We start from the raw sequence: 144179 nt of genomic DNA, 5'->3' as shown, positions 1-144179 counted from the left end.
TGAGATTCATTAAATGCGGCTTGTCCCAGACATCCAATCAGAGCTCGGATCCCACATGTCCAAGCGTCAGTAGTACCAGTCGATCATCTCACTATTCAATCAAAATCAATCTAATGGCCGAGACATTTCGTGGCCGTCTTAGAATTCTGTTCGTACTATCTACAGGAATATGGGAACGAAGTAAACTACCTCTATTCGATGATTTTCTACATGGTCAGAAAATCTCTTGCATCATACATATCTCGCTTTCGGCTTGCAAGGCATCTCTCCAAGACTTGCCTTGCCCGGTAAAACCATTCTTTTGTCTCTGACTTTCTTTGTTGACTAAGGCAAAAATATAAGGGCTAAGTGTGATCCTTTAATTAAGCCTATAAAAATTATAAATTAACTTTTTCTTTTTTTTCCTGCAGTTCTTACTATAATTACAATTCCATTATACGCGTTCTTTATTATGTCAATATAGTTATTTAACTTATTTGGGATTCTTTTGTTTCCTAAGTTTTATTATAGTATATGTATAGGGATCCTATCGCAAATAACATTAGAATCTATAAGACCACATGAAGATCATTGTTTTCTTCTCTAGAGCTTTCCATAATCTGCTTTGTGAATGAACAGTACATTGTAAACCTTTCATCATAAATCCAAATTGGTTTTTGACACTATTGTATCAAGTCCAAGTGGTTGCTTAATTACTCTCGACTCATTAATTTAATACCACAATAATTTGTGCAACTTCTGGTCTTTCCCTCATCTTTTATATACAGGTAATTCAATTATTATTATTATTATTATTATTATTATAATTTGCCCCACTTAGACATTTTCTTAGAGATGTTATGATCTTATTAGGTAGTTTGTTAACCAACGCAAGTCATCATCTTCTAAACATTTCCACACCTTAATAGGAATGTTGTATATTCCTAAGGCGCTACCTGTCACTATCTCATTAACCCTAATCCTATGCAAAATATATTTCTCTAATCTCTTTATAGTTTTTTTTTAAATCTAAACTTCCTATATAATTTGCGTTCCAGTTTCCACTTCTCAAAATATCTTTCATCACTTTTCTCTAATTTTATCATCTTTCGTGAACATGCTTAGATTCTCTTTTTGATACACTTCATTAGAGATGATTCTCTTTTTGATACACTTAATTAAATTAGAGTCTCTAATTTTTCCTTTTCCTTAGTTAATTTACGTATATTTTTCTTTCCATCCTTTTACTTAATTTATAGCTGGGATTTGAATGGAGAAGAATGGTTTCTCTTCTACTAAAGGAAGTTTTTACAGGAAAGAAGGGTTTTCTCAGAGAAGGTCTTTTCTCTCTCAAGGGCTTGGGCAGAACCTTCTCGCTTTTCAGTTTTTCATTTAAAAACTGACAGCTTAATAATGAGGAGATGGTTTTGACTTTTCAAAACTATATTCTAAAAGAATGGCTGGTTTTCACTACAGATTTTTGATGACATTTATCGGTCATAATTTGTCGCAGATATGCTCTTTTTATGCCAGGAGCAACAGATCAACACTGTCAGCCCAAGCCCAATCCAAATTGAGTCCGGATTGAAGTTTTCTAACTGAAGCCCCACGTGATATTGGGAAAAGGCTGTGTCCAAGCCTGCCCAAGGATTGGGTTGAGGACTTGCAACTAAGTTGAATTCTAGCCCCATCAGTATTTGTGTATTTCTAAAAGTCTATCAAATAATGTGTGTGTCTCTGTATACAAATATACACATATATGTATACGCGTGAACGTGCGTGTATATAAGGTTGTGTTTAATTTCTGTAGATAGTTTGGTTGTCAACGATCTCAGCCTAAGCCCAATCCAAGTTAGTCTGGATTGAAGTTCTCTAATTGAAGGCACAGCATGATCTTTGAAAAGGGCTATCCAAGCCTGACGAAGGAATGGGCTGAATGCTTCCCAGTTCATAATTGTATTTGCCATTTACACATAATTGAATCCAGGGGTTCTTTTGTGCTAGAATATACATAAACTGCTAGAAGGCTTGTTAGAATTTAGTGAAGTTAGTTTTTAAAGTCTCAACTAACTTGTAACTTTTATATTTATTTATTTATTTTTTATTATCTTTTTGAGGTGAAAGCTTTGCTCCCCTGTAGTGGGTGATATTGGATTGGGCTGAAGTCATCATGCTCCTTGCCTTCTGTACTTTAGTTGTCCTCTTGCTTATGATGTATAACGGGCTCTAATAGCAACTGTTGTATTTTTTCCACGTACTCGGGGGTTCAGTCAACCTTAAGACAAGTTATATTTACACGATATTCCATGTCAATTATGCAATATGGAATAACTTAATGTGATGATTAGGAAGTTCAGCTATTACAGTAGGTTGCGGACTAAGAAGCATGAACACAAACACGACACACCATGGACACATCGACATGGAAAATATATAATTAGTAGGGCATGGATGTGTCCAAGACACGGAAATAAAATATATTTTAATAGAATCTTATATATATATATATATATATATATTGTGAAAACTAAATATTATTTGTGATAATAACATGATATTTATATTTTATGATATGCAATTATAATCAACTTTCACATAGAGAAATAAGTAACAATGAGACGGCATATATTTTTGAATGTCTATATTTGTATGTGTATGTACTTGATATGTAATGTTCTAGGTGGTTAAGATTTTAACACATGCCCAAGAAGTATTGATCATGTTTGTCTGAAATTAAGGACTTCAATTTTGAGTCATGGACTTGCTTAAGATGTGTTGGGCACATGTCTAGATGTGTCAGTGTTCGACAAATGTCCGACTTGGACACTGCTCCTTCTTGAAAGTGTTTGTGCTTCTTAGATTGTAGATTTACTTTCTTTATTTCTTTTTTGCTATTTCTGTTATTTCTAATTAAAGTAGAGAAGACGAGGATGTTAGTGAAATGGCTATTGACCCGATTCTCACACTAAATAGAGAGTAGAAAGTTGAAAAGAAGGAATATGTATGGTGTTTTACCAGTGTACTATGTGATTAGTTATTTCAAGATGACTTTCACAATTCTTGTCCAATAGATGATAATGGTATTGTTTCACATTGTAAAGGCTTGGAATGATGGGATAAGGACCTATGACATACAGAAGACATGTATTACGTGTGGATATAAAGTACAAGTCATTTTATTTAATTAAGTTAAGATGTATAATTTTTGGAATAACGTGTTCGTTGATAACTGAATGCCTCGTCTGTATTAGGAATTTCTTGTGAAGCTGCTCATATATATGTGAAACATTTACTTATTTGCCAAAAATAATTATCTCTTGGAAAAAGGAAATTGTTATGAATGTTGAAGGTTCCTTGTTTTCCTTTCAGAAAAATGGATGCTATACATGCCTTTGCTAGAGAAGGAGATGTGGAGAACATGCTAGAATGTATTGAGAGCGGTGTTACTGTGAATTTGAAGGGTTGGTTACTTTACAGTTGTCTTATTTTTTATTTTTTATTTTAATGTTAAATTGCATCTTCCTGTCATTTTACATTTTATAGTAATTTAGATATTAAGTTGACAAACGTATTGTTTGTGAAGTTAAACAAACTGAGTGGTCAAGAACGGCTCAGGAGGCTTTTTAATAAAGTTGTTAGGTTGATTGGCGAATCTGTTGAGCCTAACTCAAACTCAAGGAGCTTGGATTGCTTGGACTAGTGAAGCTTTACTAAGGTCCAAGTCATGTCACATAATGTAAATTCTAGGTATGCATGTATAACAAAAAATAAACACAAAGAAGGGGGCATGGTAAAATATGCTGGAGGATCAAGTAATACAAAAGAGTATTGAAAGCACAAAATTTTTTCGAAATGCAAGAAAATGTGCTTTGTGGATGGGTACTCTAGAGTTTAATTTTGAGGGATTATAGATTGTAACCCTAGGCTCTAGTAGTCAGACTATGCTATGCCCTAAAAAAGATATGGAGGGGGTGTATATATCTTGTTAAATTTTTATCTAACAATAACTGGTGTTTAAATAAAAAATTTGTACTTCAAAACTCTGCAAAACTATTGAGAGCAAAAATAAATAAACCAGGCAACCAAACATGTTTTTACATGAAATTCCAGTGGGAAAAATTGCGAGACTTTGTCCAGGCAGATCCAATTCACTGCTAACAAAATAATGGTAATAGAAATATAGGTTCACAGATTCTAAACCCAAGAATTTCCTAGTTGCATCTGACCCAGACTTGCACAATGATCCAACCCGGTCTCTGTTATTTCCAGTCAACGAATCTGCCTCACATGCAATTCACTCTTTAACCTGTGTTTTGATCTCTATGACTAGTCACTGGTAACGTCTTGTTGTTGGTTCTATGATTTGGTGTTGATGATAATTTAGACTCCATAAGATGATGATTAGTACTCCTCAATAGTAATTTACCATCTAATGCAACATGTTAAACAATTGAAAAAGAAAAATTTTGTAGTCTACATCTGTATACTGTATACACTCTATAAAAAAAACAATCTAGATGTGTATTTGTATTAAATCATTCCCTAGACTGACTATATCCCCGTGTATAGCCGATATCGGAGTCTTGAAATAGGAGATATAGAACCTTTTAGAAATTAGAATTACAACACTCAGAAAACCAGATTTTCGATTGATGGAAGCCATTCCAGTGGCCTTTGATCAATGTGCTCTCCAGGTTCGATCGCTATAAACATGGATGTTGGATACGGACATGGGACACAAGTATGATATTGACACGATGATACGTCAAATATAAAATAAATTTAAAAAAGAAAAGAAAAAAGAGTGGACATTGACATGGTATGGATTCATTAAAAGTACAGTAATATATTACTATATATACAAAAATTTAATTTTTACTCATTTTATCCACACTCTTATGAATGTAATCATGAAGTTTAGAGTTGTTTTTGTTTCAAAAACTTTATATAATATTTCTAAGTAACATGTAATATGTTTTATAATAGTATTGGAATTTTCTAAAATAATTATAGAACTACCTTGTCGTATCCTGAAAGTGTCCCAAATGTGTTCCCGTTGTTGCTTGGCCGTGTCCAATTAGGAAAAAATATTTAAATTTAAGGCACTCCTCCTAGCCACGTCTGATGCATGTTTGTGCAGGACGTGTGGGGCACCGTCACAGCACCCTTGGACGAGTGCCCGTGCTTCCTAGTTTGATTGAACCTATTCCAGAGGGTTTCAATTAATCCATCATCGATTGAAATTCTGTGTCCTTTCTCCTTTAGAATTTCTTTAGAAACATTTGAAAACAATTTTATGCATTCTAAAAAGTTTGTATGTAGACATGCAATTACTTATCAAAAAAAAAAAAAAAAAAAGAAGTACGTAGACATGCAATTATTAAACCCTAGCATGTATAATGATATGAATGTGTAATTATAAGTTCTTATTGGTGAGTTAGCAATTCAAGATGATGGTCAAGTCTGCGTCATCCCATTAATTTTTTGTACTCAAGTCAACTCAAATTGCCCACTACGGGGCTGGAACCCCTCACCTTCCCTTTAAGGGAGGAAAGATTATACCAATGGGGCATAACTCAACAATTTTTTATCTTTTTGTGTAACATTTTTTTCTCGGAGCCTAGTGATACCTAGATAGGCTGAGTCCTTCATGGTATCAGGCAAAACTTTGATCCATCACAGTAAGTGATCTCCAAAGGGTAAAAAAAAAGAAAAGCGTTGGGCCTTCTTCTCTAGAAGACCGAATGAGATTTTATTTTACATTAACAATTTGGTTTCCTCAGGAGTGTGTATTTCTTTCCTTCCAAACATGCCACATCATGCTGATAATTTGCTAGAATCTATAAATCTTAGGCTTACAATGTGGTAGCATCAATTGCTTTCTTGAACTCTTCAGATGTCGAAAATGTGAAATACTTACTTTTGAGTTTAGTTAACACACACCATCTTATGTGCAAAATTTATTAACATCTATATCATCTTATGCACAAATTTGGTAGCATGTGTTCCTTTCCTGAAGGCTTTCAATGTATAAACTCCCTTTTGTTTTTATGCATGATCTGTATAATTTTTTTTTGTAATTTGTAGAATTCCTCTTGCACAATTAACACATATTTGCATGTTCTCTGTTTTTGTACATTATCCCTCTGTATCTATTAAAACCAGTTGTAAACATTATGTGCATGCAAGAACTATAAACCTGACTTTATATAACTGTTTTCTGGAACAATCGCAGATAGTGAAGGTAGGACACCATTGCATTGGGCTGTAGATCGTGGGCATCTTAGTATCACGGAATTGCTTGTAACAAGGAATGCTGATATAAATGCAAAGGTAATTTAGAAAACATGGTTTTAATGATTTATTCTGTACTTAGTTGTCAAACCCCTAATCTTGCATGCTAAAAAAGATGGCTTATCATTCCACATGCACATCATCTAGGGGATGTAAATGTTAATTAATGAAAATAATATTATATGAATTTTTTTTTGTTTGCTACCATCATTTTTCGACTCTCTCTCTCTCTCTCCACAATATATGAATCATTTGTACACTTGTTGGAAACACCACCATCCCGTCGAAAAAAATAAAAATAAAAGAAAATTTAAAAGAAAAAAAAATCTTGAAAGGATTATGCTCAATAATGTATTATATATATATATATATAATATAATTTTTTTGGGGGTTTGCATTTTCACAAGGGAGGTGCTTAACTGATTGTGCAACATCTGTTATCCTCCAGTCCTTTTTAATGTTTTGACTTGTTTTGATCTCCCTTCAGGACTTCCTGATAAAGAAATTTTTATTTTTATTTTTATTTGGTGTTAGAGGACTCCAATCACCATAGTGATCATAAATTACCACTACACTAAGACAAATGTAGTTGGTCCCAAAACATTGAACACAATAAATTTTTTTTTGTGCATTTTCAGTAAAATATCTCAGAGAAGTAGGCTTTTACACCTGGCAAGATCTACCTAAACATTTGAACTCTAGCATAGGTTTTAGATAGCTCAAAGGTATTAAAGCAATTTTGAAAAATATTTTCAAGATCTTAACCCCATGATTTTTCATCGCATCAATCACATTCATCTAAAAGAACACATGCCTGCAAACGATTTGGTTGTTCTTTTGCCTTAGGAGAACAATCTAGGACCCTTCTTTTCAATTCCGAAGAAGTCGTAAATTAAATGCCTTTGAATCCACACCTCTATAACCCAAGCAACGAAAGGTTTGATCATCTAGTTGGTGGGAACTATATTTTGGGTTAGAGAAGTTACGAGGGTGGTTCAATAAAAAAATGATTCTCTAATTTATCAAAAAAAAAAAAAAAAACTCTCTAATTTTTTTTCCATGACTTGCTATTGTTGTTGTTGGAAGGACAATGAAGGCCAAACCCCTTTGCATTATGCTGCTGTCTGCGAGAGAGAAGCCATAGCCGAGTTCCTTGTGAAGCAAAATGCTGGCACGGATATAAAGGACAACGATGGAAACTCTCCTTGTGATCTCTGTGAGCTGAGCTGGCCGTGGATGCAACGTGCGGCGAGCCTGCCTGCCTAACTGATTGTTTGTCCTGTGATTTTCCATCCAACTGCCTGCCTAACTGATTGTTTGTCCTGTGGTTTTCCTTCCAACTGATCGAATCATTGACAATTTCTGGTCCGTTGTACATGCTATATGTTGTGATTTAGCCTGCCTGACTAACTGTGATTTGTCCTCTCTTTTTCAATTGTCGCAGTCTCCATATATATTTTTTGAAGGTGGTTGAATTGTGAAGTGAAATAGTGTTTTCAGTAGTGTCAATTCATGGCTTAGAGAATCGACCTTGGCAATATGGTGATTGTTTAAAATTTCCTTTACAATTGGTACTTGTGTGTTAATTAATTGTTCATATAAAAGGAAAAGAAAGGAAAAAAAATGAGGGAGAAACTAGAGATAGACCTAATCATTGGCATTCATTATTTTGCATGCTGATCTTGCTCTCGGACTTGAACATATATATATATATATAAAGCTTAATTAGATATGGTGATGTACCGAAGAGAATAAAGCTTAATTACATAGAATCCATATTACATACTTCAGTACATCACCACTTGTTTTAGGGTTACAATTTGTGACAAAATTTTAAATCCTATGGACTAAATAACGAGTAATACTGTTTTGGTGTGTCGATTCATTTGACAGAATATCCTCAATACTTGACATCAATTTAGAACCGTGCTATTTAGTTCATTGAAAGGACAAAAATTCAAATTCAAATTCAAAGGTCTCACTTAAAATAAATAAATAGAATATAGAACTAAACAAGACCCATCATCTATATAATACCATTTAAGTTGACAAAATTGATTCGTTTATCTAGTGTACTATGTGTGAGAGGGAATTATATAAACGAACTGTATCCAATGTACCAAATATGGGTTTGAAATCCTTCCGTTATGTAACTCAGCGACTTAAATCTCATGTGTGTACAAATAGTGAGTTATCTTTTGAGGAAGAAAGAAAAGAAAGAAGGAAAGAAAAAAGAAAGGTGCTCATATTAAAAATTAGATGTAGGTGGAGGATGTTTTGGATTTCGGGTTATTAATAGATGGGCTGTGGATTTCAGGTTATAAATAGTTATGTTGCGGGGGACGTTATTTGAGAGAAAATTTGACGAACACGTGGGAGTTTGGCTTTCCGATCGTAATTGATATTTGGCACTATAATTAAATGAGTAGTGGCGATGAGTTGGAGATGATATATTTAGCCAAATGTGTTATGTTGATGGTAAAAATAATTTAAAAATGTGTCATGTGTTTTTATTTTGTGCATGGTGTTAAGTTTTGATCAATTTATTAAATGGGTTAGGTAACTCGTGTAATAATTGTGGTTAAAGTGTAATACAGTAATAGTTCTTAACAACTAAGTCACGCAATCTTCTTCAACGAGTGTCGCTCTCACGTTCTGTGTGCGCTTTCATTCCCATTGTCACTATTTGTGACTTAATTTTGCCGTTTTCGCGCTCCTACAAATTTGCTTTTGCTCTCGCTTATGCTTTACGCTCCCATTGCCACTATTTGTGACTTCATTTTGCCCTTTTAGCGCTTCCACGAATTCGCTCGTGCTCCCTTTACGCTTTATGGGACTTAATTTAACATGACTAATAATGATGTGGACTGATTGAGAGAAAAATCATATCTCTGCTAGTTTTAGGGAAGGTCTGAAAAGGAATAGGAATAGTAAATCCTAATAGTTAGAGTTAACCCCAACTATAAATAAAAATAACTAATCGTTTTAAAGAAACTAAGGGCAGTTGGATAGAAATTAAACAAGAATCCAGTAACAAACCACTGTCAGTTACAATGGCCGGAGGACAGAGAGTACCCACATTCCCGCCAATTATGGAGCTCTCACTTTCTCCCTACAACGACATACACTTCAATATTTTTTCCATTGTACAAATAATTTCCTAAAAAAAAACATTTTCCACTATTCATCTACGAATATAAAGTAATTATATTGCTCGCATTCAACATGCCTCATAAATCACCCACACCAAAACTTTTTATACAATCTAGCGCGCTCAACCAATCACTCATGCACAAAATTTCATTTATTGGTTGCTACGATATTGCCCTTCGATAAAATATCAATTATTAATCCAAAATATCAAAAAATTATATGACACAATTACCCTTTTTAAATCATATGTTTCTCTCTCTACCCTCTGTTCCCAAAAAAAACCCAGAAAGATTTGCTCTGTGTCTCTACCCTCACCTTCATGAGAAACCCGCCGTCACCACCACCACCTCCACCATCACCACCACCTACAATTGCTACCGCAATATAAATTACCATCCAATTTATTCTCTTCTCTGATCCTCCTCACCTCCTCTTCTGCGTAGTCCGAGCCAACCCATCACCCGCCGGAATCCACACGTTGGCGGCGAGTTAACGGAAGATGTTAGGCGGTTCTAGGCACACGACTAGAGGAATCAAACAAAGCACTGTCCTACCTCGTTCGAGTCCTCGTTCGAATCCTCGTTCGAATCCCGATGAATTGATCAGACTGGTTAGTGTTGCATTTGGGGAACTAAAGCCCTAAATTCGGCTAAGGCTTCTGTAAAATTTAGCTATGGATTCGTAATCGATGATGGTGGTGGGTGTGGTGGTACTGTAAAGATAAAGTTGGAGTCTTCGAAGTGGTGGTGGGGGTGGGATGGGTGTGGCGGGGCTGTGATGGGGTGGCGGCGGGGCTGTGATATGGTGGTGGGTGTGGGTGTAAAGATGAGAGGGTAGAGAGAGACGCGTTGGTGGAGATGGTGGTATGGTGATGGTGGCTATGGTGGTGTGCCGCCAGTAGGGGTGGTTGTGGTAGGGTTGTGGAGTGGTGGCTATGGTGGTGTGCCGCCAGTGAAGGTGGCAACCAACCTCTTCTCCCATTCTCTCTCTAAATATACATACATATATATATATATATATATATAAACAAATAAATAGAATTAAAATAGAAAAACATGAAACCCATAGCTTCTTATTATTGACCCATGTTAGACAACATTGCTACCCTCCACCGTGACACTGCCAGAACGGGCACACTCGCAAATTAAAAAAAAAAAGGATTTTTCACATGCTTTTGTGATTCCTTCGGCTTAAAATTTTTAGTATTACTACAAAACTGAATAAGAGGGAAAAAACATAAACCAATTCAACAAGTCATATATTCCAGATTCCCTGCATGCTAAAGCCACCTTCTTTGCTAATCTTTACAAAATGTTATATAAAAGCGGAGATGATATGTATATATATACACACATATGTATACGGTGTATATACTGTTGCAGTGATTGAAGGTAAGTTTGGTTAATTAAAATTACTTAGAAGGTTAAATTTGTAATTTCAAACTTTTAATAGTTTAATTGACAAGTCAAATGGCAAATTGGTCTTTTTATTTATGTGTCAGGGTATAAGGGTGTTTTGTCAATTTTATTAAATTTCTGGTACGAGTGTTGAAAAAAGAACTGACTTATATATGAGTGTCAATACTCTAAATCTCAAGGAGTGTCATTGTAATGAACTAAATTAAAAATTAATAAAAACTTAGAATAACAAAATTATAGAGAAAATAGATAGGGAGGCGAGAGCACTTCAATAATCTACATTCGTACTCTCATCTTAAAGTAAATAATAATTTTAATTTTAATTGTATAAGTAAATAATTATTACTTTTCTAATATGTTCTTTCAGATTTTCACAAATATATATATATACACACACATATTGTTAAATAAGTCAAAACAATTAGGCAAGCCCCTTTTTGGTTACCACAAATGGTTCCATTTTTGGGTTTCTACGGACAGTTGAACGAGCGACTCATGAATGCTGTCGGGTCGGACGAGCCAATAACTCGAATGCGTATTTTAATTTTAATTTTATAAGTAAATAATTATTACTTTTCCAATATGCTCTGATTTTCACAAATATTTATATATATATATACATATATATTTTTACATGACAAAAAAAAAAAACCCAAAATAAATATTTTTATTGAACAATTTATATCTTTTATCAAGATTAAAAAAAAAAAAAAAAGTAGGAAACTTTTGACAAGACCAAAAAATAAAAAGGGTTATCTCTATTTAATAAATTATATATTTTGATAGGACCCAACAAAATTTTAACAAAAAAATAAGTTACTGAATTGGACACGATTGAAAAAAAATACACTAAAAAAGTTAACTTTGTTGAATAAATTATTTTTTAAAATAGGACCAAAAAAAAAAAAAAAAAAACTTCTAAAAAAATTATATATCACTATTGAATAAATTATCTCTTCTGACTATCAAAAAATATATGTATTGAATAAAGTATCTCCTTTGTGAGGACTCCGAAGGAAAAAAAAAAGAAAAGAAAAAGAAAAGAAAAGAAAAGAAGTTGTAGGAACTTTTTTTTATCATTTCATTTAAAAGAAAAACGTGAGTGAGTGCGACTATAAGAATGAGTATATAATAATGTATGAGTTTTGATTTCTTACTCAGCAGTGAATAAGAAAATTTATACACACAAACATATGATCTAACGGTTCTATTGCAAACCCACATTTCTCCTTTCCTAATCCAACAAAACCACTCTATTCCCTAATCCAACAAAACCACTCTATTCATTTTGTTACAACATACCCCAAAGACTATACTATATTTCATTAAATGACCGTAATGCCCCTTCTTATTGAATTACATTTAATATATTTTTCTTATCTAAATAAATTATGAAAAAATTCATACTAATTTGATGAGATATTTTCCGTTAAATTTGCAAAAATTTACCTTTAATTTTTTTAATTAATTATTTAAATAAAAAATTTTAGTATAAATTTTATTTAAAAATTAATTAATTTTTTAATTTTTAATGAATATATTGCATGAAAAGAAGGTATTTTTTTCAAAAGTATTTTATTAAATTTTCATTAATATATTATATGAAAAAAATGATATTTTTTTACAATAAAAATGTTTAAATTGGTTATAATACGTTTTATTATAAATAATAAAGTTTTAATAATAAGTTAATCAATTTAGAAAATAGTAGTTACTAATCTATTTATCTTTTTCTTTTGTTTTTTTATTTTTATTTTTATTTTTATGATAAATTGATACTAAAAATAAAATTAAGCTAAATAGTATAATTAATATTTACATAAGAGAAAAGATAATAAAAATAATTTAATAAGAAATGAAAATTTTAATGAGAAAGGGTAATATAGTCTTTTGTGATAGATTTGTCCTTAATTACAACAAATCAATAGTTCACGAGAGCGATTTTTTAGTTCAAGGGGTTATTTGCAAAAAGGCAATAGTTTAGGAGGGGTTTTTTGCACTTAATCCATGATAATAATAATATAAGCTTGAAATGAAGATATTAATTATTGTCCTGTAAATTACATTTATACAGAATATTTAGCAAAATATATATTAGCCACTACATACCAATGAGGAAGATGCTGATACCAATTACAATAGGTTCTGCAACTCGACCAGAGATTAAGGCCAACTGGGCAATAGCAATGGCTAAGATTCCGGCAAGCAAGCTTCCAAGTGCTCGATTAAATCCTCGGTTAAACGTTGCACCTTAGAAATTGAATGTCCATACATAAATGATGCCATAACAAAAAGAAGTTAGTTCATAGATTCCACCAACTTAATTTAGTAGTATATACTATAGTATGTATCTAACTTAATTGTAAGCTGCTATAATTCACCAATATAAGCTAAATGAATATATGCACTTGTTTTTGCATGTAAATAAATGTTTGCCATGCATGGTCTAGGCTTTGGGATTGCGTGTGATGTTTCTAAATTAAATATATATATATATATATATATATATATATATATATATATATCCATACCAACTGTGTATTCAAACATAATGGCCACAGTGAGAATGGACCAGATGATGTTAACGCCAAATATTTGATAGGGTGCTTCAAGTAGTATGAGCAAAGACACAAGGAGAACAGCAAGCCCCACTTTCAGTGAGAAAATTACTCTGTTCCTATCTTCTTTGCAGAACTCCCAAACACTCCATATCCAACCTTTGAAGGAGAAAACCCCGGCCTTGCCGAACTTGTTCCCTCTTTCCGGCACTACTTCAGCTTTGCTAATATTGGAAGGAATGTTGATTTCAAAACTACCCATCTGGTCCATTCAATAAAAAATTATATGACACAATTACCCTTTTTAAATCATATGTTTCTCTCTCTACCCTCTGTTCCCAAAAAAAACCCAGAAAGATTTGCTCTCTGTCTCTACCCTCACCTTCATGAGAAACCCGCCGTCACCACCACCACCTCCACCATCACCACCACCTACAATTGCTACCGCAATATAAATTACCATCCAATTTATTCTCTTCTCTGATCCTCCTCACCTCCTCTTCTGCGTAGTCCGAGCCAACCCATCACCCGCCGGAATCCACACGTTGGCGGCGAGTTAACGGAAGATGTTAGGCGGTTCTAGGCACACGACTAGAGGAATCAAACAAAGCACTGTCCTACCTCGTTCGAGTCCTCGTTCGAATCCTCGTTCGAATCCCAATGAATTGATCAGACTGGTTAGTGTTGCATTTGGGGAACTAAAGCCCTAAATTCGGCTAAGGCTTCTGTAAAATTTAGCTATGGATTCGTAATCGATGATGGTGGTGGGTGTGGTGGTACTGTAAAGATAAAGTTGGAGTCTTCGAAGTGGGGGTGGGGGTGGGGGTGGCGGGGTTGTGGAGTGGCGGCGGGGCTGTGATGGGGTGGCGGCGGGGCTGTGATAGGGTGGTGGGTGTGGGTGTAAAGATGAGAGGGTAGAGAGAGACGCGTTGGTGGAGATGGTGGTATGGTGATGGTGGCTATGGTGGTGTGCCGCCAGTAGGGGTAGGTGTGGTAGGGTTGTGGAGTGGTGGCTATGGTGGTGTGCCGCCAGTGAAGGTGGCAACCAACCTCTTCTCCCATTCTCTCTGTCTCTCTCTCCCTCTCTATATATATATATAAACAAATAAATAAAATTAAAATAAAAAAACATGAAACCCATAGCTTCTTATTATTGACCCATGTTAGACAACATTGCTACCCTCCATCGTGACACTGCCAGAACGGGCACAGTCGCAAATTAAAAAAAAAAAAATAGATTTTTCACATGCTTTTGTGATTCCTTCGGCTTAAAATTTTTAGTATTACTACAAAACTGAATAAGAGGGAAAAACAAAAGAATGTGGGTATCAGGAACGGAAACATAAACCAATTCAACAAGTCATATATTCCAGACTCCCTGCATGCTAAAGCCATCTTCTTTGCTAATCTTTACAAAATGTTATATAAAAGAGGAGATGATATGTATATATATACACACATATGTATTCGGTGTATATACTGTTGCAGTGATTGAAGGTAAGTTTGGTTAATTAAAATTACTTAGAAGGTTAAATTTGTAATTTCAAACTTTTAATAGTTTAATTGACAAGTCAAATGGCAAATTGGTCTTTTTATTTATGTGTCAGGGTATAGGGGTGTTTTGTCAACTTTATTAAATTTCTGATACGAGTGTTAAAAAAGAACTGACTTATATATGAGTGTCAATACTCTAAATCTCAAGGAGTGTCATTGTAATTAACCAAATTAAAAATTAATAAAAACTTAGAATAACAAAATTATAGAGAAAATAGATAGGGAGGCGAGAGCACTTCAATAAACTACATTCGTACTCTCATCTTAAAGTAAATAATAATTTTAATTTTAATTGTATAAGTAAATAATTATTACTTTTCTAATATGTTCTTTCAGATTTTCACAAATATATATATATACACACACATACTGTTAAATAAGTCAAAACAATTAGGCAAGCCCCTTTTTGGTTACCACAAATGGTTCCATTTTTGGTTTCTACGGACAGTTGAACGAGCGACTCATGAATGCTGTCGGGTCGGACGAGCCAATAACTCGAATGCGTATTTTAATTTTAATTTTATAAGTAAATAATTATTACTTTTCCAATATGCTCTGATTTTCACAAATATATATATATATATACACATATATATTTTTACATGACAAAAAAAAAAAACCCAAAATAAATATTTTTATTGAACAATTTATATCTTTTATCAAGATTAAAAAAAAAAAAAAAAAAGTAGGAAACTTTTGACAAGACCAAAAAATAAAAAGGGTTATCTCTATTTAATAAATTATATATTTTGATAGGACCCAGCAAAATTTTAACAAAAAAATAAGTTACTGCATTGGACACGATTGAAAAAAAATACACTAAAAAAGTTAACTTTGTTGAATAAATTATTTTTTAAAATAGGACCAAAAAAAAAAAAAAAAAAACTTCTAAAAAAATTATATATCACTATTGAATAAATTATCTCTTCTGACTATCAAAAAATATATGTATTGAATAAAGTATCTCCTTTGTGAGGACTCCGAAGGAAAAAAAAAAAGAAAAGAAAAAGAAAAGAAAAGAAAAGAAGTTGTAGGAACTTTTTTTTTATCATTTCATTTAAAAGAAAAACGTGAGTGAGTGCGACTATCGCCTCTCAATAGAAATAGTGTATATAATAATGTATGAGTTTTGATTTCTTACTCAGCAGTGAATAAGAAAATTTATACACACAAACATATGATCTAACGGTTCTATTGCAAACCCACATTTCTCCTTTCCTAATCCAACAAAACCACTCTATTCCCTAATCCAACAAAACCACTCTATTCCACTTTAACAATCCGTTACATAATCCAAATTGTTTTTTACAAATATTGATGGCCGAAATAAACTTGAATGTTAATTTTTTAAGAATAATAATTTAAGAACTGAATTTAATTTATATTAGTGTGGTAGTCATTTGATGAGACCTTCTCACATAAATTAAATTCGTTATTTGTGGAATTTGTCTCTAAATCGCTACTAATTTTTCAATATCACATAAAGTTGGTCCTAGACACAAATTGTAGAATTCTGTAATTGGATTAGTATTAATTGTGAAAAATTGAAAAATATTGCAAGCTTAAGGTACTGGTATCCACAATTCTACATTGCAGCCACTACATACGAACAAGAAGTTTTCAGCTTTTATTTGGATGATAAGCCTTGTAATGGCTTCGGCAACTGGCTTCCTTGTGACCCCAACACTACTCACAAATAACCATTGGTCATGACCTAGATATATATCCAACTTTTTGACTGCTATATTTTTTCCTTTTTTAAAGTGAATAGCATTTGTATTTGTCAAAAATTATTTCTGGAGCTAAATGAATGTAGTGTAAAAGTAAAATACAATAGGTTTTAGAGGTTCTATTGTATTTTTTTTTTTAATGCGAGTTGCCACTAGCAAATAATTCAATCCTTACTTATCACCTTATATATTATTACTTCCTCTGTCTCATAATAAATGTCTAGGAAGTAAAACTTTTTAAGGGGACATATAATTATTGCATTGTCCAATTTGAAAATTACAAAGTTACAATTTCAAGTTTCAATAATATATATATATATATATATATATATATATATATATATATATAATCACCAACAGGTGTCCAGCGGTACCAAGTCCCTACTTCTCAAAGAGAGGTTAGGGGTTTGAACCTCAGTGGAGGCATGTGTGTGTGTGAGTACCAACTAGGAAATTTTTTTAATAATAATCAAGTTTGAAATTTTTTAAAATTTTAAGGGTATTTTATGGAAAGATATGAAATATGTTATTTAAATTTGGTAAGTGGACAAGTATTTTGGGACAACCCAAAAAGGAAAGATGGACAACTATTATGGGACGGAGGGAGTATTATTATTGTTTCAAATAAGTTACAAGCTAAATCACATCAAGCGAAAGTAGGAACGAGAGCGAATTCGAAAGCGAGAGCGTGAGAGTGATATAATTAAGTCATAAGCAGTGAAAATGTTCAGAAGAATTGTGTGACTTTGTAGACACCATAATTTTATGGACTTTTGTTTTGACAAATTGACCAATTAAATATGGGTCTCATGTTTAATTAAATTATTTAATGGGCCCAAACTTGGTCCACTTAAATTATTTAATTAGTTCAGCCCAGATGATTAAATAAAAAGATAATTATTCCTAATAAAATATATTTTGAATAATTATTTTATAGATAATCATCACAATATAGTCAGCCCGACCCAATTATGATTTTGCCCATATCAGGAGAGGACACGTGTCATCATCCTATTAATCCAAGAAACCTAAAAATAGAGGCCTGGAGGAAGGAGGAAGGGGTTCAAAAATTTAGAGAATCAGAAATCCAGAGGGCCAAAAATCCAGAGGGGACAAAAATTTAGAATTCTAGAGAGAAATACAGAAACTCTGCTGACATTCATCCTCAACACCCAAACTTGAAGACGAAGAGGAACAAACACATTAAATCGTGTCGTTCTTCATCAAAATTCCACGTTGATCAACAATAAGCACATCCAAAGTCGTGCCATTTTTCGCCATTTTTCACCAAATTCACCAAATTCTCTTTGAAAGCGAAGAACAATAAGCACATCCAAAGCCGTGTCGTTCCTCCTCAAATTCAACAAAGAACAACAAGCATATCAAAATCGTGCTGCCCTTTAATTCAACAAGGTCAAAGAATCATCAAACAACACTGTTCGAGATAAAACTTCATTAGCCCTCGATCAGAAATCATTGGCGATCTTCTTCAACGACAAATACTTGAAGAAAATTGTCAACAACCCAATTTAAGATCAAGTTCTAACAGCCCTTGAATCCAACCAACAAAGGAGATCGAATCAGATGATATTTTCTTTCTTTTGTAAAGAATATCTCAAAGAATTGTACTCCAATTACATAAATTGATAAATTACTATTTACTCCCTATTTTGTTATTTTATTTGCAGACTATGAAATTTGTGTGTACAAATTTTTGGCATGCCCGGTGGGACATCCTCTGCATCTCATCTCTCTCCTACATCATTTTCAACAAATTCTCATCGTCAGAATTTATGGCTTTTAACAAGATTCAGACAAAGAGCAAGAATACCACTAAGGACATCATAGTCGTGATGGACAATATCATTATCACCACAAAAGGTGGCAAGAAGGTTGCAACTTCGTCAAATGGTACAAAGACCTCTGTAAGTTCAATGATGTGGAGCACGGTCAAATAATCCGTTCTTGCCAAAAGACAGCACGATGCGATGAGAGTCAATTCCGCCAAATCCGTCAAAGTAATAACTCAAACTCACACTGCCTTCACCTTGTTGGGGGCAAGAAGGAAGGTTTCTATAACCTCAAAGGTTGCTCCAGTCACAAGTTTAAGTTCAAGGCTGGTCCACCCAAGGTGAAAGATTTTTTCTGACTCCGTCACTATACCAGTCATGATGACGAGTATTACCTTGTACGAAGAGCAATTGACAAGTATGGCTTGTGTAATTGAAAGATTATAACACTATCTTAAGGAGTAAGATTTAAAAATTTCCTTGCTGACAGAAAAGTTAAAATTACGTGACGACAATGCTGAGTCAAGCAAAGGTCGAATTCCTTATTCTAATTCCATGCCAGAGAGCATTCCAATCGACAATCAGAATGACATGTCTGCTAATCCAAGAATTGAAGCTACTTCCGTCGCCTCACTTTCTGTTCAACAACTTCAAGACATGATAATGAATTGCATAAGAGAACAATACAATGGCGTTCCTCAAAGTGCTCGCATGTACTCAAAGCCTTACACAAAAAGAATTGACATCTTAAAAATGCTGGTTGGGTATCAACCTCCAAAGGGAATGCATTTGATTGGTACACAGACCTCAAAGTTGGAGGTATTGACAGTTGGGAGCAGATGGAACGAGAATTTCTCAACCGTTTCTACGGCACTTGTCGTATTGTAAGTATGTTGGAGTTTACAAACACAAAACAGATGAAGGGTGAACCCATGGTTAACTACATTAACCGTTTGCGAGCTCTAAGTCTTGACTGCAAGGATCGTTTGTCTGAAATTTTTGCAGTTGAAACATGTATGCAAGGCATGCGTTGGGAGCTTCTTTACATCCTACAAGGGATTAAGCCTCGCACATTTAAAAAGCTTGTTACTCGAGCCCACAACATGGAGCTTAACATGGAAAATCATGGTGCTAGGGAACATGTTCTTGATATACCCGACAACTTTCAAGAAGATGAGGGAAGTGGTCCGAAGAAGAAAACAATATACTTCCTAACCCGGATGACGAAGAAGCTTCATCTTTTATTATAAGCATCAACTCGAGAGACTCGAATCAAGAATTGCACCATGCTATAACAATGACTTCAATTGAAAGTGCTAAATCACAGGGGGCATTAAGTCAAGCAAACCAAGAAAAAAATCCTTAAAGTGACGACGAGATAGTCCGTGCCCTCCAGCATAAGCTTGGATTGTCATTTGATTCTTGCAAAGTTAAAGAATAATTAAAATTGAAGTGCTCCCAGATACGAGCCTAAACTGTCGATGACACTCCTTGACACGAGTTTAAACTGTCTACTTGAAAAAAAATCAAGAACTCCTTGATACTAGTTTAAATTGTCTCCTCAAAAAAAAAAAAAAAAAAAAAATGACACTCCTTGACATGAGTTTAAACTGTCTACCTGGCAAAAAAAAAAAAAAATTAATAATAATAATAATATGACATTCCTTGACATGAGTTTAAACTGTCTACCTGAGGGAAAAAAAAAAATCAAGAACTCTTTGATACGAGTATAAATTGTCTGGAAGAAAAAAAAAATGAACTACGTGATGACTTGATCTTTATTCAGGATACATAGGCATCTTGGAGGTCTGTTAAAAAAATAAATAAATAAAAAATAAAATAAATAAATAAAAATAAAAATAGAGAAGGTAAAATCAACAACGCTTCTTGATATGAGCTTAAATTATCTTCAAATTTCAGGCCAGCCCACACCGAACTCAAGCTTGGACTACATAAGGCTTTGCCAAGATAAGGTGAAGCGCCATCTTCAAAAAGGATTACACTACTGCTAGCCGTCAACTCCAAATCAAGCTGTCTTCGAAACTAATGCATAAGTGCACTTGTACACAGTCAAGTTCTTATGGAGATTATGTTCAAGCCCACTTACGTAAGCTATTAACTTCAAGTCAAATTTCACATTTGAGAGTGATGTCTAGGTGCACAAGAACATAAAGTCAAATTCTGGTGGAGTTTTATATTCAAAGGCGGATGCACAAGCATGCTTGTGCAACATGTCAAGATTCTGATGATGTTTTGTTGAAAAGTTTGTCAAGTTTGCTTTATTTGGGATCTTGGCCAGAATTTGATTGCCTTCACCATTCACTTCACTTTTGACTTTTATCAAAGTGGATTCCTCTGCGAAAATAATAATAATAAAATAAATAAATAAATTTTGCAGTGGAACTCATGAGTCCTAAAAGGACAAATAAAAATGTGTTCCAACGGAATAATGGGTCCTGACGGACTAGTAAAGATGTGTTCCAATGGAATAATAAGTTCTAAAAGGACATGTGAAGATGTGTTCCAACGGAATAATGGGTCCTTACGGACTAGTAAAAATGTGTTCTAACGAAACAATGGGTCCTTAAAGGACGTGTTCCTCAAAGGAAAAATGAAGATGCGTTCCAACGGAACAATGGGTCCTCAAAGGACAAATGAAGATGCGTTCCAACGGAACAATGGATCCTGAAAGGACAAATAATAATGTGTTCCAACGAAATAATGGGTCCTGATGGACTAGATGCGTACCAACGGAACAATGGGTCCCAGAGGGACTAGTAAAGATGCATTCCAACGAAACAGTGGATCCAGTTGGACAAATGTTAAAAAAAAAAAAAAAAAAAAACAAAATCAAAAAAGGCAAAGCAGAAAAAGACGAAGCAGAAAAGGACAAAACAAAAAAAAAAATACCGAAAGTCTTTAGAGGCAGCAAACTAATAAGTCTTCAGAGGTTATTGGAATTGATGGCAAAACCTACAACATTGGTGGTATATATAGGCAACAAAATACCTCCTATTTGTATTATGATTTGTATAATTCAAATTCAAATTGGAAAGGGAAATCTTAAAATCCAAAGTTGGATAGGAAAGCAACAAAAAAAAAAAAAAAAAAAAAAATCAAAAAAGGCAAAACAGAAAAAGACGAAGCAGAAAAGGACAAAACGAAAAAAAAAATACCGAAAGTCTTCAAAGGCAACAAACTAATAAGTCTTCAGAGGTTTTTGGAATTGATGGCAAAACCTACAACATTGGTGGTATATATAGGCAACAAAATACCTCCTGTTTGTATTATGATTTGTATAATTCAAATTCAAATTGGAAAGGGAAATCTTAAAATCCAAAGTTGGATAGGAAAGCAACAAAAAAAAAAAAAAAAAAAGAAAAAAAAAAAAGAAAAAAGAAGACCAAGTTGGATACTTTAAGTCCCACTTGAAATAAGAAATAAGTCTGGTCAAATGTGGGTTTTGAAGTGGGGGCAATTTGTAGACACTAAAATCTTATGGACTTTTCTTTTTTCAAAGTTATAGCATTTTCACCTTCATCAAGTACAATATATAGGGGTAAGCGAATACTGTAACAAATAACTAGGGGTGGCAAAATTTACGCGAGGAATTATAAGGTTTGTGTTTGATTTAATCGTGTTAATGTTATAATAACCCATTTTGATATGATAATTAAACGTGTCGTATTCGTGTTTGACCCACCAACTCATTTATAACTTAAATAACCTAGTTAATTAAACATGTTGCGTTGGGAGACGGTGGAAAGTGTATTCCATACGCACTTGTTTTCTTTGCAGACCATTGCAATATTGGTTGTGAAGCTGAACACTGTTTGTTAAAAACCAACTATGAATTTCAACTTTGGAATTTCATTCCACTTATCGTCTTTTTCATCGAACAAATATCGCAGTTCGAATTACGGATGCCGTATTGCATCTCCAAGCATTTTTGGGCTAAGGTTTTTAGAGAAGTTTTGATAGGAAAGCGAAAGAGATGAGTAGTTCATTTACTGAAAGAATATTAAAGTCTATGTAGTTATAGAGAGAGATTTGCTTATATTTTGCATAAATAATCAATTAAAACTATTCAGTTGGGCAATTTACTGCAACTCTTCGATATGAGCATTACTGATCATTTGTCACCATTGTTTTCCGACCTTTAGAACAAACTTGTCGCTAAAAATACGAAGTGTAGTTTAATTTAAAATTGCTTGATTTTTTAAAATAAAAATGAAAAACCATAATTAAATTATTTTTTTAAAAAAATCCATAAAAATATTTGCCTACATCAAAAATTGAAAAGCCGCAAATAGATTAGTATGGTTTGAATTGTCACTAGGTCCAAGGTCAAAGCCATTGTTTACCACCAAAGGTCAACTTGGAAGTCTAATGGTCTTTAAAGGTGTAATTGTGTGTTATTTGCAGGGGTGGCAATTGTTGGCGGATAGTTTAAGATATGGGTATCAGGTTTTTAACATGCACATGATATGTTTATTTAATAATGAAACCTTTTAAACATGAACTAATGAATGCAACATGTTTAATTAACTAGCTTATTTAAGTTATAAATGAGTTGGTGGGTCAAACACGAATACGACACGTTTAATTATCATGTCAAAATGAGTCATTACAACATGATTTGTTACAGTATTCGCTAACCCCTATATATTGTACTTGATGAAGGTGAAAATGCCATAACTTTGGAAAAAGAAAAGGTCAAAAAAACGAAGTATTGTATTTCTTTCTTTATATATATATATATATATATATATATATATATATATATATAATTATTAAAATATGTAAGTGTACCCTAATACTTGCAAGATTGAATAAAGTTATTCTCCATTTGCTCCATCCCACAAAAGTCATTAGCATTCGGGTTTGATATTGGGTTGGGACCTTTGACACATTCACTCAAGTTAGAAGTTTTTAATGTCTTGCCAGATGCTACAACATTAATTAAGGCTTCTAATATCAACTAGTATCCAACAATTTCTCTCGAAGTGTTTTATTGAGCATGTTATAGAAGAAAGGGATAAATGGATAATTTACGCATGACCTGCTTAGAACTTCTAATGCATTTTAGTTTTGACATTATTGGTTCAGATTAATATGGATAATCACATGGCTTTTTAAAAAATAATAGTGATTTGTAAACCGAATTCAATATTTACCGAATTTAATTTATGTGAATAGGATGGTGAATTCCATCACATGACACTACCATGATATCACGTACCAGAATGCACTACCCCACTCACATAAGTGAAATTCAATAACTATCATATTCGGTACACAAATCATTATTCTTTTGAAAAACAAACTAGACTTGTGTATCATTGAAGAGTTGAATTAAGTTACATGCTTAAATTTGAAACATGTTATTTTCAAATGACTTGTAATTTAAAGTTGCTTGATTTTTTAAAAAATTAATACAAATGAAAAATCACAAATTTGAATTAATAAATGTAAACATTAAGAGGTGAGTTAGTTCTTTCAACCAACACAACTCTTCATATATGCAACTATACACCCTTTAAGAAGTGATAATGCACCTCAATTAAATAGGTTACAACATTTCTTACATATATGATCAAATGATTAATATTACTCAAGTATTGTTAGGCTATTATTTACTTACAATCTCCTACTTATTCTAACAATAATTAATTCTAATCACTTCAAGATCAAAATTATAATCATCGAGTGTATTCCCGAACTTATTCTATATATTTATAAGAAGCACCTCTCCAATTCAATTTGAAGCCCTTTGAATTTACTAATATGGGATTAAGAGCGCCATTAAATCATTAGTGATATATGACACCAATGGTCACTCATATTAACAAACTTAAGTCCAAAGTTACATATATACTCATGTGTATATATTTTAACAAAATATTTATTCCACGTATCGGTCCTATCGTGTCTCAATAAGGAGACACCATGTCTTAGAACATGACACTTAAATAACAAAATTTTCATACACACATGCACTAATATGAAAAATCTAGTAAATGAGGATAATAAATGCGATCACAAAATAAAATTGTCTTTACCTGAGCCAAATACAACCTCCCCACCAACTAAGTAAATTAATTTTATCAAAGAGAAATATGCATGCTTATTGTACAACATTAGCGGCAAACCCTCAGTAATTGGATCAACAATCTTTTATTGTAACTAATGTGCTCAATAAACACTAGCTAGTTCTGAATCTTCTACTTTACAACAAGGTATTAACGGTCATATTTTAGATTAACTTGAACTCTTATACGTTGTTTCTTTAATACAAGACTGTAGCGGAATTATTATAACATGCAAATAATATCCGCTTCTATCACTTATCATAAAAATAAAACAGAACATGAAGTAGATTTTATACTGTCCTGACAACCAGCAAAGTCAGTTTTTTCTACCACCCCAAACCTATCGGTCTTATTATAAAACATATGGTTCTTAATCCTTTGCAGATACCTTATAAAAATTTTTACAGCTCACTATAAATCCAAACCAGGATCACTATAATATCTGCCTAACTTTACGATAGCAAATGCTATATTGTAGTTAACCATATGCAAAACCTAAGCATACATTAGATTCCCAACGATATAGAAAATGTCTTTTACCTAATACTGCTATAGATATTTTCTTGATAATTGGATTACCAATTTTTTTAACTTTTACAATGCAATTCTACCTCTATAGTGTTATATATCAAATACTTTCAGAACTTTATCTAAGTAGGTTCTTTGTGACAATGCAAGAATTTTACAAGATTCATTTAGGTGAAACTTAATGCCAATAAAGAGGCTTCACCCACACCTCTATCTCAAATATTTGAGATAAATTGTTTAATTATCTCATGTAAAATAATGCTACAACTATCATTTACATTTAACACAAAAATGAATTTTACTCCCACTTTGTGGATAACTAAAGCCACACATTTACAGTTTAGTTGATGGGAATGTCAACTAAACTTTTCACAATTAATTAAATAATTCCTCAAAACAATTAACTCTAAATGGGATCAACATAGCATATAATAATCTTTCCTTTGGGCCAAAATTAATTATCATATGTTAGTCTCCCACTCAGGGGTGAAGCCAATTAAGGCCCAGAGGGGGCACGTGGCCCCCCTCACTTTACTCCAACCTATACATAGATACATATTTTTGGTATATGTATATGCTTACATGGTAATTTTAAATAGTGTCCCCATCAAAATTTTGAATTATTTTAATTTCCTTTTGAAAAAAAAAAAAAATTACATATAGCCCTTCTTCGAATATACAATATATTTTTCCTTTTCTAATTTTTGTTTCCTTTTTCAAAAAATTTCTTTTTTCACTTATGTTTAATTATGTATTTTTCTATTTTTTAAAACTTATTTCTTTTTATCGATGACATTTGTGATTGTATTTAATTAAAATATTATTAATTAATATTTTGATTCTTATATTTGTAACTATATTTTTTTTACGGTATTTATTTAGTATATTATTTTACAACTATTTTTTTCTTATTTGCTTTTTTGATTTAAAAAAAATTATATTGTCATATTTATTAATTTTTTTTTTTTTTTTAAACAAGTGCATTGTGCCCCCTCTGAAATAAAATTCTGACTCCGCCCCTGCTCCCACTGGTGAAATAATTTTTACCTTTGAAGGTAATTAATCATAGAAAACACAATAACAACTTATACTCATTTGGGCGCAGTGAGTCATCATTTGTGTCTTCTAAACTAATTACCTCAATATCTTACTTGGATAAACTCAATGACCCACCTTTAGGCTTGATCATTACTTGTCTCTACTAAACGGCAATACAATCCTTAACTTTAGCAAAATAATAATTTTACCACTAGCTATAAATACCATTAAAGTTTTCATGAGAGTGCCACTTTGGTGACTAAACACTCGATCAAATTCAATGATACATGTGCTTATGATTGTTATGTGATTCAATTTTTCCGAATGAATCAAAATACCATATGCACATATTATGCAATAGTATAAAATACGAGGGACATGCATAATTATGTATATAATTTCAAGAATATGTATAAGTCCAAAATCAAATAGTCAAATGATTAATTTAATTATTGATTATATATGCCATATATATCATCAAATATATAAATTATATAATGATGATAATTAAACAAAACTGGCATACTTAAATAATATTTATACATGTTGAAGAATTAATATATATATATATATATATATATATATATATATATATATATATAGGAAAAAGTAGAACTGAAATCCGATTATAAAGTGCTCGGCATTTTTTCAAGGAAAATACTTGAGCCCTGCCCCATCAAGACATGTTGTGTTCTGCACACTAACATGTCCCAATAAAAGGTTGGCATCTCTTTTAAACTTAAAAAAAATATAAAACATGGGTTATACCTATTTTTTAGAGTTAAATCCGACAGATTTATATATATATTTTTCTCTCTTTGCTCTGCCCTTATTTAGTAACTAAACCTCAAGCCACGAGAGATTGACGAGAGATTGAACATGGGTTATAATGTGCTTATTTAGTAATTCAGATTAGATTTCGATTTCGATTTGGTCTTAATAATGATTGATTCATTTTCTTAAAACGGGTATGTTAACACATTATATTTGTCTGTCGTATTCTATTCTTTTTGCTTTCATTCTTATTTATAGAAAAAAGATACGTAAGAAATAAAAATAATATAGAAATTGTAGAATTGAGTGAAAAAATGAATAAGTTTCATATATAGCATGCATAAAAAACAGTTGAGGTAAATTTTAAAAAGAGAGAAATAGAAATGGTTAGTTCAATTTTTTTAAGGATAGTTTTCAATCTTAAGAAAATTAAAAATAAGAAAAAGGTAGAAAATAAAATTTTTAATGAGTTAATTAAAAATAACATTCAAAGTTGAGAAAGGAAAAAAATTAGATCTTTCGGGTTCAACTATAAAAAATGAATATAATCCATGTTTTGAATTTTTTTAAGTTTAAAAGAGGTGTCAACCTCGTATTGGGACACGTTATTGTGCAGGATACAATCTGTCTTGATGAGACAAGACTGAAACATTATCCTTTTTTCAATGGTGGGCCCAAGACTTCCGTGATATGGAATTTAAGTCATTGAAGTATCATGCTTAAAGCATTGCATGAGCACATAATAAATCAAATTGTGAGAGATAATGTGGCTGGTTTCGAGTATGCAAAATTTGCTATCGGTTTGAAGTTGAATGTTTCTTTCTCTAACAGTTTCAGCCAGTTCTTATGGAAGCTGTAGAGAAAGATTGTTTTTCTTCAATTTGATGTTGTTTTTCTGTTTCTTGCCTTTTGATTTGATGTCTTTGAAAAAACAAAAACAAAAAACAACAACGAAATATATGAAACTAATTAATTAAGGAGGTTTACAAATAAGAACCCAACAAGTAACAACCCAAACGTCTTAAAAGAAAAGGAAACAAGATTGCTACCATATATATCTGAACTGAATAAAGACAAAACACACCCATCACGTGTCATTTAGAAACTAAAGAGAAACAGACACGCATGGAGACCCAACACCAACAGTGTCATGTAAGTAGGTGTGGGGATTCCGCCTCCGGAGCTACTGCCTCCGCCTCCACCTCGTCTGCCACGTCCGCCTCCGCTTCGGGAGCTGCCACCTCCGCCTCTGGCGCCCACATACGTAAAAAAGAGGGATATGACAACCAGAACAGAAACAAGGATTAAAAGCTTAGATAGCGTTGTCTTCTCAACACTCTCAGTCTGTCTTGATCTTTGAATTTCGGTTTGAGTATCATGGCTCCATCATATATAAGCATGTCCTTCATATCTATGTTGTGTGATATAGCACACTATTTTTGTGAAAATTTGGTGGTGGTGGTACAAGAGGGGGAATATCATGAAACTGGTTTTGATGTCGTTTATCTATTTTTTTTTTTTTTTTTTTTTTTTGCCATTTAAATTATAGGAATTTTTATTAAATATTTCGGGGATGTGGTATCCAGAGTCATCCTGAGCCTTCGAGGTGGGGCCATCACCACATCTATAATTCAAAGGTACCATATTCCCCATATATTTAGTACTTTCTTATTGAATAGGGTTATTCTTGTCTCTAGTCCTGCATTAATTATGTCACTTACAGTTGAATTTGTGCATGGTTTTACCATTTCTGACAATATGTATAGCAGAATTAGGTTGTAGCCTTGGAAAATTCGAGTAAAGTTAATGTTTTTGAGTCTCAAACCTAAAGCCATAATTCAAGATGCAATATGTAAGGTTTCTGGGGAAAATGATGTTTAAAAAAACAAATTCAAAAAATTAAAAAATCAAATAGACCATCTATTATGCCATTGTTCAGTGGCTAAAACAGTGTGGAATTGGAATAGTTTTCTTCTCAGAATTATTTATTTATTTATTTATTTGTTTTTTTGATGAAACGAAAAGGAAAATCAGATCTCTTTGATGACACGAAAAGAGACTATTAAGTACTCTCTATGTATATATTTTTTGTGGACAGTCAATGGACACTGGATAGTATAAGCTCTATTTTTCAAATGGTCCCACTCCGTTTTGAGCTGGCCTAGGGACCCTTTTATACAAATGGGGACAAGAGTGGAGTCACGATTTTGGTTTGGGGGCACAATGTTAAGGGAAAAAAACTAAAAATTAATAGATAATTTTAAAAACTAATAATTTTAGGGAGGCATTAATTTAAAATTTTCATATATTTATGCGCGCGTGCCACACACACACACACACATATATATTACTATATATACTTAATGGGTAGGGCAGGCCAGCCAAGGGGGCAAGTGACCCCGAACAAACACTGGCTTCGCCCCATTATGTGGGGATGTGGATGGAGGTAGTTTTTGAAAACCTGGCCGGGCAAGGGCGTATCTAGGTGGTAGGATTGGTGGGCTCAAGCTGGCCCGCCCGTCCAAAATAAGTAAGAAAAAAAAATACTATAGGCAATTTTAGCCCCCAAAAAAAAAAAAAAAAATTTATTACTAGTATTAATTTACCAAAAAATTTTTTAGCTCACTCTATTAACAATTTCTGGATCCGACCTTGCGGCCGGAGCAAGGCGGGGTTGGGGGCAAGGTAAACCCTCCCAGCCCCGTTTATAGTGTATAAGTTTACAAAATACCCTTAGATATTTATTATAGTAAGTATACATATAATATGTGGCAACAACTTCAACATTTAGCTGGTTATGGGGGCAAGACGGGGCGTGAAAATTTATGCGAGAATGGAGGTGGGATAGGGGTGGAAGTGAAAATTTATGCGAGATAGGGGTGGAATAGGAGTGGAAGTGAAAATTTATGCGAGAATAGGGAGGGGGAATGAAATCCCCGCCCCACCCCATTGCCATCCTACTGACCCTAGACATAGCTTAAATAATGAGAGTGTATTTACTTGAACTTGTAGGGAGAAAATATCCCGTTTGTAATCGTGTGTCGAATTTTTATTAGGCCACGTTACCTACTAATAGTTCAACCATCAACATTTTTGTTTAGATGCATACTCACATTTTAACATATGTCCAAACACACAAAAAGGAATTAAGGTGTCATGGCTAAAATTAAAAATTATCACCTATTTGTGGACATATGGATGTCCATACGTAGATAGAATTTCTTAAAAGTCTCGTGCTTCGTTATTCAAGTCAGTCTCCAATATATTATTATATTATATGTGTTTAATTACAGTTTGTAATTGTGTTTTAATACTGTTTTTAAAAATCTCTGATATAAATTGTGACATATAACAATTTCAAATCTCAATTTGTCATGTGAAAAACACAAGGAAAACATTTAATTATTGGTTTTCAAAAGACAAATACTAACAAAGTAAATTTAATAATTTGAAGAAAAAGCTTATATATCATAGAAGTTGAATATATATATATATATATATATATATTTGTCAAAGAAAAAAAAGTCTATTAACAGCATTATATCTTTAAGTCACACAGATTGAAATCGAGAGCAAATTAAAAAGTGAAAGTGCACGTCCATTAAGAAGAATTATGTATTTTATATGCCTCAATACTTTTTACAGTGTTACAATAATTACCTAATCGTATCCTGATGTTAGCTGTTTTTCTATTTTCAAGTTGCACTGTTCAACCTATTCATGAATATTGTGACACTACCAAAGTGACTATTATATCCTCGAATGCTATAGGGTAAAATATAATAAACTCTCTTGAAGTATTAGAGTTTTGCGAGAAATCTTCTGAACCATCAGCTTCGTGCATCCAAAAATATACCAGACCAATTTAACCTTATAAAAAGGACGTAGTTTCAAACTTAGTATATATAAGTTGGTGACATGGAAAGTAAAATCTCAATAACCAATTATATTGTGACAACACACCAAGAAATAAGGCTCACTTTTTGTTGTCCTTGTACCCTTCTTCTTGTTCTGTTTCAGTAGAGTAAGAAGAGTTCTTAAAGATCCATGTACGGTACAAATCATTCATTTGTTCATACGTACGTGTATATAAATATATGTGTTTGTATATTTTTGATAAATTCTTTTCATATATATGCCATAAGACCGACGAACCACCATCTTTCTATTCCGACATTTTTTTCTGACAATTTCTTTCTATGTAAATTTTTGGTTTCGCCTTTGTTCGACCAACCACCAATCCATTCCATCTTTGCCAATTTGAGAAATCCGAAACATCTGAGATCAATAACAACAAATCAGAGAAGGGTTCTGACGGCGCAGACGTTCCAAAATGCGTGTTGTAAGATGATGTGAGAGGTTGAAGTTGTTCCAAATTTTCAATTGGTAATCAAGATATATATATATATATATATATATATATATATATATATATATAGTTGAAGGAGTATCAGTCTCTGTATTTGTCATGATCAATTTCATTGTGGATTGGTTGAGCAGAATGAAAGGTATTAGGGTTTTGAGTGTTGGCTTTGCGAAAGGATTATGTGGATTTGCAATTTTCTGACAGAAATTCGAGGGAATATTTTCTGTGTCAAAGGATTATGTGGGTCATCTGATGAAGGAACAACATACGTGTGTGTGTGTGTGTGTGTATATATATATATATATTGAGAGAGAAAAGTGGGTTATAAGGGATTTTGGGGAAATCTAAAATTTTAAAAAAGGGTACCATTCTCGTTTCATCTTTAGAAGGTCAATATGGTCCTTTAATTTCAAGATACTTGTTTTAATGATGAGATATGACCCACGATTAGCCTGATGGAATTATCTGTAACAAAATTACGTAATTTAGGAATTAGTTGTAATTTTTGTAATTTAAGGAGCAAGTTGCTGATTCAGCAATACTTCAGAGATTTTTTTACAATTTACCCAATACTATAATATTATATAAAGATATAATGATCGAAATTTCATGTAAAATGCTGGTTAAAAGTTAAATACTGGGTTAGCTTTCTTTTGACTAATTCATCCATCATCTTTGACACGTGTAATTTTGTTTTATAATAGTAGTATTATTTTATTTTGTTTTTAGTAAAAGGATAACAGGATCAAAACCAAAACTCAGTTAAAAATGAATTGGATATTTAGTTCACTAAAAGAATACTAAAACTAAAAATTAAGTTAATAATATTGAGATCAATTTTAAAGATAAGTTTAATGACACACTTTAAAAGTTAGGAATGACAACTGGCGTTGGAGTCACTCAAATTTTTTGGTTAATTATTTGTGGAGGGGGCGATATGTACATCTGTCAATGGAGTGGATCTTGATCTGGATCCAATTTGAATCCGATCCAATTAGTTAGATATGAATTAAATAAAAAATTTGATAATTCGTTAACTTAACAAATCGGATAGGATTATGCTGGTCTGATTCGTTAATAATTCGATCGGATTAAAATTATATATATATATATATATATAATTATTTTATCAATAATTTTACATATCTATATATATATCAATACTCCTTCTAAAATTGTATTAGAGGTAAACCAAAAATTCAAAAAATAATAATGTTATATATACAATAGTGTGGTGTTCTTATCAACATGCTAATAAATTTCTCAATATACATACTAATAATATCACTCTTTATTCATTAACAAAGAATAAATAATTTACAATATATTATATATCAATGTTATATATGTTAGTTATATATTACTAAATATATATATATTAATTATTTATCATTATATTCATTTGGTTACATAGTTATATTATGTAACATTTTGTATATTAGCAATTCTCCGCTTCATCTAATTTTATAATTATATATATATTAGTAAATATGATTTTAATCCGAATCCAGATTCGATTCGATCCGAGTCCGAGTTAAATAGGATATGGAGTGGGACATTCAGTTCGAGAACTCGTTAGTGATCCGAATCCAATAATTCATTTGCTTAACAAATCGAATATGGATTTGATCGATCCGATCCGTTGACTGGCCTAACAATATGTACAATTTAGAAGTAACAATATTTGACACAACACCCTTTTTTGACGAACACGATACGAGATAAAAGGGATTTGGGTTTGGGTTTGGGCTAATAGTGTTCATGTCGACATGGATTAATCCCCTAACTAAATGTGTCATGTTTGTGTTTGATCATATAAACACTATTATGACATGATTAATCTGGTTAACTAAATGTGTCGTGTTCGTATAAAAAATGACCAATTTAGTTAAACGTTTAGAATAAATACGTTGTGTTCGTGTAAAAAACGACTTAAATGTGTCTTTTCGTGTCGTGTCAAGTCTTAGTCCATTTATTAAATAGGTTACGTGTCACGTCATGTTACATATGTAATAATCGTATCGTGTTCGTATTTAAAGTCTTAGACACGATTAATAATCGTGTTGTGTTATTGTCGACTTTAATCGTGTTCGTATCGTACTCACGAATTGCCATCCATATTTAGCTGGTAGTGATTCGGTTTCATTGACAATATGACAAAATATATTAATAACAAATTAATTAATTGTAAATCTTTCTAGGGCCTTGTTTAGTAGCTGTTTTTCATTTCATATTTATAGTTAATAACTTAATAATTGTGCGCAAAATTTTACTATTCGCTTACGATTGGGTAAAACTAGATTGAGAGAGCGCGACTTAGATCGTGTTGTCAGTGTAATTATGTAGAGCAGTACCCATAAAATCAACGGTCTTGACTTTCTTAGATAAAAAGTGATATACTACGACTGATGATATCTAAAGGGAGACGATTTGTATGATAACTGCGATGGTACCGTTAACACCTAATCAGACCCAAAAATAAACTATTATTAGAAACATTATAGGTATTGAATTGTGTAATTCAAGTCCCAGCTTCACATTCGCGTCTCTCTCTCCTCTCTCTCTCTCTCTTCCCCCTCTCTGCTAGGGTTTCAGAGCGCCGCTTTTCCTCTTTCCAATCAGAGAGTGTGGTTTCGAAGGCGTTTTTCACTCATCAACATCAAGTTTCAGGTAATTTTTTCGTCATTCTACTAAAGCCCTCTATTTATTGCTCAATATTTTTATTATTTATTATATCTATTTAAATTTCATACAACGATTTGGATGTTCGATCCGTGCTTATATTGATCTGATTTTCTCTCTTCTCTGTTAAAATTTCTAACTTTGACCCGTGTTTCGCCGAAGAAAGGGTAATCAACGGTTTCGTTATTCAAGTTTGTTATCTTGCAAATGTAATTTTGCATATTGGTGTATAAATATTAGCGGATCGGCGGTTTTAATCAGTATCTTTGTGGAAATATGAACTGTTCAAGTTCAAATGGGTTGATCCCGTTGGGATTTGTGATAATATATTTGGGGTTTTTTGATGGATCGGTTTGATTTTTTTTTTTTTAACTGAAATGTCTAAGATATTTATTGGGCATGATTTTTAATCTTTAATTGTTCACCTAATGAATTTTGGCTGTTGATTCAATTGTATTTTCGAATGCTCTTGTAGCTTCTACATTTATATGTTGTCAAAAATTGGATGTTGGTTTGATTGTTTGATAGGCAATTCTCTATCTGTTATGATATGTGGTAATTTGATTTTTTTAGAGTTGTTTATTATTGATTTGATTACTGTATTGTTTTCCCCGATAAGGTATAATTGTATTGTTTTCCCCGAAAAGGTAGAACTGTGCTGTTTTCCCTTCCCAAACATGTTTGAGGATTATACTAAAAGGAATGGCTGCTTGGATATAGCGATTTACATACAAGTGCTCCCTCCCTCCCTCCTTTTTTTCTTTTTGCTTTCCTCTACTGTGGCTATGTTCTCATTTGCTCCGTAGTTAATTTGGTTTTGTTAGACTTATTGGTCTGCACTGCTTAAATTCTCAATGAATATCTAATTAAGAAAGATTGCTGAATATAATACTTCAGGCATTAAAACAACATGAACTATGATCTTTAGATATTTTGTTTACCTTTTCTTTCCTACAGTTCTCCCTGCTCTAGCATTTTCTTTTTCTTTGTTTACTACTAGGCAGGTGGGAGGGGTGGGGATGTTTGTTTGGGTAGGTTGTTCCTGAATTTAAACACCTGCCTTTTTTGCCTTTTTCATACAGTTGTTTATTATAATATTTGGAATGGGTTTTTTTTTTTTGGTGGTGTATATCTAACATGTTTTTGGGATTATGTATGCCTTATTCAATCAGATTCAATATGGCGATGGAAGTCACTCAGGTGCTTCTAAATGCACAAGCAGTTGATGGAACTGTGCGGAAGCATGCTGAAGAAAGTTTGAAACAGTTTCAGGAGCAAAACCTACCAGGTTTCCTACTATCTCTATCTGGAGAGCTTGCTAACAATGAAAAGCCTGTAGATAGTCGTAAATTAGCAGGTTTGATCCTGAAGAATGCCTTGGATGCCAAGGAGCAACATAGGAAGTTTGAGCTTGTTCAAAGATGGCTGTCACTGGATGCGGCTGTGAAGACTCAGATCAGGACTTGCTTGCTACAGACCCTCTCTTCTCCTGTGCCTGATGCCCGGTCAACTGCATCACAAGTCATTGCAAAGGTAGCAGGCATTGAGCTGCCACAGAAACAGTGGCCTGAGTTGATAGGATCACTTTTATCAAACATTCACCAGCTTCCAGTTCATGTCAAGCAAGCCACTCTAGAAACTCTTGGGTATTTGTGTGAAGAAGTTTCTCCAGATGTTGTAGATCAAGATCACGTAAATAAAATACTGACAGCTGTGGTTCAAGGTATGAATGCAACTGAAAGGAACAATGATGTTAGGCTGGCTGCTACCCGAGCATTGTATAATGCTCTTGGCTTTGCTCAAGCGAATTTTACGAATGATATGGAGCGTGACTACATCATGAGAGTTGTCTGTGAGGCGACTCTATCCCCAGAAGTGAAGATTCGGCAGGCAGCTTTTGAGTGTTTGGTCTCTATCTCTTCAACATACTACGAAAAATTAGCTCCTTACATCCAGGACATTTTTAATATCACAGCAAAGGCTGTGAGAGAAGATGAGGAGCCTGTCGCTCTTCAAGCTATAGAATTCTGGAGCTCAATCTGTGATGAGGAAATAGATATATTAGAAGAATATGGGGGTGATTTCACCGGGGACTCTGATGTTCCCTGCTTTTATTTTATCAAGCAAGCGCTTCCTGCACTTGTTCCTATGCTGTTGGAGACACTTCTTAAGCAAGAGGAGGATCAAGATCAGGATGAAGGGGCTTGGAATCTTGCGATGGCTGGTGGCACTTGCCTTGGTCTGGTTGCACGAACAGTAGGAGATGATATTGTACCACTTGTTATGCCATTCATTGAAGAAAACATAACAAAACCTGATTGGAGACAGAGGGAAGGAGCCACTTATGCTTTTGGTTCCATCTTGGAGGGTCCTTCGCCAGACAAGTTAACACCTATTGTTAACGTTGCTCTAAACTTTATGCTTACTGCCTTAACAAAGGACCCAAATAACCATGTGAAGGACACTACCGCTTGGACCCTTGGAAGAATATTCGAATTCCTTCATGGTTCTACTATAGAGACACCCATAATTACCCAGACGAACTGCCAACAGATTGTCACTGTTCTCCTTCAGAGCATGAAGGATGTTCCGAATGTTGCTGAGAAGGCCTGTGGAGCGCTCTATTTTCTTGCGCAGGGTTATGAAGATGTGGGCTCATCATCTCCCCTAACTCCTTATTTCCAGGAAATTGTTCAGTCCCTTCTTACGGTTACTCACAGGGAAGATGCTGGGGAGTCGCGATTAAGGACTGCTGCATATGAGACTCTGAATGAAGTTGTGAGGTGCTCAACAGATGAAACCGCTCCTATGGTGTTGCAATTAGTTCCTGTCATAATGACGGAGCTTCACCAGACTCTTGAGGCACAAAAGCTTTCTTCTGATGAGAGAGAGAAACAAAATGAATTACAAGGCCTTCTTTGTGGGTGCTTACAGGTTATTATTCAAAAGCTAGGAGCATCGGAACCAACCAAGTATGTCTTCATGCAGTATGCAGATCAGATCATGAATCTCTTCCTCAGGGTTTTTGCTTGTAGAAATGCCACTGTGCATGAGGAGGCAATGCTTGCCATTGGAGCCCTTGCCTATGCAACTGGCCCAGATTTTGCAAAATACATGCCAGAGTTCTACAAGTATTTGGAAATGGGTCTTCAGAATTTTGAGGAGTACCAAGTGTGTACTGTTACAGTTGGTGTTGTGGGGGATATATGCAGGGCGTTGGAGGATAAGATTCTGCCGTACTGTGATGGGATTATGACACAGCTTCTTAAAGATTTGTCGAGCAACCAGTTGCACCGATCTGTCAAACCTCCCATCTTTTCATGCTTTGGGGACATAGCTCTGGCAATAGGTGAGAATTTCGAGAAGTACTTGATGTATTCCATGCCCATGCTCCAGAGTGCGGCAGAGTTGTCTGCCCACACATCAGGTGCCGATGATGAACTCACTGAGTACATCAATCTTCTGAGAAACGGTATCTTGGAGGCATATTCTGGGATATTTCAAGGCTTCAAGAATTCTCCTAAGACCCAGCTCTTGATTCCGTACGCACCTCACATCCTCCAGTTCCTGGATAGCATATACATGAAAAAAGACATGTGAGTTCTTACCATTTTGCACCTTGTTGCTGTAAAGCTTGGTTTTGATTGTCTTTGATTTAGTTGGTATCTTTCATCTAAAATTTTTAACTTTCTTATCTATTTATTCGCAGGGATGATGTGGTGATGAAAACTGCCATTGGGCTACTTGGAGATTTAGCAGATACACTGGGAAGTAATGCAGGTTCTTTGATTCAGCAATCTCTGTCAAGCAAAGACTTTTTAAATGAATGTTTGTCCTCAGATGATCATTTGGTTAAGGAATCTGCTGAATGGGCCAAGTTGGCCATTAGCCGTGCCATTTCTGTTTGAGGCTGCTGCCACTTGGTATATATTTTTCCTTTTAGAAGTCCCTGCATGCATATGGGTGTGTCGAGTTGGGTTCGGGATTGCATACATCGTGTCAGGTCATCACCACCATTGTCAGACAACAGAAGTGATCTTCAAGTTGTCGCTAACTCTTGCATCAGCACCACCATGGGTCGGGGTTCTTTTCTTTTGCGACGGAGGAAGCGCGTAGTGACGGCTTCTCAGAAATTGGTCAAAGCCTTGAAAAAAAGAAATAATATCATTGTTAATGATGGAGGACAGACAGGGTAGGGAGGGAGGGAGATGCAATTGTGATAAAATCCGAATTAGGCTGCTGGGTAATTGGTTCTCTGTCGGTCCTCTTGATTGGAATCATCGTTACAAGAGTTACCCCATGCCACCCTTGCGATGCCATCTTCTCCGACTGGGTTAAGGTGTTGGAATGGATTACTATCAAGAGTTGGTTCAGATGTCTTGACACTTCAAAACAACTTTATTACGGTTAATACGCGTATTGCATTGTTTCAAGTCATCGTCGTCTTGTCGATCAGAGTCATGTTGCACATCATTTTGTTCATTTGTATACCCGTGGATTTGGGGATTACCCACATTCTATTTTCAGCATTACATCCTGCATACTCATATTTCATTTTCCCAGTTGTTAGCTTTTCCTAGGTGTCATGAGTCACATGTTCAATACATTGCATTCACGAAATCATAATATCTGCCTTTTTAGCCTTTTCATTTTCATTTTCATTTTCATTTTCTTTTATTTATATAAATTGGAATGTTAAATCAAATTTTGATTCTCTATCAGAAAAAAGTGTTGCTTTATATTAAAATGTCACAAATATGATGAAACATTGAAAGGACTGAAAGGATTTCAAGTTTCACTTGTTGTGAAAGGCTTTATAATCTTGTGGATTTTTTTGTGAATTTGGAATTATTTATTTTCTTCTTTCCGCCATTTTAGTCGATGAATGTAAATGTGTATTAGTTCTACGTAGTTGCTATGACACCTTTTGGGAACCTAAGGATGATGTACTTCCTTGTGGGCCTATTTTATAGAATTTTCATTCTTTTTTATTTATTTTATTTTGCAAGGCATTGGCCTCGAGATTCTTGGCCTTGGGTTAGATGACATGTTTCTTCATGCCTGAACATGTCACAAATGCCAATCTTGATAAATGAATGTCAGAAATATATAAAAATAAAAGACAATGCTTTGGTTATCACACTGTCGAAGACTTGAATATTGTTTTGGAATAAATAAATAAATAAAAATTATGAGAAATTAGGTGATTAGAAGTTTTATCATTTTCTCTTCTTTCTTTCATATTTTCATCTAATCAAATGAAAATGATCAGACCCGTTCTGAATAAGTCCAAACGAACAAAATGTTAGAACTTAGTGTCAAAAATTCCATTTATGGGCTGGCTCTCACCAAGAATTCGAGTGCAAAATCAAAGATAAGCATCAACGTAAGATCACTAATTCATTGTCAAATATCATACCATCAATTACGTCCAATTTGATGCCCCCAAACCTATATATATATATATATATATAACACTTCCTCAAATTGTTTAGGGACACTAACTTTATTCTTCAAATTATGACGTTGAAAAAGGGTTTGATGTATAAAAATCCCACCACCAAATTTGGCGAATGATAATGTCATTCAATGTTTCTCCACCGCAAGCCAAATACACATAATTTTCTCCCAAATACCTTTCAACCACACCATTTTATCTTTTCTTAAACACGTCGGCAAAAACTTTTCACTCGCATAGAGTCTGACATAATCCACACACAGTAAAAAATATTGCTCAACCATCCATAAATCTTATGTCGGCACACTATCGTATTTAAAAATTCTGACCACATTCATTTTCGATTTCAGACCCTTTGTTGATGCTAATTCCAAAAGCACAAACTCGACAGTCAGGAGAAATATCACTTCCACTATGTACAATGTTTTTTCAAATTGCTCTATTATTGTAGTTGAACGATCCACCATCACTACAACCCAAAACACTTTACCATATAATATAAAAAAAAATAATTTTAAAATTGCATTTGGTAGCACCGAATTAGTCTTTTGGATTTCGAATTAGAGGAAATACCACCTATTCGATTATCACAAACATAACATTAATGTAGAATTACTTTATAACCAGATAAGTGGACATTCCAGAAGTATTATGTCTTTTCTAAAATGATATAAATTTTCTAGCTTGAATTTTAAATCAAAATCATATTTTATTCTATTTTCTTGTTTCCTCCAAATTAAAAACCGTTACACATTATGTTTACAAGAATTCTGCTTTCACAAATTTGTGCGTTATCTTTATACAAGACAATCACATCTTTTTTAAAAGGAGGAGGGTTATGTTCGGTAACTTACAAATGTACAAACGCACAAACTTTTTGTGAGAAGAAATTTGAAATTTTCTATCACTAAAATGGAATAAAAGGTGAGAGACTTTGGCATTCATTTCTACATATTGTGAGTAGACCTACCAAGAAAATGAATGTACTCTATGAATTAGTCCAAAACGTCGTACAGAGAAGGTGCTCTGAACTTTCTTGATAGGACTTCCACGATCTATAGTGGAAGTAGATCACTTCTCATTTTTTTTTTTTGCCCTTTTTAGGAATTCATTCTTTCATGTGCAAAATTTTGAGGTTTCTCCTTAACCATACAATGCCATAATCTATTGATACACACACATATGTGTGTGAGTGTGTATATATATAGATATATATATATATATATATAGAGAGAGAGAGAGAGAGAGAGAGAGTATAGTAAGCATCCAAAATGAATAGCATGTACCATGTGGAGCAGTTGCATAGTGACTTTGGCAATACCCTTATCTCTTTCATTCCTGCATTTTGCAAAGTCCAAAAATGGTGACAATCTAATGCAACCACCATATGTTGATTTCCTTGGCTCCACTAGACTCCAATGTTTACCAAATCTTGATACCTAGATTGGCTAAATATCGTACAATATCAAGTATGTTTTGCAGTCATTGTATCGGTCACGGAATCGTAGTGTAACAGATTTAGATGAATATCGGTATAAATCAACCAATAACGGCTAACTATGATATCACACCCATGCCCAAGTGCATATTTACGCACTTGAAATAAAAAATTCGAGTACAAAAATAATCATTTTATGCAAATAATTCTAAAGATTAGATCTGTAGTCAGTCCATCCCTCTTAAGTATTCTTGATTATATAACTTTTAAATTCGAACAATTATATTTATTTTTTCAGTCATTGCATATGGCACGTGTCACGAGTCTACAAATTTGTGTAACATGGCATGTTATAATGTCTCCCGACAACCTTAGAACCATTGTGGAATACAGAGTTTTAGGCTAATTATCAATTTATCGTATCTTTCACTTGCAAAGGACAGACTAATTTAAACCTTTTTGTCCTAATGAATGATTAAAACAGAATTAGTGCTTGTGAGTCCAAAAGTGTCCTGTTGCCTACCTTTTGCTAGTGCTCCCACTAATGGCTCACCAAAATTCAACCCTCTGAATACTTCCCATTCATATCATCTGCAGGCCACTCTCCATTTTTGTCTCCCCTCTATTGATTTAGTAAGTGATGAAAGCCGAAATATGAGGATCAAAGGGCACCACACTTTAAGGTGCTGTTTGGTATCACAGGAAAAAAGAAAAAATAAAAAAAGAAAAAGAAAAAGGATTTGGAGACGTGTGTGTGTGTGTGTGGAACTCTCACTACCCTCATGGTCGGAGCACAAGAATGTTGGTAATCCATTGGATGAAGTTCCATGATACAAACCCCAAACTAAAGGATTAAGCCGACTGTCTCGATATCGTGTAGAACTCTTTTCCGGTATACATTAATGTTGCGTTTGGTAGCACTAAATCAGCTAAATTAAATTTATTCCAACTCTAAATCCAAAGCTCCAATTTGGTGCTCTCAAACATAACATAAGGTTTATATAACGCATTTGCATATTATGCATCACTTCACATTGATAAGACCACCCAACTCGCAAACTTACCCAATATTGCCTCAATAGTGACTTGAACCGTCAACCTTCGGAGAAACCACTTGAGCTAAAGACTTGTGATCATGATCTTATCTACTATTAAAAAAAAAAAGGAGATCAAAATATTAGAAAAACTTATTGATACTTTACAAGAGTTAGTGCCATTAAGAATAAACGTATTCATCGCTCAATTCGCAAACTTACCCAATATTGCCCTAATAGGAACTTGAACTGTCAACCATGTTGGAGGAGGAGGAAAAACCATTTGAGCTAAAGACTCGTGATCATTATCTTATTTACCATTGAAACAAAAGAGATCAAAATATTAAAAAAAATTCATTGATACTTAACAAGAGTTAGTGCCACTAAGCCATATTTGTTAATGTGGAATTATTTTCTAGTATACATTATTGTTGCATTTGGGAGCTAGCACTCAATCTGCTAAACTAAATTTCCTCCAACTCCAAATCTAAGGCGTCAATTAGGTGCTCCCAAACATAACATAAGGTTTATACAGCGCATTTACATGTTATGCATCACCTCACCTTGGTAAGACTGTCAACTTTCAGAGAAGCCACTTGAGCTAAAGACTCGTGATCAATATCTTATTTACCATTGCAACAAAAGGAGATCAAAATATTTAAAAAACTAATTGATACTTAACAAGAGTTAGTGCCACTAAGAATAAACGTATTCATCACATGTTATACATCACTTCAGGTTGACACGAGAGACATGCACCTAACTCACAAACTTACCCAATATGAACTTGAACCATCCATATTGGAGGAGGAGGAAGAGGAGAAACCACTTGTGCTTAAGGCTCGTGGTCATTATCTTATTTACCATTAAAATAAAAGAAGAACAAAATATCAAAATATTGATTGATACTTAACAAGATTTAGTGCCATAAGCCATATACAATAGTGTTGAACTGAACTAAAATAAATTTAGTTTAGTTATTTCAGTGCATTTGGGAGTACTGAAATAACTAAACTAAATTTCCTCTACTCCAAACATAGCATAAGGTTTATACGACACATTCATCGCAAGTTATGCATCACTTTACATTGATAAGACGCATACCCAACTTGCAAACTTGCCCAATATTGCACAAATAGTGACTTGAATTATAAGCTAAAGACTCGTGATCATTATCTTATTTACCATTAAAATAAAAGGAGAACAAAATATTAGAAAATTTGATTGATACTTAAAGAGTTAGTGCCACTCAGCCATGTATGTTACAGAGAACAAAACCACTTGAGCTTGTTTGGATTGTAATTACTGATACTTAACAAAAGTTGGTGCCACTAAGCCATATTTGTTAATGTGGAATTATTTTCTAGTATACATTATTTTTGCGTTTGGGAGCTAGTACTCAATTGGCTAAACTAAATTTCCTTCAACTCCAAATCTAAGGCGTCAATTAGGTGCTCCCAAACATAAGGTTTATACAACGCATTTACATGTTATGCATCACCTCACATTGGTAAGACTATCAACCTTCAGAGAAAACACTTGAGCTAAAGACTCATGATCATTATCTTATTTACCATTGCAACAAAAGGAGATCAAAATATTTAAAAAACTAATTGATACTTAACAAGAGTTAGTGCCACTAAGAATAAACGTATTCATCACATGTTATGCATCAGTTCAGGTTGATATGACACACACCTAACTCACAAACTTACCCAATATTGCCCCAGTAGGGACTTGAACTGTCCATATTAGAGGAGGAGGAGAAACCATTTGTGCTTAAGGCTCGTAGTCATTATCTTATTTATCATTAAAATAAAAGAAGAACAAAATATTAAAATATTGATTGATACTTAACAAGAGTTGGTACCACGAGCCATATACGATAGTGTGGAACTCTTTTCTTGTATACATTATTGTTAATGTATGTTGCATTTGGGAGCACTGAAATAACTAAACTTAATATCCTCTAACTCCAAACATAGCATAAGGTTTATGCAACACATTCATCACAAGTTATGCATCACTTTACATTGATAAGACTCATACCCAACTCGCAAACTTACCCAATATTGCACCAATAGTGACTTGAACTATCAACCTTCGGAGAAACCAGTTGAGCTGAAGACTCGTGATCATTATCTTATTTACCACTAAAATAAAAGGAGAACAAAATATTAGAAAATTTGATTGATACTTAAAGAGTTAGTGCCACTTGGCCATATATGTTAGTGTGGAACTCTTTTCCAATATACATTAATGTTGCATTTGGGAGCACTGAATCGATTAAACTAAATTTCCTCCGATTCCAAATCCAAAACATTGATTAGGTACTCCCAAACATAGAATAAGGTCTGTACAACGCATTCATTGCAAGTTATTATGCTTCACTCACATTGATAAGACACACACCCAACTCGCAAACTTACACCAATAGTGACTTGAACTATCAACCTTTGAAGAAATCATTTGAGCTAAAGACTCCTGATCATTATCTTATTTACCATTGAAACAAAAGAAGATAAAAAAAACTAGAAAAATTGATTGATACTTAACAAGAGTTAGTGCCACTGAGCCATAAATGTTAGTGTGTGTGGGTGTGGGGTGGGAAGAAAAGCAGGTTGACTTATAAAAAAAGGTGAAAACAAACCAAAAGGCCAAGCTGAAAATGGCAGAGTTTGAGCCATGCAAGGGACTGATAGGGGGGGGTGTCCACATGCATACAATTGCTTGCAATTTTTGATGTAACATATAATTAGTGCAGTTGACTTCCTGGTTGTGGCTTATAGGTAATGCATCTCTCATCATCATTGTGTAGCTATTGGGTGGGTGCACCATGACTACAGCTCTTGTGCCACTTTCCTTGCCCCTGAGCAAAGATAAAAGCAGCCCCTCCTAGCTCCCTCCCCACCCATTCTAAATCCACACCTACCTTACATTCTTTCTGATCACAGTGATTGCTTTGCAACAAGGTGAGCCATGGCTCTTAGGATCAAGGCCACTCTACTAGTTCTCTTACTACTCACTTGCATATCTTCGGGTAAGCGTGCTACTTCTCAATATTATCCAAAATTGAGTACTTTCAAATGTTTATCAAGCAATTCTTGTTTTCTGTCCTCTAGGCATAGTTGAAGGCTTCAGTGATCGCGTGAAACCTACTCACTCACTCCTCAAGGTAGTATCATGCACTATAAATTAAATTGACATGATAGCAGACTCATATAATGTAAAAGTATATTATTGTACCAGTAATAGAACTACTATGGTAGTAGCATTACATAATGCATAATGATAAATTGTTTACTAATTGTTTAATAATGTTTATGTGAAGGATGGCGGTGTCCAAATGAATTCAAGAAAGCTGCTTAATTCAATGTTAGATTATGACTATGCTGGAGCAAATTCTAAGCATGACCCCAAGAAGGGGAAACCTGGTGGGGGTAATGGCAAGAGCCCCTGACTCATCCTGCAGGTTCAACCTGAACTAAATAACGAAAACTATGCTAAAGAGGTTTTTGATAATGTATGAGAAGATGTGAGAAAGAACTTGTGTGTGTTTATCTAATATTGCTAGTATTGTGGAAGCCCTGTTGTGGGCATAGAGATGCCATAAAAGCTTATTCAGGATAGTATTTCAGATGTTATCTATGTACTTATTTAGCTATTGCTTTACTTATAAAAGGTAATAATAAATAAAGTTTCTGTCACTTAATAAGATATGCAGTTGAATGAGGAAAACAAATTAAAAAAAAACGAACAACATTAATATAAAACAAATGCATTGAAGATACAAAGTGAAAGAATTGACCAAGGATATGCTGATCAAGTAATCACAATAATTCAACAAGGCACTGTAATAGTGGTGAGCCATGCTCGAGTTAAGAGTTATAAGCTTATGAAACATTTTTCATATGTGACAATTATTAACTTTAGCTTGTTTGGATCGTACTAATGTACTTTATCTTAAATAAATGTTGTCTATTTGCAATCAAAACAAAGTTTGAGACACACAAAAACACTTTTGGTATATGCTTCAGAGGGCCCACAGAACAAAAAAGATGATGGTTGATGACTATATGTGCAACATTCAGAATCAGTAAGATATTAAGATCACTGCAGCATAAACAGGGAAATTAAAGGTTCTTCACTGTCAAGTTCCATGCCTTTTTGGGGGCTAACATATATAGGTGTTTTGCATATGCTTAAAGAGAGACACCCCCCACCAACAAAAAGAAAAAGAAAAAGAAGGAAGCTTTGCCAAAATGAAGTTTGACAATTTTGTTTCTTTATTTTTCACATCTTCTTTCAAGATTTTCATCATATGATCACACTATCTGTCACCAATTTTCTTTGAGAAATGATGTTTCAGAACACCAACCTTTTTTTTTTAAAAAAAAAAAAAAAAAAAAAAAAAAAAACCAATAACACCAACTTATTTATTGACCTCTGAATCAGGTATGACTATGAGCATATATAGATGGTATATAGATATGACCAATAGATCAGGGTGATTTGCCAAACCCCACTCATCAAATCCACCTAATAACAATAAAAGATTGTTAATATATATAGTGTCTGATAGATTGATACTCCCTAGTGGCTTTTTCCCAACTACAGAGATTAATTTTTGTCACTACTTGTAATACCCTTTTAAACACAAAGAGCTAGTTTCTTCAGCAACAGAAATTTCCTGGGTTGAATAAGACTAAAGTTCCCTTCGGCCTCAAACTTCTTATCAGAAAAACTTGAGAAACTCGACTACTCCCAAAATTTTCATGGAGGCCTTTAAGGGGATCTTCATCATTATTTTATTTCCTTTTCATTTTTAAAGTCTTCACATAATCTTAATTGCTCAATTTATTTCCTAGGAAAGAAAATCAAGCTATACACCGTTAATTGACATCTCCAAACCATATGTGATGGAGATCAAGGCACAACCCAAGAGCTAGAACCGCATATGAGCTGTACTTACAAGTAGAGAAGGGGAATAGATAAATGCAATTAAGAATTGATGAAAATTATGATTTTTCTGAATTATGCATATTATAATTTTTTGGTAATGTTTAGTTTTAGGGTTATTTTCGTATTTTCCTATTTTTCGGGTTCCTAAGGTTTATTATGATCTTGCCTATATAAAGACTGTAATGTAATTAAAATATTTTGCTTTGATTATTGAATATTATTATGAGTTAGAGAATTTTCTGTGTGTCTTCTTCTCCCTCTTTGTTCTTGCTTTTCTCAACCCTTAAGTATTTCTAGCCTGTCTTTTGGATTTGTCTTCTTACCCCCTTTGTCTGTCTTCTCATCTCCTTCTTCTAGCCTCATCTGATCTTCTCATTCTCATTCTCATTCTCCTCTTTCATTGTGGTTCTAAATCAATATCGTACATCAATATGTTCCTCAGAGTACTCATAAATCTGTCACAGTTCACCTGCATGAATAAAGGTTTTTTTTTGCTTATCTATGCATCCAGTAGAATATTAGAAAAGCTTCCTTCATTGTTTCTCAACTGATATAGCTGCACATACCAGCCTAAGATTGTGCTACCGTTAATGATGACATAAAGAATTTTGAAATTTAAGGTGGCCAGAATATATATATATATATATATTTTAAATGGGATTTGATATTTCTTTAATGTTTAGAAAATTGTTTACTAATATCATCTGTCCTAATATATATACAAATACCAAAATATTTAATCATATTCATAGGGCTCCCGTCCCACTCCACCTCTCTGCTCATGCATACAATGGCACCACTACATAGTACATACTAAAAGAACAAATAAAATGACAAATGAAAGACATGTATATCAACCACAAGCAAATCTATTCCTGGAATACTGGGAGTACTGAATTTTTAAGGTGTGTAATATTTAATTAGATAGCACCAACTGTGGGACATGTACATTTACAACTTATATAAACAACTCTCTGTTGATTTATATACAACATATCATGCTTCAAACTATAAAGAAAGTAACATCCATATTCCAAATGACACAATACCAACAGTCGCAAAAGCTTGGCCAAGTTCATACAAAACATTTTGTTGCTGCAGAGGCAAACTTTGCCAGTCGGTCCGCCTGTGGACAAGTAAAAAACAAGACCAGACAAAAAGGTTAATATCAATCGAATAGAAGTGCATCACTCACTTATCAATAAAGTAGAAAGAAAAATTCAAAGATGCAGAATAGTTTGACGACTTTTGGGAACATTATGCTCCAATAATTTTCTGTACCACCCATATTCATATCCATGTTCTTAGCGGGCAAATGGAAGTCACATCTATGGCAGAAGCCTAGCTTCTCCACAGTAGTTCTTTCTTTTGCTTTACCTAAATTCTAACAAACTAGGAGCATATCCTAACAACTTTCAATAGAATTTCTTAAAATAAGCCCATATTTAGTAATGAACTCAAGTTGTGAAAGACTTTGGTGATGGTTGCATTGAGCAATGCAACTGGAAACATACATACATGCACAGATACATATACATACATATATATATATATATATATAAAGATATATATATATATATATATATAACAATAAATTCGGAAAAAAAAAATGTAGTAATAACTTTAGTCAATTAGAAGTCAGAAGCAAACATGTTCAGTCAACTCAACTTGGTTTTCAGTACTAAGTAAACAAATACATACCCTAAATCAGCAATGATGATGCTGACATTATCTTGTGAGCCCCGATCCTGTAATATATAAATTTGAAAGTTGTTAGAACAGGCAAATCATACAAATACCAGCAGGTACAGAAGGATTAATTTTTATTAAAAAATATTGCAACCCCTTACCAGAGCTGCTCGTGCAAGTGCCTCACAAGCTAACTGAAACCAGAACAAAGAAGAAGTTAAAACTGTGGTTAAAACTGTCTGTTGTGCAACCAATTTATCAGTAGACGGCACACTGTTACCTGAGCATCTCCGTGTTGTCGAAGTTGATTCCTAACAAAATCAACCACACCTGAGCTGAAACAATAGCAAAGCAAACCCGATTAAATGATACTCTTCTGGTGATTGAACTACCACAGAAAGATGATATATACAACTGCAAAACTAATTTACAAAGTTTACATTACAACAAGGTAAATGGTAACAAACAGACCTGCTCATGTAATCCCATAAGCCATCAGATGCTAATAGTGCAAACTCTGCATCTGATCCGAGTGCTACTTGATAAACATCAGGAGATGCAGTAACTAAGTCTCCGTTAAATTGTATCCTAGCATGAATAAAATGTGTATTATAGACAAAGCATTCTGATAGGCTTCAAATTTATTAATTTGATAGAGAAATTCTATAAACATATCCCTTCATTAATTTAACATTTCAGTTTGGTGCCAACAAATAGGGCACTATAATCATTTCATATCAATATAGTATACATGGAAGAATAACTGACAGTGAAACCAAGCAGTTTGCCATTTATCATCAACAAATGCTAATCATAAGCAAGGTTGCAAACAGTTGATAACCAAGTGGACACTCAAGTCTAAAACCAGCCCAAGACAATGGTCATAACGATAGAAGTAGGCATAATTATTCTATAGAAGTAGGCATAATTAGGCATATAGCTGATTAAGTAAATAACTACAATGTAAATCATCAATCAAAAGTCCCTCCCCGTGTTTAAATCATTACAACTGTCAGTATCACAATTAGGCAAGGCCATGCAAACTTACAAGAGATAACTTCACAAGGGCCACCTCGTGTAAACATGAGATTAAAAAAGGTAGATAAGAAATACTCAATATGTGTGAGATAGCCTACCGAGAAATAAATTTTTCAGTCCATCTCCCTTCCTTGACTCCCTTCTCCAGCATCCTTTTCTTGTGTAGAACAGCAAAAATCATTAGTCGATGTACATAGTAATAGCTAGTTGTCAAAAATTATTAAGTAGTACTAAGGCTTTAGAAGAAGAAAAAAGTGAGAACATACTCAATCTTTTTTGTCTTAAACCGCATGTCACCAAAAGCACGTGATACAGAGATGTCTCCACAAATTCTTCCATTGACAATCTATGAACACGGTACATAAAAATCATCATTAGTCATCTGGAATCGATTGAATACAAAAAAATCCAGGTGGATCAAGTGCAGATATATTTGTAGGTTTTGGAAGTAGAGTAAGTTTTGTGATCTCAAAATATTTGGAACATGGCATTGATTAACTGGATTACTAGAACGGAACCTAATTACTTCCTTCTAGAAACAGATAGCCAATGCAAAGGAAGAAAATAAAATGGAATTAAGAACAGAAAAACACACCCATCCACCTGCTTCTCTGATTCGTCTGATTTCTTGAAGTGAAACCTTGTTGCTTCCATAGGGTCGATGAGGATTGGTTAATATCTCTGCCTTCCCAGATTGTGAGAGAACCTGCATCAACAAGTTGGCCAATAAGACAGTGAAATATTTTGAATCTGAAGGACATTATTTCAGTGTTTGATGAAAATGCAGTTTCTGTTACAAAAAGAAGCTAATCAATCATGAACGTGTAACAAGTGCAACGATTGTAAACGTACCACACTTGAGTCACCAACATGTGAGATGATCAGCATATCATTTCTGATGAACACTGCAGTAGCGGTTGAACCAGATTCATCTTCCTCCTTGCTCAACTCAAGCCTTTACCAAATGAAACAACATCTAAACCTTATCAAATTAAGACTATATAACATATTCATGTAAGACAAGATAATTTATTTCCACTGAAAAGAAATATCCCCACCGGTTTAACAGTTTTGCATCTGCATTTTGAAAAGCCTCTTGTAACGCCTTTTTAATGGCATTTAAGTCCTTTCCTCTCAACAGCATCCCACCTTGTAAAGCCGTAATACACTCTTTGTAAAGCTCATCCCTGTGGTTGTCTTATCAAATCATATAGTACAAGGAATACAATAAATCTGAAATACTCAAATAAGTTTTGCTAAAAAAAATTTGGTGCCACTTACAGTAAGTAAGTTAACTAATAATCAATAAGTAACTTTCTCTAAATAGTGAATACACTATACATACGCATCAACGAAAATCCATTTGAACTGCTTTGCAGAACAATATGAATAATTCCACTCTACCTAAAGGCCACCCGAGTTAATTCCACACATGCTTAATAAAATTTTGTAAATAAACCCTCATATTCACACATTTAACAAAGGACGTGTTTGACATGTCATGAAAACTTAACAATAGCTCCATTTTCTTTCAGGCAGCACTAGAGAACATCCTTGAATGTGGCATATAAGAAATGGAAGCCATAATTCCACTCCATATGTAATGACATGTTCTCAATTTAAAACTTTTTGAGTAGGTTTCGAGGGAAAACCCCTATGAGTTCTGTAGTTCACTCCACATATTCTTAATAAAAACAGTTAGGTAATCAAAAAGGGGAATGGCAAAATTGATATCTTTACTTATAATGGTATTCACTGTGAAGTTGTGGCCCGAATTTTGTTTCGGTCCAGGTTGCAATGGTGAATGGACTGAAACTTTTTGACCCATTTCGTCTTGCGGTTCATGGACCCAGAATCTAGTTTTTGTTGCAATCCAATATTCAAGGGTGCTAGGGTCTGGCATGGGTATGAGAGAACACTAAAAGCTGAAATAAAGAGTGAGAGAGACGAAGGGTTGGGCCTCGTGAAGGAACTTGTGATCTCCATTTTTCCTTGCATAGTAAAATCTCTTCACCAATTTTCAACATGGATGTAGGCTATACACCGAATCACATAAAATATTTGTGCACTGAGTAGGGCATTACCTAGTGGCTTAGTTGGTAGAGCGCCTAGCTCCCCAAGCAGACGTGCCCGTGTTCGAGTACCCCTCCCACTAGTTTGTCAGGATAAAAATAAAAAATAAAAATTGTGTACTATTGTGGTGCATGGTTTATGTTTTCCGCCGTTTCTTAATTGTGTTCTTGCTTTTGCGTTGTTTGTCTTACAACCACTTCCAGACATGTCCCATTTTGTGATGACGGATTTATGGCTAAACATATAGAAGAACCAATTTGGGCAAAAATTCTCTAAAAAAAAAACAAAGCCCTAATTAATTGATGTTTTCAACTCAATATTTAAAGGAAAACTACAAATACATGTCAAATTATGTACTACCCAGAAGACAGTAATCATGTAACATTAAATCAAACAGTACATATGCATAAATATATAAATATAGAATTATATGTAATCACATGTGCATATATGAATACGAATATTGTGGTTTATAAGTGACTGAATCACCCAAACATTCCCTAATTTTATTGATGATTTCAAGTCAATATTCCAAAGAAAACTATATATACATATAATATTAAGCGCTACCCAGAAGACAATAATCATGTAAGATGTAATATTAAAATCAAACAGTACATATGCATGCATATACAACTATAGAATTATATGTAATCACGTATGCATACAAATATTGTGATTTAGAAGTGACTGAATCTCATGTTCAAGTACCTGAGGAACTTGACTGAGGAAAAGCCAGCGTGGCCATCAAAAACCGCGGCAAATGTGAAACCATCAAGATCATCAGACTGAACAATAACAGCATCATCTTCCATCTCTTCTCGGAGACCCTGTAATTGGGTCGATCCCCATCTGATCCCCGTGACCCCGGTCAGCGACGACGGCGCATCGATGGCGATAGCCGAGCAACATCGGCCACCTCTTCCACTTTTGGCAATGATGTTCTTCTTGGCGGGCTTAATATTCCCGGTGTTGGTCTCTGTTCTGTTGAGGAGAAACCTCTGCAACTGTGGGCTCGTCAACGCCATTAATGGAGTTGATGAGCAGCAGAGAGAGGGAGGGGGAGTTGGACTGTTGTAGTTTGAAGCAGTGAAAGTGGAATTGGAAGTGTTTGATGAAAATGGTTTGTTGAATGTTTTGGGAAGGATAAGAGAGAGTGAACTTAGACCTCTAACTGCTTTAACGGTTTAGATTTCAAGATTTGTCCACGTGGTTTAATCTTAGTGGGTATGCAATGCGAGTGGTCGGTCCCACTTAGACAAATTTATTTAATTTTTTTTTTTTTTCACACTTGGACAAAATTGAGATTTGACCTTTGGAATGAGATTTTGTGTGTGTGATGTATTAGGGGTCTATTGGATCATTGAATCTTTATTATAGAAATAAATAAATAAAAAGTGAATAGAATAAATAGAGGGAGAGAGAGGTAGAAAAGGAGAAAACAATGACAGTGAAACATTTTGATAATATATAAATATTATACATTGTAGTATTAAATAAAATGTTCACAATATTTTATATATTATGTTTTGTCGGATCAAATTAATCATAATTTATACTCAAATTATCTAAATGTTCAATTCATATACAAGTTAGTTGTCGTGCAATCCACAGCGTCGTATGATCCTTTCACTACAAACTCATTGTATAAGAAAGGAAAATAATGTATTGCAATAGTAATACTCCTTCATCTTTCACTCCTTTTTTTTCCTATAAAATAATTTTAATATTATCAATAAAAAATAATAAAATTCAATTAACAAGGGAAAATTTAGAATTTAAAATTTGTAAAATAATGACGTCAGCAAAAAAAAATTTGTTGGAATTTCCAAAATGTTACATTCTCGAATCTAATTATGAAAGTGATACATTTTCGAATATAATTATGACCAACTTTAGAGAAGGTTAATGTAATTTAGCCTTTTCTGTTTTTTTCTTTAAACTAAACTTGAATAATCTTCCACTTATTTTCCTATTATTTCTTTTCTTTTTTTCAATTCCCTTGATCCACCAGACATGTTGGTTGGCAAATCAATCCAACCTCAATATTTATTTCATGCAAATACTTTTTCAAAAAAAGCTAGAAAGCTTTTTTTTCTCCAACCACCTGGGTTGGCTACATGAATGTTATGTTTCTATTCCAATCAGAAAAAAAAAAAAAAAAAAATAGTTTTACATTACAAAATTATACATGACCTTTCAAAGTTCTTCTCTTAGATATCCAGGACCAGGCTTGAAGGGGTCAGCTTCCAAGTATGCCTCTGGGCGATAAAACCCAGCATCATTTATACGATTGCTCAGCACATGAAGGATGGCTTTCTTTGCACCATACTCGTCTCTATTGTTCTCGACATATTCTTTTGCCTCGGCTGCCACTTCATTCACAAAATCAAATCGGTTATCCTCCGACAGCAATAGTCTGTGTATATCCATGGTCAAGAGCTTTCCCCCGTCCCTTATCTTCCTCACCTGCTCCTCAAGGAAAGGAACCCGTTCCAATTTGTACTGCAGCATGTCATCCTTCTTCGTCTGAAACAAAGACAAGTGCATGAGTGCTTTACAGTTATCGCGTGCATGATCATTGAAATAGGAGGTTCTGCCTCCCAAGATCAGAGACAGCATGAAAGACATGTTGCAAAATGATTAGCTTTTATAACACAATTCATGTGGGATTTCAGGAGCATTAGGGCAAAAAGATATTCTGAAATTCCGAAATAATGTCCAAGTTTCTGAAGAAGGGTATGAAGCACAAATATGAAGTTCAGTAATTTGAAAGTCGTCCACATACACTAAAAATGTCCTAATTTTTTGCTGAATTACCATTAAAATCCAAATACTTCTAAAATGACAGCATATGCTCTTTTTACCAATGTTTTCCTTCCAACCTCTTGGTTCCAAAGTACATTCACACCCAATGATTCTGGCGGTCACAGTTGATCAAATTTTGTTAACTAATAAGCTAAAGATTGGGCAACATGAAACAGTAACTTCATGAATAATCCCAACAATCAAGAAATCTATTATACAAGAGAACAATGTACTGGACTATTTGCAACACATCGATATTTTAGCTCTCATAAGCTCCTGGACTTCCTAGTTCCAGACACGTATTGTAGATGTCAAATACCGAGACGACCAACACTATCAAATGATGTCAAATAGCTCCAAGGAGACCAAATTCCATGAACAAGTGGATCAACCGCTTCCCCATCCACGAAATCACTACCACCACCACCACCACAACAACAATAATAATAAAAGTAAAAATTGGGAAGTGCCTCCCAATGTAACATATAAATTGAAAAGCATGCTCTACCAATTCCTGCCCCCCACACCATCACCAAAAAGTAGAAAAAGTGAATAAAACATGAGCAAGCAATACGATCTATGAGTGGTAGTCTTATGACCCCAAAAAAATATATATGAGCATGCATCAGCCTCGATGAGCGGAAGCATTCAATGATCTAGAATTTAATGATAAACAACAAATTACTTTTATATGATGAAATTAAATAGGGTGAGTATCTTCCATAGTAAGTCAGTTACAAATTTTTTTCTCCTCTTTATAAATACTCCAAACTATCCTCACTCTCACAAAGAACTAGCAAAATATTAATTACTGTGTTTTACAATATTAATTTAGCTAGAAAAAAAAAAAAAAAAAGAAAAAGAAAAAGAAAAAAAGAAAGTTGTTTGAGGTTCCAAAAACCAGAATCAGCTATACACATTAGCAACAACAATAGATTAGGGCCATTAGGCTACCCCAAACTTTAAACAATATTGCAGCAATTCCCTAACCCAACTACTTGAGGTGGACAATGTGAACCGTGTTTTCCAGTCATTTTTATGCAGATTTCAGTATGTCTATTTTGCGTACAGAACAGATAACTTTCACTGTAATTTTCTGCCTCCAGTCCCTTACAATAGACTTTCTAATTTGTGTTCACTTCCCACTAGCACTTATATTAACAGATATGACATCCAACACTCTGTATTGTTATCGCATTTCACCTATTTACACTACTATTAAACTCCAAATCTATACAGCTTTTCCCCAATCAGCACATCTCTTGATTTTTCTACATGAAAGCATTTCTTGATTCAACCTAAATGACTTGAAAACCAAGACAAGAAAGACGAACTACAAATTTACTTCATATTCTCTGTCCTTCTAAACCTCCTAGTAATAGTGGGACATGCTTCCAAAGCAGATAACTAGCAAAAATGAAAAGAAATTGATAGAACCAGTTTATCAACTAATTACGGAAAACTGTCAGGTCATAGGTAAGCCATAGATCTCCTTTCTAGAGATCGGGCTGAAGCCATGCATCTCTAGTTTCTACATTGACTTTGTTGCAGACTTGCAGTTTTTTCTTCTAATTATTGATTTCTTGAACTTTGGGGATTGAGAGATGGAGCTATAACATTAATATCACACCATTTCATATATTTCTTCAATTTTTAGTCCCTCTTGTTTTGACGTAAAACAACAACAATCAAGCCTTTTTCCCAACTACTTGAGGTTGGCTACATGAATCCTATGTTTCCATTCCGCTCTATTGACGGCCATGGCCTCGGTCAATCCACGTAATATCATATCCTTCCTTACTAACTCTACCCTTGTTAACTTTGGTCTTTCTCTTCCACTAGTATTACCCTAAAAATTTCAAAACTTTGGTTGCATGTTAAATATTTCACAAAAATTTAGAAGAAAATGCATATAGCTTGCAAAACCTGAAAATAACTTGGTACTTTTTTTTTCTTTTTTTTTCCTGTAAATCATCTTTCAAAGATGCACTTGGAATTGATATGCTCAAACAAAAAACATGTATTTATATAGACACATGTTTGTATAAACATATACATATACACACACATATACACACATAAGGCATATACATGTCTCCCTACAATTTTATATACAAATTTATACACATGCATATATAGAACCATTTATGTACACTATGTCACTATATATATTTTCTTCTATGGACAAATATATGCCAATGTGTATATTCTCCTTCACATACACGCTTGTATAACAGTCTATCATACATTTTCTAACTAGTAAGTTATTTTTAAATTTTAAACCAAACGCATGAAAGATAATGAAAAAACTATTTATTTCATCTAAAATTTTTTCCACTGAAAAAAATTCTTGGGTGTAACACTTTTCACACAAAAATGAATAGAGCATATTCTCAAAACTATCATTCATAATTTCAAATAATTTTTTGTTAAATGCTACCTTGTCAACATTATAAATGTGATCTCCTTTTTTTCTTTAAAATGTTCTGTTATTAGCAAATCTACTTCTATTTAAAGTACTCTTTTTTTTTGGGGGTAACAAAGAATCGATCCACCAGCGAGCTATTTAGAAAACAATCTATCTCCTATCTGCCAAAATTAGAGTTAGGACCTCAAGATGGATAATTCACTTGATTTTGGCCACTGAATTATAGAATTATTATTTGTTCTTAAAATAGAAAACATTATCCCCAAACAAATCCTTACAAAGAACACCAACAATTTTCAATTTGATTGCTAATGTATGAGGTCAACAATATTGTCACCAATCAATTAAACTAACGTGAAAAAACAAGCCACTCCAATACTATGAAATTAGGGTTTCTGGCCACTAAATTACAGAAGTATTAGTTATAAAAATTAAAAACATTATCCCCTAACAAATCCTTACAAAGAACACCAACTCTTTTCAATTTGATTATTGAGGTGAACAATATTGTCATCAATTAATTATAACAACACTTGAAAACAAGCCAACCAATACTATGAAATTAGGGTTTCTTATACCAATTTTCTTCGCCTCCATACTCGCCGTCGACCATGAAGATCACCATTTTGCGACTGTGACCTCTTCTGTAGATAAATTAATCAGAAAAATTAATATACATACATATATACACACTACAAAAAGATATATCAGCTCAGAGAAAACTAAGATTTGTAACCTGTGACCTAATAGAGACGATTGAACTCCATGAATTCTCAGCTTTCACTTCAATCCTCTGCACCAAAAGATGGATATAATAGTTACAAGAAAACAATGAAATAAACTAGGGTTTCAAACATTAATAAAATATTCAAATTTTGCCAGCCGACAAACAATCTTGTTGAGAATGAAAAATGAAGAAGTTGAGCTTTCGAATGTAAAACGTTTCAGTTTCGATCATAGGAACTCAAAGGTTCAAGATTTCATTTCATGGCGATGTTTGTTTTCCCATAATTTTCTCGGCAACCAAACAGGGGTTTTAGGAGGAAAGCAGTTACAGGTGAATGCAAAGGAAATGAGCAGCTGGTCAGAGTCGTCAAAGCCATTGCTGCGTTCATTTGTCCTTCAAACTGTAACGTCTGAGCTATTCCTTTATCCAAATTCGTTCACTTTTCTTCCCAAAATATCCGCAGTGCGATGCGAGAATTACGTGAATGCCACTGTATTTTGAGCTTTCGACCGAGTTCATGTGATAGTAAGGGCGTGTTGGTGCTACAAAAGATAAAAGTAAAAAAAAAGGGCATGTTTGATGTTAACGAAGCACTGGCACGGACACGAATATGAATATGAATACGAATACGAATATAAATATGAATATAAAATATGAATTAAGATACGGATACAACACGACACGGATAGGGTTATACGATAAATTTCAAAAAAATAAGACACGAACAAGACGGAGATACGCCTATAAAATAATATATATATATATATATATATATATATATATATATATATTCAAAATATAATTAGTAGAACCTTGCACGTTCATTTTCTTAATAACAAATACATATATATAAATACAAAATTGTAAATAAAACAATAACAAATAACATGACCGATTTCAATAATTTCATCACTGTTATAAGAAAAATATAGACAAGACAAAACAGAAAATAAATGAAAAATAAAGTTGATCCAAATTTGAAACGAAGATGTGCAGAAGAGACATAAATATAATGGGCTAAATATATACATGAATAAACATATATACTTTCAGTCTTTCACAAAGTTTTGTTCATGTAACTTTAAAAAAATAAAAAAAATGTCTTGTTCATGTAAGAGATAATTGAAGAAGATGAGAGACTGAGAGAGGAAGTGAGAGAAAATAAATTTTTGGTGTAATACTCTTTTTGTCTGTAGTTGTTTTTTTATTTTTTCAAAATTTTACTTTTAAACTTCTAAAATTAGTAAATTACATTAGGTACTCCATTTATCTTAAAAATAAAATTACAAAATATATCTCACCGTGTCCCTCGTGTGTTCGAGTCGTGTCCACCCCGTATCATCCGCGTGTTTGAGCCGTGTCCACCCCGTGTCTAATAAAAAATAATTTCTGAACACTTCACAGAAGTGTCGGACACGTGTCCGAGCCCGGACACGCGTGTCCGTGTCCGAAAAGTGTCTGACACTGATATGGGATCCCTGGGAGAAGTGTCCGTGCTTCATAGATGTTATATGAGAAATGGTAGTTTCGGCATTTGTACAACTTTGATTAATTTATTTAATTTTTTTAAAGTCTTGATAACATCAACTTCAATTAATTTTATGGGCAAATTGCGAAAAACCCTTAGGAATATTTTTGGCAAAAAAACTCTCTTCAACTATCCCAAGGGGTGTTTTTAACTTATATTCGTTTAAGTGATTATTTGATGAAATTTTTTCAATGAAATACCCCTTAACAAATTATTCTTCAGATAATTTATTATTATTTTTTTTCACTTTTCTTTCTCTCTTTGTCAAGCAAGGTAGGTAAAACAGCAAAGAAAAATTATCAAAAAAAAGAAAGAAATGGAAAGTCAATAAAATCATATTTAAGTTATGTATAATTAATAAAATAAAATTGAGTACAACAGCACATAAGACAGAAACTCCACCATGGCGTTAGAATAGAAGGTGGGAAAATTAAGCAACTCAAAAACTCCTTCAGTGCACTTATCTTTAGTAGCCATTATTGTAACACCCCTAAAATTAAAAAAGATAAAATTAGGATTTAAATTTCTTTCTATGTGCATTTTTGTCTATTGATTTTGTGATTGTATGTTTATGTGTCAAATTGTTATTTTATTTAATTATTGTATTTAAATAGCTTGTTGTCTTTAATTGTAATTTTGTTTTTCTGTAATTATTAATTATTTTTCTAGCATATCATAACTGTTTTAATAAATTAAGTAAGTGTGTGATTATCATCTAGGGTTTTGTTTTAATTCGTTTGAGATTTATGTTGGGCCGACTAGGGTTAATTGGAATTAGGTTTTGAGTAAAGACTATAAATATATATTATACGTCTCCCTAGGGTTTGATAACCCTATTCACGGCACAGTGAAAATACAGAGAGTTTTGAGAGAAACTGAGAGATAATTGGGAGTTTTTGGTCAAGGATTGTAGGCTGGACCAAGGAGGAAGGTTAAGAGATGTTTGTGGGCTAAACCAAGGGTGGCAGAGGAGGTTCAATGGAACTAATGTCGCCGGAAAAACCTAGGAAGAAGATGGTGAAAGGTTTCAGATCAAAAACCTTTAAAGAGGCAAGTTTCTTTCCTTTCTCCTTCTCTTTGGCTTGTGTTCAGTGCACCTGGAGAGTCTCTAGTGTTTAAGTAATTATGAATTGGAACGTACATGCTTAATATATGTTTTATTGATGGTCTTTACGTGTAAAAAAAATCAATTCTGTTTAATGCTTGCAAGTTTTGTTTCAGTTTTCTGTTTTAAGCATGTTATGTTGTTAGCAATTTTTAGTTTCTGTAATTGTTTTTAACCTCTGTAAATAATTCATGGGGATGATTATGGGGTGTTATAGGACTCTTAAGATCAGTAGTGAAGAGTAACAGAGGGGTTGGAATAGAATTGTCATTGCAAAATAGTTTCAGTGTTATCTCTAAAGCAGGTCTAGTTCGTGGCAAATTTGATCTATGTAATTGATTCAAATGGTTGTAATCAAACCTTTGGAATGCTAGTGGATATTAATAAGCCCCTTAGGATTAGTTTTAGAAACCAACTGAAGGGTAGAAATAAGCCGGAGAAGAAGCAGAAGGACGGAACTGAATCAGAAACGGACTGAAGCTCTCACAGGGGGAGAGAGAGCCGGCTCCATGGAAGGAGGAGCTGGCTCCCCCATGAGTAGAGGCTGCTCTAGGAGGGTAGAGCCGGCTCTACCCCAGCAAGAGGCTGCTCTAAGTCCCTTTAGAGCCGGCTCTAGGTTATTTTGGAGCCTGCTCTTCCATTTTAGGAGCAGGCTTTTCCACGGGTGTATTTTCAGAATTTTTTGGGTGTTGTTTGGATTGTTTTATGTGTTTCTAAACTATACTGGGAGTATATTGGGGTTCTTAACTTAATGATTAAGTGTTAAATGGATCATTTGTGGCATGGTTTATGGCTCGGTGCTAAAACAATAAAACAGTTTTCAAGTAAGCAACTTAGCATGCCATTGACGGATAAAAGGAACTGTTTTGCTATGATTAATTTTTTAGCAATTTCTTGGACAATATTATGATTGTAAAACTTATTTTAAATGCATGGTGAAGTCAATGATTTATCATAATTGATCTTTACATACGCTGGATGTTAATTGTTGGATTATTAAATCGGTTCCCGCAACTATGTGGTTATAAGCTTGGATTTGAATTGCTGAATGCTAAACATAGTTCTGCAATTATTTGAATATTGGTTTGGACTGTGAATTGCTAAACTTTAATTTATATGTTGTAATTTACATGGTTTTGGATGTTAATTGTGAAATCGTATATATTATTCTACAATTAACTGGATGATGGTTTTGAATTGAAATTGCTGAAGTATTATATGAACTATTCTGCAATTACCTAGCTTTTGGTTTTGGATATTAAATTGCTATACTATTTATCATAGTCTGTAATTTTTACATGGTTTTGGATTTTAATTGCTGAATTAATATATATTATGTCAATTACATGGATATAGAGGATTGTATGCACCGGTATGGGACGGTGTCATACTAGGGATGGTTTAGCTCAAAACGCATAAACCTAACCTATTGGATTAAAGGAAATGATTGTAAAATATTGAATCCTAATTTCGTTTAAGTCAGATCAATTGAGTAAGTTGTGAGACTATCTGGATTAATTAATGTTTGTGGTTGAGGTCAGATCAACTGAGTAGGTTGAGTGACCATTTGGATTTACTGTTGTTTGGAGTTAACTCATATCAACTGAATAAGTTGAGTGGTTAACTGATTATACGTTTTATGTCAGATCAACAAAGAATTGAATGACATACTCTGGTTTGGACGGATTTTAAATATATGATTATGGTACCACGATATGAGCTTGAGTCTCAGACTCGTTGGTTAGGGTGCGTATATGCAGTGGATGCGTAGCTGGTTATAGTAGGTTGAGGTGTACCATGTTAGGTCTAGGTACTCATACCCACCTTTGGGTGCATTTTTGCATGTTGCCTTCTATTCAGGTTGAGACCCCCTACATAGTCCAGTGAATGTCCCTTAGTGTGGATATTTATATATGTATGGATTAGATAGCTATTGCTGAGATATCTAGGGTGTATCTGCGTATCGGGTCACTGTATAGATTGTAGTTAGGATAGAACTTGCATGTGGGCCTGACCCACTTTTATTTTTACAGGTGTTCGTCAGTTCCAGGCTTAGAGCTTGATCGTGCTGAGCAGATACAGTTATTCACTCCACCGACGACGTAGGAGTATTTCTTCTCGTTATGAGCATTGGATTTCTTTGCAATTGTTCATATTCAGTATTGGAATTTTTAGTAGGGGTCCACGAGATGGATTCCCGAGTTGTATTAGATGTAAAAGAAAAGTGGGTGTATTCAAACTAGTTCTTGTATATAAAGTTTATTCGGAGGTTTTTCTATTAAAGGATTTTCATTTTAGTTCTTTTCAACAAAATTTTATTCATTCCTATTTTCTGTATTATATTCTGTGTTCGTTAAATTGCTAATTGATTTTGATATCCTCGGGTTGTCGGGCGTGGGTCTGACCAACCCGCATCCAGAAATTCGGGGGTATCACAATTATAACGTACAATTATTAATAATTTGGCATGTTTCCTTTGTTAATTGAATTATGTTACTGCAAGGTGAGTGGACTAAAATTGGCAATTAAAAAGCAACATAATTTCTTTTCTTTATTTCAAATCCGATTTTTGTAAAATAAAAAATAAAAAATTTCTTACTTTGTGAACACGAAATACCCCAAAATAACTTTTTGAGATGAAATTGTTATAATTGATGTACTCAAGTTAAAGACCTAAAACTATGAACGCTTTTAGTGTGAAAGAACATCGTTGCCCTCTATTTAATTCACAAGAATCTAATTATAAAGGACATTTAAGTTATGTAGTTTGAGAGTAATGCATTTATTATCTCATCATATATTGTTTGATTCCACCACCTACTACTTGAAAATTGTTAATTTGATTCCACCACCTACTACTTGAAAATTACATAACCTCTGGATGAAGTATAGGGGGCAAAATCTAGGAAGTTTACTCACTCTTTATTATTAGGATGGTTTTTTATTTTTTATTTTTTACTTTTTATTCTTATTATTAAGATGGTAAGAAACCGAAGGAAACATAACACTTTTTACATGCAAATGATTTGTTCAATTATATAGATGAAATCATGACCCCAAAAAAAAAAAAAAAAAAAAAAAAAAAAAAAAAAACCAATAATAAAAGTAAATAAATAAAAATAAGTTATAAATTAAGTGAATATAGTTAAGTGTTCTTGGGGCCTCAGCAATTATTTACATGTGTTATATCATGTTGTCCGAGCAGTGTTAAAAGATAATTTTTTAACAATTGGGTTTCTCAATCTGCTGTTAGCTTTGTGTTTGAAGGAATTGGAAGACTTGCTAGATGCGGAAAGAGGAAAGAGAAAAAGAAAATAAATTGTGTAAAGAATAATCTATTAAGGGGTATGTCCAAAAAATTCCTTAGACAACCACTTAAACAGACATTAGTTAAAAACATCTCCTTGGGATAGTTGATGTGAGATATAATTTTTGTAATTGGTGAATTTCGATGCCAAAACAAGTCTGATCGAGTTGTAATTTCAAAATCGAGATCGGCTACGGAAATTGGAAAGGTTGTTCAAGGTTGATATACTGAGATCTACGAAAAAAGGATGAACAACACATTACGAAGATGAGTTTTGAGGTTAAGACACTTTTCATACTTGGTATAGGTTTTCCAACTTACCTAAACAGGTGTCAGGCCTTCACAAGTTCAAGACTGGCCATCTTGAACCGATTCAAGCTTTTTGGAACCTGTTCAAGAATCAAAAGCTTTCTTCAAAAATTTCACTGGCTATTTTGAACCGGTTCAGCTTTCCTTGAACTGGTTCAAGGCTTTCAGCAAGATTTGGTAACTTAGTTTCTTATTTTGATTATTCTTCCTATTTGGTTTAGAATACTACCAAAAGTCCTATACACGAAAATTACCTTTTCCTATGTATGTCTAGGCCTTTGAAATTTCTATATAAACCTTGATATTTTCATCTAGGTTGATACGGCTTTTGCATTACATTTTCAGTTTTCTAAAAAGCCTATTAAAGAGATATTTTTGCAGAAAATCAAAGTTGATTTTTCTTTCATTCTTTCTAGAACACACATATAAAACATAAGAGTGAGTTTAGAGTGTTGTTCAAATTCTGATCGTGATCAAAGTCTTGCATCTATAATGATCAGAGAAAGCAGATCTACTTCTTCTACATCAAATTCAGATCTTGAAGAACAGAGGTGAAACGATCACACTTTGAAAGGGTCAAAGCATTCAAAGAATGTTGTTTGATCTACCATCAATTCTTTTACAAAGATCAAGAGTAAGCTTGAGGGAGGTCAAAAGCTGTTAGACGGGACGTCGCAAAGCCAGAGGATTGTCAACGATTTATGTTTGGTAGAACGATAGGGTGTGAGCCTAAGTCAAAGTCCATTGTACTTTGTTTCAAACATAGTGGATTGGTTTACTTTGAATTGCACAGTTCACGAGATTTTTCTCACGCAAACAATTGGTCTATTTTACCAATTGGGATTTCCTCGTTAAAAATTCTGGTGTCATCTCTAAATTTATTACTTTACTTTATTTTATCTTGCATGAGATTAATTGATTAATTGCTAAAAGAAGTAAAGTTAGAAAGACACAGATCTGTTTTTTTTAAATACAAAACTTTATATGCAAGTTATCTTCCGTTGTACAACTCATAGTTGAGGGAGATTTTTTTGTCAAAAATACTCATAAAGGGGGTTTTTCGCAACTGGGTAATACTCCCTCTGTCCTATTATAATAGTCCAATTCCACATTTCACAGGTTTTAAGGCAACAATTTTTATCATACTTTATCAAAAGATGCATTTTCAAATTTGTACTTCCCTAAAAATTTGTTTTTTCATTTAGCGCATTTATAAAAATTTAGCACCAATTTGAACAAAAAGTTATATTTAAAAATTTTAAAAGTTCCTTTTACCTAAATATAATAAACTCCAACTCAGAACAAACTCCAACTCAAAACAAACTCTCTCCTCTTTACCAATACACGTTTTGTCACTTAGCCAAAATCTGCACAGTCCTTGTGCTATTATACCAGGCGAGTTCATCTCCTTCTTAACTCTTTATCTTTCTCATTCTTATCTTTGTAAAATTTCCTGCTACTACACTAGGTGAGTTCATCTCCTTCTTTAACTCTTTATCTTTCTCATTCTTATCTTTATAAAAAAATTTGTCTTTTAACACCTACGTTTTCTTTCTTTAACTTTATTTGTTCTCAGGTACAATTTTGTTTGACCGAAATTAAAAAGGAACTAACGAACCAAGAACGTCAGGTAATTGCTGAAATTCTATTGATGCAAAATGAAAATGGAAAATTGAAACGGCATACCATACTCGCCATAACCAACATGTTTTCTGTTTGTGCCAGAACTATTAGTCAAATTTGGCATCAGGTTGTGGAAAATCTTTCAAATGGGTTAGCAATTGATGTTTCCAGCAAGAAGCAGAACAGAGTTGGTCGCAAACGGGTGCAAGTTGATCTCAATAAGGTATCAGAAATTCCTCTCCGACAAGGTATAAACATTCTATCTTTATCATTTCCTATGCAAGTTACTAAATCTACATTACATAAAAGAAATAAAGATGGCTTTATTAGACCACATTCAAATGTATTGAAGCCATATTTAACTGAAAAGAATAAGAAAACAAGGTTGTTGTTTTGTTTGTCAATCCTTGAACAGTGCAGTCTTTTTGACAGGCCAACTTTCTGCAATATGCTTAATTATGTTCACATTGATGAAAAATGGTTCTATATGTCTAAAGAGTCTGAGAAATATTATCTTCTTGCTGAAGAAAATGAACTCGTATGTACCTGCAAAAGTAAAAGGTTCATTATAAAAGTTATGTTTATTGCCGTAGTTGCTAGGCCACGAGTTGATACTTCTGGCCATGAAGTTTTCTCTGGAAAGATTGGAATTTATCCACTTATCTACAAAGTTCCTGCTAAACGAAGTAGCAAGAATCGCATGGCTGGTACATTAGAGACAAAATCAATTTTGTCGATAACTAAAGATATAATTCGATCGTATTTAATTTAGAAAGTTCTACCAGCAATTCGAGCTAAATGGCCTTGTGGGGGTACGATGGAAACCATTTATATTCAACAAGATAATGCAAAACCACACATTGATCCATTGGATGCATAATTCCTAGAAGCTACGACTAAAGATGGGGTTTGATATACGGTTAACATTCCAACCTCCTAATAGTCTAGATTTGAATGTTCTTGATCATGGATCCTTTAGAGTAATCCAATTGCTTCAATACCAACGAGCTCCCATTACCATTGATGAGTTGGTGGATGCAGTGAAAAAATCTTTCAATGAATTATCGACGGAAACTCTTGATAATGCTTTTTTAACGTTGCAGGGCTGCATGATTGAAACAATGAAGGTGTCTGGGGAAAACAACTACAAATTGCCATATATGAAAAAAAAAATCAATTGAGGAATCATGGTAATCTTCCTGCTCAACTTTACTGTGAACGTGATGTGGTTGAAAATGCTCTAAGTCACCTAAGACATTGATCATCCTTTTGTGACAGCAATGTAAGTTTTTTTCTCTTGATACAGTATTTTGTTGTTTGGAGTTGTAATGTGAGTATAGCATGCAATATATATAAATTTATTTTTTATTTTTTACAAGTTTTTGTAGTGTAATAAATGAAGATGGGTGCCTTGTTTTTCTTTTTAAGAAGAAGAAGACTTTGGTTTTAAGTATGGAAGAATGTATTGTGCAACCTTAGGACTTTTGTAAACTTACTTTGGTTTTATACCTAGAAGGTATGAAGAATGGTGTGAAGGAAGTCTCTGATTCCACATACAAATATTTTGTAAGTCATGTGAGTTTCCCGTTCATATTCTATTGTTTTTATGTTTTTTTAGCCTCAGTTCATAATTTATTGTTTGTGGACAGGTTTTTGTGGAGGTAAAAAAATGAAAATGGGTGTTCTGTTTTACTCTCTTACCTTTTTATGAAGGGGTTACGTAAAGGAATGATGTACTAGTAATATTCCCAACAGTTTTTGTGTAAGAAGTTTGTGTATGTACATACAAAAAATTGTAAAGAATGGTGTTAGAGTGTAAATAAAAATGGGTGCTCTATTTTGCTCTCTTACCTTTTTATGAAGGGATTACGTAAAGAAATGATGTACTAGTAATATTCCCAACAGTTTTTGTGTAAGAAATTTGGTATGTATATACAGAAAAATGGTAAAGAATGGTGTTAGAGTGTAAATGAAAATGGGTGCTCTGTTTTGTCTCTTACCTTTTTATGAAGGCGTTACGTAAAGGAATGATGTACTAGTAATATTCCCAATAATTTGTGTAAGAAGTTTGAGCATGTACATACAAAAAAATTTGTAAAGAATGGTGTTAAGAGTGTAAAAAGAATCTCTGTTTCTTCTGTTTGAAAATGATTTGTATTTTTAAGAAGAAAGTTTTGGCTGGCTTACGTAAAGGAGGAGAAAATATTGTGCAATGTTGGGACTTTTGTAGTGCTTATTTTTATTTTCATACATATGAAGGAATGATGCACTAATAATACTACTGATTGTCATAGTGTAAAGAATTTCGAGTTATGCATACAAAAAGCTGTAAAAAATGGCGTTACGCTGTAAAAAGAAACATTTGTTCCATTTGGTTGAAAACACTCTTCTTTATCTAACAATAATCCTCGTTTTTGTAAGCCATATGAGTGTTTTCTTTGATAATTTATTGTTTGTGTACTAGTTTTTGTGGGGGATAAAAAATGGGTTTTTGTAGGGATCTCTTTTTTAAGCAGAAAAAGGTTATGTTGTTCACTGTTGGAACTTTTGTAGAATTATTTGTGTTTTTATATACACAAGAAAAGTGTATTGGAACCGTGTAATGTGAAAGAAGAATATGGTGTATAAAAGTTCTAAGAAAAAATGGGTTTCAAAAGTAGTATGGAAAATTTATTTTTAATAGGGTCCACTTATTTTGAAATTTTAATTAGTTTAATCTTTTAGGGATAAGTTGGGAATGTAATAAAAAATAGCGCATTGATTTTTGAAATGTGATAACTAAAATGAGCCAGCACAAAATGAGATAATAGACTATTAATATGAAACGGAGGTAGTAGTAAATGGGGGTTTTTTGCAATTCATCCTTCAATTAATGATAATTTATTTTCAAAAATCAAAAAGAAAAAAATGACACTTGGATGAAAAAATTGGGTATGGTTAATATTTTTATCTTCTTGTTGACCATAGATGAATAATTTAAACAGATATTTAATTAGTGATTGAAAATAATTTAATTATTAAAGGAGATCACAAAATATCTGATGATTTCTTTTTTTTTTTTTCTTCATTTTCTTATCTCGCTTTCAAATCTTTTGGTAAATTTTTTAGATGATTATCAGAACATAATTTGATAAATTATTATAAAAAAAATTACATGAGATAGTTATACAGTAAATTGAGATTGTGTTAGATTTATATAGCTTCCACATTTTAATATATAATTGCTACAGGACTGATAAGAACTTGTTCCATCTGTGGGTTTTTGTTTTTTGTTTTACTTTTTAGTCTCTTCCATATTTTTTTCTATCCCATTAAATCGAGCCAGAATTTCCTATTGTAACTAGCTACAACGTCTCGAATTTCAAAACCTGATTTATAATAAAAGAAAGAGAAATTTGGATTAAAATTTAATGTAATGTCTCTTATGTTAGTATTGTTGACTTTTCAACATATTACATATGTTATTTAACATAGATAAAGTAAATATTTGAAAATAAATATATTACTTTACTAGTGTAAAAAATCCCTATAGTATCACTAAAATATTAATGATCTATACCATCCTCATTAGTGAGACATGTCATCACAGAAATGGTGATTTATTATGGTGAGTAAATACACATTTATCAAATCACAACTAAATTACAGAGGTAGTAATTTATTATTAGTTCACATCACTAGTGAAAATAATGCAGATCCTTATTAGTGAGAATGGTGCAAATTCTCACTAATGAGAAGGACATAAATATCATTCTTTCAATAAAATCCACCAATCTCATTCCATTACACGATGATGGCGGGCATGAATGAATATGAAAAAGACCCAACCTTGTTTGGTCGATCTCAAGTTATACACAAAAACAACAACTAAGCATACACAAAAACAAATTTTCTTCTATTTTGAAACTCCAACTTCTTACCAGCAAGATCATATTAGTATAGAAAGACAAAAAAACCGTGCCAAGCTTCAGAGGTTCAATTCATACTCGACTTAAAATCGTAACGAGTTCGAAATGCTTTATTTTGAAAAGCTTAAGTTTGACTCGATTCAACTAATTTAATGAAAATAGTCAATCTCGTTATCAAATTTTTATTTAAATTTGACTTAAACTCGTGTTCTTCTTAACACAAATCTAAATTCATGAATATATATATATATTCACTATGCATACAAATTTATTATACGAATCTTAATAAACTAGAGAAAAATAATACTCATACTTATTTAGAGAGTTAAACACCATATCGAATATCAACTAAATCAATGTATAATATCCTATCAACTAAATCACTTAATAGTATCCGGAGATTTACAATATTGAACACCATTCATTTGCACCTACGCTGACATACCACCTACCTTAGTGGACCAAAGTATTGAAATATTGAATATTATTTAACATTTAATAATAATAAGCGAATTTCGGTGTTCCATTAGTAGCATGCCCCAACTCACACGCAAGGGACCAAACGGAACGCTCACTTTTTTTCTTTTTCTTTTCCTGTTTCCGGGTCTTCCTGTGAACCAATGAATCGGCAATTGGACATTTTCGTCATTTTACAAACCCCGGTCTTCACTCGAACCACCACACACGACGTCGTACTACGTGTATTCATAATTCCCCGAGTCATCATTGGCCTTTGGTTCGGTGTGTCCACCAACTTGGCCACGTGACCTCTCCAAAGATGGCCATTATAAAGACACAGCAGCAGTTGCTCATAGAGGAAGAGAGAGAGAGTGAGTTTCTAGAGAGATAAAATAGTACAGTAATCATACATACATATACACTGAAGTGGTACACATTACAAGAGCTCTCTCTCTACCTATGACACTGCTGAGCTCACTTTTCTTCATCTCTAGGGTTTGAACTTTGAACTTTTCTCTTTAGGTTTTTCTCGAGACACAGTCGGCACAAAGAAAAACTCAGAACTACATCACAACATCAGAACCACTACCAAAGAAACCCTAACTCAACTCTGGAGAAACTAGTACCCAGATTTCAGTACATTGGTGCGTCTAATCTGAATCTGTAGAACAAATCTGAGACCGGAAAAATCCCTGATTTGAACACTGAGATGGACAGATCAAGATCTAAGAGGTACTACTACGACCAAGACTACGATTCCGAAACCCTACCCAGGAACAAACAACGCTACAACAGTCACGGCAGCCATCACTACACTGCCAACAACCACCACCGCCGTTCCGCCGCCGGAGGCGGCGGCGGCGGCGGCGGAGGTCGTAAGGTCCAGGATCCCTCGCTTATGGTCACTACGAGTTACCGGATTCTGTGCCATGACATTAAGGCCGGTGGTGTGATTGGGAAGTCTGGAAGCATAATTAGGGCTATTAGGCAACACACTGGGGCTTGGATCAATGTGCATGAGTTGGTACCTGGAGATGAGGAGAGAATCATAGAGATATCGGACACGCGGAGGCGGGACCCCGAGGGGCGAATGCCGTCCTTCTCGCCGGCGCAGGAGGCCCTGTTTCTGATACATGAGAGGATACTTGAGGGAGATGCTGGTGGATATAATCTTGGGTATGGAGCTGGTGATGATGATGACGATTACGGGCCACGGGGTGGAGGAAACCGGGTCGTGACGAGGCTTGTGGTGTCAAGGATGCATGTGGGGTGTTTGCTAGGGAAAGGGGGGAAAATAATTGAGCAAATGAGATTTGAGACTAAGACACAGATTAGGGTTCTTCCTAGAGATCACAGTCTGCCTAGGTGTGTTGCAATGTCGGAGGAAATTGTGCAGGTTTTGAACATTTCATCCTGGAAGTCTTTAATTGCGTTTTTAAAATTTGAGCTTTAAGTTTCATTTGAATTGCTAGTGAAATTATCCAGCTCTGGGGCATATTGGGCATGCATTGGTTTGATTGAAGCTCATTGCAGAAGTTTGATCTTGGACTACTAAAATAGCTTCAAAGTTGTGCAATGAATTCATTATGAGATATCACATTGTTTTATTTTGATAATTTGCAGCTGAGTTTTGCAGTACTTACTGATTAATACATGCGGGCTATAGCATTAACAGTTATATCAACATCACAAAGGCAGATGAAAGGCGAAAGAGGCACATTTTCAGCTTTGAGAAATTTTTAATTGAAATCGGGTTAGAACATAACAAGGAAAATCTTGATAAAGTAGGACACTGACATGGCAAGGACCATGCGGCACGTATATGATGTCCGCATATGCATTATTATATGGAACAAATACATAATCTTGATTACTTTTTCTACATTATCTATATTAACAGTTTCATAACATGGAATATGAAGCTCAACAAAAATTGTAGGCATCATTTTTTCATGCATAATGTCCCCCAATGAACATCATGCATAATTTGTTTCTCAATAACTATTCTTTTATCTTTGCCCTTATATTTTTTCATATATAAGAAGTGCCACTACATGGTTCACTATGACAGCTAAGTTTAGCAACTTCCTTTGGAAAAATGGACACGTACAGGGCATGTACAACATTTCTTTAAGGGCAAAGAGTGTTGGAGGAATGTTGCCTATGATAAAGATGCATTTCTCAATTGTCCATGTTATATAGTAACACATGGTAATGAAAAGTTTAATTTGATATCTAATAGCATTCATATATTTCCTTGGCAAAATGCTTCGTAATCATTTTACTCCCAATTATATTTAGGAATTTCTTTGGAGCTGTCCTTTTTTGTTTTTGGTGGCTCTAGTAAAAGTGTTGTTCTAGAGTTCCTTTCTATATTTGATTTGGCATTGTGGTCTGCAACAATTTTTCTAATGTTAAATCAAAACGTAATCATGGTAACATCTTCTTTATATACATTGAGTACTTAAGATGTTTTATGTTGTATTTAGGGGTCATTTCTTTGTGCAATGGTAAAAACTCGGACTAACAACATTAAGGACACGAGTTTTAGTGTGACTACCTTTGTGGGTGGGTGTGATGTGAGTGGTTGCGAGACACTGGATGAGCTACCAAACTAGCAGGTTACAGGGTGTCATGATCCTCACATCACCTGGGGAAGGTGACGTGCTATATGTAAGGTTCAATACCCTTCTATGACACAACGCGTTTTAAAGCCGTGATGGTCGTGAACCCATCAGAACTCCAAGGTTAAGCGTGCTTACTCTGCAGTTCTACATGGGAGCCAAAAGCGGACAATATTGTGTCTGGGTAGGGTGAGGGATGTTACATTTAGTATGAGAGCTGCCACTTTGTGCAAAGTATGTCAAAGATTAGGTCTTGTCTCCAGTCTTTTCTCTTTTTAATCCCATGGAATGTGTAGAAATATCTGTGGTATTATTATTATTTTTTTTATTAGTTGTTTTCAGCCTTTTATTAGATGTTTGATGTTTTATGTAAGATCCCTATTATCATGGGATCACCTAGATAAGAGCTCTGTAATCATGGGATCACGTAGATAAGATCCCCATAATCATGGGATCACGTAGATTTTGGCATATTTCTTGTTTTTCTCTGATTTGGTTTCCTTTCTTTGTCCCCTATTCTTGTATATAAATATAGCTCTTGGCTCTCTGCTTGAGTAAGCCAAAACCCAAAACTTCTTCTTTTGAATGTAACCAATACCTAGTATGCCTTTCCATAGCATTCTTGATTCGTTTAGGTATTCTTCTTTCATCATCAGTCTTGCAAGTATGAACAAGGGGATATGGGAGACACAGTCTTTGTTGTCATTGACCGCAAGTTCTTTTAGTTAGGCACCTGTCTTGACCTCAAGTACCTAACTACATTTGGTGATTGTATTAGTCAATGTGGATAACATCAGCATGCTTATTTCTTATCTGAAGTAGAGGTTAATGGACTGTTGTATTCTCACTTGGTTTGGTCCTACTGTATCCATCAAGTGCTTGGTAGCAGTAAAGTTTAAAGGAGAGTTACGTAATAGAAGAGGGAAATTTTGCGCAAGAGTAATGGTCAAACTGGCTAGTTTGGCCCACTTTTCCCAGTTCACGTTCAGAAAAACAGCTAATTGCTGAAATCTTGAATTGATAAGAGGACTGACATGTTTTCCTTTTCATTGACGTATGAGGATACCGCTGAGGGAAGTGACAGATGTGGTCTTTTATTTCACGTGTTGTAGGATTTGATTGATTGCTGAAATAAGTTTGACAATTCAAAGTATGTTTTTCATTTCATGAAGTTTTATGCTTTGATCTTAATTATCACACGATATCCATCACTTTACAATTAATTTTAGCTTTAAATGAGATTAACACGTGTCTTCTCTTTCTTGACCTCTGGCTCAGGTGGTTCTCTTGTTAAGTTAGTGGCTTCATTTTCCTATTTGCTTTCCCCCTAACCCTAAATCATCACCCACTCACACTATGGAAGATTTATCGAGTGGTAAAAAATTTCCAAAATTCTCTTCACCCACGTACTCTTCAAAAGCATATGAAAAACCCGTGTAGGACACATGATTCAGATAAGGTTATGGGATATGTGTGTGACACATTTGGTTGGACATGTACCTAAAAAGCATATTGGATAATTCAATTATAATAGATTATTGCTTCAAAACGAGTTTACTGCGTATTTCTGGAACACTAGGTTACATAAAAATGTTATTTTACTCTATTAAATAGTTTTTATTTATTTATTTATTTATATTTTATTTTAAATATGAATATTTTACAGTCTCTCCATATCTTTCTATTTGGAGATTTGATACATTTGACACTCGAACACATACTGCAACCGACACACGTATCTGAGTCTAGTTGAAATAGGTTTTTGGCTAAATGAATAACTCCATTGCTGGAGAAGTGTATGGTGCATATGTGGACATGGACACATCATTGCATGAATATGCTGAAGTGACAAATCTTTGAAAAATGGTATATGAACAAGGATATGACACAAGAATATGAATGTAAATTCCTATACTGTTATACACCTATATTATTTGTGAAAAGTACTTAACTTTGATTAGTTTATCTATTTTTTTGATAAGTAACTTTGATTAGTTTATCTATAAATCTATATTAACAATTGATGACTTATCAAAATTGCATAACTTGGAAGATGAAGCTCAGGAAACATTACAATAGTAACTATAGTATATTTACCAGTAATAACTACTCTCATGTTACATAGTTTTGTTTTTACCTATATTTTCATTTCTATTTTATGTTACTGAGATGCTCATGCTTGACCTCTTTTCATGTCTCAATATGGATTTCACTAAAATATTTTGGACATGTTCAGCCGCTTTTCAACACATTACGTTGAGTGTCCAAGGTGTGCCAGTCTACCTTTGTTTTGGTGGCTTTGGGTCTTAACTCTCATGCCCTAGGTCAAGGTTTCAAGACTGGTAGAGAGAAGGAAGAAAAAGTGTCCAAGGTGTGACATGTCCGTCATGGACATGGCTCTTCTTAAGAAGTTCCCATGCTACATGGTTGGAGAACTAAGAATAAAAATGGTTTTGATTTAGGCCTCAACATTGAGGACGTATATGTTTAAAAGACTGGCTTTGGAAGCTGCAACAAAATTCCCTTAGGCATGATTTGTTATATGGAATGAAGATGCTTTGGCATAAAAAAGAAAGGCAGCTGCTTATCGTCAAAGACCCCCAAGAATCTTTTTCATCTCCTTGGTAGTTGTTGAACTCTTTGCTGCATCTACTATGATCTTTCTTTTTTTACAAACGAATTCAAATTTGGGAACTGTTTGGGCTAGCATTCCTTGATCGGACAAAGGTAGAAGAATTAGGAACTGTAACAAATGAATATGCCATTTCAAATCAAATAGGTGGAGTAACATCTAGGTTTGTACTTGCAGAGTCCTGTTGCACTTTAAGAGCTTGAGATTGGTTTTGCTAACTTCTAGCTGTCCCACTTGTTGAAAAAAAAAATTCTTTATCCTTCAGATGGGGGAAATGTTATTTTTAATGTGATTTTATAGGCTTTATCATTGCAGAAATTCAGTAGCATCACACTGCCTATGCTCTCTCAATTTTATTTTTAGTCCAAGTGTTTTGCATGTTCAAACTTTGTGTATAGTAATTCCTCACAGACGTGCCATCTGCCAACACTTGAAATTAAGAAACGAATTTGTGGTGTAGGTATGTAGCTTTTGTTTTTTTTGTTATGGATAACATTTCTTCTGTTAGGAATCTGTAAGTGTAGCTTTCCTTATAAAGAAATGTAGCTTTGCTTATGCATTTGTTAATGAAAAAATGTTTTATGATATGGTAAGGTTGTCTCCCTTACAGGTTCTAGGTGATGCAAATAATGTGAAGAATGCTGTAGCAATCATTTCCTCACGACTGAGGGAGAGCCAGCATCGTGATCGTACTCATTTTCATGGTCGACTACATTCACCTGAGCGGTTCTTTCCTTCTGATGATGATTATATCCCTCACATGAACAATACACCACGCAGAACATCCATGGATGGGGCTCCTTTTGAATCCCGATTATCTGACAGCATGGCCGGTGCCAGAAGCAATAACTATGCCTCACGGCCATCTGGCTATACGATGGAATATGGGTCTGCTGCTGTGGCTGACAATGCACAGCTGTATTCTTTTGAGGACCTTGTTTTTCGAATACTTTGCCCAATTGACAAGGTGGACTGTGTTTTTGGAGAGTCTGATGGGATTATAGAATTGCTTCAAAATGAAATTGGTGTGGATGTTAAGGTTACTGATCCAGTGGCTGGGTCAGATGAGCAGATAATTATCATTTCATCCGAGGAGGTACCCAATGTCTCAATCTTTTATGAAGTAATGCTATTACTATTTATTTTACTTGTGGAGGCTTCTTTGTTCTCTGGTTGTATTGTTTTATGAAAGTAAAGTTGGCCTTGACTCTCTCTTTTTTTTTTTTTTCAAGTAAATAAGATGGCCTTTACTTTTTTCTTCAAGCCTTTTGAGTTCTTATGTTCATTGTAGCTTTTCAAATATGTCTGAACATCTTATCATTAGAATGGTAATATTACAAGCTATGACACTGTTAATATCTTTCCTTAAATCCTGTCTCCTCACCATTCAAAAGGTTCCAACAGATTGTCTGGTTTCTATATGTTCTTAGGGTCCTGACGATGAGCTATTTCCAGCTCAAGAAGCTTTGTTGCATATCCAAACTCGAATTGTTGATCTTGCTCCGGAAAAGGAAAATATTATTACCACTCGCTTACTTGTTCCATCTGGTGAGATTGGATGTTTGGAGGGAAGAGATGGATCATTATCTGAGATGAAGAAATTAACTGGTGCAAACATACAGATCCTGCCTAGGGAAGAACTCCCTGTATTTGTTTCAGAGACAGATGAGATTGTACAGGTTTGTTACTATATACCCACCAAATGTGTAAAAAGACCATTTATGGAAAGGGGAAAAAAAAGTGTAAAAATACCCTGACTTTTTTATGCAGTGAATTCTATGTTCAACTTTCAAGGTACTAGTTTAGTGGATCAAAAGTATTACGCATGATGCATATGCAAAGGGTGGATCGTTATGAAAAAATCCTGAAATTTATGATATATGACACATGCTGTAATTTTCAAAATATAGGAGGTGACAATTTCTGAGCAATGAATGCTTGTCTGTTTATTTATACCAACTCTTGATGTTAAATATCTCCTTTTATGAATTATCTAACTGATTATGTTTGAAAGGTTATATAACTGATGTTTCTTTCCTAGTTTGTATGATATGCATGTCCTCCATGTGTTGCAGATTAGTGCATCTCCAATGTTTCAAATGTCTATTGACTGGGATGATTTCACAAAAGATGGTCTTAAAAAACTGCACCTTCTACAAATCACCAAAAAAGGTGTATTGGGTAGAATAATTTATAGTTCTAGAGTTCTAAACCATGACTTCATATCGTCTACAGATCGTAGGGGAGATAAAAGCTGCCCGAGAGGCTCTTCTTGAAGTGACATCAAGACTACGTAGTTACCTATATCGAGAGTTCTTTCAAAAAGATATGCCTCCACCTATATCTGCACCCAGTCCTGTGGGAAGTGCATTAGCGCTGGAGGCAGTTTCTGCCAATATCGTGACTCCTGTTCGCGAAGGTTATGCTGGAAGTGACCTTCCTGCTGCAACTTTTCAAAATGTGCCTACTCTTGGAGCAGCACAGCCCGCAAGGGTATGTATACTGGGAACTTCTTCTTCTTCCATTAAACTTTTTTCTCTCTAATGATGTGTTTTATATTACCCAGAACTAGGTTATTCTTTCTTTATTAGGCACCTGCTATGAAATGTACTTGCTTTCTTTTCTCCTTTTTTGCATGCTGGGAAATTGGGAAACTCAGCCTGTCAAACCTTTAAAATTTTCACGAGACATCTAGTTGCTTGGTTTGTGGAAGCATTGCTGACTCGGCTACTTGGCTCCTGCCCCATGGATTGCCTTAATGGGCTCCATCCAGATAGATGCCATATTTTGCGGTTTCAGACGATTGGAATTTAACAATGTGACCCCTCATTTTGTAGGACTCTGGAGGATCTGGCAGTGAAACAGTTAAGCAGACTGAAGGTGAGCGTCGTGAAGAGGTGCCGAGTACGTTGAACAGGTAATAAGCCTTTCTTTCATTATACCATATTGGGGACTTTCATTAATCATGTTACCGAATTTACTATCTGTCTTCAATTTTCTGCTAGATTCCCTGTGCCGCTTGTCACTAGGAGTATACTGGAAGTGATCATACCACAGCAAGCAGTCCCCAAGCTCATAACAAAATCAAAGAACAAGCTTGCTCAGATCAGTGAGGTGAGTTTTGGACTCCTGCAGTATTTCACTACTCAGTTTTGCCATGCTCGGCTGAGACTTAATTTATGTGTTTTACTTCTGCTTCACCATGCAAACAGTTGTCAGGAGCTAATGTCAAACTGATTGAAGATAGACCAGAAGTAACAGAGAACATCATTCAAATATCGGGTACTCCAGAGCAGGCTGAGAGAGCCCAGAGCTTGCTTCAGGGATTTATTTTAAGCAGTAAGTTTGTGTGTTTATGCGTGTGGACAAGCATGTATGTTCAGCAACCTTAATTGTTGATTTTCCTATATTTTCATGCATTGGATTTACACCTCCTTCCTTTTTCTTTCTCCGGTCAATAATAATTCAGCCCAAGAAGATGGACCTTGAAGTGATGCGGGAAAGTAGACGCGCGTGTGAGGCTAATTAAAGCTGCTTGAATGAGGAGAGTGCCTTGCAGTTTTTATCTAGTCTTACTTCTTGGATGCAACTCCTATAGAAAGGGTATCCTTCTCCATATCTAGTCTCAGAAAGGTATGTATGTTGTTTCTTGAATTGTCGGCAGTTCTACAAGGAAGAATGTACAAAGGGAAACTGGGGAATACTGTAAATTTTACTTTGATGATTTGTTATTGTCTTATGTTTTGCAATGTAGCAATTTTCCTGCATGAATGAGGTAACGGAGTTGAGGACTTAACTAGTGTGCTATATTCAGGCAGTTGCCTATTATATACCGTTGTGCTTCGGGTTGATGCCTAAATTTGAGTTATAAATTTCTCATTTCACGGTGCATGAATGGAAGTTCCATTTCTTCGTATCTGCGAATTTCTGATATCTTATCTTAAAAATGGATTCAGAATTTCTGACGTGCTTCGGAAGATGGCCAAGGAAGTTTGACTTCTAATATTTTTTTCTTAAAAATGGATTCGTAATTTCGGATTGCCTTTTTTTATAATTGACTTGCTATACTAGTTTTCCTGCTTTAACACCAAACCCCCCTCCGGCTCCTGCTTACATTTATGCTCTGCAATCAGTTTGTTTGCTTGAAATTCAATGGTGAATGGACAGAGAGAGACCTTGGAGGCCTATAATATCTATAAGATTTTCAATCTCTATAGGTTCCCAAAGGTTTCAGTTTGGTTCTGTGTCTTCTTCGCAATCAAAGAATGCTAAAGGATAAAAAGTTGGTGGCCAAATATGTTGTTTGGAAGGGGTGTATAACCTCTGGACTTTGAATGTTTTTTGGTATATATCTGAATATTGTCTGCTTGAATTGTTTGATAAAGTGGCATACTGACATGGTAGTGAAACTCGAACTGATGTTTTCTATGTTTCTTGTGTGTGTGTGTGTGTGCGTGTGTGTGTGTGTGTGTGTGTTTGTGTTTTACTTAGAAAGTATCCTCTGTTCAATTGTCACTGTATGTGGTCATAGTGACTAACTGGGAGCAAGCTAATGCTGTTTGAGACCTTACCACAACCATATAATAGCTCACCATGTTCAGATTTGATGTGGTGAACTAGAATGGTACTAAACCTAAGATAATTTGGGTAAAGTCGAGTGATGTCTATATATTTCTATTCTTATCCAGGGGACAATAATCAACAGAAAAGTGTGTGTGTGTGTAGTGGTAGTATAAAGAAGACAAGGTTTTATGGTGTGAGGAATCTATTCATTACCTTATTTGTGGACTATATCCGAGAAAACCAGATATTAGTGACCAAAGTTGAATGATGTATAAAAATCTCATTGTACCATGGTTCGTAGTATCGGTCGCGATCGAGGTGTAACGGATTCGGACAAAGTCAGTGTAAATTGTCCGATACGAGTCGCGTATCGGACTTGAAAAAGGGTCGAATATCGACTGATATATCGCGTATCAGACTTGAAAAAGGTTCGAATATCGACTGATACATCGCGTATCAGACAAACTAAAACGCAAATAGGAGTCTAAGAGATTACAAAAAATTATTATATGTTTTCGAACCTTGAGTCAATCATTGATTAACCAAAACGCAATCATGTAAGTTTTGTGTTAGCTTTAATTTTTTTGCGTTGTGGGGCTTGTTCTGCGTCATTTTTTTTAAGTTGTTAATCTTTTGGCATACTAATAATAAAAATTCATCTTCTCCGAAGAAAGAGGATGACAAGGAGGCTATGTTACCACTTCTTACCATCCAAGAACGTCAAGAGGTATTGGGTACCCAAGGGTACCAAAAATACAATACCCCATCCAATGAAGAATTCTCATTTCCAATTTATTATAGAGGGCAATGGAGAGTTTTGACGAAATCCAGAGAGTATAAAAAATATAGTACCCCATCCAATGAGGAAGAATTCTCATTTCTTATTTATTATCGAGGGGAATGGATCCAACGAAAAATTCTCATTTCCCATTTATTATTGAGTTTTGACGAAATTCAGAGAGTTTAAAAAAAATATAGTACTCCACCCAATGGAGAATTCTCATTTCCTATTTTCAAGGGGAGCAGAGAATTTTGATTTAATAGGATATAGTAAAACGTAAGGGTATTGAATTTTCTTTCAAATTGTTGCTCTCACAACTTGTGGTATAATGGACAAAAATAAATTTTTTCTTATTTTTTTTTGGTTATATTTTGGATGATAGGAAATTACAATTAGTAACTGTGTGTTATGATTTAGCATTAATTTTTTTTTTTTTTTTTTTTGATAAGTAGATTTAGCATTAATTTCCTTTCATAAAAAGATATACATCACATTATTTTTTGAAATTGGGCTTATTTATGCACAAATGCAATTCCGCACAAGGCACCAAATATATATATATATATATATATATATATATATATATATATAAAATATGTTTTACTAATGGATTCTTCAAAAACGACGCTTTAAAAAAATATTTGTATGAGTTACAATAACGCGATTAAGGACTAATTTAGTTAGTTTAAACATTAAATTCAGTTTTTCGCTTTTTTCCATCCACTATTCCGCAATCTTTTATTTTTGCGACTCCACTAGATGATGTTCAGCGTCAATACTACAATAATACATATAACTAGAATCTCTACTCTTATCATTCTATTTTGCACATATTTCAATGCGGCACTACCCAAGAAAAAAAAAAAATCATCGTAAATATTTGTTATAAAATTCAATGTATGTGTGTGTATAATGTATATATGTATAGGACACCCGTGAACATCTATGTGTATGTGTGAGTGGAGTTGTGAATCTCATCGTATAATGTCATGTTATAGGGTTCATACCCCCACACATAGATGTTTATGAGTGATTTCAAAATATAACACTCTTTCTCAAATCCATCCCACTAATATAAATCTTTTCTCAAATTCGGTTCGAAATGCTCCGTATCGAAACCGGGGCAAATTCAAGGCACCCCGATATATATACTTAAAAAAAAAATCAAACCTAAAGAAATTTAAAACAAATATTACAAATTTTCTTTTAGGTATAGTTAAATATTTAACAATCTTAATTACAAAAATATTGTTAAAATTTAAAATTATCATAAGACAGAAAAAAACAAATTATAGCTACTAAAAGAATAATTATTTAAACTAGGGAAAAAGAATAATTATTTATATACTCATTAATTATTAATCGGGATGGGTTTGACACTTTGTGGGTTTTAACCTAAGTCACATAAAGTGAGAACGAGAACGAGAGTGAATTCAAGAGCGGGAACGTTAAAATGACATAATTAAGTAATAAATAATGAAAATTTGAGTAAGAACGCGCGCGAAACGTGAGAACAACACCTGTTAAAAAGGATTGTGTGACTTAAGTTTTAACTCTTTTTCCAAATCCGCCCCTAGCTCGATTAGGATCATTCCAAACCCATCCCAATAAGGGCGGTACTTACACAACACAAGCATTCTTGAAGGATGTATCATTTTTTTCTAATGAATAACCTCATATTTATTTTATTTTTTATTATTATTCTTTTTGTCTTGAGGAATAACTACACATACCCATTTTGACCCTATCTAGAATGAACCCTTGATCACTAAATTCTAAATGAAATGACAATTTTTATCACCAGAAAAAGTATATTCCAAAGTCTTTATATACTTCTTCAGGAAACTTGACATAAGAGTCCTCCTGCCTTTATGCCCTCATCTAAATTGGGAGGTATGAGAGAATATATGACGACCAACTCCTCCTCTTGTGTAGGGAGGAGTCAGAAATGGGACATTTTCTAGTAATCATTCAATCAAAAAAGAAAACAAAGTAAGATGGAAAAAGTATCATTTTGATAAAGCAGCACTAAAACAACTGATGAAGCAAAACCAACAACAAATGGACAATATTACCCACAACGGTGTCAAGGTTCAACCCTTTTCTTTTGTCTTATTTTTCCTTCTTTTTTTTTTTTTTTTTTTTTTTTTTTTTTTTTTTTCTGTTAAATGACCTTTCTGCTGCAGGCATATATACAACAGAAAGAAGAAAAACTACACTAGGAAATTCCTATATATATACATACAGTTGAAGCAATGCTAAATATAAACCATTTCTATTTAAATCAAAAACCCTACTAACTCAACTCTGTTCAATGATACATTGGAATAAAAATTGTGAAGATGGCATCTATCTAATTTGTTAGTGAACTAAAGGATTACCAGGTTAGTCAGTTGTTCGTCGAAACCAAATCGGTGTCCACAACGGTCGGGCGGAAAAAGAAAGCACTGAACCATGATCAGCAACCAAACATGGATCATCTACATTCCACCAAGAGCAGATCAGAGGCGATGAGTCTGTTCAGCAGAAAATGGCCCACCCAGCACCTTCCCACATGCTCAATCGATACAAACCCCACCACCAGATCGACCGACCAAATGGCAGACAAACCATTCAATCATTAAGACCGGCTGACGTACTATAAAATCTAAAATTCCCCTATTTTTTTCCCCAAGAAATTCCAACCACCAGCTCTCCAATCGTCCCATTATAAAGAACAAATGGAAGAGGTTCAACAAGGTCCCACAGACACCTCTATTATGCAGATACGCATCTAAATAGGCCTCTCTTATCAGTTAATATGACTCCTCTATTCGGTGGGGTGGCAGACATAAAATTCTCCAATAAACAAATCAAATAATCCCAGAATTAACCGGGACGCGATGCAGATAAACCAACCTCAGCCATTTGTTGATTCCTAGCCAGATTACAGTATAACTTTTGGTCTACCACCACCTGTCAAGACCTGATTCAATTATAATACACATCTAAAATTCGAGAAGGGGCCCATTGAAAGACAAAAAATTCGAGAAGCATCATCAATACTGCACAAATGCCCTATGGAGTCTGGACTAATAAACTCCAACCCGCAGGTTTGATGATGCCAAAGTCTTCATGGACCAGCACATCCAATAATGATTTTGCACTAATGAAAGTAAAGTGCCAAACCAAAGGTACCATCTCCGATTCTCCAAAAACATGCAAGTCCCAAGGAGTTCATAGAGGAACTGGTAAGCCATAATTGTGGAATGACCTAATCCGTCCATCCCAGCCCCCAGTAACAATAACCAGACCCCATGCATGAGAACTGGATGTACTCTGACAAGCTTTCAGAAACTTGTATTGAGATTTATGCAATGAAGATTGCACAGTCCTAGGAGTAGGAAGCTTTTCCTCAGGCCAAGTTGCAGACCCCTTATTAAAAGACTCTAAGATGAACTGTTCACTCAGAGAGAACCGACTGGGTGAGCAGACAGGCAACATATTAGGAGAATCCTCATCCAAAATGCTAAATTTCCCTTCATTTTCTGATTTCCCAGATTCCAATCCACACCAAGGTATTGCAACTGACGCATTTGCAGAGAAGTGCTCGAAGGACCTAACTTTCTTTGGTTTGGACAGAGAAGTCTCTTCCTGACTCATGCAGTTCCATATATACACATTAGAATCCTCAGAAGCTGAGATTATATGCTTCCCATCTGAGGTAAAAGATGCAAAGATCTGATTTCCTGCATTACGGAGGCCTAGAGAGAGAGAGAGAGAGAGAGAGGGACATAAATTAGATTTAACACTAAGATTTAAAAAGGTTCACAGTCAAGAACAGAGTAACAATAAACATAAATAAATAAGAGAAATATATATATATTTTTTTTCAGTAAAAAATGTATATTCAGCGAGCCATTTAGGTTTCACAACACAGTCTCTGCAATATAGTAATATTTGAGCATGCAATTTATCAATGCATTACTCGTCCAATGCAGAGAACTGCCTTTCAACAACTCATATTGTAGGAAACAGACATGGATTAAGATAGTAATCAACAAGTCATCAAAGAATTAAGAATCCAAAAGAAAAGAATAAACACGTACCCCTATATTTGCCAATCACATTAATTCCATGAAGAATCCTGACTTGTGAATCAGCACAAGTGATCATTAGTTTACTGGGGTCTTGTGGATAAAACTGGAGTAGAGTAACATGACATTAGGAGAATTGCACACTTTATCAAATAGAAACAAGATAGTAACATAAAAAAGCAACAAGGCAAGCACAAATGGGAGAAAATTGACTACCTGGAAGCCAGTTATTCTTTTGTATGGTGACTTCTTCTTACTGTGTAAGCATATCTGAGATTCCAGTTGGAAGTGATTATCTGGTCCAATCAGAAAAGAAAAAAAAAAAAAGCAGTTGATCAATTACAAGTCTTTTTTGGAATCCTTGAGGTTCAGAATTTATCTTAATGTAGCTAGATAGAAGGCCACATCAACCTAAGACTCTGTATAGCAAGTCAATAAATTAGTTCTTAGTAGAACTAGCTTCTAATTTCATTTTAGATAGAAGGCGCTCAGGGAAAAGGCAACTGAAGTAACTCCATTTTCACAAAATCCTATGATCACGAGAGAAGGTAATTATATGTGCTTCTCTTTGAGCAATGTGATGTTTCTCAAATGTGAAGTTTGTATCCATCCAATTATCCCCTGCACCAGGTGTGTAGGCAAGACATGCAGTGGGTAATGAAGGTTTTGTTCAAACAACAATATGAAAAGATCTCCAGGAACATGAAAATATCTCATTAATTGAACATGTACAGAAAATATATTACATGCTCAATACTTTAATATTTGATCTTGAGAACTCCACGTCATACAATAACAGAGTTATTTTTCATTCACAAAAAACCAACTCCAAATCGAATCTGAAAAACTAATTTGACTGCATTGTTTACATTCCATAGCACTCACATTTGTGCAGGACATAACCCAACAAATTTCATAAGATAACCAAACACTTGAAATGAACAAAAAAATTGCCAAAAGTTCTGTCAATGTCCTAAGAAGCATTGGTAGTAACTAATAAGTCAAAGCTGCAATTGGTTTACAAGTTAATGCAGAGGGATTACCTGATAAATTGTAAAAACGGCAATTGCCGGTAAAAGAGCCAACAATCCCAACCTGTATGACAAATAAAAGAGAGTATTCAATTAGAATCTCTTAGATTTCTAAAGCTACATACTCATTTCAACAAGATGAGAGAACAAGACAATCACCAAACCTGCCCGTCCGGGCGATAACAGACGGCAGTGACCATATCCCTTATGTCAGTCCAATCAATAACTTGGCAACCAGTAATTGCCCAAATGCGAACTTTCCCATCTATTGAACCGCTGATGAAGTGATTATCATCCACAGGGTTGAACTGAACGCAAGTCACTAAATCACATCAACACAAAGGAAAAACTGTTTAGTCATTCTGAATAAAATAATTGATAAAATCAATTCTTACCCCTACTGACCCAGTGTAGATTTTTGCTAATATTTAACAAATAAAATATATGTTAAGAAGAACACAAAAATAGCCAGGGACGCACCATAATTACTATGTGAAAAAACCTCAAGGCAATTGTCATATCCCATTCGCCACAACCGAACAGTTTTATCAACCGATGATGACAGAAGATACTGCACCAAGAACAAAATAATGAAATCATATATCTGCCACATTTTTTAAAAATTCAACTGATTTACAAATTATCACTTACATTATTCTTCGACCATGAGAGATCCAAGATCTCACCACTATGCCCACGAAATTCATGCAACGGTTTCTCCAATATGCGGAAGACTTTTGGGGGAAAGATAACACAAGCTGAGTCCGTTTTTTTCCTCAGGCTCTTCAGCACACCCATTTTCTCTTTCTCCACAATGACAGGTGCCAGTTCAGAGAGATGATTTACAGTAAAGTATATGCAAGATGGATCAATATCTGGAATATCAACTTCATTCGATCTCTCATCCTCCACCACTTGCCACACACGCACAATCCCATCTTCACCAGCACTAGCAAGGTACTGACCATCAAGACTAAATTTCATTGTCAATATTGAACCCTTGTGGGCCTGGATCTCTTGTCCCATAAAAAGAGCTGAGAGTTCCTTGGACCGCTTTCTGTAGTGGTGAACCCTAACTCTTTGAACCCTAGCCCCTCTAATTGGGTCAGAGGCATTCAATCTCAAATTATTAGCTTTACCTTGCCCATTCATTATGCATGTCATGAAGCGTAATCTACTCAACCACCTGTTCTTACCTCTGTTCATCATTCCAGAAGAATTGCAATCAACCTCAGCTTCCCTCTGCGTGAGCTGCTTAGCTGATGCAGATGATCCAGAAGTGTTGTCAAACTCTTCAGCAGGCACCAATTGCTCAGAACCCATTACTGAAAGTTTATGCTGCTTGTAATCTTGCCCCAATTTATCTACATCACGTCCTGCTAATCCATCCGAATTCCCAATTCTGCACATATTTGAGCCCGATTCTTCTGACAACTCAAAAACATCCTTGGACCAACTTGACACGGATGATCGGCTTGAAGAAAACTCATCTTCAAAACTCGGGGTTCTCAACAAGGACCCACTTCTCTTTGTGATTCTATCAATCTCTCCTTTAAGCAGATCACCACCCATCTCTGTTGAATTCACCGCCCCAATCCAATCCGAATTCTGTCCCATCCAATTTAAGAAATTACTACGGCGCTCTTGAACACTTTGGGGACTCCCAGTCCACATGTCATACCCAAAACTATTTGACGCCGAATTATCACTTTCACAAGAAGAATCAGAGGACTCCGGGCATTCATGCACTGTAGCAATGTCGTCGTGTGCATCAAAGAATTGATATTCTTCGTCATCGCTTAAGCTACCCATCATTCCTTGAGTTCAACCCATGAAACCCCAACTCAAGGAACCAACTTTATAAGCCATACGCAATGTGCTAAATTCCCTCCCAACTGAAACCCAAAAAATTAAATAGCAAAAAAACACATACACACACAAAAACCAAGATCAGTATAACAGCAAAATTTTATTAAATCGAACAATAGCAACAACAATATTAATAATAATAAGACAAAAAACAATAGATCCAACATGGATCCCAATCCACACCCATTGAACCTAGTCTCAGGTACAACAAAAAAATCATAATTTAACAATATAATAATAATAAAATTCATCCAGTACATTATACAGTGCTTAGAAAGATGAACCCTAGCCTTTGCAACAAATCACAGACGCCCAACACAACTTAGTACACAAAAATCAAAACCCATTATCAGGAAGATCAATTGGTGGTGTTTGAAGCAATGAAATAGAATAAGAATACAGTTCTTATACAATGCATTTAACAAGCGTATATAGATACATATCGAATATGAAATTAAAAAATAGTTATATGGGTATGATTTGCTCACATGGGTTTGGTTCTATGAAATTGAACGACGCCGAAGAAGGAGGCATCGATCCTTTAGTCCATGGGAATTTTAAGTTTCTCTCTCCTCGCACTCTCTCTCTCTCTTTCTGTGTGTATGTCTGTGTGCGCGCGTCTGTGTGAAGCGAAGAAGAGAGGAGTAACAAAAAAAAAATTGGAAACAAAATCAGTAATAGATTGGAAAAAGTTGGGGTAAATTGGAAAAAAGAAAAATCCTTGACATTCGTGAACGTATGGCTCGTGAATCGAGATTTCGAGAGTAGTAGGGTGTTTCTGCGCCAGCGTACTTTGGTGTCTCTCACATAGACACATACACATATAAACACGCGCGCATATATATATATATATATATATATATATATATATATATATCTTCCAATTTTTTATTTTTGGTTTTAATCCTTTGGTGTGTTTCTAAAATTGTGGCAAGTTTACTGTAGTAAAATTTTAATGTACACTTTTATCATTACAACATAATAATTTTGTCCATTATGAAGAATTATTCTCTCAAACAAAAGGAGGAGCACCCACTTTCTCCAAGTCCCACTTGTGGAACAATTTTTCATTTGATATTAATAAAAGAGCACGAAGTAGTGGCTTGCGCGACTTTCGCTCCATAATCGCTTTTTTTATTGGTTTAAAAACTCAATCGTAAAATGTATCATTAATATTTTATTTTTATTTTTTTTGAGACTTTAGAACTTAACTTTTTAGGATTAACTTACTCTTTTAAATTATTTCTTATCTATTTCTTATCTCTATCAATATTATGTGAACGATTTAGAAAGAAGGAAAAAAAAATTATGTGAATATATTATTTTCTTTCCTTTTTTCTTTTTTCCAATTCTTTCCTTTCCTTTGTTTATATATATATAAATAGTTAACAATGCCACCGTGTATGGACTATGAAGCCATTTTAAGAGCATCTCCAGGGTTAAAAAACTCTTTTATGTAAAATATACACCATCACATATGATTTTAAATTTTTTTTCATCTCCAACATTATGTTAAGATACACTGCCATATCATCCATGTGTAAAAGGATTATATATTTTACACAGCACTTTTACATTGCCATGTAAGCATATTTTTTCTCTCTTCCCATTTCCTATTCGCGGTTCTCTTTCTTCTCTCTCATTCCTTTAAGGCTCTTTGTTTTCCACTTTTCTAGAGTGCAATAGAGAAGAATATGTAACTAGCGGCAAGATAAGAACTGCTCGACCATCTTTTATTTATTTATTTATTTTTAATAAACATAATTTGATTTATCACTTTCGTTTGATTTTATCTTCTGCAATCATACTGTAGATTATAGGGTTTTTTTTAAAAAAATTTTTTAATCCTTTTACATTATATTCTAATGAGATAAATATGTACTAGCCAAATATTAAATATATATTTTAATCACGTAGTTTCTACATACTTGAATCTTATTTTATTATTTGTTATAAGTTAGAATTCTGGTGGCGATGACATGAAAGGTTTGTTATTGGTGGGATGGGAAAGTGAAATATAGGAGAAAATTATTTTTTTTTTCCTAAGTGAGGAGGATTGGACGTTGAGGTTTAATTTCCAAAAAGTAACTGAATAAAGTAGGTTTGTAAAAGTTATGTAGGGTTTTGGATATAACACGTGGTTGGTTATTATTGGGAGATAGTTTTTTACACAAAAGGTATAAAACAACCTTTGGAGTTAAAAAATAATTAGTACAAATTTTTTGTGTAAATCTACTCTGACATATCAGATTTACGCAAAAAAAATTTTACAGACAACGGGAGATGCTCTCATCTCTCTTTCGAACATTAATTAAAACTCAAATCTATAATTTTACTTCAATTAAAACTTGTGGATATTTGGTTAGAGGGAAGGATTCAGGAGGAAAAAAAATTATGTGAATATATTATTTCCTTTCCCTTTTCAATTCTTTTCTTTCTTTTGTTTATATATATATATATATATATAGTTAACCATTTTGTGTATGGATTATGAAACCATTCACATCTCTCTTTCACACATTAATTAAAGGATTTGGATCTCTAAGTTAAATCTTCTCTAAGTTATCTTAAATTGAATTCTCTACAAATTGGCACCTACTACTTGTGTTAAACCACGTCAACTAAGGGAGAGAGAACGATGTTAACATTGTTAAAGTATGGTAATTTTTTTTATTTAAAAAATGGTGCAGTTTTCAAACTTTTGTAAATTTTCCTTATATTAAAAGGCTGCATATTTCAAACTTTCTTCAAATTAGTTGCATGATTTAACACAAGTCGTATATAGGATTTTTAAATGTCACGTGTCAATCTGTAGAGAATTCAATTTAGGACAACTTAGAGAAGATTTAACTTAGGCTCCGTTTGTGTGATGACCTTGTGGGTAAGGATGACAATTTGACCTGCTCTCGTGGTTACCCTCCCCACCCCGTCCCGTTTTTTGTAGTTTTGGAGTACCATTTTGCTTATTTGGGAGGGGATGGTTTGATGTAATAAAAACCCGGGTGAGTTTGGTGTGGGGGCAGGGGGAGATCGTCCCGCACCTCCCCGCCCTGTTTAGATAGACTAATCACTTATGTACCCTTATTTCATTAGTATATATATTTCTACTATATATTAAGTACCCTATATAACAATATTAAAGTAATAAATGAATTTGATTAAAAGGAAAGTTGCAATGGTGAAGAATTTAAGATGAGGGGAAAAAAAAAAAAAAAAAAGCAAATTTATTTCAATAATAAATAAATTAGGATCTTAAACGGGACGGGGTGAGTACCCGCGGAGGTAAAAATGTCAAGTGGTTACGGAGATGGGGTGGAAAGTTCTCCCATTTTTTCGGTTTTGGGAGAGGACGGGGGCGGGGTTTCTAAATGGTTGTGGGGGCAGGGGAGGGTACACCAGCCCAAACCCGCCCTCGTTGCCATTCCTACCTGTGGGCGGGTGTGAGACACTGGCAAGTTACCACACTGGCGAGTTACGGGCGCACAATCCTACATTGTCTAAGGTAAAGGAAATGTGAAGTACTTATATGTAGGTGTGTTACTCCAATTGGTATGAGACCTTTTGGGGTAAAGCCTAAGAGTAAAAACTTATGGGCTCAGACTCAAAACGGATAATATCATACCATATGGTGGAGTGGGTCGTTACAAATGGTATCAGAGCCTAACCAAGCTGGAAGGATGCCGACGGGAACGTCAGGCCTTCAAGGGGGACGTATTATGATGACCCTTTACGAGGATGCGAGACACTGGCAAGCTACCACACTGGTGAGCTACATGTGCATAATCTCACATTGCCTGGGTAAGAGAAATTTGAAGTGCTTATATGTAGGTGTGCCACTCTAATTAGTATGATCCCTTTTAGGATAAAATTCAAGAGAAAAATCGTTTGGGCTCAGGCTTAGGCCCAAAGCGGACAATATCATATCATGTGGTGAAGTGAGTCATTACAGTTTGGTTAGATAGAAATAAGTAAGAAAAGAAAAGAAAAAAAATGGAAAATGAAAGAAAAGTGAAGTGAATGAAAAAAAAAATTATTTTCTATCAAGTATTTCATTAGCATGACAATTTATTCAAGAATTTTTTTTGAAAATATTAGTTTATTAGTTTGGATGGCATGAAAATGAAAATAAAGTAATTGTGCATACCAAAACTACAATTATGATTTCAAATACTAAAAAAATAAATAAATTTGTATTTGATGATGTCTATTTTTATCAAAGTTTTAATAAAATGATGAATTATTAAATTTAATATTATAATTATTTATATTGTTTAAATTAAAACAATACTTCAAGACTTCTTAGGTAGAAGTAGAACTAACTATTCATGTAAGATAAATAAGGAAGCTTAGAAATAAAATAAAATAAAATAAAAAATCGGCTCATTGGTTTTCAACCCGAGAACAAAAAAAGAGCAAAATATATATTATTCTTTGTATATATAATAGTTGTGTGTGTATATATATATATATCAGATATAATGTATATTATTGCAAGAGAACATGTTTAAAGAGAACTTGTCTTTTAGAAGTCCACTAAAATAGAAATTGTTAGAGAACTTGCCTCTTTGAAACTCGTAGAAAAGAAACTCAGTTAGAAAAAAAAATATTATTTTCGAGTGTTTTGTGTGAGAAAAGTTTTGGAAAAAACTAGTCTAATGCGAGAAACTATATTGTATATTACGATCCATCTATTCAAACTCTTAAAAAATTTAAAAATTTTCTCTTTCCTTTCTTTTCTAGTTGATTCCATCTAACCAAACGAACACTTAAGGAATCCAAGTCCTTAATTAAAACTCAAATCTCTTCATGTTTGGTTGGAGTGAAGAAAGAATCCCTCCTTCCTTTGTATTTTAATCCAAAATTGGAAGGAAAATAGGAGAGAGAAAAGTGTAACTACCAACAAATCTCATAATAATACTTTAATTAAAACTCAATACTGATGAAAACTAAAGAATCCATCAATGGGAGCATATATATATATATATATATAAAGACAATTTAACAAAAAGGTAAATAATGAATGTTATATATATTTATATAAAAATATGAAAAAAAATATTAAAAAAAAAAGAGAAAAAAAAAGATGAAGATTAACTATACATTTAAGATGTTAAGTTTTAAAGTTTCATGCAAAAAAAAAAAAAAAAAAAAAATTGTATGTATGTACGTAAACAAGGTCCTAAAATGTTAAGTTTTAAAGTTTCATAAAAAAGAGAAGAAAAGAAATGAAATGAAAAGAAAAAGAAAAAGAAGAAGAGAAAAAAAAAAGTATCTATTATACATTTTATAATTGGTTTTTCAACCAATCAGAGAAGCATATAGAAAGATAGATATTAAATAAATTACAATAAAATACCATGAAATTTGTTATTATTTTTTAACAATTCTTTTATCTGAAAAATTATACTAAACATATAATGTCTTATACTTCAGTACTACAATAACCACCTCCAAACCCGTTATAAATGATGGAGGTAAGGCACATCCCTAGATGAGGCATCAGCCAAGCGAAGGGTCTCTTGAAATTGCCCCTCTTCAAACACATTCACAGAATCACAGTTCATTTTTAAGGTAAAAATGGGTGAGATGTAACATTACTTAATAACTTAAGTTTTTTTGGTTAGAAGACAACCGAACCGCTCAAGCCATTACGATTGGTATCAAAATCCGACTCAATTCTTAGTTCGATGTCATACCAAATGCTCGTCTACACCAAATAGGCTATTGGTTCGAGTTTATATGGGATAGAATGTTAGAAGTTCTCGTGGAATCAAATTCAACGTAATTAATTGCAAAAACAATTAATAAAATACAAAAAATAAAAATCCGAAGGTAAAAGAAAAAAGAACACTAAAAAAATAGAATTTTTTACCTCAAGGGGTTAGCTCGTACGAACTTGTTCCTGATACTTCAGGAAGTATCAGGTTTAAGGCCTTAGGAAGTATCAAGTTTAAAGATCAAATCTTTTTAGTTACAAACAATTCCTCGAAAGAGGGGAGGAGTGTGGTGGGTAAACTAGGAAAAAAATTGACATTTTTTTTTATTTTTAAAAAAAGGTTGGTTTCGAAATGTGGTATATTTGAAAGACTCTTCTCTATTAATATTGTTTTTATTGCTAATTATTGGTGAGCAGAAAGTTACAAAAATAAATAAGAACAAGTAGGTCAAGATTAACGTCAATTTTAACTTATTTGAGTAAGACTAAGAGTATAAAAGGGGTTGCAGAATTGTTTTTTTTTTTTTTTTTTTTACTGAATTAAATTGGCATGGATTCAAATTTTAATTTTAATAGTAAAAAATCCCTTTCTATTGTTGGATCTTGGCATATAATTAAAGTTTCAACTTATCATCTTATCCCTATTTTGTTATAATCATGAAGGGTATAATAGTCATTTTATTGTTAAAAATCGCTTTCTGTATTTAAAAAACTTACACTTTATTACCAAAATTGACAATTAACTATTTGTGTGACCACATTCTTAAACTTGTGCCACTCACATCAATTTTTAATTATAATCATTTACCACCAACCCTTGATATTGTGTGTTTGATTCTCTCTCCCTCCACTGGGATGCTGCTTTGATTTTGATTTAAGCTTAGATTAATGTTTATATATATATATATATATATATATATATATTGTGGAATTCAACAATGTTTGGTATGGAACACTTTGAACGTTTCAGTCAATTAATTCAAAATTGGTGTCCCATTATGGAAAGAACACGGTCCAACTAGAGGGCTAGTATATGATTAATTAGAAAAAGGTACTTTATCAGTGACCACTTGTTTCAAGTCAATGGCCTTTGTGTGTGTGTGAGAGTTGTGTGTCCAAAACTCACAACGACAACAATAGCTCACTGGGCCCACCTTTCTTATTCTAAAAACCTATAAATTTGATACATTAATTAATCAAATAAGACATACACACACACACATCTATGTATATCTATATTTATATATCATTGCATTAAAGAAGGGTTTTGAGGTGATCATTGACCATGGTGGGATCCAGCACTCGTTTTCATAACACTAATGGTGACATTTCTTTCTTTTTATTTAGAAAATGGTACTAACGGAATTGCAAATAATGGGTAATTTTTAAATTGTCAACCTCATTAAACTATGGTTGCTCCAACAATTAAATACGAGTTCACAAGGCATATTGAAAATTTTCTACATGAAGAGAATAATATCTTTTACATTTTTAATCTCATTGAACAACTATTTTTTGGGTAAGGATCTTTAGAATATCGAGAGAGATGGAGTGGATTTGGTGAGTGATAGCCATAGTAAGAGTTAGTTGTATGTGGAGGACGGTGACGTTGATGATGTGGATGGTCTTCCAGGTTCTAAATCTTCCTCTACATTTCGCCGGAATCCTGGGTGGGAGGTTGATACGTGTGTTTTGTTTGGTCTTCCTGGTAGTAATTCGGGCTGTCATTTCGGGGAGAATTTGGGTACTGCTGTTGTTGCCCTTTCAAGTGTAGGTGGACCGTCTCGAAAGGTTGAGGGTCTGGGTATCGGGGATGGGTTCGGTGGTGAGGGGTTGTGTCCGAATGGGGTATTTTTGGATCAAGTCACTGGTTGTGGTACGGATGTTTGTCCATCTGTTGTGCCTCTTTTACTGACTGAAGGTGGCTTAATACTCGGTTCTTCATCGCAGAGTCATGTAGCATCGACACATAATGAGGAGCTTATGATTTCGGAACCTGTTACTTCTCCAATTAAAGGAAGGATCCTCCCATTGCAACGTTGGGATGAAATGTCAAAAGCATGGAAGAATGGTAAAGGTCGGGTTAAGCCTGTGTTTGGATCTACTTCGGATTCATCTGCTACTTCTCAAAGTCAAGGGTCTTCTCGAGTTAAAAAAGGTAGGGAGCGTAGACAGTCTAGCTCCGGTGGTTCTCCACGTGGTCGTGTGAGAGGGGAGAAAAAGATTAAGGCTTTCGCTGTTCATGAGGTGTCTCCATCTGTGGATATGGCTGTTGTTGGTGCTGATGTTGGACTGCGTTCTGCTTCCTTTGGAAAGTTTGGGGCTCATGTGGAGGATTCTTTTACTTCTGAATCATCTCAATCTTTTGCGACTTAGTTAGCTATGCTTGTGGGTGCTACTAACTCTACACCTACTTATACCTTTTAACTCTGTTTGTTGTTAAGACTATGATCTTGACATTGGTGTCAGTTGTGGTTTTGTTAGCTTTTGTTCAGTTAGTGGTGGCTTTGTTATGTTGGTTGCTTCTTGCCTTGTAGATGCCGTATGGCTTTGGTGTTTGTTCTTGCTAGGGTTAAAAAAAATATATATATATCTATTTCTCAAACATTAAATACGAGTTCTTGATGTATGCTGAATATTTTTTACACAAAGAGAAGAATCTCTCTTGAATTTTTAACCTTATTAAATTATGGTTTCTCAAAAATTAAATACGAGTTCATATATATTTCTTTTAGTGGTATCGTGAAAATATATATATATATATATATATATATATATATATATATATATATTATGCTATATAAAAAATATGTATATAAATCGATAACATTTGAAAATATATGCAAATTGTTCCCTAATATCTCTTGACCATCAATTTGACCAATTTTTTCATAACCCTTAAAACAGAAATCAATATATATATATATTTTTTTTAGAGTAATGATATAGAGTCTGACAGTTGGATAAATATGACTAATTTTATGTGAGTAGATGATGATATTATCATGGCGTTAAGGATGTTAATGACATTATAATGACGTCAATCACCATTCACATAAATTGAAATTGTCCGACTTTCAGACTTCAACTATTCATTAACTCGTGTTAAGGGTATTTTAGGTATTTTAAATTGGCAAAATATCCTTGTCCGTTCAATTTAAAAATGTTGAGAGTTTTTTTGACACCAGGGATATTTGCATATTTAGTATATAATCAAAGACTTTTAACTAATGAAAAGAATCTCTATAAAGTTTAAAAGGTAACAAGATACCATATCTTATCAATCAGACGTTGGTTATTCTAAAACTATATTCGATTGCAGGAAATTAATTGGAGGTTTGGAATTAAAATTGATGAAATTAAAAAAAAAAAAATTAATTCAAAATTATAGTAAAATTTTCTTCAATTTCAAAGATTTAATTTTATGGAGCCAAACATAGCCTAATTAATTTATTTCTCTTGGAATTAGTTTCATAATTTTTATTTTTATTTTTATTTTTAAACTTTTGAGATATGATATTAAGATGTTATAAATTGTGAAGATACTCTTAAATAATAATAATAATGATTATATATATATATATATATATATATATATATATATATATATATTAACACTAATAATAATAATAATATATCAAACAAAGGTTTGTGGGAAGTGATGACGAGCTTCTGATATGGCGGTGGTCAACGGTCGGGACTATGGTTGGCAAAGAATGGAGGAGGAGTTTCCTTAGTTGTTGTTGTGTATATATATTGTGTTGAGTATGGTGTATTGTGTGAGAGATTTGATTAAATGTCACTTTTGTCACTCTATTTCCTTGCTATTTACCTCAGCAGGGCACGGCTGATTCATCGTCTAAGGATCATATCACTCTAACTTAATTGCCAAGTACCCAACATAACCAGGGTCAAAATTGTCAGACAGCTCTATAATACTATAGGGCATGGGTTGTGCCGTACATGAACAATATTGTGAAAATGCACATTTCTTATCATATTGATCAGAATTTTGTGATGGTTCCCAAAAATAAAAAATAAAATAAAAATAGAAACTGAGCGGACTCATTCAATAAATAAAGAAGGAGTTTTAAATTTGTAATTACCTTGTTGGTTAGACATGCAAGAAGGAGTCATAGTCCGAATATTGGCAACATCCTCCTCACCTTATGAAGTCTCTGTGATACTGTTTGGAGTTAAATCTTATGGTTCAGATTCATCCACGTCATCTTCTTATTAAAATACTTTAATATTAATATTTTGAAGTAAAATTCTTCTAATGTCAAACTCACCTATTGTTAACGGCAGGTTCTAAACTCCCATCTCTCTCTATATTCGTATCTCTTTGCTAATCGTTAAATCCCTAACTGAATAGTAAGAAATTTTTCTCAAATTTTCCATTGACGCAAGTTAGTTTTTCCCTTTCAATCTCTTTCTCGCCCAAATCCATGCGAACCCGAGTGAAAATCTCTTATTGATCAAGCATGCCAAAATCTGATAGGTTGAAATAACATAAAAATTGTCATTTCTACTTTATATGAAAATGAAAATGTAAAACATGAACTTTTGCCAAAAGGATTCTTAATGTCCCTAATTTTTTATTTTTGAACTTTATCCGGCTCCCCAAGTACAGACCCTTTAAGGGCTTAGTGGGCGCGGCCGCCCCCACTGAATTTTTTTATTTACAAAATTACTTATAAATTGTGTGAAAATCTGAAAATTATCGTTACTTCTTTGGGACAATCTTAAAAAGGCCCTCACCTATATGCTGTTGTTGTTCAAGATCGCCTCTTCTAATACAATTCTCTGGTCCGTCATTGCACCTCTCCGAACGGACGTGCCCATATTCGAGTTTCCCACCCTCTAATTTGCCACGAAAAAACCTTAAAATAAATTCTTGACCCCTTGTTGCGCACCATGTGTGTCCTTAGCAATTTAGCATGGATGGAATGAAAAAATTAGCTGTTGTCCTAATTAGTAATTTATGTTAACAAGAGGGGCATTAGTGTGACTATCGGAACAGAGAATAAAATGGGTTAGTACTAATAAATACATATAAAGTCAACATAACTAAGTTTATGTCCGTGTTAAAGCCCTACAAATCTCAAAATAAGTCATTATTAACTATTGCCCTTGTTTCCTAATTGATCTACCACCGTACATCAAACAGTATCATGTTCACCTTCAACAACTGGTACTATTTTTTTCCTCCCAGGCTCCCTCATATTCTTGTGATCAGCGACCAAGTCATTTTAATTTCGAGTGCGTGCTAGTGGACATTATACCAATATTCCAAAGAAGTTTGTCAAAAGTAATGCATATACACACACGTGTGTATATATATATAATACAAAGTCCATCTTATTCAATTGTGGTTTTATAAACAAAAAAAAAACCAAATAAATTTTTAAAAAAAAAATATATATTGAACCATTCTCTAATAGGAGGAAAAGGGTTTGTTTGGTTTGTCACTTTTCAGATAATTATAAAAGATTATATATATATATATATATATATATATATATATATTTGAAAGTTAAGGCAATTCACTCACGCATCCTATATTACCTGTCCTCTCTTTAAGACGTAGGGCCTAATACTGTTGAGTCATTAGTCGGTTGATAATAAAGGAAAATTATTTGAAAACAAAATTTTTTTTAACCGAATTTTCATAAAACAGTTCTTAGAAACAACCACTTAGAGAAAATTGAAATTAATTGGCTCTTATATTACCTTAGACATGTTTTAGTGATTAATATAAATCTCAAATAAAATAAAAGATAAATAAACTTTTTAGTGTTTTAGGCATAATTTATTGATTTAAAATAAGAGTATTTATAGTTTGGTGATGATAGTAAGGTTTTCCTAATTCATTTGTATCAAGTGCCCTGTTTTGTTATAATTATTATTTATTATTATTTTCAAAAAGTGTCGATGAAAAAAATAATAATACTATAAATGTGTACAGGTGTACAGGCCCGTTATTAGGAATTGATGCCACAATATGGGCAATATTATTATTATTATCAAACCAAGTCGATCAATTAAACCCGTCTAACCAAATCAATTAGAGCTTAAACCAAACACAATTCTGAACTCAAAAAATGTAAATTCAATTATAGGCTTGTGTTGGGACTGAACTCTCAACTTCGGATATGTGAACTCTTTAATGTATCACCTACGTTCAAGATGCACATTTCATGTGTTGATGATGGTGGTGTCCGCATATATTAATGTGATTAATGTATGTATCAGATTAACCTAGGATTTGGACAGTTGTACCCCTAGGCCCCCTTTCTAGGTCTTAAGAACAGGGTTATAAATGGCAAGGGGTAAAAAATCCACGAGACCCACAATTGATTGGATTGAATCAACTAATGTTCCAATACCCATTGCACAGGATAAGAACATCCCATTTGTATGTTAAGGAGAGCTGCAAATCATGGACATCTCACATGCAATCATCGGAAGAATATTATAAATTGTATAATGTGTATGTTTGTGTATAATATATATATATTCATTCCTTTGGGTTGCCATCTTCTTAAGGAACAAATTAACCAGCAAATGGAGAAAGCCATGCACACCCAAGATTTTATCCTGATCAATAATGTATACAGATCATGGATTGCATGGTGGTTAAATTGTTATTCTAAAACAGCACCAGATTCTCCTAATGGTTGGCCTCTATTGCTTATATATATATATATATATATATAAATTTGACGTTGCATGATTACAGGTTTGCTTGGTAGGTCCCCACTATGCCTGTTTTTGTCATCAACAACCTTTAATCTTTACTCCATATATTACTAATCCCTATCTCTGCATATGTAGGAGTGCTTCATGCATCCACCAGAACTGGATAAAAAGAGAAGTGGGTTGGTGTAGAGAGGATGAATCTCTCTATATATACATATATACGCATATATATAAAATAAATGAGCTCACGTATGGGTTGTATTGTCCACATGAAGGGTTCATTAAACATATTGGCAACCGACCTAATTTCAATGATTTAAACAGTTAAATAAAACATTTCTAAATGACATTAACCTCCCTCTAGGCTCTAGGTCAGGTCTAAGTAGTATGTTAGATGTCACAAAATCTGACACTCTTATTTACGATGTCATGCACAAAATTTTACTTAAATCTTAGACAATACTCTTAAAAGGTTTTAAAATGTTATTATGTCCGTTTGTTGAATTGATAAAAGTATAGGAGTATAATAGTTATTTAACACATTCGAGCTAAAGTTAACACTAATATATATGAGAGGTCAATGGTATTTTTTAAGCTAGTATATGAGCAGTTTTTAATCTTTATTATTTAGACAGTCTATATGGAAGATGACTACAATTATTCCTTCAATTATCAATGGATACACTCGACTGGGTCCTACATCACTCAACTCTCTCTGTGTCTAATTCCTAGTGGGAAAATAGTCAATCCACCTTATCGGACAACCCCATCCCATTTAAATGCTCATTTTCTCCTTGGGCGCGACAACTAATCTCCAACCTGGGGGATAAGCTGGAATGGGTTTGGTCCAAGGAAAAATTGTGGCGCTGCTCCAATTCAACAATCGTCATGTGGACAGGCAGGGATGGACACAGGATGTAAGATGGGGGGGGGGGGGGGCGCGAGGCAATAGTGCATTTTTTATAGTAATTTTAAGGAGCGTAAATATAATATTTTATGAGTATGTTACTAAAAATGAACAAATTATAAGGGTAGAATATTAAAAAAAAAATTCAATGGGGGCAATTGCCCCGACTGCAATCAATATAGATCTGCCCCTGTGGACAGGCCAAGTGTATTGACAAAAAATATTGAATCATGTGATTGTTGCGGTACGTTTTGGGCTTCGGACCGCAATATAACTAATATTATAATAATTTGTAAGATTTTTAAACCTTCTAAACACATTCACAGCATCCGTTTATCTATTAAAACTCTTCGTTGGAAAAATCAAACTTTAAGAATCAAATGAGAGCCTAAGGCTCCCTATTTGTTAGATAAATACGCTCGATTTAGATTGACATGGGACCCAATTAAGTATATTCATTAAATAAATAAAAAAAATTAGAACTTCTTTATCTCCTTCAAACTCTTCTACCTAAATATCATTAGTCCTAACTATGACTGATTTATATATACTTTCTAGTTTGAATCAGTCTCTTCATTGTGGTCTTATGGCCGACGTATGATTAATTCAACAACTAACATCTTGATATTTGAATAATAATAGTAATACAGTAATTGATTGGCATTTTCTTATTGTGTTTGTTCCTACTATTATTGTCCTATCATTTGATTTCATCAAAATCAGGATACACACACACACTATATGACTAACCTGATATTATAATAATTCGAACACTTAACAATGGAGCTCATGTGTGGCTGCAATTTGAGAACATTAAACCTATAATGATTGCAAATAATCAACAAATAGTACTGACCAATAAAAACTTGAAATTGACACCTGATTTATTTTTTATTTTTTTATTTTTTTTGTCATTTTCATTGGAAATTGTGGAGTTCAAATCATAATCTCTCACCTAATTGTAAAGAGAGTGAAATTAAAGTTTCAATATTGACGTGAAATGTGACATTTCATTTGGTCCCAACTAGGACTAATATCTACCGTACAACATTGCATTGTAGCCATATCTCTATTCCCTATATAGCTAACTAACCAGAGCCAGGGGAGTCACAAATCTGGTTTAATTCAAAGTTTGCACATATATACATACATGAATATATATATATATATATATATATATATATATATATATAGACACAATAGATAATTGTGCCTATGATGAAAAGGAGTTGTTATATGCGTAATTATGCCATAAAATGACTAATTTTATCAGTGTATATTGAATTGAATATACAACGCACTTTCTAAGTACAACAATAAACGTAAGAGCATTGTCATGAATTTTTTTTCGTTAATCAACATGCACTTGTATAGTTTTTATTATGCATTAAAATGACTGGTTTTATCCTTAATTTCATTCTGACAACGCTGATTCGATGATTCTTAACAGAACACAAGTACAATTTATTGTGTATGTTAAATTTAAAATACTGCATGTATCATAATTTCTCTGTACAATATAAGAGAGTTTCTGTGATAATTTTTTTTCTAACAACATTAACCTTAATGATGAATTAAAGTTTTGATCTAGACTATATATCAACAATGACCACTCGATTGAGTTGACTTTTGTGTTTGGAATTATATATGGCTGTATGATATATATATATATATATATATATAGCACGTAGATCTACCGATATCTACTTTTGAGAGTGTCGCTTTTTGTAGTTACAAATGTACGATGACACACACCAATAAGGACCACAGAAAGAGGCTTATTATATATGTATGTATGTATGTATGTATAACATTTCAGAGATGATATATATGATGATGATGATATTTTATTTTGTTGTGATCATATTCATGGGCCTCATAGTCCCAAGTACTACGGTTGGATACACCTTTGAAATCTGATTGATAAAAGTTTTTGGTGGCCTAGTCAGTTTTCCATATAGGTGGGCCTTTTGATGGTAGCATTTCTCTGAATTAGAGCTTTTATTAGGATGGGTACCCATTACCCACTCTGTCTTCAAGCATGGGCTGCCCCTATTCACCTCTGCCCGCCCCTATATAACACACACATATTACACACACATACACTATACCAAGTTAAAAGGCAACAATCTTGGTCAGGTGGAACCAATTTTAGATCTAGTCACATTATAACTAGTAGCACAAGAAAATTGAGAAATCATTAATTCCCTGAGTATTTTCTTAGCAAGTTTATTTATAAACTGTCAACATTAACTACTATAACCTTTTTATTTTACTGGGAAAAAATAAAAATAAAAACTTTAGAGTGTTTTTACCACATGGATTTATGGTCTCTGACATGGAAAACGATTGAGGCCCAAAATCACAAGTTGGGCTTTGATGGCCTTTTGGGGATTTGAGTTCTGATGAAGAATCTCTGGTTGACAGAGATACTTCCTGCTGGCCTCTCACCTTGTAATGCCCAAAAGAAACACCTTACTGTGTTTTTCCCAACAACAGTAAGTGGGACCACCTGTGTAGGGATCCATATGATCAAAATCGGATGGTGGAGAATATCTTCAAGGCATCATAGGTAATTGAGGGGTACATTTGATCCAAAAGCTCGGATCTTCTGTAGTGTATAACACCGTACTACAGGGTTTTTTAACACAATTGTGAAAAGTTGTGTTGAAAAACAAAAGTAAATGTGTTGAAAACACTACAAATTAGAGCACTACTATAATATGGATTGTTACAGCATACGATCCACCCTAAAGATCCGAACCTGATGGCACCACTACAGCACGAATAGATAGATCCAAACCTACAACACGGATCATTACATCATAGGATCCACCCACATGATCACAAGTAATATGACAACATTTGTGAGGGGGTACATTTGATCCAAAAGCCCGAATTCTCCACAATGAACAATACCTTGCTGTAGGGTATTTAACAGAGTGTTAAAAAGTCACTGTGTTGAAAAATATAAGTAAATACGTTGAAAACAGAATGAATGTGTTGACAAATTACAGCACCACTACAATGCGGATTGTTACAGTAAAGGATCCACCCAGTTGATCCAAACCTAATGGCACCACTACAACACGGATTGGTACAACATAGGATCCACCGACTTGACCCAAACCTACAACACAAATCGTTATAGCATAGGATCCGCCCACCTTATCCAAACCTGTCCTTCTTGAATGCTAAATGCTTTTGCATTGCCAGCTACAGTGATTATAGTAGCCCCTGAAATTGGACCACCCTAGCCATATAGTGTGTGTGGCTTTTTCTGATGCATAGAGTGGTCCTAAGTTTGATTTTAATCATGTAAGGTAGAAGGAAGGGTATGAATTTCAGGACTGACAGTCCTTTCCCTTCTGCACATGCAACAACTTTGTAGTAGCAGCTAGTAATGGCATGAACTTCTTTGAGTTTGTCTTACAATAATGGTAATTTCAGCCTTGTTACCACTTGGGTTCTGAATATATGCCTTTTTTGTTCAAAATCTAGGGCTTTTCTTGGAGGGCTCTGTTAGTTCTACTGTGGGTTGCAACAATTTTACAAGTTTTTGGCCACAACTCTTACTAGCATGCATTGTCACAACAACCAATTATTTGATTTTTCACGTAGTAACATCATTATAATTCCTCCCTTGAATGAGCCGTACTCAGTTTACAAATCATATCCAATGTACTGAGTGTGCGTTTGAATCTTTGCCGGTGTGTAAGTTTGCATACTAAAATTTCACACGGAATCCTCCAATTAGAAGAACTTAAAAAAAAAAAAAACCATCATTATAACTATTTTTTGTAACAATTAAGGTTAGTGGGGTTGGATGGAAACCCTTTCACTTTGATAGAAAGTATCCCATGATATCCCTCGGGCTACAAGATTTGTGAGAAATTATGCTTCATGCAATGAATTTATAGAAGCAAAATAGGGTTATCATTGTCTAAGATTTCTCATAAGTAATTATAATTCATTATAGACGAGTTTGATTCGCAAAATTATTAGGTAACACGAAAATAACTCACCAACACAAATTGTCACCGAATTTATAATTCACCATAAAAATAACCAGCCAACACAAATTGTCACCATATTATAATTCACGCTCGGATTTCTTATAGAGACCATTTTATTAATAATTTCTATGATGATAAATTCCAAAATATCGAACATGTTAGTTGTTACCATTTAAATAAATGTAAAAAGAGTAATGGGAACATGTTATGAGCTGTTCAACTTTTATGTTCTTAGATTTCAAAAAATTCATTTAGTTGAGTTTTTGAGAATCGTTATCTGAAAATTTTGTGTGAAGAAATAAAGATCAAACACCTAAAGAGGACCTAAGGTTAAAATGTGTTGTGCTTTGTTGTTTTTCGAGCCACGCCAAACTGGACTCAACAAGTTAGGCAGGTTGAAAGGCACGCAAGCCCAAACAAAGATTCAAACAGTCCAGCTGAGGCCCAACCCAGTGCTGTCTCTGTGTGTGTTTTGTTGTTGTTGTTGTTTTTTTTTTTTGCAATATAAAACTCAAGGATTTTTACACACAAAATATCTTAAATTGCTTTGGTCTTGATTATAATTATATGATACAAATTTGAATTCTTTATCTTTTATCTTCCAAAAAAACCTTTTGACTGTAAACATTGAGTAAACCACCCTTAACCAATTGACGAAATTTTGCCTACAAATTTAAATTCTTTTGGATAGTGCCTGCAAGCAGATAGCATCACAAACAGCGGCTGGTCCACGATTACCATCACCTCCATCTTCAAACTAATATTGGGAGATGTGTAAAAATTTTGCTGATAAACTCACATTTTTTTCCGATTCCACTCATTTCAGTGAATTTTATTTTGTACATCGATTTGCGGGATGTGCATTCATTGGCCAACCTAGATGTTACACACGACAACGACATGGCTCGAGTACTTGCATGGATGAGAGATTCGGACAATAGAGCTTTCAAGTAGACCAGACCTGTAAAAACTTTTAAATATTAATGAACACCTGATATACGTGAATACGACGAACGTGACTAACATGAAGCCTTATCACATTATTAATGTGCACTATCAACGGGATAATGTGACGGCTAGTCGCATTATCAACGTGACAATGTGATGGCTAGTTGCACTATCAACGTGATTTGGCCATTTTCTTGAAGTCTTGAACTCTTAAGTGGATCAAAAATATAAAAAAAATACATCGATCTACTAGTTAAGCCTATTTGTAAAAGTAAAATAATTATGGTCATTAATGGTTGAAAGTGAAACCCTTTTAGGCCCAACTCAAGCCGTCAATGATCTTAACAAATGAATATAATTAGTCTACTTAAATATCATAACTCAAAAGTGTGGCGTTGCTATCCAAGTGATAAAAGGATCAGACCAAAAGTGCCCCCACTTTATCAATTCTGGGAAAAAAAAAAAAAACTTCATAATAATTAACACTTATGTTGTTGTTCGAGGAGACACTTGATTGCATATGAAACCCAGAGGATGTCATCATCCAGTCTCCATTTTAAAAAATGTAAGCTTTAATTATCTCAAGATTTTAACAAAGTTGTACTTTAGTCATTTGCCCATTAAAAAATAAAAAGAAAAATTTGATTAGATTCGATAACACTAATTTTGAGAACATTCAACCAAACACTTTCAATTTCTGTTCGCATCCATTGTGTGAGTAATATTAGTTTCAATGTCCACATTTTACAGATTATATCATTTATATCAACATATATCTATTTGGTTGATGTAGACATCTTTGATATGGATTGCTTAGTGCTTTTGGAGTCCTATGGTTTATATGTATAAATGGAATACTTTGTATTGCCATTTTTGCATCTGTTTGTTCTATAAACAAGTCTTGCTAGATAGTTATTCTTTCTTGAGACCATTTTATCAATAATTTCAAAAGGAACTGATATTGGCGTAATAGATTTCAATAAATTGATTATGAGCTGTTCAGTTCTATCTTAGATTTCAATAAATTGATTTAGTTGAGCAGTTTTTGAGATTGGTTATCTGAAATTTAGTGTGAAAAATGAATATATATATATACACACACGCTACGTATATAACAAACACTTGGCTTCGTTTGGATACACTGGAGAGAAAAGAAAAGAAAGAATTACGAGAGAAAAGAAAAGAAAAGAAAGGGAAGGAAATGTTTATATTCATGTTTGGATAAATAGGAGAGAAAAGAAAAGAATTGGTAATATTGTTGTTTGGATAATAAAAAGGAGAGAAAAGAAAAGAATTGATAATAATAAAATTACTATCTTACCCTTTTTGGTAGGGTTAGAACGCAAATCATTTGAGCCTCCTCCATCTATCTATTCCCGATCTCACAGATCCCTCTCTCTCTCTCTCTCTCTCTCTCTCCTCTCTCTCTCTCCAACTACAAAATCTACAAAAATAGTCAAAACCCATATCAGCTCTCTCTCTCTTCAACTGCCAACTACAAAATCTACCAAAATTAGTAGATCAAAACCCATCTGCTCTCTCTCTCTCTCCCCAGCTGCAAACTACAAAATCTACAAAAATAGAAGGTCAAAACCTATATCGGCTCTCTCTCTCTCCAACTGCCAACTACAAAATCTACCAAAATCAGAAGATGATCTCTGCAATAGACGATCTCTGCAACTTCCAGCAAATTTTCCGGCGATCTTTGCAACTTCCGGCGAATTTTCAAACGATTTCTGCAACTTCCGGCAACTTTTCCGACGATTTTTGTAACTTCCGGCGACTTTTCCGACAGTCTCTGCAACTTCCGACGAATTTTTCGACGATCTCTGTAACTTCCGGCGACTTTTCCGGATGGGCTCCAAACGTCATTAGCTCCCTTTCTCTCCAAATCCCTCCAAATCTTGTCAATTTTGGAGGGATTTGGTTTTACTATTTAGGAGAGATTTAGAGGGATAGGCTATCCCTCCAAATCCTTCCCAATCCTTTCTTTTCTCTCCAAAACCCTCCATCCAAACACACCTATCCCTATCCTTCCTTTTCTTTTCTCTCCAAAATCCTCCAAATCCTTCAATCCAAACGAGGCCTTAAAGACGACCTAATAATATTAAAATGTATTAGCTGTTATAACATGGGGGCCACATATATAATATGCATGCAAGTGGTTATTCACATATTGATGATGGCACACAAATCAAGTCTCTGGCACGCTAAATAAAGCAACTTGCAAATGTGATGATGGCATGGAAATCGTATCCACAAAGGAACATATCTGATTGGTTAACATTATGTGTATATAGATGATAGGAAGGTTAGTACTGTGATATACCCATTTTATCACATAGTGAAGAAATAAAATAAATCTCTTACTGTTAAATCTCTTATTGTCTGTCTGCGTTCTTTCTCATCATATATGTGTGTGTGGGTTTTTATCTTTATATTTACAACACGTTATTGGTACGAGCTCTAATCATCCGAGTCTTGAAAAAAAAGTTCTCTTTCCCTCTCTCTATCTTAATTCTATATATCTATTTTGTGATATTAGTTATGATAAATTGTTGGGTTTGCTTGCTTTACTGAATAATATTGTATTTCTCACTCCAAAGGGTAAGAAATTCTTTTTTTTTTTATTTTTTATTTCCGCCTTTATAATTTAATGATCGGTTTAACAGCCTTTATCAATTAATGATTTAATGACCGATTTTACCGTCTTTATTGCTTAAATTATAATAGTTCATATTGTTTTACTTAATGCCATTTTATTATTAAGATATACACTTATTTTTATACAATACTAAAATTGTGTTGTTATTACATCTAGTTATTCTAGAAATGTCAAACTTGAAAAAGCTGGAATTCGTGGCTTTGGACATTTCCGACAAAAATTATTTATCTTGGATTTTGGATGCACAGATCTATCTAGATGCTATGGGTCTTGGAATCATAATTCAAGAAAAAATGATACATCATCACAAGATAAGGCAAAGGCCATGATTTTCCTTCGACGTCATATTAGTGAGGAACTAAAAACTGAATACCTCACTGAAAGAGATCCACTGAATTTGTGAATTTTTTTGAAAGAAAGATACAATCATTAGAAAACTGTTATCCTCCTGAGAGCTGCGGTTGCAGGATTTCAAAACTGTGGCTGAATATAACTCTGCTCTATTTAAAATCAACTCTACACTAAAATTATATGGTGATACTGTCACTGATGAACTCCTGTTGGAAAAAACATACACCACATTTCACGCCTCGAATGTGCTTTTACAGCAAAAATATCGAGAGCGTAGATTTGAAAAATATTCAGAGCTAATATCATGTTTACTTGTGGCTGAGCAAAATAACGAGCTTTTGTTAAGAAACCACCAGTCCCGTCCAACTGGATCGACATCGATCCTTAAAACATACGTTGCCTTACTTTGTGGACGAGGACGAGGACGAGGACGAGGACGTGGACGTGGGCGTGGTAATGAATATGGTCGTTGTAGTCAAAATTATAATGAAAATGGCCGTGGTAGTCGAAATTGCAATGAATATGGTTGTGGTAATCAAAATGGTTATAATGGCGAATATGGTCGTGGAAAAATCATTCTTATTATCAATCCTCAAATTCTAATAATCAGAGATTCACACTATATCCCCAGAAAAGGGATCATAATGAAAAAAGAAAAAGTATGGCCCAAACTTTAAAGACAGATGCAAATATTAATTATCGGTGTATAATGACAGGGCATTGGCAAAGTATCTGTCATACGTCTAAACACTTGGCTGATCTATACAAAGCCTTACTGAAGGAAAAAGGGGAAAAGATAGAAATGAATTTCACTGATTTCAATGAGCCAGTGGATATCACAAATCTAAACATGTCAGATTTATTTGAGGACAGTGATGGAAAAATTGACCACTTGATTGGTGATGGAAATGTCCATACCAATTAAAATCTACTTTCTTTTATCATGTCATCATTAGTCTGTATTATGTTGTTGTTATTTTTGTTATTGTTTGTTTTTATTGTTATGATTGCACTAAAATTTCTTTTGTTGCATTTGAATTAAAAGTTTTTTTTTTTTTTTTTTTTTTTTTAATTATCCTTGTATTAAAGTTTCTATAGTCATAAAAGTCTAAATATAAAATTTTCATGATATATATAGGCATGGATCTATCAAATGCATTGGTTAATGGCGATGATATATGCCTTGCAGACAGTGGAACAACACACACAATTCTTTGAGATAAAAAATATTTTTCCCACTTAACATTGACTAAGGCTAGTGTTAGTACAATTTCAAGTCCCACAAATTTGATTGAAGGCTCTGGAAAAGCCAATATTGTTTAACTACGTGGGATAATAATACACATTGATAAGACCCCATATTATACTTAGATATCGAAGAAATTTATTAAGCTTTAAAGACTTATGTCAAAATAGGTATCACATTGAGACCACGAATGAAGGAAATGTGGAATATCACTGCATTACTTCTAAAAAACATGTATTTAACAAACTTCATGTTTTCTCTTATGGGTTATACTATACAACCATCAGGACAGTTGAATCAAATGCTGTGATACACCAAAAATCTTGTGATCTAAAACTTTTTATGCTTTGGTATGATCAACTTGGTCACCAGGGACTACAATGATGCGTCGAATTATTGAAAATTCACATGGTCACCCACTAAAGGATCAAAAAATTATGTTACCAAATAATCATCTACGTACAACCTGCTCACAAGGCAAGTTGATTATTTGACCATCCCCTTCAAAAGTCATTGTTGAATCCCCTACTTTTTTACAACGAATTCATAGGGATATATGTGGCCCAATTCATCCACCTTGCGGACCATTTCGTTATTTAATGATCTTAATTGATGCTTCAACATGGTGGTCACATGTTTGTTTGCTTTCTACTCGTAATGTTGCATTTTCTAGACTCATTGCTCAAATTATCAAATTGCGGACACATTTTCCTGATTATCCAATGAAGATAATCTGTCTTGATAATGCTGCTAAATTTTCTTCTCAAGCTTTTGATGTCTATTGCATGTCAATTAGAATTAGTGTTGAGCATCCTGTTGCATACACTCATACTCAAAATGGTTTGGCAGAATCTTTTATTAAAAGATTTCAGTTAATTGGTCGGCCTTTACTTATGCATACAAAATTACCTGTTTCTGTTTGGGGACATGCCATTTTACATGCTGCATCATTAGTTCGCATACGACCAACTACTTACCATAAATTTTCACCATTACAACTTATGTTTGGATAACAGCCAAATATCTCTCACATACGAGTTTTTGGTTATGCCGTATATGTTTTTATTGCACCACCACAACGCACTAAAATGAGTCTTCAACATAGACTTGGAATATATATTGGTTTTGATTCTCCTTTTATCATTAGATATCTTGAGCCCCTGATAGGTGGTGTGTTTAAAGCGCGATTTGCCGATTGTCATTTTGATGAGGTTGTTTTCCCACCATTAGGGGGAGAAAAGAAAATTTCTGAAAGGCATAATGAGATCACTTGGAATGCCTTAACATTATCTCATTTTGATCCTCGCACAAATTAATATGAAAAAAAAGTTTAGAGGATTATTCATTTACAAAATGTTGCAAATCAATTAGCTAATGCATTTACTAATTTAAATAAGGTAATAAAATCACATGTACCAGCTACAAATGTTCTAGCAAAAATTGATATTCCTGTGGGACAATCTGTCAATGTTGCAGCAAATGCATCTAGAATACAATTGAAACGTGGAAGACCAGTTGGTGCAAAAGATATTGTTCCTTGTAAGAGGAAAACACAAAGAAAAGTTGGTACTCCTAAAGAGGCCACAAAAAGAGCAATAGAAGTTATTGATAAATCTAAAATTATAGTCCTTGATGAGACCCAGGTACCTAAAACTAATGAAAGGATAAGCCTTAATGAGGCAAAGACAGTAAATGATGATAACGTGGCCCTTGATGAGGCACATGCCCTTTATGAGGGAATGGTACCTCAAAATGATGATATCTCACTAAATTATGAAATAAGGTGGAATAGAAATGAAATTGTTATCGATAACACATTCTTATATTCCGTTGCTCTTGATATTAAAAATGAGGATCCGGAATCTCGAAACGTTGAAGAATATCGACGAAAAAAATGATTGGCCAAAATGGAAAGAAGCAATGCAGACAAAGCTAAGTTCATTAGCTAAACAAGAAGTATTTGGACCATTCGTCCGAACACTCGAGGGTGTTGAGCCTGTTGGATATTAATGAGTATTTGTACGCAACGTAATGAGAAAAATGAAATTGTGAGATACAAAGCTTGACTGGTAGCACAAGGTTTCTCACAGAGACCTGGTATTGATTATGATGAAATATATTCTCCAGTAATGGATGCAAAAACTTTTAGATGCATAATACATTTGGCAGTCACAAAAAGATTGTATATGCATCTAATGGACGTGGCAACGACATATTTGTATGAATCACTAGATAATGATATTTACATGAAGATTCCCGACGATTTTAAAATGCCAGATACAAAACCATGTAGTATGTACTTAATAAAATTACAACGTTCCTTGTATGGATTGAAGCAATCGGGGCGTATGTGATACAATCGCCTCAGTGAGTACTTAATAAAAGAAGGGTATGTGAATAGTAATCTTTGTCCATGCATTTTTACTAACAAAACAGAATCAGGTTTTGCTATTGTTGCAGTATATGTTGATGATTTGAATTTGATGAGAACCTCTGAAGAGCTCTTAAAGACTGCCTCTTATTTAAAGAAAGAATTCGAGATGAAAGATCTCGGAAAGACAACTTTTTATCTTAGACTGCAAATTGAACATTTATCAGGGGGGATCCATATCCACTAGTCAACATATACAGAGAAGATTCTAAAGCGTTTTTATATGGATAAAGCCCATCCCTTGAGCTCACCAATGGTTATCCGATCACTTGATGTTAAGAAAGATCATTTTCGACCTTCAGAAGATGATGAGAAACTCCTTGATCTAGAAGTATCATATCTTAGTGCAATTGGTGCTTTTATGTATCTTAAAAATTACACACGTCCTGACATTGCTTTTTCAGTCAACTTATTAACAAGATACAGTTTTACACCAACCTGTAGACATTGGAATTGAGTCAAACACATATTACGATATCTTCGTGGAACAATTGATATGGGATTGTTTTATTCAAAAATATTAAAATCCTAGTTAATTAGATATGCAGATGTTGGTTATCTCTCTGACCCACATCAAGCTCGATCATAAACAGAGTATGTGTTTACTTGTGGTGACACTGCTATCTCATGGCGCTCTATTAAATAAACAATGATTGCCACTTCTTCAAATCATTCTAAGATACTCCAATTCATGAGGCCAGCAGGGAATGCATTTGGTTACGATCTATAATCTAACACATTAAATTAATATATGGCCTCTCATCAATAACAGATAGCCCACAATATTATATGAAGATAATGTTGCATGTATTGCACAGATGAAAGAAGGTTATATCAAAAGTGACAGGACGAAACACATCTCACCAAAATTCTTTTAGCACTTGAACGCCAAAAGAATGGTGAAATTGATATTCAGCAAATACGTTCATGTGAAAATTTAGCAGACTTATTCACTAAGGCATTACTAACCACGGCGTTCAAGAAATTGGTAAACAGCATTGGGATGCGATAACTTAAAGATCTTTGGCATTGATGAGGGGGAGAACTTCAAAGGTATTGACATTTATTGTACTCTTTTTCATTCGCTCAGGTGTTGTCCCAATGGGTTTTCCTGGCAAGGTTTTAATGAGGTAGTTCTAAACCAATTAGTTGGGTTGGTTTATACAGTAGCTACAGAATATTTCAATATTGTGAAGAAAAAAAAAAAGAAAAAACACTCAAAGGACTTTAAACAAGAAATACATCAAATTAATCAAGCTTTGGTATTAATTATAATTATGTAATATTTATATTGATTTTGATTTAATGATTAAATCCATCAGTTGGGCAGTGTCTTGTACTCTAATGGCAGCTTCATATGCATCTTGTGATAGGACGAAATTTTGCCCCTGATAGGAATTTAAATTCGTTTTGTGAGTGCGTGCAAGTCGATAACAAGTCCATCATTATTAGCATCTCTTTTCTTAGAGTATCTCGAACAGAGTCTCTTCGAATTTGCCACGTCAACGTTTTAAAGCCTTCAAATTTTAGCTATTGCATGTATTCTAATAGCGCGTTTTTGCTTTCTAAATTTTTTAATATTTTAATATTTTTTAATAATTTTTTTTTTCTTTTAACTTTTTCCAAACGTATATATCATACCAAAAAAAATTAAACAATATAATATTTATTATGAATTATAAAAATTAAAACAACACAACATAATATGAATTTTTTTTAAAAAATATGAATTTAAAAATTATAATAATTTTTTTTACAAAAAAAAAAAAAAAAATCAAAATTATGTTTTTGTGCCAATATAGCCGCTAAGGCATTGTTTGGGTCAGACAAACAGTTCCTAAAACAGCTATAATATCAATAGTGTGATTGAAAAGAAAAAAAAACCACATTTCTCCATTTCTTTTTAGACTTTTTTTTGCCCAAAAAAGCCTTTAAGGCATTGTTTGTGTCAGCCAAACAGTGTCTTAACAGCTCCTTGGTTCAGTTTTGTTGGGGGGGGGGGGGGGGGGGGACCCCAAAAATACTGGTTTCTAAAAAAAAATTCCCAGCCAAACGCACCCTTAAAATTAATTATGGGTTATAGAACTTTAGGCCACTAAAGTTAAAAAAAAAATAAAAAATAAAAAAACAGGCAGTACCGTTTTTGGCAACCCATTTCATTATGTAAATTCTCGAGCCCATTTTTTGGAGACTCCATTGGACTACTTGCATCACCAATTTGGGCCCAAAGTCCCTCAAATCATAACCATTGGACCTGCTCACTAATCTTGGGAGAAGATCTCTAAAAATTTATTGCTGATAATGGTTGAATCCGCTATTAGATCAAAAACTCATTTTCTTCCGATTCCACTCATTTAAGTGAACTTTCATCTTTCACCTTGAGAAGTAGATCAAATTATCAACTCCCTGAAATAACTAGTAGACGTGACCAACGTGAAACTTATTAGACAATATACGTGAAGCCTGACACTACAACTTGACGCAAACACCTTCAATGTGACGATGTGCATGAAGCTTGACACTACAACCGACAAGAGCATTTTTAATGTGACAATGTGACACCTAGTTACACTATCAACGTGACTATGTGATATTGAAGTCTTTTTCTCAAAAGACTCGAGAATATATTCAATGTGCCTGGTGCACCGTGTATAGCCATCAAAGTTGTTCATACCCTCATGTGGTGTGCATGCGCTGCGCATGTTGAATACTACAATTAGATAGACCAAAAAAACAAAAACTAGAAAATGATATTCTGACATATTGGTTAGATCTATTTGTTTGAGTTGAAGTGAGACCCGTTTTAGACCTCTATCAATGATCTTAATTATTTTACTTTGACAAATGAGTTTAAAATTTTCAACCTGAATAACAAAGACTCAATAATTTTTTTAAAGTGACACTTAAGTGCACCACAAATACAAACATGACATCCAAACAATACATTTATTCCTTTAGTGCCTGTTTGGCATCTGTTTTGTTTTACCTGTTTTTGTTGCTGACCTGCTATAGTAAGCCTAAAACATGTCTGGTTGAGATTGTTGTGTTTTAAACAATTGCAAAACAATGTCAAAAAAGGGCCCAAAATGTGAAACACCATTTTGGTGTTTTTCGATTGTTTCGGTATTTTTTGGGCTACATATTACTATAGCGGAGGAAATATTTCGCTACATTAAACTGTAGCAGAGGAAACATGTGATCTACATATAAAAGGCAAAATTGGTCATTATCTAGGGTTTATACACGTAGCTTCTCTCTGGTGATTTTGGGCGACTCGGCTGTTTGTGGTTGTTTGGTTACCAATCGAAGCTCAGAGTAGTATTTTCGCTCAAAAACTTTAACGATCTTTGCTATTTTCCTCTTATCGTCGAAGACCAGGCCAGGTTTGACCTATTTGATTTGAGTTTCTTCGAATAAATGCAATATTGTGGTTGTTTTTGAGTTGTTATTTAAGGTTTGTAGTTGGAATCCTCAGATGGTGTTCGATTTTGGAGTTTTATTGAAAATTCTTTGATTTTTTTTTAGAAATTAATGCCTTAAGAACTTTCTGAAATACACTGTTTTTCGAATTTTTGATTTTGGAGTTTTATTTTTATGTACACCTTCTGTATTCATGTTTTTGACTGATTTCTTCGACTTTTGTGGTTCAAAATCGACAGATTAGAGGAATATTATATTATTTCAATGTTAATCATTCTTGATTCTGATTCAACAGACCTTAGAAAATGATGAGATTTTCTTTTATTTTATCTATCGAATCCGCTCTAAAGATGTTTATCATCAGACTAGGGTTTCAAGGTTTCTTGTTGATGTGATTTAATAGTATAAATAGAATTCAAGACTAAGTTTGTAGGTTTTTGTGATACCCCTCGGATCCGAGACACGGGTTGATTAGGCCCAGGCCCAAACCCGAGGGAATATCAAACAAATTAAGTATTTTAAAGCGAACACAGAATAGAAATTTAAGAATTTAAATAAAGAACCAAAAGAAATATAAAATCCTCCAAACTGAAAATATTAATAACCTAATCTTTCCAAAACCTCCAAGGTTACAACTTAGGAATCCAACTAGTGGACCCCGAAATAAAACCTCAACTGAAACTGAAAAACTGAAAGTAAAAATAATCAAAGACTAAAGCGTGAAGTGAAATCCTACGTTGCTGGTAGAATGAATGAGAGTCTCTGCTTAGCAAGATCAAGCTTAAGACTGGAACCGTCCAATACCTGAAAAGAAGAATAAAGGAGTGGGTCAGACTCACGAGTAAGTTCTAATCTGACTGCAATCCATACAGTGACCCGATACGCAGATATATTGTAGACACCTCAAAATATCTATCTAGTCCATACATATAGATATCCACACTAAGGGACATTCACTGGTCTACAATAGGGGTCTCAACCTGAATAGAAGGCAACATACGAATATGCACCCAAAGGTGGGCATGAGTACCTAGACCTAACAGGGTATACCTCAACCTATTATAACCAGTTACGCATCCACTGTATATACGCAACCTAACCAACGAGTCTGAGACTCAAGCTCAACTCGTGGTACCATAAACATATATATAAAGTCCGTCCAAATCTAGGGTATGTAGTTCAACTATTTATTAAACTGACATACAATAAACCAACTAGCTAGTCACTCAACTTATTCAGTTGATGTGACTTAACTACTATCCATTAATCCAGGAAGCCGTTCAACTTAGTCGCAGTTGATTTGACTTAGTCACAATTAGGATTTAATATTGTTCAATCCATTCCTTTAGTCTATTAGGGTAGGTTTATGCGTTTTGAGCTAAACCGTCCCTAGTATGTCACCGTCCCATACCGGTACATACAATCCTCTATATCCATGTAAATTACAACATATATAACAGTTCAATAATTTACAGACCAAAACCATTATCCAAATAATTGGACAAATATGTTTAAAATTTTAGCAATTTATATCCGAGCACTTAACCATATAGTTGTAAGAAACGCTTTAATAAATCAACAACTAACATCCAGAGCATGCATAGATCCAATTGAATATATCAATGACTCCATCATGCATTTAAATAAATTCTATAATCATATAACAATTAAATAAATGATTAAATAATTAAATAAATGCGAAGACTATCCTTTTAAAATTAGGGTATTACATTCTTCCTCCTTAACAAAAGGAATTCTGTCTTCGGAATTCGCTCTTACCTTTTTTCAATATTTCAGGAAACTGCGAGCAAATGACATCCTCCCGTTCCCAAGTGGACTCAGCCTCATTGTGATGACTCCACTGAACACGCACCAAAGGAATCACCTTATTACGAAGGATCTGATCCCAACGATCGACAATACGACGCGGTGGCTCCAGATAAGTTGCATCTGGCTGCAACTCAATCTCCCCAACATCGATATGCTGATACCGATCCTCATCTCGTAGAAATTTTCGCAACATGGAAACATGAAACACATTGTGTACACGATCCAAATTATCTGGTAGTGCTAACCGATAAGCAACAACACCAACTTGATCCATAATCATAAATGGACCGACAAATCGCGGTGCCAACTTCCCTTTCTTCCCAAAGCGCATAACACCTTTCATAGGCGACACTTTGAGTAGAACCTGATCTCCAACCCTAAACTCTAAAGCACAAGTACGCCGATCAACATAACTCTTCTGCCGACTCTGAACAGTGCGCATCCGGTTCCTAATAAGAGCAATTTTCTCAGAAGTATCCTTAATGCACTCAGGACCCAAGAATCTACTCTCTCCAACCTCCTTCCAACAAACAGGTGACCGACACGGTCGACCGTACAATGCCTCAAATGGTGCCATTCCAATAGTCTTCTGAAAATTATTATTGTACGTAAACTCCACAAGTGGCAAGTAATCCTCCCAATGGCCCTTGAAATCAAGAACACACGGTCGAAGCATATCCTCCATAATCTGATTCATCCTCTCAGTCTGCTTGTCAGTTTGAGGATGATAAGTAGTACTAAGATGTAACTCCGTACCCAAAGCCTGCTAAAAGCTCTTCCAAAACCCTGACACAAAACTCGAATCCCTGTCTAATATAATAGACAATGGAATGCCATGTAACTTCACAATCTCTGCAATGTAAAGCCTCGCCAACTGCTCCGTAATGAAGTCAGTGCGAATAGGTAGGAAGTGAGCGGATTTGGTCAATCTATCCACAATGACCCAAATGGAATTATGACCCTTGAAAGAAGTGGGCAATCCCTCCACAAAATCCATAGAAATGCTCTCCCATTTCCACTCCGGTATCGGTAGTGGCTGTAAAGCTTCTGGCGGCCTCTGATAATCAATCTTGACCATCTGACAAGTACTACACTGAGAAACAAAAAGAGCAATGTCCCTCTTCATACCTGCCCACCAAAACTGCCGCTTCATATCCTGATACATCTTATCGCCTCCTGGATGAACAGAAAACTCAGAGTGGTGAGTCTCAGTCATCACATCCTTCCTCAAATCATCAGCAGAAGGTATCACTAACCGTCCTTTGTACCTCAAACCTCCATCAGCCCAAACATAGTAAAATGGAACCTCGCCGGAAGCTATCTCTGCAACTTTGTCAATGCACTGCAGATCCGCGAGTTGTGCTTTCAAAACCTTGTGAATGATAGAAGGTGTAACTACCATACAAGCCATGAACGCATCCGACAATTCATCCACCTTCTTTAACGCATTCCACTCAGTAGTGAACAGAGCAGAAAGACTACCAACAGGTCGGCGACTGAGTGCATCCGCCACCACATTGGCTTTCCCTGGATGATACTGTATAAAAAAGTGATAGTCTTTCACAAACTCCAACCACCTGCGTTGTCTCATATTCAGCTCCCGCTGAGTGAACAAGTACTGCAGACCCTTGTGATCACTAAATAACCTGAAAGACTCACCCAACAGATAATGCCTCCAAATACGTAAAGCAAAGACCACAGTTGCCAACTCTAAATCATGCCAATGCCAAAGTCACGGAATAGGTAAGTCGCCAATCCCAATTAAGCTCATGAGGCTAAAGCTTCCAAGATCCATAAGAAATCGGTCGTTCCTCCTGCATCAAAACACATCCAAGACCCTACAACGAAGCATCTGTGTAAACAAGATACTTTATCCCACTCTGTGGAGTAGCCAGAACCGGTGTAGAAGTCAGTTTCCTTTTCAGCTTATCAAAAGCTCGCTGACAGTGCCCATCCCACACGAACTGTACGCCCTTCTTGGTTAGATGAGTGAGTGGTCCTGCTATCTTCGAGAACCCCTGGATGAACCGACGATAATATCCTGCCAAACCGAGAAGACTCCGAATCTCGGTAGGTGAAGTAGGCTGTCCCCACTCTACCACAGCTGAAACCTTGGCTGGATCAACTGCTATCCCCCCTTCTGACACCACATGACCCAGAAACTTCACTTTCTGCTGCTAAAATTCACACTTCTCGAACTTGGCATACAGCTGGTGCTCACGAAGTGTTTGCAACACTATCCGTAGATGCCTAGCATGATCGTCCTCCGACCGAGAATAGATCAAGATGTCATCAATAAAGACAATAACAAACTGATCCAAATAAGCCTGGAAGACTCTGTTCATTAGGTCCATGAACACTGCTGGTGCGTTAGTCGTCCCAAACGGCATGACACGAAACTCATAAGAACCATATCTCGTGAGAAATGCTGTCTTAGGAACATCCTGCTCCCTAACCCTCAGCTGATGATACCCAGAACACAGATCAATCTTGGAGAAGTATGTGGCTCCCCTTAACTCATCAATCTTGGAAAAATGATACTTGTTACGAATCGTAACCTTATTCAACTCCCTGTAATTTATACACAAGCGGAGCGAACCATCCTTCTTCTTCACAAATAACACTAGTGCTCCCCAGGGTGAAGTACTTCTGTGAATGAAACCCTGGCTGAGTAGCTGCTAAATCTGATCCCTCAGCTCTCTCATCTCCACTGGTGCCATCCTACAGGGTGACCTAGCAATAGGCGCAGTGCCTAGGGCTAAGTCTATCACAAAATCAATCTTACAACTAGGTGGCAACCCTGGAATCTCTTAAAATACATCCAGAAAGTCCTGTACAATCGGTATGCGATCTAATGACACAGTAATCCCCTCATCCTTTTCCTTCTCCACATGGAACAAATAGGTGCTACCGCCCCCTTTAGAACGTGGCATAGCTATTACATACATATCCTGACCAGGTATGCTAAATATAATAGATCTATCAAAACAATCAACTTGGGCATGGTAGTGAGACAACCAATCCATCTCAAGTATCACATCATAAGTGTGCATGTCCAGGACCAGTAGATTGGCTAGAAATCTGAGTCTACCAATATCTAGTGTCACAGGCCCATCACTCTCATGTATAATGGCTGTATCGTCCAATGGTGTAGAAATACCCTGAGGTCTAGTACATACCCTCGTCCTCATCCCTGATAAAGCAACAAAAGTCCTAGTTACAAATGAGTGTGTAGCACCCGTATCAAATAAAACACGTCCATATAAACCATGAATATGAAACTTACCCTCAACAGTCTGAGGTGCTTGAACATTATGTGGCATGGGGTTATACACCTTGCCATAGTGTAACTGCTGTGGTGCCTGTCCCTGAGTCTGCGGCGGTGCCGGTAAAGCTAGATGTGTCTGTCCCTGAATCCGTGGAACCTGTGGAACTGGTAAAGGTACTGGCGCCCTCTGTCCCTGCTGCACATATTGTCCCTATCCCTGTCCTGCTTTAGGGCACTGCCTCGAGGTATGGCCATACTCCCCACAAGTGTAGCAACTACCCTGGAAAGTACCAAAGGGCCTCCTCCGTCGGTTAATTGGTGGCTGACCCTGTCCTGTCTGTGGTCCCCCATTCTGCTGCCTCTGAATAGGTGCCCCATTCTTGTGAGCATCTAAACCACCATTGTGCTTCTTCTAAGGCTGTTGTCCCTAGAACTTACCCTTGTTATTTTGCCGGTGTCCATTGCCATTCCCTTTTTCCACTGACTGATTAGCAAAGTCTTTGTCACCCCGCTTCTCACCTCTAGCCTGTCTGATATCCACAGTCAACTGATACTACTGAAGTGCGACGTCTACCACCTGAGCATATGTAGTATAAGCTGGACTCCCTGTGATAGCTCGCTTAATAGACCACATCAGGTCTTTGACGAAACTATTCCACTTCTTTTCCTCTTTATCCACCTCCTCTGGAACAAAAAGTGATAAGAGCATGAACTATTGCTCATACTCTGCCACTGTCATGTTCCCTTGCTGCAGATTTAGAAACTCGGTCTTCATAGTTGCCCTGACTGCATAGGGAAAATATTTCTCGTCAAAACGAGCACTGAACTCATCATAAGTTAATGTCATCCTCTCCTTTGGGGTGGTAACTGACTCCCACCACTGTAGTGCATCCCCAACCAGCTTGAAGGTAGCAAGCATCTGCTTCTGCAGCTCCGTGCACTGAACTAAACGAAGATGACGCTCAATGTCCAGTTTCCACTGGTGAGCTGCTTTCGCATCGGTGGAGCCTGAGAACACAGGTGGACTCCCCTTTGTGAAAGAGCTACTAGCCTTTCCCTAAGAATCCGTCTGAACCACTGGTGCCGGTACAGGTGCCTGCTGAACCTGTGGTTGGTTCCGGAGTGCAGCTGTTACCCCAGCCTCTATAGCCCGAGCAACAAGGTCATTGAGGTATGGAGGAATCTCTAAATCTCTGACCCGACCCTGAGCCTGTTGAAATCCTCCTGAAACCCTGGCATTTACTGCTCTTCCTCCATTTGCCGACGTTGTAGACGTTCCTGCTGTCTACGTGTTGCTCTCCTCTGTCGACTGTTCATGTTTTGTCCTCTTCCAGTGTTAACCATGCTGTTAACATAGAAAGATAGACATTAGTACGAGTTTAAACGAAACGTAAAAGAATTCAACGAATCCTAAACATAAGCTCTGTTCAAAAGAAAACACTACGCAGAAGTCTTAATACGAAACGTCCTAGAGACACTTGAACCTGGAGTGCTCTGATACCAACTGTGATACCCCTCGGATCTGAGACACGGGTTGATCAGGCCTAGGCCCAAACCTGAGGGAATATCAAACAAATTAAGTATTTTAAAGCGAACACAGAATATAAATTTAAAAATTTAAATAAAGAACCAAAAGAAATATAAAATCCTCCCAACTGAAAATATTAATAATCTAATCTTTCCAAAACCTCCAAGGTTACAACTTGGGAATCCAACTAGTGGACCCCGAAATAAAACCTCAACTGAAACTGAAAAACTGAAAGTAAAAATAATCTTAGACTAAAGCGTGAAGTGAAATCCTACGTTGCTGGTGGAATGAATGAGAGTCTCTGCTTAGCACGACCAAGCTTGAGACTGGAACCGTCCAATACCTGAAATGAATAATAAAGGAGTGGGTCAGACTCATGAGTAAGTTCTAATCTAACTGCAATCTATACTGTGACCCGATACGCAGATACACCGTAGACACCTCACAATATCTATCTAGTCCATACATATAAATATCCACACTAAGGGACATTCACTGGTCTACAATAGGGGTCTCAACCTGAATAGAAGGCAACACGCGAATATGTACCCAAAGGTGGGCATGAGTACCTAGACCTAACAGGGTATACCTCAACCTATTATAACCAGCTACTCATCCACTGCATATACGCAACCTAACCAACGAGTCTGAGGCTCTAGCTCAACTCATGGTACTATAAACATATATATAAAGTCCGTCCAAATACAGGGTATGTAGTTCAACTATTTATTAAACTGACATACAATAAACCAACTAGCTAGTCACTCAACTTATTCAGTTAATGTGATTTAACTACATCCATTAATTCAGGAAGCTGTTCAACTTAGTCGCAGTTGATTTGACTTAGTCACAATTAGGATTTAATATTGTTCAATCCATTCCTTTAGTCCATTAGGGTAGGTTTATGCGTTTTGAGCTAAACCGTCCCTAGTATGTCACCGTCCCATACCGGTACATACAATCCTCCATATCCATGTAAATTACAACATATATAACAATTCAATAATTTACAGACCAAAACCATTATCCAAATAATTGTAGAAATATGTTTAAAATTTCAGCAATTTATATCCGAACACTTAACCATATAGTTGTAAGAAATGCTTTAATAAATCAACATATAACATCCAGAGCATGCATAGATCCAATTTAATATATCAATGACTCCATCATGCATTTAAATAAATTCTATAATCATATTATAGTCTGATACATTGCTAACATAACTGCAGAAGATTGATTAATGCTCTAGCAATTTAAAACCAAGCATTATTCCATATAGTTGCATAAAGGATTTAATATTTCAACAATTAGCCTCCAAAGCATGTATAGATCAACTTCAATACATCAATGACCCTATAATGCATTTAGAACAATTTTCAAAACATAATAGATCCCATTGGAAAATCCAAAAATAAGCTTAAGCATTTAAATCATCGTCCATCCATTAACCGTATACAATGTGCAAAAATTTTATACGGTTTGTTCCGTTAATTTAGAATTAAACTTTAATCAATTTATGGTTTTAATAACACCCAAAATTCAATCCTTAGTCCCTCTGTAAAGTTCCAGATCCACTCAAATAGTCTCTATGCTCCAACAGTGTTAAACAGTATGTAGAAAAACTAAAAAAATATCAGAATGCAAAATTGAAGATGGAGCTTGCTCCAAATTTTGGGAGCAGGCTCTTTCATCCTAGAGCCGGCTCTAGGAGTCCTTGGAGCTGGCTCTACTTGTGTGGGAGCTGGCTCTCACATCCATGGAGCCGGCTCTCACCTCCTTTGAGAGCCTTCGTCCCCGTTCTATTTCGTTTCAGCCTATCTTTTCCACCTCCGGTCATTTCAGTTCCTCTGTTTCTCTTAAATACTGAACTTAATAGTCTTATATATACCTAGTATCATTCCAATGGTCTACTTACAGTAGTTGAAAAGAATTACAGAGGCTAAAATTGCAACTAACTTAACATGCTTTAAGAACAGAATGCTGAAACGAAAACATGCATAAATTTTGTTTTACAGAATTAATATCAACACCTAAAGATCATTGATATAACTGTATTAAACATATAGGTTCTAGTTAATGTTCAATTAAACCCTAGAGACTATCTAGGTGCACAGAACACGAGCCAAAGAGAAAGAGAAAGAGAAGAACTTGCCTGTGATTTCAATTATGAAATCCCGGCGTCGTCTCTAAGTTTTCTGGCAATTCTGAACGCCGTCAAGCTTCCTACTACTCCGTCTCTAATCCTTAATCAACCTCCTTGGTCCTATCTGTACAATTCCTCTTAAGCCTCGCTCTGTTTCCTCACAACTGCTTTCTGTTTCTCTCTCTGTATCTTTGGTACGTGATAGAGCTTTTGTATTCTAAAAACCCTAAATCCACACACTGTTCTATATATATATATATAACGACGTAAAATAAACCATATTCCCTGTACGTGTTGAGATAGAGCCCTAATTACAATACCCATTGGCCCATAACAAAATCCACGCTTTAAAACAGTGTCGGCTACTCAAGAACTCCATTATACAGTTAACACTATAACTTATTATAATAAAACCTTAAACTTAATCCAATTAAAAAACCCACGAAATTTAAAATAATTAAACAAAAATAATTAACTAACATAATCCATCAATTAAAATAAAAGAATTAAGCAATTAATTAATTAAGTAAAACAAAATCAAATTTAAATAACCATAAAATAAACACACAATTAAAATAACCAATTAAATAAAATAACATGCAATTAAACAATTAAATAAAGGATTAAACAATTAAATAACATGCAATTAAATAATTAAATAACGGATTAAACAATTAAATAAATGTCAGGACTATCCTTTTAAAATTAGGGGTATTACAGTTTTTGTATATAAAGTTTTAGTAATCTAGAATTAATGTGTTTTATTCAGTTCAATTTCTTTAGTGATGAAGAATGGGTTTGTTAATGTTTAACGGAAGACTGTTCATTCATTTTGGAATTTGGATTAAGTGATCTTGTTTACTTCTGGGGATAGAGTTGAGAATTGAGTTTGTGTTTTTCAATTTATTAATACTTTTTCATCTGGAATCAATGAGTTCAGTTCGGTTTATTGCTCAACACGGCTTCTTTTTTTAATAGTTGTAATGTTGTGTTTTTCATTGTATCTTACCCTCAAATTGACTGTTGATAAAAATACGAAAAACTACTAATTGAAATGTGTTCTGACTGATGTTATAAAACAAAAGAGTAAGAGAACAATAGCTTCTTGGTCAATTTACAGGGAGTGAGTGTTGAAAAATCTCAGTTGAGAGATGGTAGTGGCTCAAAACTGAGAGAATGGGATTAAGAGTGGCTTTAGGATACTAATAATGTTTGGTGAAGAAAAGGATAAGAGTAAATACACTATTCTACCAACACTAATAAAATTACAGAAAGCTTAAACATGGTTAACTCATTTTTGGTTGTTAAGCCTGACATTTTCTTCTGGACAGCATACTATAGACATAGCTTTTTTCTGGAAGTGCCTGTTGATTTGAGCATGCATATGGACTTGATATAAGGAAATGAGTTAACAGTTCATGGCATTTTGATTCTTCGTTAATCACGTGAATAGGAGTTGGTAGCAAAAGACAATGTCATTGGATGGTTCCCTATTACTTTTTGTGTTGTCTTGAGTTATTAGTCTTATCAAGTGATATTTCAACTCCTACATAACTTCTATCATCTTAGTTTATAGGAATCCTCAAAATACTTAAAATTTTATTCATTTCTTTGATAGGATAAAAGTACACTCGTTTATAAGTATGTCTAATTATGGATTTAGAATGAGTTCATAAATGACCTAGGTTTGATTAAGTTTTTTAATAATTTGGTGGCTCAATTAATCGAACTTTTTGATGGATTGATTGAATTTTCAAACAAATTATAAGTTGAAAAACATAGAGCTACGACCAATCTTGGGATTGATCAAACCTATGAATCAAAGGTCAATACAAGCAATTTGTAATGTTTCAAACTAAGACAACCTAGGGTAGGCACATTACCATAAAAAACAGAAATTAAATAATCAAAACCTAATGATCAGTTATTATACATTAAATGGAAGTTTCATAACATGTAAATACAAAATTCCAAGAAGAGAATCTAACAATAAAATTTTATTATATAGGATAAACTCGGCAAGCTAATGAAATGGCTGGCATAATATAGTTATCTCAAATTGCTTCTTATTTGGTTATTTGTTATTATTATTATTTTTTTATTTTTATTATTATTATTTTTTTATTTTTATTATTATTATTTTTTTAATATTTGTGGTTTGTAATATATTTTGAAGTAATATATATTATTTTTTTTGTTATTAATTATAGTTTTGTTATTAATCTGTTAGATGGATATGAATGTCCAGAATGTGAAACAATGTGGTGATTACCTCACAATTGAAGGGGAAGGGGTGGCTGAAGTTATGAAGGATGGAAAATTGTTATGGGATGACTCACTCATTGAAAAATTCATTAATCTTATAGAGGAACAAGTTAGGGCTGGTAATCGTACTACCACAACATTTAATACAAGTGGTTGGAATAATATAATAGAAGGAATGAAGTTTCAAACATGGAGAAAATTTGACAAAACCCAACTTCGAATAAGTTTAACCAATTGAGGAAAATTTATAACCAGTTTAAAAAATTGTTATCGGGGACTGGCGTGGGATATGACCATGGGACGGGCATGGTTATAATTGAGGATGAGAGATGTGACAGGTTGAGTAAAGTTAGTAATTTAATTATTTGTCCTAAATAAATAATAAAATCTCGTATATTCTTTGTTATGAGGTTAATATTGTAACAAAATTTGTTGGTTGTTACGGGTACAAATAAGTTTCTCAAGCATGGATGTAAGCAGTTTGACAAAATGTTGACTATATTTGGGGACACATATGCAACAGGGATGCATGTCCACCCCTCCACTACAACACCCCCCACAATCATTTTACCCACTCCCAATGATGACGATGATGAAGAAGTGGGTTGTCAGGTTAGTACCCCACCTTTACATAAAGGTAAAAAAGCCAAAATAAATGGTTTATCTCCTAGTATGGCTGTACTCTTGTCAAACATGAATGAGAATTCTGTGAGGAAAACTGAGAGAATTAAAGTTACAATAGAGAAATCAGTTAAAGTATCTTCTACTTCTACTTGTGTATCTTCATGTGAGAAAGGAGATGATGAGGTTCTATCTCCCTCTAAAAAGGATAGAGATGATGAAATGTTTGAATCATGCATGGTCCTTTTACAACAAATACCTGGAATTGAAATGGCCCAATTCGCTAAGGTATCGAAGTTGTTACATGATTCTAAGAAGTGGCGGAATTTTTTTTCACACGCTACCTGAGGAGATGAGAATTGGTTGGGCACTGAATGTCTTTAGAATGATTGTGTTTTGTTGTTTGTTTAACTTATTACTATCTCACATTTGGATGACTGTAATAACTTAAATACTTTTATTTTTTTGATGCATGTTACTACCGCTATTATTTAAATGTTTTTCTTATTAAGTTAAATGTTTTGCTTATTAACTTAAATACTTTGTTTATTACTTAAATGTTTTGCTTATTAACTTAAAATGCTTTGTTTATTACTTAAATGTTTTGTTTATTAACTCAAATGCTTTATTTATTATTTAAATATTTTGTTTATTATTTTATTTCTTTCCTTATTAACTTAAATGCTTTGCTTGTATTAAATATTTAAATAGGGCAATGGATGTCTGGGACCAAATAAGAAGAATAATTCAATTCTATGACAATGAGGAGGACAATGAGAGTGTCTTAATATTTGCTGTACTTTTAGAAGAGCAAAACTTCTATTAAAAGAGACGTTGTAAAAATTCCATTTTATAAGGGGAAATGTATGTTATGTAGATTCTAAACGGCCATAGAGAAAGATATTACTCCCTCCGTCCCATAAAGGTTGGGATGTATTGAGATTCCAACTTTTTATGGAAGTGTTTTTTATTGTACAAATAATGAGTGAAGTTCCATTTTTGTCCTTATGAAAAAGATAATATTACTAACTATTGCAATTTCACTGTGCAGAGATTTAGCATGGATTAAAATTTTAAAATAGAATTCGGTTGGCGCCAAATGATTTTTTTTCATTAATTTCAACAAAACTATATGGGCGATAACCAATTCGAAGTTTAACTTCAAAACAAATTCTCTTCCACAAACTCCCCTCTTTAACAAACTCCTTAACATATCAGAATCCCATAAACTCTGCAATACTTATCTATTCTGTTGCAGTACTTCTCTACCACTCCAAGGTTTCCAGTTTGAAATGGAAGCCTTGCCAGAGGCTTGTTCCAAGCAGTGAAAGTCAAAAAAGCATTTAACCAATCAGGATTGTCTAACTATTGTGGAAACTTTGTTGAAGCATAGTGAAAATGGTTCACTGAAAAAGGGTTCGATAAATTCCACTACTGAATTATTCTCTGTAAGTGTCAAAACAATTAGCCGCATTTGGCAGCAAGCAGTAGCATATTTTTCAAATGGTCTCGTAATTGATGTGTTCGATAGAAGAGCAAGAAGATCTGGTTGCAAACGGTCGTAAATTAACCTCACTAAAATCTCAGAAATTCCTCTTTGTCGGCGTACGAACTTTCATTCATTATCAGTGGCTATGGAAGTTGCTAAATCGACACTTCATCAGTGAATTCAAGAAGGTGTAATTAGACGACATTCAAATGCATTAAAGCCTTCTCTCACTGATGAAAATAAGAATGAAAGGTTATTATTCTGTTTGTCAATGCTTGAGTCACATACTTTTGCTAGCAGACCAATTATTTGTAATATGTATAACTACGTGCATATTGATGAAAAATGGTTTTTCATGTCTAAAGAAGTAGAGAAGTATTATCTTCTCCCTGAAGAAGTTGAGCCATTGCGTACCTGTAGAAACAAAAGATTCATCACCAAAGTTATGTTTCTAGCAGCAGTTGCTCGACCCCAATTTGATATGGATTAGAATGAGGAGTTCAATGGGAAGTTTGGAATATTTCCATTTACATAAAAGGAGCCTGCTAAATGAAATAGAAAGAATCATATGGTTGGAACATTGGAGACGAAGCCGATCTTGTCGGTAACTAAAGATGTCATTCGATCATGCTTAATTGAAAAAGTCTTACTAGGAATTCGAATAAGATGGCCACGTTCTAGTATAACTGAGACAATATTCATTCAACACGACAATGCAAGACCACATATTGTTCCACATGATTCAAAATAGCCCTGATATGAATGTTTTAGATCTTGGATATTTTCAGGCAATTCAATCCCTATAACACCAATAAGGTCCCACTACAACGAATGAGTTGATTGATGCAGTAGAAAAATCTTTCAATGAATTAGCAACGGAAACCTCAATTATGTTTTCTTAACATTGCAAGAATGCATGATTGAGACTATGAAGGTTTATGGAGGAAACAATTACAAACTACCACACATGGGAAAATATCAATTAAAGAGAAATGGTAATCTTCCTTCTCAGTTGCATTGTGATCCTAAAGTTTTTGAGAAAGTTCTTCTCCATCTACAACAATGAATACACTTTTGAAAACCAAGGTGAGTCTATTTTTCTACATTGTTCTATGTACTCATAAAATTTATCATAGCAACAAGTTTTCCTTCTTACAATAGTTTGTTTTATCATTCATTTTGCCATGTTGACTTATGTTTACAGGTGCTCTGTTTGCCTATGTGATTTTGTCAAGTGGTGTATCACCTATAGTTGAAGAAGCTAATAACAAATAGATTATAAAAAGGGTGGTGTTTTGCTAACAGATTTTGTCCCAATGAAGATGCCTTTATAGTTGAAGAAACAAAGGAAATATATACCAGGAAAACAATATTCTTTTTTTGCTCTGTTATTTTGTTAATATATATAGATCAGTCTTAACGAAGGGAAGCTAAGATAATGCTCTTATTTTGGACTATGTTCATAAGTTAGGTTCCATGTACAAAAGAACATCAAACACTTTTTGATAGTCAAATTTGCAGTTGTTGTGGTTGTTTTGGTTAATCTGGTGCTTAATGTTTTGATCATCAAGTATTGCAGTTGTGTGATTTTTATTTTTATTTATTTATTTATTTATTTATTTTTCCGCCTTTTTGGTAGTCAGGTGCTATTATAAATGTTTTGATAATAAGTTATTGGTGTGTGATTTAAATTTTTTATTTTTTTGCTAATCAGGTAAAACATTTTGATCATAATTTTGTTGTTGTGTAATTTAATTTTTTTTTTTCTTGGCTTTTTTTAATAGAGTATCGTGTTGAATTTATTTTTTTATTTTGCTAAACATTTTGATCTACTTAGATGGAATACTGAGAAAAGGCTGACGGCCTTAACGTAAACCCTTCCAAACTGACTGCTAGAGAAAATAAAAGAACAGAATATGAATGAAAATGATGAAATCAGGGAGAAATAGATTATGGAATAACATACCTAAATAGGTGATTCACGAGCGAGTTTAGCTTTGAAGTTGGACAAAGAATTCAATCTCTAAAGCTTCATCATAAGGCTCTTCGCCTGCCCTCACCGTCGGAATCCTATGAGTCAATGAAAATGAAAAGAAATCCCTGAAAAAAGGAAATCCAAAGCTTCATCAAAACAAATCAAGTTTTAAGTTTGCTATTTGTGTGATTTATTTATTTATTTATTTATTTTCCTTTTTTTGTGGCCTTTTTATCAATTTTCACATTAATGTTGTTGCTGTATGTTTTAAGGAGGATCAATTTTTTTTTTTTTTTTTTTTTTTTTTTTTTTTTTTTTTTTTGCGAGGTGCTAAACTTTTTTCGAAGGTGCTAAAATTATTTCATGGTAGAATGTGGTAGTAATTTTGAATGTTTGTTTGTGTGATGACAATGACTGTATACAGTACTATACACTAGGGGCATGCCATCATTTTTCTTTTGAAAATTTAATGTCTTTAATCAAGTAAATGGAAAAAGGGTAGTTTGGGAATATGATGAAAAATAGTACATTTATTTTTGGAAAGGGACATGTATTTTAGGACATCCCAAAAAGGAAAGATGGAATGTATTTTAGGACGGAGGGAGGATGAAAATTTTAGGATGTACCTTGAAGTTTTCAGAACAATGTGTAGTACCCTGAAAGGTATAGGGCTGAAGGATTCTAAATTTTTAACTGTATATGTAATGACCAGATCATTTTCATTCCTTTCCTTTTCTGAAATTTTACGGATAATTTTTTTCCGTTTAATTTTCTTTTCTGAGTTCAGTTTCTCATCTCATAGTGTCGTCTCAAGTGCTCAGAAATGGTTTCTGAGACTCTTTCGTTTGGATTGACAACTTCCTTTGAGGATCGAGTCATTTCTACATTTTCACTTTTCGGACACTATTCACTTTTTGTCCTTTCTTATTTCGTCCTTTTCCCTATTTTATCTTTTCCCCGTTTGTCACTTTGTTGGCAAAACCTCACCTTTCATACTCGGAGTTAGTTTTTGACTTCATGTGCCTTCATCCTTAGTCGTTTCCACGAAATACGTATCTTTACTTTTGTAAGAAAGTATTCTAGTTGCTCCCGGTGTTTATAGGGGCATGGATGCACAGTTCTTCAGAATCTTTTTCTTTTCTTAGGGTGTTTTTCATAAATATCTTTTGAAGATATTTTAGGGGTATCTAAGAAAATATTTTTGGAAGATATTTTCATTCTGGGGCATTAGTGCAGTTTTCACTTTTTGAAGGGGCCATTGTGCAATAAACAAAAGTTATTGCAAAAATACCTCGTCTGGAGCCTGGATCCTCGTACGGGATTCATTTTCACATTTCGTCAAGTCGTGTACACTTAGAATTTCGTTCTGGTCATTTTTCTCCAGTTTCAAAGTTTCTGACCCCGGTTGCAGCCGAACTTGTTCGGAGCATATCTCTTTGCTTGGGACTCAGTTTTTGACGCCGTTTCTTCCGTTATTTATATTTTCTCATTTTAAATCTTTTTCATTCACGTAGTTTTGCCGTTTGAGCGCGCTTGCTCAAATTCCACTTTTTCGGACCCGGCTAGGCCCTTTTTGGGGCACTTTTAGGGTTTTGCTATAAATAGGGGACTTAAAGAGAAAAAGTCAGATTTTTTTCTTTCTCTCCTCTCTCTTGGCTGGCAGCCATGGCTGCCAAGGGGCTGCCATGCTTCTTCTTCTTTTTCCGGCCACTTCCCTCGAGCGAAACATAATAGTGCCTTCGTGTTTAATGCTTGTCTTGACGACGCGCATCTTTCACCCTTATTAGAACCCATTTCTGACCATTTCTTGAGTTCGGGTTTGAAGTCAAGTTGTGATTTTCATGGGGCTTCCTTCGGATTCTTATTCATTGTGTTATCCCCGACAAAATCCTTCGGTATCGTCGGATTCGGAGCACTTTTATTTCGGTGAGCTTTTGAGGTTTTCATCTCAAATTGAGGTAGGGGGTGTTATAATTTACTTTCTTGTTATATAGTATGATATTCATTCTTATACTACTTGTTTACATGCTTAAATATAAAATCTAGAGATTTTATTATTTAATTTTCTTGAATGAGATTTGATTTTTCCGGTTGTCTATAGTTTGTTTTAAACATGTGGCATGATAGGATCTTACCCCTTGACATGATCATTGACATATATTAAATTGAGAGCTTTTGGATAAGTAATGAAGTTTTTATTTAATATTTATCTTAAGTGAAAATTTAATTCATGTGGCCTTAACTAGCTTGAAATCAATATGTGTTAGCATATTATATTAGGCCCTAGCATGCTTTTCAACATAGATGAATTTGAGAGAAATCAGAGATGTTTTGAAATCTAGTAATATTTAATTAATTTGATTAATTAATTTATTCCGAGTGCACTATTCACTCCATTGGAATTCCGACTTGATATTCTTGATATGCATGTCATATAGTTTCACATATGTTAAATCTAGAATATTTGATTAGGTTTTGAAACTTTTCATTTATTATTTTTCTAGTATTAAAGTTTAATACTCATGGCCGTTCCTTGCTTAGAATTCACTTGTATCATGTTTTTAAATCAAGTCTTGACATGTTGTATAACATTTATTAAATTGAGATCATTTGGATGAATTTCAAAACCTAGAGATTTTAATTAAATAAATTAATTAAAATCCATTCAATGGCTCATTAGTCTTGATTAAGTTTCTAACTTGGTAATCATGCTTTCCTTGACAAGTTCCCTCACGTGTATCAATTTGAGAATAATCGGATAAGTTTTAAAATTTATATTTAATTATCTCCTTTGTATGGAATTAAATTCACATGGTCGTGTCTCGTATGAAATGAACTTGTAACTTGACTTAGGCATGACCCTTGACTTGTCTTGAGATCTTGATAATTTAATCCCTTAAGTAGATTAAATTTCCTTATATGCTTCCATCGCGTTAATCATGCTTTGATATTGAACTCGTGTTAACTTATGAATCGGACTTGTATTTCTTGTACCTTCATCTTTTTATCAAGCATTGTGACCCCTTGTATCTTGATCTCATTAAGGTAGTTAATGAACTAGTATGATTGTCTTGGAATGATTTAAATTACGCATGTGTTGTTTAGTGAGTAATTGAATCATGTACCTTATACTTATGGTATGTTTACTTCAATGAATTCCTTGTGCTATATATTTTGATTGTAATCTATATAGATGCGCACTATGATTTATTAACATTTCACATGCCATGATAGTTGATAAACTTAGGGCATGACTTGTGTGTTCTAAAATCTTGGTTGTGCATGAAACGTGGTTAATGCATTTCTTGTATTTTGATACAATCTTGGTTGCACAACTTGTTGATTTTAGGACTTGGGATATCAATCAAGAATTAACATGGCTAGGACTTGGTTCTAGTACGGGGGAATGTCCTCCTACACTATAGTGCGCACTAGGGAAAAGGTACCCATGGGTTAGTAGCCCTAAAGTGATCTCAAGAGTACGGTTTTAATCCGGGCGATATCCGAGTTTTCCACATTAGTTGATTTCACTTTTTAAATTTCAAGTTGCTATTCCTTGAAGATTTAAACTTGTCATGTATGTGAAATGCTCTAATCTTGTTAGATATTATGCCTTGTTCTTGATTACATGTATAACTCTTTTCGCCTTTCATGGAATGTTCCATCCTTGTTTAATTGTATAGATCTTATGCCTTGTTCTCGACTTCGTGTATTACTTCCATCGTGTTAATTGGAATGCTCCAATCATGTTAATTGCAATAATAATGTAATTCTTGTTAACTTGTATTCAAGTATACTTCCTATCGTGTTAATTGGTATGTTCCAATCATGTAAATTGCATAGATTATGTGATCTTTGTATTCTAGTATTCTTGTGACGGCCCAAGTTTTCCAACTCGATGCGTCAGTGATGAACCGAAAGATGACCCGATAATGGATCCGAAATGTGGAAGCAAAAGACAAAACAATGGTCTCTAAAGATACAACATGGCTGTAAGACACCATTATGACCCTCAACGAGGTCACGGAACCTAAAGGAATCAAATGCGGAAGCAACGTTTCAAAAACTAACAAGAATGAACCTAGGGGAAAAATCGTCATTTCCAGCTTAAAAGTGGGTTCCACCGAGCACACCATTGGAAAGACAATGAAAAATTAATGAATTTAGACTCAAAAATCACTTGATTCGGAGTCCGGATGAAGAAGATATGGCTAACGGAAGAAGAATGGGCAAAACGGTCCAAAAGAGGCAACCCATGAACATCTAACCGGTTAGAAGGCCAAAAATAGTGACAAAAATGCGGCCCACACTCATCTAACCGGTTACGAAACCCCTCGTAACCGTTTAGATGTGAAGGGGCAGTAAGGGTGCGACCCAAAAACCTGGCAGCAGGGGTTTTTTTCGGGAAAAAATGGAAATTTGAGGGCCTAGATGACATTTTCTGGAAAAACACAAAGAAGAAACCCCCCTCAAAATCGAGTTTTCTAATCAACCATATGGAGAACGGAATTTATTTCCCAAAGAAAATTTCCAAAATACCCTTAGGTCAGAATATGCAACAAAAGTGTAAAATGAGTCCGTAGGAGGCTCATTTCACCAAAGAAGAAGCTTTCCCCGGAAACGACCATGCACACAAACGTAACTTACCTAGTAAGATGTGCTACAATGGTCGATGGCCCAAAAATATGGCCGATGCAAAATATGACCCCCCAACGGCCAAAATGCCAAAAATGAAGTTTGGAACGAAAACTTGGAATTTAAAATCATGAGATGGTTTCAAAATGCCGTTTGGACCTTGGCCATACTTCATACATGATTAATGAATGCTAATGGAAGAATCAAAATGGAATTCCCACACCCAATGCGAACATGGTGAAGTAAAAACTCAATATTTTTCAATACTTTCATAATACTCCATGAAGTTAAAAATTACATAGGATACAAATTACATGTCATTGGCCTCCGGCCTCATCTCATACATGTCAAATACATTTTAAAGATTGTACTCATGTACACATTACATATATGGAATCAAATGTACACATGTTGATATATAAGACTATAATTGGCATTCCGAGCTAACCTTCACCAAAAATGGAAGTCTCCAAGTCCACAAACCATCCAAGCATAATGAAGACCTCAACTTTGATTTTTGTACCTGAAATATGCCCCAGTATCGTAGGGGTGAGTAACGTAAAGCTACTCGTAGGAAATGAGCATGCATCGACCTACGTTTTACAAGTTTGTATGATTTAATTAATGTGGTTCATTCCACCTAACGTCTATGTCAAAGGTGAGACTTAAGGAGCATCCTAGCTACCTAAGATCATTTCTAGCATCAATCATCTCATTCATGCAATTTTAGCAACATAGGTTCATACTTACACAAAGTAACAACATAGGAGCATGCTTACACAAAGCAACAACATAGGAGCATGCTTACACAAAGTAACAACATATAGATTCTCAAGGTTATCAACTTGAAGTCTAAAATGCAACATCAACTAAATATAACAATTTAGCATAATTAGAATATCTAATACCACACATCAAGACATAGATTCTCTAGGTTATCAACTAGAAATCTAAAAGTGTGAAATCAACTAAATATATCAATTTAGTATGGATGTACTTAACAACATCAAAATCGCTAATAGCCAAAACCACAAGTCAACAAGGTAAACATGATTGTCAACTTGGAATTGAATGCCAAAACAAATAGTGGAAGACTTGGACATCACGTCTTGGATTTCGGCCGAGAACAAAATGGTTGTTCCGGGCACTAACCCGCAGGGAAAACCACCCTAAGTGTGCACTATCTCAATTTGGGAGAACTCATTCCTCCCGCACTAAAGCCGAACTTTAGCCAAATCACATGTAACAACAATGTCCCAAGACTCCAAAATAAACCAAATAAGTTCATAACTTATACATATTTTTACTATATAGAACAAGTTAGCAATATAACTCTCAATTGTGCATAATAAGCATTTCATATCCATAATGCTACGAAATCACAAGCCAACAATATATTCATATAGAAACATACTCTCATGAATATAAATTTAACAACAATGCCATTCAATGCATATAACACAATCAAGTGAATACTTCACAAATCTAAATCCATGCTCTTAAAATAGAAACAACTTCTAAACCATGATTAGATCCATGGATATACAAGATAGAATTTAATTACATCAAAATAATTAAACTCTCTAGATTTCAAATCATTTCCAATTGGCCCCAATTTAATATATGTTAATAGACATATCATGGTCATTACATATATTCACACACAAGCTTAATTAGGCCCATGAAATCACCAAAATAGATTCTAATTAATTCTCTTAATTAAAGTCTCTAAATTTCCAAACTCAACCAAATGTTCTCAAATTAAAGTATGTTAACAAACATGCCAAAATTTAATTTTGAAGCATAATACAACTCAATTCCATGCAAGGTATGGCCATGAACTTTAATCTTTCACAAAAGATAAATATTAATTAAAAAGAGTAATTCTTATTTAATTAATCCAAATTTAATATATATTAACTAACATATTAAAACAAGATTTTCTACCATGCCATAATTCAAATCAAAGTTATATATCATCTTGAATTTTAAATCTTATACAAAGAATTAAAAATTTCTAACTTTCTAGATTTGATACAAGGCACATATATAAGTTGTATAATCATGTTAAACACTCAATACAACACACACAAAAGCCTAAAACATTCCCTACCTCCATTTGAGATGAAATCTCAAATCCCCACCAAAATAAATCGGCTCCGAATCTGACGAAACTCCTAGGTTTTGTTGGGGACAACACCATGAACATGAATCCCAAGGAAGCCCCATCAAAAACACAACTTGACTTCAAACCCGAACTCAAGAAATGGCCAAAACGAGATTCCAATCGGTTGGAATCGAAGGCCTCGCCGAGGGGAACAATAAACACAAAGGCATCATCACTTTTTAATGAAGGGAAGAAGTCCAAAAGAGGAAAGAGAAGATGGCAGCCATGGATGGAGCTTGGACCGGCCATGAGAGAGGAGAGAGAGAAAAAAATCTGATTTTTCTTTCTAAGACCTCCTATTTATAGAAAAACTCAAAAAGTGCCTCGAACGGGCCCCGCTGGGTCCGGAAAAGTGGAATTTGCGCAGATGCGCTCAAATGGCAAAACTCCGTGAACGAAAAAGATTCAAAATGAGAAAATATGAACAATAGAAGAAACGGTGTCAAAAACTGAGTCCCGAGCAAAAAGTTATGTCTAAAACAAGTTTGGCGCAAACTAAGGCCTGAAACCCTGAAACTGGAAAACATTGTCCAGGAGGAAATTCTAAGAGTCCATGATTCGACGAAATGTGAAAATGAATCCTATACGAGGATTCAGGCTCAAAACAAGGCATTGAGCAATAACTTTCATTAATTGCACAATGGCCCCTCCAAAAAGTGAAAATTACGAAACTGCCCCAGAATAAAAATATCTTTAAAAGATATTTATGAAAAACACCCCAAGAAAAGAAAAAGTTTCCAAAGAACTTTGCATTTATGCCCCTATGGACACCGGGAGCAACCAGAGTACTTTCTCACGAAAGTAAAGATACGTATCTCATTGAAATCATTGGGAACGAAGATACGTGAAGTCAGAAACCAACTCCAAACACAAGAAATGTGGTTACGCAAACAGAGTGACAAATGAGGAAAAGATGAAATAGGGAAAAAGACAAAAAGTGAATAGTGTTGAAAAATGAAAAATGTGGGAATGACTCGGTTCTTAAAGGAAATTGTCAATCCACAGAAAAGAGTCTCTGAAATCACTCCAGAGCACTCGAGACGACACTAATCAACAAGAAACCAAACTCAGAAGGGAAAAGACAACGGAAAAAATTTATCCGAAAAATTCGGGTCATTATAACCTTCCCACCTTAAAGGGATTTCGTCCCCGAAATCCAGCCCAATGAAACAGAAAGCAAAACCAGGATAACTACAGACTACATCTCCGAGTATCCCTCACAACGCGTTACACCAGCGACCTCGAAGCTGAAAGGAACATACAAACCATTGTCAATTGCACCCGCGTGCTCATGACAAGACAACCCCTTTAGGGAAAAGTGGCCACATGGCCACACGATAAGTCTAAACTTACACAGAGAACCCAAGGTCAGACAAAAGAACGGAAAACAACAACTGTAAGCGTCCCTCCTGACAAACCATCATAAGGAACCAAAAACAACCACCAAAAGAACTCCAAGATAACCACATATCAAATCAAGGTACAGAACAAATACAACGTGGCAGTACGAATAGCGACCAGAACTCGCCCACGACATACTCGAATGTGTGGTAGCAATGACAGTATCTAGTGCCCGCCCACACTTACTCGTCAGTAAGGTAGCATCGATGGTAACTAGTACTCGCCCACAACACACAACCTTGTACGGTAGCATGACAGTATAAGGCACTAAGTCATAGCCTGCCCCCCACTAGGTCTACCTATGAAACCTCTTGATACAAATGACATCAATGTCACAAAACGACCACGGTCAAAAGCAATATGGGAACCAGGCATCTATGAGAGTTAGAATATGATCCAAGGACGTTCCGGACCATCTCGGCCAATCCCAAACTCTGATGACAATGTCATAGGCACCATTATGCTTAAGGCCCAAAATCTTCAACACAACAAAACCAACAACTCCAATGTCTCAAAATGCTACTATCAACAACATCAATCGAGAATCCAGAGCCTGAAAAGCAAATCAAAACTTCCAGAGATCAAAACGAACCTCACCATAAGGCATTTCATCGAAAAGCCTACTTCTCTCTGAAACTGATCAACTACAAGACCAATCACCATGATCAAACATCAGATCCACATCCCTATCACGGATAACTAAATCCTCAAAATACAAATCCACTAAGTGGCACACACATCAAAATGCCAACAACTAAGGTTACTGTTAGTTACTAATTAACTCTAGAGGGGGGTGAATAGAGTCAATGGCCAATTTTTGCAATTTATAAAATATTAAATCTAACAAACTGTTAAGCACAGAGGAATTGAAACATTTAAGTAGTATATGGCACAAGTATAAGAGAGATAGAGATGAGAGATTGCAAACAATGACTCGGCGATTTAGCGAGGTTCGGAAACTCCTACTCCTCGGCTCAAAGTCCCCCTTGAGACTTCCCAAATTCACTAGAGCTTCTCCTTAATGGTGGAGAGCAAACCTTCAATTTGAAGCAAAACCTTGCTTCTTCTTCCTTGCAAGGAGAACACCTTTCTCCTAGGTTTCTTTTGGGTCATACCAACCCTTACAAGATTGTAGCAAAGTTTGTAAATGAAATACAAGATTGAATCTCTCTCAATAGATGTACAAATGTAAGCTCACAACTAGAGTTAATAAGAATATTAATGAAGCTTAAGTTCTAGGATGAGAGAGTGTAGAGATAGATGAATGAAAGCTCAGAGAAAGAATTTATGGCTATTGAATGTTCTTTCAAGTGGTGTATATCAAGTTCAGCAGGGAAGCCTTCTGTATTTAAAGAAATCCATAACTCAATATATCTGTTAGAAGTGGTTGGAGGAATTAAATGCAGAAATTGCCGTTAGAATTTCAGATCTCTCAAAGGAGCTGGCTCTTTGTAAAAGTGGAGGAGGCTCCAATATTGAGTAGAGGAGGCTCCAATATTAAGTAGAAGAGGCTCCAATATTAGTAGAGCAGGCTCCAATATTTGGGAGGCGGCTTTTTCCAAGAAAAAAATTGTTCTACGAGCCAATTTAAGCTACTGGACTGAAGAGAGCAGGCTCTACCTTGAGTGGAGCCAGCTCCAATACTGTGCAAGACTAAAAATAAAATTAACCGAGTCCTGTGCACTTCCTATTGATATGTAGCTTGCATATATAAGGTTCAGGAATAGATTTTAGGTATTTTAAAAACTGAATTTAGAATGAGTATGCATAAACCTAAAATCTTGAGCTTCAAAATATATTCAAATAAACTTTAACATTAAGTCTAAAGTTCTCACCATCCTATCTACCATTTTCTTCATTTTCTTGAACATGATTGATTAAGCTCGATGAAAACTTGCTGTCTTCCTTTGAAATGCTTGAGTGATATTTGAAGCCCGAGATTTTCTTTAATTTTTTGCAACTTTGAAACTTCTTTGAATCCATAGCTTGAGTACTTGAAATGCTTGAATTGATCTTTTAGCTTATCACTGAGGATTGGATATTAATCATCTATACATCACTCAATGAAAATATTAGTTCTTAAACATCAGTAATGGTTTGTAATCAACAAAACATAAGATTGACCTTTAGATAAAATCCTTAGGCCAACAATCTCCCCCTTTTTGATGATGACAAAACATTGATGTGTTTATTGACAAAGTGGAGTTGCATTTGAAAGAATGCTCCCCCTATCAATAAGCATATCTTGAAAATCATATTATGCTTGATTCTACAACAGTTATTTTGGACAATTTGAAAGCATTTAAATTTCACAGACATTTTTAGAGGTCTCCCCCTATCAATATGCATCTATCAAGATATTAAAAAGCAATAGAATAGACACATAGCATAGTAACACACAACACATCTGTTTCCCCCTTTGTCATCTCAAAAAAAAATTTCATCTATGAAGGGCAAATAAATAGCAAATATAACATTTTATAGATGGCAGAAGTCAATACAGAGGGAGAATTAGGACACAACTACCATATGTTAGACAAAAGCATAGTTTATAAGTGCACATAAGTAAATGACATAAGTAAATAAAGCATAGCAAAAAAAAATGCTTCTCCAAAGCAAATATAGCAAATAAGTGCACAAAAAAAAAAAAAAAGGGTTTGAAGTGGAGGGATACTGATCTAAGGAGAGGAAGGTCCATATTTGTTTCGAAATTCTGTAAAATCCTCATTAAGATGAGTGATTGCCATGTGCATTTCGTTAAGTTGAGTTTGTTGTTTTTCAAGAGTGGCTTGGTTTTGACGAGTGCCTTTGAGAATATCCAATAAAAGATCACGATTGGTGCAATTCGGAGCAGGAACTTCCTTATCTTCAGCACTGTCATCACTTTCATGATCTTCTTCATCCCCATCATCAACATCCTCAATCTCTTCTCCTCTAGCTCTAGCCTCTTCGAACCTTCTTTGCCTAGGATAAAACCACATGCCATTTGAATCCCTTTTTAGCCCCACTGAGTCTAGATTGAAGGCATTGAGTATATCTCTTGGGCCTAGTTTGGCTGATTCAGTTTTGTCAAGTAGAACTTTTTTATCCATGAAAATGTGAATGAGAGCCATGGCATAATAGAGTGAAGTCTTATTCTTGTTCTTGCATGCCAACATGTGATGAAAGACGATGTATGCCAAATTAAAGACTTTTCCATTCAAGACACACCAAATCAAAAAGATTTCCATGTAAGAGACTTTTGAGCGACTGCCGGTTTTAGGAAGAATGAAGTAGGCAATGATTTTGTGGATCAAGTGAGCCTCCATGGTTAATTGTTTAAATTTGACCTCTTTGGTATTGGTAGTGCGGGAATCATAGCTCATTTGACGAATTGCTTCTAGTTTGTCAAAACCTTTCCCATTGAACCATCTTTGGGGTGAGTAGAATTTAATACCATCCATAAGATGAAAAATTCTAGCAATGCTGCTAACATCTAGATGGAAATCCATTCCAGCCACATAGCATTGGAATTTCTCTACACCGGGTATTTTCTCAAGGTGGGTGTAGAATAATTGCACAAGTCTGGGATAATACTTGTTGTTCATCCCAACAAATGAACCAAGGCCAATAGCATCAAAGAGTTTATAGGTGTTGAGGTTGAGGTCGTCACAAATTGTGTGTGATAGAACTTTTCCTTTGGCCACTTTCCTAAGAAGAAAATCTTTATCATATGACTTCTTGTATGTAGGATTTCTATACAACATTGTTGCAGAGATTTGAATGGGTTTTGGAGGAGGATTTGGTTCACTAGGGCCAGATTCATGATCATGGGTAAGTTGAGTATTCCTAGTTTGGCCACGAGGAGGATTCTTTCTATGTGAGGATGAAGCCATGGATACTCAGAGTAGAAACATGTGAAGATGCCCAATGAAAATGAAGGAGTTTCCTAGCCGAAATACTCTCAGGAGGCAGTTTTGTTATGCCCAATAGTGAAGTGCCGAGAATGAAGTATGCATATAACAACCTTCAGTGCTCTTGGAGATGAAGGATCCAGCGCATGAAGGAAATTACTTGAAGGATGGAGTGCCCATGGAACAAGCTCTCTGGAAGTGCAACTCTTATGCCCAATTTGCTTACTGCTGAGAATAAAAGAGATGATTCAGGATTGCAGCTGGCTCAATTGTTTGTGGAGCCGGCTCTTAAATGTTTTTGGAGCCGGCTCAAGTAGTTTTGGAGCTAGCTCTTAAATTATTTGGAGCCGGCTCTTTTGAGCTTTTGTGAGATCCCGAGAGTTGATGCTTGAAGGCAGTATAGGAGCCGGCTCTACCTATTTCTAGAGGCGACTCTGCCTTTTTGTTGAGCCGGCTCTTGACATGCCGAGAACATGAAATTTTGAGTATTTTGTATGCAGGTGGGGGAGCCGGCTCTTGTGTGAGTTGATCCGGCTCTCATTCTCTATAGAGGCGGCTCTTATTTTGATAGAGCCGGCTCTGCTGCTGCTACTTCACTGCATGACATTCTGCTCTGTGATCATTCCAATTTCTCTTCTAAGCAGACAAAATCTATCCTCTTGGAGTGGTTTAGTGAAAATATCAGCCAATTGTTTTTTCGTATTTATAAATATAAGTTCAATGTTGCCCTTAGAAACATGATCCCTAAGAAAATGGTACCTTATTTCAATATGCTTTGTTCTTGAATGCTGAATAGGATTTTTGGAAATGCATATTGCACTTGTATTATCACATATAATAGGAATGTGATCAAAGTATAGACCAAAATCTTCAAGTTGTTGCTTAATGTAAAGTGTTTGAGCGCAACAACTACCGGCTGCAATATACTCTGCTTCCGTTGTTGATAGAGCTACGAAATTTTGTTTCTTGCAAGACCAAGATACTAATGATTGTCCAATGAAGTGACAAGTCCCGCTAGTACTTTTTCTATCAACTTTGCATCCTCCAAAATCAGCATCCGAGTAACCAACAAGGTTAAATGATGTATGTCTAGGATACCAAAGACCCAAGAATGTAGTATAGCTTAAATAACG

General features: G+C 34.5%; 8 protein-coding genes across 8 annotated transcripts in view; 4 read left to right on the top strand and 4 right to left on the bottom strand.

The window, feature by feature from the left end:
* LOC132271591 (acyl-CoA-binding domain-containing protein 1) overlaps positions 1-7841 on the top strand; it is a 12842-nt gene extending 5001 nt beyond the window's left edge. The window contains exons 4-6 of the mRNA XM_059773024.1: positions 3349-3440; positions 6215-6312; positions 7360-7841. Coding sequence (XP_059629007.1) covers positions 3349-3440; positions 6215-6312; positions 7360-7539 — 370 coding nt within the window. The 3' untranslated portion in view covers positions 7540-7841. The remainder of the gene's footprint in view (positions 1-3348; positions 3441-6214; positions 6313-7359) is intronic.
* A 1843-nt stretch (positions 7842-9684) lies between these two features.
* LOC132270175 (aluminum-activated malate transporter 8-like) lies at positions 9685-13865 on the bottom strand. Its single transcript, XM_059771374.1, has 4 exons — positions 13785-13865; positions 13376-13664; positions 12954-13094; positions 9685-9791 (listed from the first exon to the last, which is right to left on the bottom strand). Exons 1-4 carry the CDS (start codon positions 13863-13865, stop codon positions 9685-9687), a joined length of 618 nt encoding a protein of 205 aa, XP_059627357.1.
* A 19934-nt stretch (positions 13866-33799) lies between these two features.
* LOC132271590 (importin subunit beta-1) lies at positions 33800-38611 on the top strand. Its single transcript, XM_059773023.1, has 3 exons — positions 33800-33944; positions 35129-37552; positions 37666-38611. The coding sequence occupies exons 2-3, from the start codon at positions 35136-35138 to the stop codon at positions 37862-37864; spliced, it is 2616 nt and encodes an 871-aa protein (XP_059629006.1). The 5' UTR covers positions 33800-33944; positions 35129-35135; the 3' UTR covers positions 37865-38611.
* A 6172-nt stretch (positions 38612-44783) lies between these two features.
* LOC132271589 (uncharacterized) lies at positions 44784-46271 on the top strand. The gene is made up of 3 exons (XM_059773021.1): positions 44784-44926; positions 45009-45061; positions 45218-46271. Exons 1-3 carry the CDS (start codon positions 44866-44868, stop codon positions 45344-45346), a joined length of 243 nt encoding a protein of 80 aa, XP_059629004.1. The 5' UTR covers positions 44784-44865; the 3' UTR covers positions 45347-46271.
* Positions 46272-47741: 1470 nt separating this feature from the next.
* Positions 47742-52775, bottom strand: LOC132271587 (protein phosphatase 2C 57). The gene is made up of 11 exons (XM_059773019.1): positions 52360-52775; positions 50634-50762; positions 50428-50530; positions 50171-50281; positions 49842-49921; positions 49674-49727; positions 49009-49125; positions 48818-48872; positions 48699-48731; positions 48550-48596; positions 47742-47974 (listed from the first exon to the last, which is right to left on the bottom strand). Exons 1-11 carry the CDS (start codon positions 52674-52676, stop codon positions 47857-47859), a joined length of 1164 nt encoding a protein of 387 aa, XP_059629002.1. The 5' UTR covers positions 52677-52775; the 3' UTR covers positions 47742-47856.
* An 890-nt stretch (positions 52776-53665) lies between these two features.
* On the bottom strand, positions 53666-58080 carry LOC132271588 (protein PLASTID TRANSCRIPTIONALLY ACTIVE 7). Its single transcript, XM_059773020.1, has 4 exons — positions 57940-58080; positions 57621-57677; positions 57463-57528; positions 53666-54177 (listed from the first exon to the last, which is right to left on the bottom strand). Exons 1-4 carry the CDS (start codon positions 57997-57999, stop codon positions 53848-53850), a joined length of 513 nt encoding a protein of 170 aa, XP_059629003.1. The 5' UTR covers positions 58000-58080; the 3' UTR covers positions 53666-53847.
* Positions 58081-70202: 12122 nt separating this feature from the next.
* Positions 70203-78997, top strand: LOC132271585 (RNA-binding KH domain-containing protein RCF3). Its single transcript, XM_059773018.1, has 8 exons — positions 70203-71246; positions 75717-76202; positions 76537-76785; positions 77342-77599; positions 77944-78023; positions 78112-78220; positions 78319-78445; positions 78576-78997. Exons 1-8 carry the CDS (start codon positions 70560-70562, stop codon positions 78593-78595), a joined length of 2016 nt encoding a protein of 671 aa, XP_059629001.1. The 5' UTR covers positions 70203-70559; the 3' UTR covers positions 78596-78997.
* A 3569-nt stretch (positions 78998-82566) lies between these two features.
* Positions 82567-88242, bottom strand: LOC132271584 (WD repeat-containing protein YMR102C). Its single transcript, XM_059773017.1, has 8 exons — positions 87915-88242; positions 86209-87452; positions 86038-86128; positions 85722-85879; positions 85570-85621; positions 84743-84822; positions 84539-84632; positions 82567-84193 (listed from the first exon to the last, which is right to left on the bottom strand). Exons 2-8 carry the CDS (start codon positions 87370-87372, stop codon positions 83667-83669), a joined length of 2166 nt encoding a protein of 721 aa, XP_059629000.1. The 5' UTR covers positions 87373-87452; positions 87915-88242; the 3' UTR covers positions 82567-83666.
* Between the last annotated feature and the right edge of the window lie 55937 nt (positions 88243-144179).

This window comes from Cornus florida, unplaced genomic scaffold (genome assembly GCF_030987335.1).
Source record: "Cornus florida cultivar Cherokee Brave unplaced genomic scaffold, ASM3098733v1 CherokeeBrave_3.0.0_Hap2_Chr08, whole genome shotgun sequence".
NCBI lineage: Eukaryota > Viridiplantae > Streptophyta > Magnoliopsida > Cornales > Cornaceae > Cornus > Cornus florida.
Note: the sequence above shows the minus strand (reverse complement) of the source record. Positions and strands in the feature narration are given on the sequence as shown.

Coding starts and splice junctions, on each gene's coding strand:
- LOC132271585 (XM_059773018.1), top strand. CDS start 70,560: ATGGACAGATCAAGATCTAAGAGGTACTACTACGACCAAGACTACGAT. Junction 77,600..77,943: donor GAGCAGCACAGCCCGCAAGG/GTATGTATACTG, acceptor CTCATTTTGTAG/GACTCTGGAGGATCTGGCAG. Junction 78,024..78,111: donor GTGCCGAGTACGTTGAACAG/GTAATAAGCCTT, acceptor ATTTTCTGCTAG/ATTCCCTGTGCCGCTTGTCA.
- LOC132271584 (XM_059773017.1), bottom strand. CDS start 87,372: ATGATGGGTAGCTTAAGCGATGACGAAGAATATCAATTCTTTGATGCA. Junction 86,129..86,208: donor TCTCATGGTCGAAGAATAAT/GTAAGTGATAAT, acceptor TTCTTGGTGCAG/TATCTTCTGTCATCATCGGT. Junction 84,194..84,538: donor TGTGATTGGCAAATATAGGG/GTACGTGTTTAT, acceptor CTCTCTCTCTAG/GCCTCCGTAATGCAGGAAAT.
- LOC132271589 (XM_059773021.1), top strand. CDS start 44,866: ATGGCTCTTAGGATCAAGGCCACTCTACTAGTTCTCTTACTACTCACT. Junction 44,927..45,008: donor ACTCACTTGCATATCTTCGG/GTAAGCGTGCTA, acceptor TCTGTCCTCTAG/GCATAGTTGAAGGCTTCAGT. Junction 45,062..45,217: donor CTACTCACTCACTCCTCAAG/GTAGTATCATGC, acceptor GTTTATGTGAAG/GATGGCGGTGTCCAAATGAA.
- LOC132271587 (XM_059773019.1), bottom strand. CDS start 52,676: ATGGCGTTGACGAGCCCACAGTTGCAGAGGTTTCTCCTCAACAGAACA. Junction 50,531..50,633: donor GATGCAAAACTGTTAAACCG/GTGGGGATATTT, acceptor CATTTGGTAAAG/GCTTGAGTTGAGCAAGGAGG. Junction 48,732..48,817: donor GACAACACGGAGATGCTCAG/GTAACAGTGTGC, acceptor TTCTGGTTTCAG/TTAGCTTGTGAGGCACTTGC.
- LOC132270175 (XM_059771374.1), bottom strand. CDS start 13,865: ATGGTAATTTATATTGCGGTAGCAATTGTAGGTGGTGGTGATGGTGGA. Junction 13,095..13,375: donor TATGTTTGAATACACAGTTG/GTATGGATATAT, acceptor TCAATTTCTAAG/GTGCAACGTTTAACCGAGGA. Junction 9,792..12,953: donor TATCAGCATCTTCCTCATTG/GTATGTAGTGGC, acceptor TAGCAATTGTAG/GTGGTGGTGATGGTGGAGGT.
- LOC132271590 (XM_059773023.1), top strand. CDS start 35,136: ATGGCGATGGAAGTCACTCAGGTGCTTCTAAATGCACAAGCAGTTGAT. Junction 37,553..37,665: donor ATATACATGAAAAAAGACAT/GTGAGTTCTTAC, acceptor ATTTATTCGCAG/GGATGATGTGGTGATGAAAA.
- LOC132271588 (XM_059773020.1), bottom strand. CDS start 57,999: ATGAACGCAGCAATGGCTTTGACGACTCTGACCAGCTGCTCATTTCCT. Junction 57,529..57,620: donor TCGTCTCTATTAGGTCACAG/GTTACAAATCTT, acceptor ATTTATCTACAG/AAGAGGTCACAGTCGCAAAA. Junction 54,178..57,462: donor TATGGAGGCGAAGAAAATTG/GTATAAGAAACC, acceptor TCTTTGTTTCAG/ACGAAGAAGGATGACATGCT.